General features: G+C 41.0%; 2 protein-coding genes across 5 annotated transcripts; both read left to right on the top strand.

Annotated features, from left to right (window-relative positions):
* Positions 1–15,317: 15,317 nt before the first annotated feature.
* On the top strand, positions 15,318–16,778 carry LOC127361862 (gastrotropin-like). Its single transcript, XM_051396911.1, is given in 6 exon segments — positions 15,318–15,354; positions 15,357–15,443; positions 15,446–15,523; positions 15,645–15,820; positions 15,968–16,057; positions 16,639–16,778. Coding segments are annotated over 6 exon segments (504 nt in total). The 5' UTR covers positions 15,318–15,332; the 3' UTR covers positions 16,690–16,778.
* A 47,752-nt stretch (positions 16,779–64,530) lies between these two features.
* Positions 64,531–134,131, top strand: zswim5 (zinc finger, SWIM-type containing 5). 4 transcript variants are annotated; one of them, XM_051396526.1, is made up of 16 exons: positions 64,531–65,217; positions 114,029–114,216; positions 115,230–115,398; positions 116,969–117,117; positions 118,107–118,257; positions 119,598–119,807; positions 119,894–120,070; positions 120,798–120,944; positions 121,101–121,238; positions 124,447–124,595; positions 125,590–125,692; positions 125,924–126,059; positions 126,795–126,952; positions 127,060–127,223; positions 127,825–127,906; positions 128,734–134,131. In XM_051396526.1, the coding sequence occupies exons 1-16, from the start codon at positions 64,692–64,694 to the stop codon at positions 129,594–129,596; spliced, it is 3,510 nt and encodes a 1,169-aa protein (XP_051252486.1). In that variant the 5' UTR covers positions 64,531–64,691; the 3' UTR covers positions 129,597–134,131. The 4 variants fall into 4 exon arrangements, with proteins under 4 accessions (XP_051252486.1, XP_051252505.1, XP_051252480.1 ...); XM_051396545.1 differs by having other exon boundaries at positions 64,533–65,217; positions 119,598–119,774; XM_051396520.1 differs by having other exon boundaries at positions 64,533–65,217; positions 124,444–124,595.
* The last annotated feature ends 10,048 nt before the right edge of the window (positions 134,132–144,179 follow it).

Genomic DNA, 144,179 nt, shown 5'->3' with positions numbered 1-144,179 from the left:
AAGCCCATTTAAAGAGTGATGTCCCTCAGCCTCACTGCAGGCACAGCTCCAGGTTGATTACTGCTGAGTGCCATACAGCTCAGGCATGACTGACTGTCTGGCACACAGTCGCGTTGATCAACTTACATTTCTGGGTTTCATCTTGAGTGGTTAGAGAGTTACGGTGCTTTTGAGACGACGCCAAGCTAGTTACAGGTGTCACCTAACCATTAACACTTTTCACTTATATTTGACATGATTGAATAACTTTTGATGCCGCGGTTGATACAGACATGGGCCAAATGAAAAGTAAAAAAGGAGCAACCACAGTGCTGTGAGCCTGCTTAAATCTGTGTTTCCTGAATCTTGTTTGTGAATGACTCTGTGTCGGTCTCCTTGGTAACAGTGTTAGACAGTGTTTGGGCTGTGGTCAGCTAAAGGCAGACTGTAATTAATAATCAGGTTAGAGGGAGAGGTTATTGAAGCACTCTTGAAGCTGCTGCTGCTAACTTCCTAGCTAGTGAGAGGGACAGAGATACACACTCACACACAAGTGTGCGCGCACACACACACACACACACACACACACACACACACACACACACACACACACACACACACACACATAATTGTCAATAGTGAGAGAGGTTTGGGAATAAGAGGATGATAAGTGTGCTTGAAGGTGAGCCACTGGGTTGTTTCATACAATGAGGGTTAACAAGAGGCTGCAGCAATCTCACTGTGATGGGAGCACACTCAATACAGACAGGCTAGTGTTAATCAGCCAACCAACCAGCTAGTAGCTCCCTGTCAAGTGTGTGTGTGTCTGTGTGTGTAATTAAGCATGATGTTCTAAGTAGTGGCCAATACAGACTCTTGGAGAAGAGAAGGTCTTTTTCCCCTCTCTCTCTTCAAACCTCAAGTATAAATCACATCTGTCAAAAAAAAAAACATCAGTTACTTTGTCATCACTCGTGTCTGTGCGTATGTGCGTGTCCATGTGTGTTGTGAGAAGCCCCATCTGTTGGTGACACCATCCTCATTTGTGGACAATGGGATGAACCCAATGCCACCTGTATCTGTGTTATCAAAGTTATAAGGGGGATGTGCCATTTATCTTGACAGGCAGATAGCTTGATTTATGGCCTTTATTGTTTGTTGCGGGTCAGACAATCTCAGGCATAAAGAGATTTGTTTCAGAGGGACTCGGGCCCACTGGGTATTATTTAATTTGATTCATATTTGCATGAACCTGATTCTAATTTGCCCTTTTAGTCCAAATTGATATCTGGTATAGCTGTCACTTTTTAACCATGCTAGCTGCGAGGCTGCAGGGATGGCATTGTCGGTAGGTCCGCCCACTTCTTTGGTCCAAACTGAAATATCTCAAAAACAATTGGATGGATTGCCATGAAATTTTGTACAGACATTTATGGTTCCCAAATGATATACCTTACTGGCTTTGGTGATTCCCTGCCTTTCCTTCTAGTGCTTCTCCTTTCTTTTTTTTTTTTTTTTACATTTTTGCTTTTTAGTGAAAAATCTCAACAACTATTGATTGGATTGAGAATGAGAGAATGAATTGTAATAACTTCAGATCCTTAATCATCACTTCGGTTTATGACTACCTGCAAAATTAACAACCTTCCCGTCAGCCTTAGTTATATTTTGTATTTAGTGCTAGCAGGCATCTTCGCAACCGCAAAATTGAGAGAACTAGTAAGCTATGGTGAGCGTTAAAGCCTTTGCAAACCAAGTCCGTATTTTTCATCCAAAACTGTTGCAAGTTTTAAAAATAAATACAGACTGACTCTGAAACTTTTGTCCGCCATTACATTTTTGGAAAAGGTTTGATTATTTGCACTCAGAAGTAGAGGATGAGGACAGCACACAGGGAGGGAGGGAGTGTGACAGTGTGGAGACTTTCCTAATAAGCATCACTGACCAAATGCTTCTTTTTGGGAAGGATAAAATCATTTATCATGGTCAGGCCACTTTACCACTCCAAAGATCCACAAAGGGAACATCTGGGACTAAATTGTGAGCAGCTTTCTGTCACATGGAAATTCACACTAATAAAAAAATCTCAGTGCCACTTGAGGGTGATGTAGTTACTGTATGTACCTTTAAAAAATAGATTTAATTGTTCCAGAATGATTCTTTTTGCATTCACGTCAGTCACCTCTAAGATGTTCATTGCAGAATTGATTTCTTTGTGTGTATTTCCAGTAAATGCTGCATGTCAAATAACAGATTCAAAATGAAAATTACTATCTTTGGCCCCACAAAACCCACACAAGATACTTGAAAGCCTTCAGCCAATTACTAAACCAATCACTGTGCCTAAACTGTGACGCATTTCTGTAATCACATCTATTCACATTCACAACTAAAAAGTACACGGTTTTCTTCTATTTCATTCTCAAAATTTTAAGCAGACCTTTAAGGCTACAGGAGGTGAGTGTCACATGATCCTGGCCAGGCAAAACGATATAGTTTATCTCTCCTCAAAATTCTCTACACTTAATTTAGATTGATCCATTCAATCACAAGTATCCAACTGTATCATGATCAGCTGCAAAGCAAACAAGACACGTCAACCTTTGAGATAACACTATTTTCATGTTCACTATAATGAGGTTTTGTTGTATTTGTTTGTATTCATATACAGGAATATTATATATAGAAAAATGTGTTTTATAGCTACATTTCCACCAGAAGCAGGTCTATCTGCAGTACAGTTAAGACTGGCCTCTTTCACACCTTAAGCATGCCATATATTTTTGCAGTGTGAGGTTCACATTTGTGGTTTAAAGTGAAATGTTTCAACACATTTTGGAATTGTTGCCCTTAGGATGAATTGTAATAACTTTGGTGATCCCATGACTTTTAATTTTAAAATGACTTTTTTAAAATTTTTTTTTAATAAAAAAAATTGGTTTTAAACTTTTTTGGGTCAAAAACCCCCAAATTGATACATTTTGGGCCAGACCCATATTTAATTAAATGTAGCCTCAGCATCTCAGGGATCCCGCGAGATATTATTCCAAACTGTTTAAGAAAACAGACAGTATTCAACATCCACGGGCAACTTTAGAAATTAAAATACTCCCCATTATTCTGGGACTCCCCAGGACCCTCAGGGACTCCATAGAGTCCACAGATCCCAGGTAGAAGACCATTAAACCATAACTAGATGAAAATGTTCATGGTTCTGTTTTATTGAGATAAGATATATTAAATATTGATTAAATAGCCAGTGTTTCATCATTAAAAATTAAGAACGATGAAAAAAAACTGTTTAAAATTGATCTTCTGATTAACTTGAAAAATAGCTGTCAAACTAACATCCACTCCATGATGTGACAAGATCATTGAGAGTGCCAATAATTCTGGTGCATCCTGAAATTTCATGGTATTTATGTTCAGCATCAATTTCAACAAATATTGTATTCTCTATATTACGGTAAAGATAATGTTTATGTTGTTTGGATCTGCTCCACACTGGTGTCCTGCCACCTGAGCTGGGTTCCAGACAAATGAATTGGCTAGTTTTGAGCTGTTTTGTTGTGTACAACTTGGGTTCGGGTTCATGGGTGGTTATTTTTAACTGTAATTTATTCAGAAATTGCTCTCGTTCTCTCTCAATGTCATTTTTTCTCCAAAGACAAATTCAATTGCAAAAACAATTTTGGAGAGTGAAAATTACAGAAAATAGTATTGACTGTACCCTTTCTTCAAGTTAATGAGGTGTACATCCAGTCTAATTGTATGAACATGGAGCTCCATTTATGTTAATTTTATACAGTACACATGCTGAATTAAAAATTGCATTTAAGGCAATTATAGGTTGACTTATTGTTTGTCATCTCTCTGTCCAGCCTTAGAAGAAGACAGGGTCATAATGCCTGGATAAACTTTAGTAACACTTTGATAATATTTAGCGATTCTATATTTTAGTATTTTGGCCATATGCAGAAGAAATTTAGATGTTTTGGCGTCAACAGAAAGAAACTCTGAAGGTTGCTATGATCTGGCAATTAATTCCTCACACCTGTAATTGATCATTCCTATCACATTGTTCATAAAGATAACAGTAAGTTCACCACATATCTCTGTGATATTACACTCAAGCTACATAATAGCCCAACATAACCTGCAGGAAAATCACTTACAGACTTTGCTCAGAGATCAGATTATTTCCACATTAAAGAAAGGGTTTATAAATCATTAGGATCAATTTTGATCCAAATAATGAATAAAGATGAACAATTATATCAGTAGTAGGGATCAAGCAGGACCACGGCAGGAAGCATAATCAACCATGATCTTGGATCCATGAGAACCTGTGAGATGAGAAAGCACAGAAACTCCAGGGAAGAAGTGAAGTTAGTGACATGCATTAATGGGACATGAATGTGTGCAGATAGAGAGAAAGAGGAAGAGAGAGCAGCTCAGTGCGTCAGGGGAAGTCCCCCGACAGTCTAGGCCTATAGCAGCATAACTAAGGGATGGTCCAGGACTCACATGAGGCTAAAACCCCTGGATCAACAGTGGGCTTTTTAAGAAGAGCTTTAATTACTGCTACTTTAAAGGACTGTGGTACATAGCCTGACAATAAAGACAGATTGATCATATCTGGGAAAGAAGACTTCTTTCAGCAGCCTAGTTTGGATGGGGTCTAAGAGACAGGTCGATGGCTTAGATAAAGAAATCATTGAAGTTAGTTGGTGAAGGTTGATTGGATAAAAGCAGATATATGCATGACAGTTGTTAAGATTCCTGTGTTTGAAGAGACATTGGTAACTGTTGAGGGCAGGAGGTAATTCATGTTGTCTCTAATAGTAAGAATTTTATTATTACAGAAGCTCATGAAGTTGTTGCTACTGGCTAATGGCTCAATAGAGCTGTGACTCTCTGTCAGCCTGGCTGCAGCTCTGAAAAGAAACCTGGGGTTGTTTTTATTTGCGTCGGTTAATGATTTTAAGTTTAAGTTTTAAGACTATCTTGCCAGATTAAACAGGATTCTTCCAGTTGGTTTGGTGGTTATAACATGATGCAGCATCTGGACTCCCCAGGAATGTACCCCAGGATCCTGTTTGTGGACTTCTGCGTTTAACACCATCATCCCTGCTCTGCTACAGGACAAGCTCTCCCAGCTCACTGTGCTTGACTCCACCTGCAGGTGGATCACAGACTTCCTTTCTGACAGGAAACAGCACATGAAGCTGGGGAAAAATGTCTCTGACTGCCAGACCATCAGCACCGGATCCCCTCAGGGCTGCGTTCTTTCTCCTCTGCTCTTCTCCCTGTATACTAACAGCTACACCTCCAGTCACCAGTCCGTCAGGCTCCTGAAGTTTGCGGATGACACCTCCTTCATTGGGCTCATCTCTGGTGGAGATGAGTCTGCCTACAGATGGGAGATTGACCATCTGGTGACCTGGTGCAGCCAGAACAACCTGGAGCTAAACGCTCTAAAAACAGTGGAGATGGTTGTGGACTTTAGGAAGAACCAAGCCCCACCCGCCCCCATCATCCTGTGTGACTCCCCAGTTGACTCTGTGGAGTCCTTCCACTTTCTGAGTACCATTATCACCCAGGACCTCAAGTGGGAGCTGGACATCAGCTCCCTCTCTAAGAAAGCCCAGCAGAGGATGTACTTCCTGCGGCAGCTGAAGAAGTTCAACCTGCCAAAGACAATGACAGTGCACTTCTACACCGCCATCATCGAGTCCATCCTCACCTCATCCATCACCATCTGGTACGCTGCGGCCACTGCCAAGGACAAGGGCAGACTGCAGCGTATCATTCGATCAGCTGAGAAGGTGATCGGCTGCAATCTACCATCCCTCCAGGACCTGCACGCCTCTAGGACCAGAAAGCGTGCAGGTAAGATTGTGGCTGACCCCTCCCACCCCGGTCACAATCTCTTTGAGATACTTCCCTCTGGCAGGAGGCTGCGGTCCATCAGGACTAAAACGTCTCGCAATAAAAACAGTTTCTTCCCGTCTGCAGCTGGCCTCCTTAACAAGGCCCGGATTACCCACTGTCATTGACTCTTATACCCACCCTGTATATAAAGTATGCATTACATTAATGCACCCACATTCTTCTGCACAGCTTTCTCTTTCTCTTCTTATCTTTATCTATTTATTTTTTGAAAGTACTTTATTTTTCTGTGTGATTTTTGTGTGATTTGAATAATTGTATATTTGTATATTTGTATTTGTATATGTGTACATTTTATGCACCAACTGCACCAGGTCACATTCCTTGTAGGCGTAAAAACCTACTTGGCATTAAACAAAATTCTGATTCTGATTCTGATACTATGTTTTAATATTTTCCTTTCTATAGGGCCAATAGAGTTGAGTGTTGTTTGCAGTGAGCCTGCAACACTAATAACAAGATGATCAATTTGGCAGGGACTAAGGTTATCATTGGACTCTGTTATACTGAGACATGACACTGAATTTAATACAGATGGAATCGCCTCCTTAAATTTAGCTACAGCACTGTCAGATAGACATCTGCTGTAGGAAGTTTTGCCTAATGGCTTGTAGTCCAGTAATAGGAATTCAAAGCTTATTAAATAATGGTCAGATAAAAAAGGATTATGTGGGAAGACTATTAAATGTTCAATATCAATGGCATATGATAGAACGAGGTAAAGGGTGGGATTAAAACAATGAGTGGGTTTATTTACACTCTGACAAAAGCCAATTGAGTCAAACAGAGAGAGTCAAAAGAGATAAATGGATGACTTAGGCTGTCATTATCGACATCCACATGAATATTAAAATCACGAATAATTACTTTATCTGTTTTAAGGAATAAACTTAAAAAAAATATTACATATGTATGTATGTATTACATACATAAAAAATTCAGATAGAGTAATAAAGAAATTCAGAGTATGGGCCAGGAGCGCGGTACCCTGTAACAAATAGGATTGGCTGCAGTGTTTTCCACGTCGGGTGTGAAAGACTAAGAACAAGGAGTTATAATTTAGTTTAGATTCAGGATTAATTAATTGGCTTGAGTTGAATATGGCTGCAGCTCCACCTCCTCGCTGGTTCCTCTGGGAATGTGAGTATTAATATGACTGGTGGGAGTGGATTGATTGAGGCTAACATATTCTTCATGGCACAGCCAGGACTAAGATAAAGTAAATCAATATCATTATCTGATATTAATTCATTCACTAGTACAGCTTTAGATGACAGAGATCTGATGTTTAAGAGTCCAAATTGAATTCTTTTATTTTGTGCTATTGCAGAGTTGATTTCAATTTTAATTTTAATTTAATTATTTTTTATGTTTATCTTCATTGTGTTTATCTTTTTATCTTTCTCTGCTTATCTTTTTCTCTTTCCTTTCTCTTTAAATCATTTAAGTGGACACATATGGAGCAGAATCTTTACATCTAAAAGAGAGAAAGCAGGAGACCAAAGGTTTAAGTGGACACTTGCAGTGATCTAATGGAAAAACTTGAAATAAAAAGAATAAATATGTTTGTGTATTAGTGTGTGTGTGTGTGTGTGTGTGTGTGTGTGTGTGTGTGTGTGTGTGTGTCTTAGCTGTCGAAAGTTTATTAATGGGTCGTGGATGAAGTCAGTGGCGGTGAAACGTTCATGTCCACTCAGCAAAAATTAAAACAGTGCTATCATACCCCAGAAGGAAGTGTAAGATATCTCTGATGGTGCCACAGCCAAAGTCAATGACACGCATTCTTGGGGACCGGACTCCAGCTGGAACAGGACATTTTGGAGTTCAATGTCCCGGTGGAAGACCCCCTTTGAGTGCATGTCGATGGCTACGTCCACCAGCTGCTTCAGGATGATCTGAAACAGAGAGAGACAGAGCTCAGCTCCTGGTCCAGAAGGGACACCGCAGTGGATTTTCCAACTGACCCTGGTAGACCTGCCGTTTTCAGCATGAAGACCCCCTCAAGAATGACAATGTACACCTTCCCATTGCAAGTCTAAAGGAAATAAATTCTGAAAATTAAGTGGTAAAGGACCTGCAATAAGTTCCAACAGCTTCAAGAAGGGGAAGCAGAGTAACAACCCATTCACTAATGCAAACTGATTATAAATTCATTCACTCACACACTTTTGTAAAAGTTTGACTGTCAAATTCTTATTTTTATTTTTGAGATTAGACAGACAGGTTAAAAAAAAAGACAAGACAGACCTTCTGCATTGGGTGACAAAAAACAACAACAACAACAACAACAAAAAACAAAAACAAAACAAGGGTTAGCATAAATTATATGACTAAAGGGGAGTCTATTTTGTAAGATTCCAGTGTGTCTGTGTGTGGGTATATTTAACTGTTGAGAAGCAAAATATATATAATATATAATACATATTAATAAACAGATTCATAACTAACAATATTCAAGGAAGATAAGTAGTTCAGTAATATCAAACCAGTTATTTAAAAGGAACGGTGTGTATTTAGTGGCATCGAGGCGATGAAGCAGCAGCTGTATTTGATGACCTGGGAATGAGAGCGGGCTGTGAAGTGTGAAGGAGAAAGTAGGATGGATGCGAAAAACACATAAAATGTGAGAGGCCCTATAAGGCTAGTGTTTGGTTTGTCCGTTCTGACCTACATTGTCTGTACATAATGGCTCATTATAAGGTAACGAAAACTCAGTTCTAATATTCAGGTGATTGTACACTAAAGAAAACATATGAATATTATATTCCATTTCTGCCTACTAAATGTTACTCACTGGAGCTTTAATATGCGTATACATTCAGCTCCTTAATCTGTGATGATCTTACAGTACTTCATTTTCTCTTGAAAATATAATATGTAGATCAGCTGATAATTAAAAAGCTTACTAAAAATATTACCTCTGTTCACTGGCTTGCTCCAAATTTATTATAAACCACTTTGTCCTCCGTTCAGCCCAGCGTATGCCTTCACCTCTTTACATTATTTAAAGCACAAAGGTATTTCTGAACAGCCCTTTCTTCTCCTCTTTCCTTTGACTTTTCATCTGGTCTGCTGATCTCTTCTCTTTACTATCCTTGGCTGTCATATCTCCTCACTCCTCTCACCCATATATTTTCTCTTCTCTGTCCCTCTATTCTTCCCACCTGGTTTTTCTTCTTCTTTCCCCTCAACTCTCCACTCTTTACCTGGCTTCACTCCTCCTTCTCTTCCCCTTTCTCCTTCCCGTCATCCTTTCCTCTTATCTCAGTCCACCCCTTCCTTTCTCCTCCTCCCCTCCTGCTGTCACCCCTCCTCTCACCAACTCGGTTCACCCTCTGATGATTGCAGAGCACATTTTATTTGACATGAAGACAAAGGGCTGAGTACACATGTGGTTTCTCTGCAAGTCCTGTGTAATATGAAATATTAATGCAGGCATAATTTGGCTCCCTGGATGAGGGGTGGAGGTGGAGGCGGAGGGGGCGGCGGGGGCTTTATAATCACCAGTGACTGCCGTTTCCTTCCCCAAAGGATGGTAAGGCTGTCAGGATGGATTGAGAATCAGTAAAGATAACAACAACAGAATGCTTACTGTTGGCGGTTACCGTGGCCTATTTCTGCCTCAGTGTTTAATGGTTATATTGGCTCATTGCCCAAGTTACTGAGGCAGCTCTCCCTGTCAGGCTTTTCAGAGTTAAAGGTGCTATGTGCAGCATTTTTCAGCCATCAACAGTCATGGTCAAATTGGTTGTGATAGACTGGTATAATTACTATAAACAATTGGATGCCTCTCTTGCACACCAGCGTTTTTTTATGTCTCCTATTTGCAATGAACCACTTTGCTGCAAAGAAGATGTTTCTAAATGTTCATCCTTCCCCTTCCCTTTACTCCATCTGTTCACTTTTTTGCTTTCCTTTCCTGCCATTTAGCTCTTTCTCCACTAATATTTAGCTCTTTAGCTGCTAAACGGAGCGTTTAGAGTCTGAAGAGCCAACTAGCTGCTAACTTTGTGTTGCTGTAGTTTGGTGCTGAGCAGGTAGTGTGCAGTAGGTTTTAAAGATAATCCTTTACTGATCCTCCAGAGTGGAAAGTTGGGTATTACAGTGGTCCGGAAGCTCGAAGCACTGTTGATAAGAGCGGTGAGAACAAACCCCAAAAAAACGTTGCTGCCCATAAAACCAAAACAATGAGCCAGAAGACGCTGAAATACTCTATAGGGTTGAGGGGAATTGCAGAATTGGGTGATAATTCTCTGTGGGTTTATCACTATGGGCATCAAGGGGTATCAAATATTAATTAAAAATGAGCGATTGGCACAGCTGTATATACATTTTACTGATATAAGTACTTTGCCATGCTTGTTTGAGCACCGAGGGATATCAAATTAGTTCGTTTTATTTAGTTAGCACAATTCCAACAGCTGGAATTAGCTACAGAGGTGTGCCACTGTGTATAATAAATTAACAGACAGTACCTTTAACCACCAATCTACTCTTTTTTTTTAATCAACGTTTTAACAAACTATACCTGTAGAGAGAAAAGCAGCAAAAAACAGCTCCTGCCACTAGTTGAACTAGGTCACTCTCCACTGTTTCGTCAGTCACATGTTGGAATGTGTTCCTGTTAATCCTCTTTATGTCTCGCAGTCCTGTTGGTGCCACCTGCAGTTGATTCAGTCCCACCTGTCCACCTGTATCCAGCACTTTTAGTAATTAATGTGTGTTCATCTCTCTATACAACAGAGCACAAAACTTTTGCATCAAAGCATGTGCATACACCCACACCCACACTTTTTTCTCATGAGAACCAGCTTTTTGCACCCCCACACACACACACACACATACACACGCTGAGTGACACCCACCATGCGCACAAGGTCACAATTTGTCTTTCACATGTTTAATTCTCTCTATATCTGTTTTTTTCTTTTCTTTCACACCTCTGACACACACACACACACGCACACAAACACTAACCCACATAGGCTACAGTTGCATCACTAGTGAATTACCATGCCGTTCCGCGTTATTAAACATGACACTCGGCCCAGATAATGGAGCCTTTCTTCATCTCAATTTGGAAGGCTAATCTTATTGCTTTGATTAGCAGCAACCTCATTTGCATATCAAGGCCTCGCCTCCTTTAATTCCTCCATCGCAAATCCCCTCTTTATAGCTGTAGATAAAAGGAATCTATCTATATGTATCTTTCTTTAGAATCTCTTCTTCCTCCCCCATTCCCTTCTCTTGTTCTTCGTTAACTCCTTGTTCATTTGTTCATATTCTTGTTCTTTTCTTTTCTTGTTTTTCCGTAGTCATCGTCAGTTCAGCTTAGTCGTCTTTATTTCTGTCTTTTTTCACATGTATGGGAAGACGCCTATCATAAAGTAAGAAGAGAGGCAAAAGTAAAGAATGACTTCATCGAGGTGTGATTGGACATTAGGTAATGGCCAGTAACCCTAGTTACTTATTGTCCCGTAGAATTCACACTCTGTGAACTTAGATCAGAAACAAAGGGAATGTTCCAGCAAAAGTTTTAAATACAGCCTACTATTAAAGTGTAACCACAAGGTTACAACTTCAACAATAAACTTCTACACCTGTACTTTGCACACTATTCACTGATGTGAATGGTTAGATTTGGTTTGACCTTGAGACAAATAAAAGAGAGAATTATTGCTAATTCTTTTAATCCAGGACATTCTGCAAAAAATCTAATTGTGGTAGAAGAAACAAGTGCCTGAAAACTGCATCAGCCCTAACATATAGCCTGTAACTAAATCTGAGCACACTTTCTACTTACCATACATTTCCCTGAAAAAGCCCTGGACTCTCACTATGCAATTGCAATTTATGCATGCAAGTTATTTGTCTGGTACAGCGTTTTGCTCGACACATGTGGCAGATACAGTATCATCTAAATGTGATAAGTTGTGGTGTAGTAGTAAAGGAAAAGATGGAATGTCCCCAGGTGGTGATCATCTTACTTTAAATAACAATAACTGCAAATTAAAAGTCAATTGCACTCTCAGAAATGCTTTAACCCCTTTATTGGGCGAGGTAACTTCCTTATGACAGTTTTTATTACACTTCTATGGCATGTTTTGGTGGGGGTTTTTTTTTATAAGTGATATACTAATATACACGTCACTGTTACGGCTTTCTTTCACAAATAATTCAAAGTGGGCTTGATCTTGATTTGCTTATGGCTTATTTATTACATATTTTCATAGTATATTGATGTGGCATATTTCTTTTGCAGCAGCTGTCTGCTCAGTCCTTCTATGGGAAGAGGAGGCCTGCTGTGCCACAGATTGTTGTTGTGCCAGCCCACCTAGACATCATTGACTTTGATTTGCAGCCTAAAACTGAAACTTTTTTGAAAAAAGAAAAAAAGAAAAAATGTCTTCTTAAATCCACCAATAACACTCCAGGGTTTGTTTACATTTTAAATTTCCAATTATTTCAATGAGTGCCCTATAAAGGGTTAAAGCTACCCCATATGATACACAGTGTAATATAATATATGACATGATGGTTTATTTCTGCATTGCAAGTTGTATAAATTGAGTAATATTAAAATATATAAAAAGGCACCTAAAAGTTGTTCCTATCCACCATTATACTTAGAGAAGAAATATTAAAATACATGACTAAATGCAGGGTTGATATTTGGACATCTGATAAAAGCTAACCAGCACTTTTCATGTGTTTGCAAGCTGGTTATTTTTCAGACATGTGATGGCTTATTTGCACCCACTAGTTACCTCAAAATAGAGCTGTATTCACACATGTACCATGAGCTGTATGTAAGTATACAAATGTCCAAATCAGTAAGACCGTACATTAAAAGGTCCAGTGAGTAACATCTAGGAGGATCTATTGGAAGAAATGGCATATAAGTATTCATACGTATGTTTTCATTAGTGTATAATCACCTGAAAATAAAGATCACTGTGTTTTTGTTACCTTAGAACAAGCCATTTTTATCTAACTTTTTTAATGACAGGTCCTCTTCTACGGTAGAAGACATGTCATCAAAAAAGTAATGTCGTTTAATGCCAAATAACAGATTGGATTTAACTGGACAGCTGGAATATCATTACCATTAATCACCCTAGAGCAAAAATTATATTTATAGTGTTTAAAAAAGATGAAGATGTGATCAGTATTCAGTTGCTTGCAATCTGCAACTTTACTGCTAGATGCTACTGATTCCTACACACCCTGCCAACTCCGTATTATACATTAAGTAATCACTTAACCCTAGTAATTACTGTCAGATAGCTTCATCTATAGTAACACATCATAATGTAGCCTAGTTGTTTATATTTTGTATGAAATAACCTGAATCTAAAAAGTAACTAGTAACTAAAGATGTCAAATAAATGTAGCTGAGCAAAAATATTCACCATAACATACAACTAAAATACCAGTGCCTCAAGAGTATTTACAGTACTTGAGTAAATATACTGCCTTCCTCAAGCTCAGCATGTACATGCTGATGTTTTTCTTTATGAAAGTTGATTTAAACTATTCATTTTCAACATGGTATAATAGAAAGGAAAACAACTGCAGAACAATACTGAAGAAACGTGCAAAACAAATTCACACAGGAGCTTGAATATTATGCGTAAAAAGCTGCATCATCAAGTTTATTCTGGAAGGTCAAACGCAAGAGTGTTAAAGGTCAACCTGAGACCAATGTCATGTCATACTGTAGAAGACAGTTCACCCAGCTGATGTAGATGCAGTGGGGAGATACCATGTTAAATCTGATGAGAAGTGGGTTTTTTAAACTGCATTTGTGCACTTTTGCACAAAGACCTCTGTGTGTATGTATGTGTGTGTGTGTGTAAGTGTGAGAGACTGTAAAAGGAGAGATAGTGGGTGTCTTTTATAGGATGTTGGCCAATATGATGTTTTATGTTTCTATAAAGAGCTCCAAGGCCATGTTGACTTTTCATGGTTTGGAAACGCTATCAGTGGTCTGTGAAAATAGCTGCATTGTGTGAGATCGAAGTTAAGTGCAGCATCAAAAGCTTTTACCTATTCACAGTTTGTCAGAATTGAAAGCCAGAGGTGCTTCAGTCATGTAGTCACCTTAATGGACAATTTTCAGCCACCAATGTGTACAAGCAACATTATACTGTAATTCTTTTAACAGTGTGGCTGTGTACTGTGTTGTTCTTAAAGGACGATTTAAGAAGTGCTTGATTTTGTCACTAGTTTGCTGCTTTTATTCAATTTGCTGCAAGACATCTACTCTCAGAGCTCTTTCAATTATCTGTAGGCAATAACATTACTGCATATATTTTGGGTTGCTTTCACCCAGTCCTATCCTTGAACACAACTTAATTTAGAAATATGGAGTGAGCACAGCCTACATTAAATCAGGAGGACCCAAACCTTTTATTGTCGATGGCCAAAACTGAAACGTATGTGGTGGGCCACAGGCCTAAAGCAAACACCTGATTGACTTCCTCGCTCAAACACATGCTCTAATGCTCAGGTTATAAAAAAATACTGAATAATTAAATATCCTACATATTTGAAGAGCAGTTTTACATCACAAAACTGTGTGAACTGCAATTTATATTACAATTGCTTTGAATTAATTTATTTTTTTGCTAGAAACATCTGGCAGGCCAAATAAAACTGTATGGACCCACTTTGGGCGGCCCTGCACTAAATTAGTCAACATTTTGACACACAACCCCTCTACTAGTCATGATCACAGCATTACATTACAATGCAGGAGTTATGTGTGTATGTGTTATATGTGTATAGGTGTGTAGTATGTGTATGTGCAAACTGTTGGAAGATGTGTGCGGCTGAGATGTTGATGTCTGTATTTTTATCTTTTGTGGAACTGCAGAGTCCAAAACTATTTTCCCTACGAGGACATTAAAGTATATTTCATTCTAGTCTATATAGTTATATTATATTTAAGTGGTGCAAACACCCAAACAAATGTGCAATTAATCAAATAATCAAAAGCCAACTTGGGGTTTATCTGTATTGGAATGTACTCAAGTCTCGTCATATTCTTTTTCAATGCCATCCCATGAGTAAACCTTGAATGAGTATATGATGATCTTTTTACAGATCAGACCATTCACAATGTAAGATAACAAACTACTTCAAATAGATGGGTTGTATTTTAAAACAAAGCTCTTTATTTGATTTTAGACTGCAGCAGTAAAAGTGGAGGGTGCAGCTATAAAGCCATTGAGTTCATTGACCTGGAGGTGAGCTAGCAGCTCGCCCTGATGAGCAGTCAGCATTTTACTCACTGCTTGGGAACTCCATAAACGCCCATTTATGCAGGTTATTGCCCTCTCCCTTGTAGCCTATTGTAGTCATCATCTTCAGCTATAATTGCTCTCTTGAGTCATCACATGCAGATGAGGGAGGTGGCGAGAGATATATAAACAGGAAACAGTCTCTGTCTCAGTACCTTGCTTTTCCCTCAGCTTGCCTCAGCATCTCTGCTCTCACACCTCCACCCACCACACCACCAAAATGGCCTTTGCTGGAAGATGGGAAACCGAGTCCCAGGAGGGATATGATCAGTTCTGCAAGCTGCTTGGTGAGACTGAATCTAAAACCCTTTGCAGCCGACAACAATTTCATTTTACCTCTGTCCTCTCTGATTTCCTGGACTAATTCTGGCTATTATAACCTCACACCCCCATCTTTTCCAACTCTAGGTATCCCTGATGACATCATTGAGAAGGGCCGTGACTACAAGCTGATCACAGAGGTCACCCAGGACGGAGATACCTTCTCCTGGACCCAAATCTACCCCACAAACGCCAAGGTCACCAACAAATTCACCATCAGCAAGGAGTGCGACATGGAGACCATCGGAGGAAAGAAGTTCAAGGTAGGAAGCAAAGAGCCCAGAGCTTGTCCTTTAACCTTATTTAGTTCCAGAAATAGAAATCCATCAAGGTGATTATAAACCAAGCAGAAACTGAAGGGAGGATGAATGTACCCCGGTCCCCTGCCTGATTATAACCTGTCCTTTCAGGCCACAGTGCAGATGGAGGGAGGCAAGCTGAGCGTGGCCTTCCCCAACTACCACCACACCTCTGAGATCTGCGGAGGCAAGCTCGTCGAGGTAAACACGATCAGTTAGGCTTTTAGTGCTTAGAACCTAACGTGATGACAGCAGTTATTATACTCAACACCCCGCAGGGATTATTAGAGTCATTAATGTTATATTTCTGCAGCCGGGGGTAGGCATTTGCTAACGACAAAAACTCAAACACAGAGTAGTGCAAATGAGTGCATCTAACAGGCAATCACATTTTATGTTTTAAACCTGAGTCAATGTGAGATAATTCTCTAAAATGTTACCTCTTCGTAGTTCAATGTGTTGATTTGGATTTGAAAAATATTTTATTGAGGATTTACATTTCAAGACTAAAAAAAGATTGAACAATGGCCTATGGTTATAATTGAGTTAATGCATTTTGTAAAGTGAAAATATGTATTCCAGTATGTTTAATGACGGTCATTTACTGTAGAGGTATCAGCCACAAGCTAAAATGCACATAATTACTACCAGTGGAATTGTTTTGGGAACTATTACAGTCATATCCATTTTTCTTACACTTCTGTGATAAGGAATCACTATAAGGCACTGGAATAACATAATCCTTGCTTTAATAATTTACTTCTTTTTCCGTCTCTTTCTAGACCTCTAAAGCCGGTTCTGTAGTGCTGGTGAGAACCAGCAAGAAGCTCTAAACACTGACTGACCTTAGACCTCTTAAACAGTTACAACGGAGATCAGAACTACGGCTACTTTAATAAATAAACTAAGAATTTGACACTAACATGAACCTGTGTTTCGTCTACATTTGCAGTGCATGTTTGTGTGTATTCTATTGTAGCACCATACTTTTAAATGTGTGATTTTGTAGACATGAAAAGTTAATTTTGAAATAGTCTACGCAAGAATCAGGGAAAGGCTTTTGATTAATGCCATGGCTTAAAAGGAGTCAGTGGATCCAGCTTTGCAGGCACTGGAAGCAGAAGGTGCCACATAAGACTTGTAATAAGACACATAAGACTAAAATGTTTTCCACTTTTAGAAAAATGCCTCACTCAAATGAGTTAACCTATGAGCCCTTTGAAGAGATCGTCAAACGTTCCCTTTTTTGGCCTGATTAGCACCATAATGTACGTTTGTTAATGTATGTGTCTCTAATCACAAATTAGAAATAGAAATGGAAATTTAGTTTGTAATATGCAAAGTCAGGAATGCATTCTGAAGATAAATGAGAAAGAAAAAAATATGAATCAAAAGGAGCAACACAACCTCTCTGCTCCTGCTCAATCTGCCGCAATAAATTGGAGTCAACACTGAATAGTGTCTTTTGATCTTATATAAATATTAAAGAGTAAATATTAGAGTAAATACACACGCCTTCTCAATTCAAGCTTCTCCCTTTCACTGAACTACAACTAATGTTAGCTTAACTGCCTTGTCATTGTAACACACACTTAGTCTTGCCACCGTTCCAACAATCGCCAACTATGGCCAGCCCGATGTTCCTCAATTGTGGTTTATTTTCCTTTTTTGCTTCTGTACTCGCAGTCTCTTCCGTCCTCTCTCCTAATGTCCGCTCTATTCCACTCCTTCTTGTCTCTCTCCACATCTACCCTATTTCTCTGTGGCTCCCAGCCAAGCAAATAATCAGTTAATTAACCAGCTCAGTCCCAGGATCATTGTAGCAGCTCTCAGAGGAGCACTGTAAAGGCTCTCATGTCTCTAAATTTACAGCTTCATTAAGTGGACTGGAGTAAGGTACAAATCTTTTGAATAAAATTGCCAGACTAGAGCCTTAGTGCATATGTATGTGTGTGTGTGTGTGTGTGTGTGTGTGTGTGTGTGTGTGTGTGTGTGTGTGTGTGTGTGTGTGTTGGCCTTGACTTGAGAGCTGGTGACTCAATAGCTCCCTAATGAAAACAAAATCTCGTTTTTTTGCCTCTGAGGTGGCGATTGTTTTGGTGTAATAATGAGACGTCCTCTCTTGCTGGCACCAATGCAATCAAGATCTTGCACTCCTAGAAAATTAGGGTTGGAAGGCAACAAGCAAGGTGTCATTTGAGCATGTTTGTGTAGTTCGGCGCTGGTGCAATCACTCTGCAATATCACTTCCTTTGTCCTCACAGACAAACAGGCCTAATTGGCTATTTCCAAGGCTACTGTTTCTGATTGGCCATTCTGCGTTTTTCTGATTGGTCTCCATCTAGGCAACCAGAAGTGGAGAGAAAATGGCTTGTTAACATCCTTATGTTGTGTTTCTCTTTCTGTTTTGGTGATCATGTACCTTCAAGCACACTTGGAGCCAATCTACAATATGAACCTGCAAGTAACTACTTGAAGTCGCAGTATGTTTCTATGGTCTATACCAGTTTTCCTCTGGATGTCCGCTTTCCTCCAAAGACATGCAGGTTAGGTTGACCAGAGACTCCAAATTTCTCACAGGTGTGACTAACAGTAAATGCTTGACTGCCTGTATGTTAGCCCTGTGATACAGGCAATCTGTCCAATGTGCAGGATAAATGGGTACAGATTAGATCCCAGCGTGGGACTGCTTTCTTAATCCTACACCTGTCTGCTCGGGCTGGATTTCTGTGCACCCACACAGTAGAGTTTGTCTTCTCCTGTCCTGCAAGTGAAAGACATTTTACTGTGTTAGTAACAACTGAGAAATTTCTCTAAATGTCAGACTTGCTTTGTTTTGTGAAAACCCACTTTAATCTTTTCAATTTCTCGTTGACTTTAGCTCAATCCTTGGGACCTGCAGTCTTCTAGTACATATAATGGATAGGTTGATGTTTTACTTGGTTAATTCCGAAAAAGCTGCACAAAGTATTTTTCTCTGGTGTGGTAGTCAAGGAAAAAGTTACAATGCAGCACTCCCACACAGAGAACAGAAAGAGACTTGAGTCTTGATTTTAAATATTTCTATTAAATACATCACTGGTCTTTACAGACAGTGAATGTGCAGAGAGTGCAAACATTTCATTCCATGTTGGACACAAAATTAAGCATGCGTGATCAGTCATCCTATGTATGGGTTACTTCACAGGTGCACCTAGTCAGTGATTTAAGGCTTGATTGAACTCACATGAAGCCAATTGCCAGCAGGCCAACACATCAGAATAATGTAGTTCCATAGCATTAGCACTTTCTCATTCAACTACTGATATATATGCATACAAATACTTGCTTGTTGACTGGAAATCGGTACACCCATGTCTACACCCAAAGGTATAGAACAATAGAGCCACAAAATCAGGGCATAATTCTTCATTAAGCCACTTGGGTGTAGAGTTTTAAAGTAAATGATGTACCTGCATTCACACAAAAGTAAAATATGATCCACATTTCCACCACAACAAAATATATCGGATGCCACATTTGGCACATGCAAGAAGGTAGATAACATTACAAAAGCTGCATGTTATCAATTATTTTTTTAATTTTTTACCCTTTTTTACCCTTTTTTTTTGCCACAATGCTAGTAAAAGTGTTGACTTTTTCAACATGGCTGGTGGGTGAATTCTTTAGTGTACCAGTGTGTCCCAAATATTCTTTGCTCTGGAAAAATCAGTAGATAAAATGTTTGTGTTTTTTCACGACAACCCATATTACACCCACATGGTGAATAAGTGGTGTTAAATACACAAGATGCTTTTCAGGTTTACATTTGGTAAATAGTTCATTTCTCTTTTTCTCATAAGCCTGTGCCTGATCCAAGATGTCTCGTGGATATCCTCTTGTCAGAAACTGATGAAAGAGTTCATGAGCTTCTATTTGGAAATCTTCATCCCTTATGCAGATGCCTCTAGCCCAAAGAAACTGACTACAGGGCAGGCCTTTTTAAGGGGGATAGAATGATAGCTAGTGTACTCTAAAAAGCTATTTCTGTATGTGAGTTTGGTGAAGAACGTGATGTAAATGTGTCTCCTGTTGTAGATTACCCATGTGTTCAGCATTTTCAATCAATCAAACATTTTTATTGTACATTGTAGAAGATTATTGTAGCACACATTGGTGTTCAAACCAACCCAACCCATTTTGCATGTACATATTCACTGAGTGTTGACCCATGGAGATGATGTGTGCTTCTTTTTTGTTGTTTTGTAAGGTCAACGCTGGAATCTGTGGGTGCAGTTAGAGAAGTAGTACTTGGAAACAGGATGGCTTCAATCTCCTGCTCAGTGAAGGAGAAAGTGTGTGCATGCTCTTCTGTCAGGCCCCATATCTCAGAAAATTGGGCATCTCAGTACAACCAGACAGGTGGTGTTGCAAGTTCAAAAATAAGACAAATCAGTCACAGGGGTTGAGCTACACCTTAAAAAACTGCCCTTTGTTTGTCTTCTCCTCTATTGCGGTAGTATGGGAAAACAGTCAATCAAGAACTAGATAATTAACTAGGTGCACCTGTGAAGTAACCCATATATAGGGTGACTCGTCATGCACACTTCATTTAGTCCAGCATGAAGGGGAATGTTTATATTCAGGCTGAGTCCTCTCAAAATCACACTAAATGAGGTGCTGGAAACAACATCGCTTTTGTCCTCAGGGATAGCCAGGATCAACATAAAATGAAACTTTCTTGCAGTTGCTTAAGAAAAACCAACGATACATACAGCTATTTAAAACCGCTACAAATAAAAAAATAGTAAAGCGAAGTAAAACTAGCATAGTGCAGTTGGCATTATATCTTATATCATATGATTTTTATGTAAAACGAATCCGCAAAATAACAGGCGGGACAGGTATGATATTTCCCTTGTCAAAGTAGCAGAAACAGTGAAGTACAAGTACTTGAGTAAATGTAATTAGTGACATTACATTATTGTTTATTCAAGAGCTCCACACATATTTAAACATAGTTTTAGAAGTCTGGATTATTTTTTATTTATATAATGCAGTGACTTCTGCTAATTTTACCAAACCTGCACATGCCAGTAGCCAGTACTCTAACATCCATTACATGACTTTCACCCAGCACTTGGTTTCTCATAGTGGTCTTCAGTCTCATTCACACTGGGGCTGTTCATCAAACTTATCCAAGAGCATTATGCAGTCCCACCAACAGTAGGGCTAAATTGGAATCAGTGTTACTTAACTCTTCCTTTAACTTATTCTCTTCAAAGCTGAACAGTTTCACCTTCACTTCATCTACTTCTTCTATGGTAAGATCAACAAATGAGAGAGAGAGAGAGAGAGAGAGAGAGAGAGAGAGACACACTCCAAGCCCGTCCAACAAGTTCTCAGTACCAAAATGACTAAATGGGTTATTTGTCATTGCAAAATGACCCATATGAGCATTTGCAAAAACGTCTTGTATGCAAATGTCTTTGTTCTGCAGACCATATGGTTAAGTTATGGTTTTGTTTAGGCAGCTAAAACCATTCAGTCAACGGAAAGCTTGAGGTCTTGGTTAGACTTGTACACACAGGTAACGTCACACCACTTCCTGCTTTGGCACTGAACATAAACATATGTCCTATTAATCTATTCAACAAAAGAGCAATGTTGTCTATTTTGGAGAGGACAGTCTCTCTGATGACATTAGGTGTTTCTGTCTTCACATGGAACTGGATTATGAGTGGCTAACTAACTAGATAGATAGACTTTATTAATCCCCGGAGGGAAATTGGGAACTAGCTAGTCATACTGAGCTCAGTTCTCAGCCAAATATTGTCACTATCTTCAGAAAGGTGCCACCACCATTCTGCTCCAAAAATCCAATCCAATCCAACTTTATTTGTCAAGCACTTTAAAAACAACCAAAGTTGACCAAAGTGCTGTACAGGAGAATAAATAGGACATCATAAATGTAAACAGTGATGGTGATGATGAAGACCACTGTGAGGAATATAGACAGTGATGGCGACAACACTGGAAAGTTCCCGTGGCAGACAACACGGACGAAGTCCGACGGCGATGAGCTCGATGTCCGGGCTGCAGACGCTCTTTCACACAGTCGTGCCCGGCGTTACACCACCTGTTGTTTATGAGCACGGACAGTCCCCCTCCTTTCTTCATGCCGGTCGCGGTGGTGTCCCTGTCGGCTCGAACCGTCTGGAAGCCGGGAATGGTGACGATGGAGTCCGGTATCTGCTCGATGATTGCAGGGATGTAGAGTTTAAAGCTCCTCTTCTTCATCCTCCGTTTAACCCCCGCTCTGCAGCCTCACCGTCTCCTCAGCTCCTCCGGTATGGATGCTAGGGGGCCTCAGGGCGATCATCTGGTCGCGGGTGCCTTACAACTTGTCATTTGTTAAAAAGTCATAAATGGATCATTTTTTAAGCTGTCAAAACAAAGAAAATACAAACAAAAAAAAAAAATAATAAAACAAATACTTAACAGTTATGACAAAAACTACGCAATGAAACAAATAATCAATGGATTCCTTGCATCAGCTTGTTTTGTCTCCACTTATGGCTCTCAGTTCTTTGTGCACTTTAAAGGTTATATGTACGAAATTCCTTGTCACTGGATGTCACACTAGAGTACCAGCATTAATAATAATAATAATAATAATAATAATAATCACTTTGGTCAAAACTAAACCTTACTTCACAGACGTAGATGAGAAAAAACAGCAATTTCACTCTCACTCTCTTCAGTTGCACACAGACGGATTTACATGCACTAAGGCTATGTTCATACTCCAAGCATTAGCACTCAATTCGGATCCATCCCATATCAAGTTCCAGTGTCAACACGTCACAGTCCTGAAGTGACCCGCATGACACTACACTACACTACACTACACTACACTCAATCTAGAGTGACATAAGTATGTGATAAGAGTGAGATTTGTACTGTTCACATTGTTATGAGCAAAAAATCGGATTTGGGTCACTTTGGCCTGCCATCAGATTGCGGCCAAACAGGCACACGTGGCCAGACCAGCTTTGTAAACAAAGCACAGACCAGCCGGGATAACAACACAGGCAAGAGTGTGTTACGTCAATCATTCTAAGCTCAAGACAGCATTACTATGTCTTTACATAGCAAATAGTTGTTTGCTGCTATATTAATGTTTTAAGTCTCATATATATGACCTTTTTAAAGCTGTGGTTGTTTGATTGGACAAAGCCATTAAGTACAGACATATATTTTTAATACTAAAGGCTTACTGCCCACACAACATTTAATATTTTACAAGTTATTGGCCATTGGGGTATAAAACTGAACAACTGAACAATTTTCCTACCATTTGCCATTCTGAAATTGCTTATTGCAGCTCAAAAGCCTTTGGTAACATTAGTTTGCTTAATAATAGAGGAAAGACATATTTTCATACTGCTTGGTCTTCCTTCACACTTGCTCTTGTGGCTGAAATTTACATAACACTTCCAAACTAGTAAACTGTGGCTGGATCCAGTACAGACAGAATATCGACATTTACTCTGTCTGCTGTGCTCAGAGATTCTGTTCATTTCACCAACTGCTTTGACAATGGTTTTCAGAACACATAACCACATTCTAAATTGGTTTCCTCAATATCTGAGTGCAACTAGTCAACTTGAATTGACTTTATAAAATAGACCCAGAAAGGCTTGTTTTTTTCCCTAATTTCTATAAAAAAACAACACCAAAAACTTGATTTTCTATTGCTATCATTGAATGACTCTATCTTCCCACAGCTCCAATTTCAATCACAGCAGCTCAAATCACAGTGCTTTGGTGATCGCACTAAATAAAGAGATACAGAGACAAAAAGGAAAGTGATTCAGTGGGGATGAGTGAGGAAATGAGACAAGAGACAATAATAAAAACTAGGAACAGCAAGTGAGGGAAAATACTCTGGGTAGGATAATGAAGGGGTAACATACCACAATGTGATTGGCACATTAGGCATTAATAACCTGGAATTACCTGTGATAACCATGGTAACACTGGCAATTTGCTTGAAGTCCTCCTGTCTTGTTGAAAGGTGGTTAGTCCAATTGGATGGAGAAGAAAACCAGGGAGTTGTGTGCATGCACAGCGCAATTCAGTATTAATTGCATGCATTTTCAGCCTAAAGCTATAATGTGTGACAAAAAACCCCTGCTGGTTTCTCACTATGCTTCTATTCTTTCATTGTGGCTGTTCTCTCACAATGAACTTTCCCACTTATATACAGTTTGAAAATTGGATCGTACATGAAAGTACAGCATGTCAGAGTTCATTTCTTCAAGATCTCTGTCTTAACCCACATCCACACAATTGACCCACGGGTATTTGACAGTTGGTGAGAATCGTAGATGTAATTAGTGTTTTTCCACCGATGGCCACAAGGTGAAATAATACGTTAATTTGTCACTGAAAAACAGACTTCAAAGGTAAGTTCATGCTTTATCAGAAGTAATTTGCAACTCTATTTTTTGGTTTTACAAGAGAAAGGACATCAAAATTTAAGACTAAATAGATTGGCCACCTCTGTTAATGAGGAAGGCACAGATGCTTGACTGAGCTGTTCTGTGGTTGGAAGGGCTAACTCTGTATCAAGCCATGTACAGTCTTCTCTGGCATGACCCCTCCCGGTTCTCAGAAAATCAAGGTTACCCTGGTACCCTGGAAAAGCCTTCAAGGTAAAGGCTCAAAAACAAGTTTACCGGACATTGTCCAACCACGTCAAAAGCCAGAAGTGTTTCTAGCTGTTCCCAAGGGCCGCACTTGAAGGTGGGGTGAAAAGCCTGCTGCACAGAGGGCAATCTGTGCTACCCATTTAAATAAGTGGATAATGGTGCACACGTCAGACACACGCATTTTTGTACACAGAAAATGCTCCAGAAATAGTTGTATATGAAAAATACACAAAGAGAGAAGTTCAAATGCTGCTTTCCTTCTCATATATTCTCACATACTTGTAAAACACCAGTGTTGGTTTCATAACACTGCAGGAAAGCAGACTTAAGTTGGCCATGTTGGTTCAAAGTTTTTCACAAGTTAATGATACTTTAAAATGTCTATTTTGGAAAGGCTCTTTTATTGCAATAAATCATTGTTTTAGCTGGTGCAAAGTTTACCCACATTGTTGTGAACATGGGATCATAGGGTCATAGACTGGTTTCAACAAATAACCCCAACCTGCCCATCCACCCGCCACACCACTTTTAACCCCAAGGTCTCCTCCACATTTCTGAGATGATCTGACCCTAAGCTGTTGGCAGTAAGGAGCCCAGGAGCAAAGAATTAAATGTGAGAATGAGTTAGTTTCTGTCTGTGGCCTTTGCCATCAGTGTATGAATGTGTGTGAATGGGTGAATGTGACATGTAACGTAAAGCCATTTGAGTGGTCAGAAGACTAGAAAGGGGCTATGTAAGTGCAGTCCATTTTGTGCAACCCTGAACATGATGAATTAAGATCTGGTGAAATTCCTTGTACTTTCTCACCCTATTTTTCGTCCATATGTTTTTCTAATTTTATTTTTAAAATCATTACATACAGCAGTATGATAAAGAACAGGGGCTGGCAGTAGAGGTTGGGGGTGTTTCTAGAAGAAAGGATCATACTGTGAAGATGACTGTAGTTTGCTGACACAACAGTGTTATTCAGTCCTTCATTTGCTTCTACATTATTCAACCTTACAATGAGCTCTATGCTCACTCCTACAATCAGTCTACATTCAGTCTGTCACACAACTTTATCAGAGGGGAGTTACAGGGAGTGGTCACAGTAAACTATGGGAACTTTGACATAGAGAATAGAATTTCTGCGTATTTCAGTATGCATGTGTGCACAATACAATTCTTTGAATGTTATACAATGCATTTGACCACATATGGAGTATTTTGAAACAGAGATACTCATTCACAGTTCGTCAGTTTTGTATATTCAGGTGATTATACACTAATGAAAACATACCTAATATATTATATTCCATTTCTGCCAATATATCCTCCTAACTGTTACACATTTTTAAGTAGAAAAAAAAAACTTAAAAAATACATACAATATTTTTTTTCGTTCCTTTCTGTAACAATTTATCTTTGGCCATATGTGTAGACACTGGCTTTCAATGCACATTTATGAGAAAACATCCAACAGTTTTATTTTGTAGATAACTTATGGAATTAACACAAGTTTCTGCTCTTGATTTTATGGGAAAACTTTCGGTTTTAATGGGGTCACTATGACAACTATGGAGCAAACTATGTATCTGTTTTATGCACAGCCATTGTTCTGTAAAGATTAAGATATTTACTCCAACTACTGATCTGCTTTCTTGTCAGTCAGCAAGCCGGCCAGTCATCTATACATCCATCTATCTACCCAGAGAGGCTGACTCCTTGTGCCCTGTAGCCCAGGACAGGACCTCTCTCTGGGGGACAGTATCTGGCTTTGTTTCCCTATCATACCTCGCATTCCCCAGACCTGCCCTGGTTCCCTTACATGCCTGCTCTGTGGGCAAGCATGCCAGCAAGCAGGCCAGACGGGGAACCAGCATCCATCCAGACAGCCGGTCAGCCATCCATCCATTCATTCATACATTTGAGCGGCTGACTTCTTGTACCCCTCTGGCCCAGAACAAGGCCTCTCTCTGGGGGACAGTAGTCGGCTTTGTTCCCCGCCTCATGCCTCACATTCCCTAGACCTGCCCTGGGTCCCCCCTCAAGGCACAGGGCACTGGGAGGAGCACAGGCCTCTGTACGCCCCCATTTCCCATTCTCTTTTCTGATATTATCGCTCTTTTAGACCCAGCCACCACCACATCTCTTGTTTTTTTGAAGGTTTTCTCTCTCCAGCCCTAAGCTTTTACTGATGCCCTTTCTTTTTTTTTACCAAGCCATAAAACTGACAGTTAACAACCTTGTCTCTCCTTTCTCAATCTCTTACATCTATTCTCCCTTTTTCACGCCCACACACTCTGTATCACTCTTCTCTTCCTGAAATCCTCTCTCTCCTAATTCAGTTTTGTTGGCATATATACCAAAATTATACATATGTATTAAACCTATAATTATAACTTCTGACCCTTTTTCAGCCTTTTCACTTTAACTAAAACAGTCTAACACCCAAGTTTTCAACCTGCGATCCGCCATTCAAACCATTCTGCAATGCAACCTCAGCACCATCCACCAGCTCACCTCCTTTTAGCTGCTCGCTCAACACAAAACACAAAAACCTGATCCAGTGCCAGTGGCTGTCTGTACCTACAGCCCACTTCTATTCAGTGAGGAGAAGGGTGGGGGCGTAGGCCATAATTAAAGATGGCGGCATTGCCGCCGCACAATAGCTCTGCACAGAGAAGGCTTTTATTGCATGTATTTTTCTCAACAGGAGAGTGGGCAGTCTACCCTCTGTGAGCATTTAATTGGTTTAACAGCTGGAGAGGACGAGGAGGAGGAGAGGTGAGGGGGGGAAGAATCCGACGGAGGAGAGGAAACAAAGACATGGGAGAAAAGTGCGAGTCACTGCGATTTTAAATTTGTGGTGTCTGATGTTGATAAATTTATCAGCGGCAGACTGACTTTAGATATTGTGCATCAGAGTGGAAATTAATAATTTGCAGCCCTGTCACCTCCCATCTGCACACTGTGTTCATTAGCATGCATCCAAATTCTGATTAGGAGTGTATTTCCGTTGCCTGAGCGAAAACGTGGGCTCGTTGGCAGGTAACATTTTCCCTGCAGCATCATGGATATTAATATTATTTAAAAAACACTGTGCCTTTTTTGTTTCAGGATTTAGATTTTCTTAAACATACAGTACCTTCCACCCACTATTAGTGTGTGTGTGTGTGTGTGTGTGTGTGTTTTTGAATGGCTCTGTGTTTTGTGTTTGCTTGGGTGAATGTGGATGCTGACAAGTGTCTTTGTCTGTCCTCTGCCAATAAATGGAAACTGGAGCAGAGCCTTGGGGCAAGGTGAGGCCACGACATTCCTCTGGAGGTTTCAACTAATGGAGATCTAGTGTTGGGTTGGAGGACCAGCCCTCAGGGACACGGTTGGGGATTAAAAATGTAATCCACTGCACACATTACCACGTATAGGATGGAAATTGCATCTGGGGTGCAAGAGGTCACAATTCTGTACTTTTACTACCATATTCTGATATGCCTTTATTTACTATGTCATTCAGTGGAGAAACTATGGGATCATATTGTTCAATTATTGCAGTTTGAAAGACTCAAAAGGAACCATTTCCAACAATGCAGTCATCTGTAAAACAAAATTTTGAGTAAGAACCATGTATTCACATTTCCTCCAAACAGATGGCATCCTGGGAAGAAACTGTTGCATCAATGTTTAAAGCCAAATAAAATGACACTGGTGTTAATAATGTGGCAGTCATAATGCTCAAAGTCTACATATACACATGTCTTTGCTAAACTCCAATCAGTGTGGGGTCTCATTCTCCATTAATCTCATTTACTGTCATTTGAGTGCCAAGTGCAGTTTTCAATCCCTGGTGTGACTGAGGAACAAACACTACACCTCTCACTATCACAACAGACACTTAAGCTACTTGAAAATGAATCAGAATGAGTCACAGCACATCTCATTCAGTGCAAGAGGAAAGTGACAAGCATACAATAAACAGTCAGCTCAAGTTGGCAGAACTGATTACGAGTGGAGTTGAAGGCGAATCATGCTATTGACATGAGCTTACAATTCCTCCCAAAATGTAAAGAAAATACACTGTTTATCACTAATTTAGAATGCACTCAGTGTTCAATACTCTTTAAAATGACTGAAGTGTTATAGTGTTAATACTGTTTTTTTCCACTTTGGAGCAGAACTTTACAATAAGCTGAATTTCACACACTAACAATTAACTTATTATAACCATATTTCTCCTGATGTATACCCAGCATCTCTCCTCTGCACGTCCAAACAATCTTAATCTCGTCTCTCTTGCTTGGTCTCCATATTGTCTAACCTGAGCAGTCATTTTAATGTACTCATTCCTAATTTTGTCCATCCTTGTCACTCCCAATGGAAATCTTTAACTCTGCCACCTGCAGCTCTGCCTCCTGTCTTTGCTTCGGTGCCACCTAACCATTAATATAGCAAACAGATACCTACTTAAGGTCTTTTCAGACGGGGAGTGATTGACGCACCTAGTAATTCATTTTCAGTGACAGGCAAGCAGGCAGGTAGGCCTCTTCGCTGCCCTTTTGGAGGCTGTATCTGCCAATACACCGCATGCCAGCTGTTGCAAGTGGTGTGCTCATGGCAGCCAAATGCATCTTAGACAATCTGCCTGGCACAAGTAAGGAGGTAGTTAAGTTATCTTTTATTGATCCCTGCAGGGAAGGTCATACTCTGCATTTGACCCATCCTTTGTACTAGGAGCAGTGGGGGGGCAACTCCAGATCTGAGCCAGTGCTTTGGTCAATTGATTGGAGAAATTAACCTGTATGTTCTCATTGTGGGGGAGCACCCGGAGGAAACCCACACAAACACAGGGCCCTGCCCCAGCCTGGATTCAAACCCAGGACCTTCTGTGAGGCGATAGTGCTAACCACTGAGCCACCTCTTTTAGTTATAGATGCCCTCATCTCTGGGCAGGTCCAGGCTAGTGGGGGTGCCTACAAAAGTCCAGCAATTAGGGAAATTTCATCTCCTCTGGAAGTCCTTTGCAACTGAGAGCCAGTCCTTTCTTGTGTGCACAGTCACAAGTCAGAGAGAAGAGCTTCCCAAATTGCCTGGGTGGCCTCTCCCATCATCCAGGCAATAGAGATTCTCACTCTGTAGCTTTAGGAGATGGTAGAAAAAGAGTATCCCGTTGCCAGAAACCTGTAACAAAGAAAGGACCAGTATGTAGGATTAAGTGGCATCAAGTGGTGAAGTCGCAGATATCAAATAAATAGGTTTTCTCATTTTCTGTATCCTACATTGATGCCAATGTGTCAAGTACATGCAGTACATTCTTTGGGTACAGACTTTGCATATATACAGGTTCCTATTATATATCTTGTCATTTGTACCTAAGCTCCTAAATACCTACTGTTGTCTTATAAGCAGATCATCATTAAAAAACAAAAGGGCTAATGCAATCTATAATACCCCCACATTCTCTTCAGTGTGATGACTCATCAGCAGTATAGCCATCATGATATGCCCACCTTACTACCAATGTTAGCTTCAGTGGAGTCCTAATGGGCACTGTAGGAGGTTATATAGATGGAGGGATAGATGGTAAACACGTGTGATGTGTTGAGGGGGGACTTCCCACAGCTACACTCCAGAGACAGAAAAGCTTATTTCACACTTGATTTCATTCTAATACCTAGAACAACAGCACAGGAAAGCACACTTACACACACTTGCACACACAAACAAACATTTCCTTAATATATGCTATATGTGGGCAAATACACACACACACACACGCACAAGCACATGAACCTATAAACACCATACTTTTCCACGTATGAACATGGATCTATGCAAACATTTGTCTGTCACCCACACACTTAATAATGTCAAGGGATTAGGAAGAATGATAGAATAAAGAAAGCAATAAAACATGGTTGAAAACCAGGAGCATGATCTTGTTCTAGCAAGTCTTAAGTTAATCTCTAAAAGTATTGTTTGTCTGGGCTGGCAACAAATCAATACAGCACAGATCATAACCTGTAAATGCATTATTTTGAAGGGATAGTTTGGGTATTTTGAAGTGGGGTTGTATGAGGTCTTTATTCTGAACTACAAAAAAAACAGTAGATGCCGGCCAGCACATCCCCTATTTGGAGTAGCAGACAAAAGTCCCGGCACAGAAGCAGAGCAATGCACTGCTGTGGACTGGGGCATCAACAAAACGGATTTTACCCGCACAAAAAAGGCCGACCGACAAAATCTGTTACGTACATTATATTAATAATTTTTTCCACGCTTTACCTTGCTGGCAGACAGCCTTTTTCTCTGGCACTAGACTTCCTACGCATTAATACCTTCTACAGTTGTACTGTAGGTAATACACTGACTGTAAGGGTGAATCATGCAAAGCTACTCTGGTTGAGTCTCCCACTAAAGGCTAAAACACACCAGTGCCACAGCACCGCAGTGTGTCATATGATGTGCATCAACCGCCGCCCCTAGCACAGACAGCAAGCACCTAGTCATGGTGAGTAAATCTCCCATAACTGGTCAGCAGGCTTGTGGTAACAGCAGAAAATAAGTGTTATGTTACACATCTTATTTTATAAGGCACTTAGAATTCAAATACAACATTAACTTTAAGTTTCACTCTGGACATAGACATATATTTTTTTGACCCATCCATACACCCCTTATGTATATTTTCTTGCCCTTTACACTGCTCCAGACGTCATTATTACCACTAGAGGTCACCACCTGACGGTGTAAGTACAGGTGTAATAAGGTGCTTGCAGAATCGACCTATACAGTACATTTGATTTCCTGGGAATTCATGTATAAATGTTCAGTTCTTTTACATGTGGAAAAATTATCACATGTACAAATCCAGGTGTACGCCAGGTCCTGCACAGCTTTCCGTTACACATCACAATCAACTTGAAATTGACTGCACGTGAATGTGCCACTTACCCTACCTTGCCTAACTATGCAAATGACTAAAAATACGCCCCTGCTGTCATCTTCTGTCCAAATAACAATGGCCAAAGCTTCTGCAAAACAAGCAAAAAAGAAAAACTGCTGACGACTAAGGTGGAGGCCATCGAAAATATCATTTGGTGGTGTGTAAAGAGTTGCAGAGAGTAATGAGTGGTCAACGCAGCCAGTTCAGAGGACAGTACAATGGCAGAATAAAGGAAAAACGTTTGATATCAAGGTAGAAGTCAAAATATGAGTGAGTGCACATCAGCACGGGCGTGGGCTCAGGAAAGCTAGAACTGACACCACATGAAGGAAGGGTCGCTGCAATTAGAAGCCCTCATCTTTGACATCCTGCCCACATGTGAGGGCGTCTCAGACATGTATGCTACTCCTAGCTGTATAACTGCTGCACTCAGGTTCTTGTATCAACAGCTCCTGTGGCAGAGGCACATCACATTTGTGAGTCAGTGCATTTGTCCACCTGCCACTGCGTTTTCTACCTGGGGAGATGGATTTGTGCACCTCGCCTCCTGTGCATTATGGATGTCTGTGCGCCTCAGCAGCTATATAGTCTCAGACGTGTCCCGTAAACAGAGAAAATTGACGTTTTCCCTGACAATCTTGATGTTGTGCAGTGAGTAAGGCATTTCATCTGTGGGAAATAAGCCCAGGGGCACACCATGCCGGGATCCCGTATCTATTTCCTTTGGATTTTTTCATTCATTTGACACCCTCATATTTAAAAAAATATCTATATAATATATTTAAATTGCATTTTCTTACTGTTTGGGTTTGGGTTTCTTTCTGATTAAACATTATCCACAGAAAATGATCAAACTGCCACGATGTATTAATAAATATAATCATGGTTTTTCATAGACAAATCACAGTAACTGGAGTGGAAACTTTATTTAGAAACACAGTGTGCGTGAAAACCAGCACTGTTTATACATGGGGCCCCGGGTGAGGACAGGCTGAATTATGTTTTGGTCTCATCAGCACTGGACGTGATGACTTGCTAGTTTTAGGCAGTTGGTACAGATGACTGTCACTAATACTTGTAAAGTTTGATATTTCAGACTTGGATCTGGTCGGTATGTGAGTTTGAGCTGGTCAAACATTAACTTTGAATGCTAACTAGCAAAAGGCATCTTGTGTTTGCCACCTACTAATGAAATTCCACAAATTCAGGTGAACATCAACTGTGTCCATCTTGAGGGGCAACAATAACCTGACTGAGAGGCAGCTCTGAAGGCATCGCCTGCTTTTCAGTAGCCTTGCTAGCTTGGCTACTATGTGTAGTGTACTTTTGTTGTACAACAAAATGAAAATGTATTTTCATGATACACATATACACCCAGGAAATAATTCTGTAGTTCATCTTTTGAATTTGCATTGGGGGGAATGTAAACAGCAGCATGATAGTGATTGTGTTTGACTGCATTTGAGCACCTAGCATCATCAATGTAAGCACTGTCTCCTCTATTCCTGGCTCCATAAGCTCATAACATGGTCCACCCCTTAAGGATCCAGGATGTTGATGGAGCAGGTCTCTGGGCAAAACAATGTTTTAATTTCCCGTTGTTTGGCCAGCCTGAGACCCTTTTCTTCCAGTCCAGACATTAGCCAGGAGCAGCCTCAAGTCCAAGCTGGGCCAGCATGGCTCCTAATTTAACTAATTTATCCCAGCTCTGTTTCCTCTCCCACTGTGGTGGGCTGGTCCCGCTGATCTGGGTGGATCGTCTCAAGGTCCACTGCTCTTTAATCTAAACCCCAGGCTTCCTTTTCCACTGACTGCAGGCTATTTCTGCCGTATGTAATACGTGTTTCAGCAAAGAAGCCGGAAACAGAAGTTTGAAGGGGAGCCGGCTACAGCATCTGAATGCACAGCGGGTTGCCAAAAACTACTGATCCAGTCGTTTTTGTCTTAGCCCTTTAAAATCAAAAACCAATCAGACATCATTCAATGATGTTTCAGCAATAAAGCAGAAACAAATACAGATTTAAACAAAAATGTAGCAAGTTTGAAGGAGCTCTCTGCATCTACGTGCAGCCATAATAACAGTATGCTCAATAAAGATTTTGTTTAATTGTTCAATGTTTGGGGTTTGCAAACTTGTTCAAGTCTATTCATATCCAATGTAATTTTTAGCATCCTAAAAAGAGCTGTCTGGTACGTGTGGGGGTGAGACGGTGGTCATAATAAAGCAGTCACATGAATTCTGGTTATTCAGGTCATGGTTGGAACGCAGTTTAAGTATTCTCTATGCTAATACTGAGTGTGCGATGAAGATGAAGTTTTCTGTAACTATGCTCTTACTTTGTGACTTACCTTGTCCAAATGATAATAAAGTCCTGAATATGTCCTGCTGTGTGGGTGATTAACAGCAGGACAGAAGAGTCAACAATGACAGGGGGATATGGGATATTTGTGTTGATATGAACAATTACCAGAGTGTGTTCATATAAACACAGATAACAAATATTTTTTACTGGGTCAGTGGACACTGAAAGGAGGCAAATTAACATCTGATATGACTCTCCATCTATAGCCTTTAAAGGTGCAAACCCCCTATTAACTATCTTGTTGTAGTGCATTCACACACACTGCTCAAAGGTTGTGACAGGTCAGATTGTCAGACCTTAAGATAACCTATAGACATGACATCATTATCACCATGAGACAAAAATTCACACACACACACACAATAACACACACCCCTGCTCCTATCCGTAGCAGTGTGTGCATATACAATACGTAGGCTACTATGTGTACAAATACGATGGTGTGATCATAAGTCAATACTTGAATGTCCATGCATGTGCCCGCATCTGTACGTGTGTGTGTTTAGTGAACCAATCCTATAATTGCTCATTGAGCGATTGGCGCTCACACCTTGCACTTTTCATTTTATCTGTCATTAGTGAGAGCGCAGATCATTATGAGAGTGTTAAACACACACACTATGAACTATGAAGTAACAACAAACAGCTCTTTGAGCACAAACACACAGAAAATTCAATTCAATTAAATTTAATTTGTATAGCACCAATTCATAACAGAAGTTATCTCAGGACACTTTTCAAAATAGAGCAGGTCTAGACTGTACTCCTTATAACATTATTTACAGATACCCAACAGTTCCACCATGAGCAAGCACTTGGCGACGACGGCAGACACACTTTTTAAATATGAAATGTCTGTCATCATGGCAGGACCAATAAGTGAGCTGGAAACAGGTAACTGAGATTAACCATTACTGTGGTAATGGAAGATCACACACTCCACATGGGGCTGTATAACAAACTATGTATACTGTATATGAAATATACATCTATATACATCTATATAGATATAGATATATATATTATTTAATAAATAAATAAATATTCAAAAATTCTGACTACTTCTGCATGTATCTACAGGTGTTAACAGAATATCTTCAGAGAGTCTTGTTTAACTTTTTCAGGAACCCAGAAGCCCTGACGTAAAAGAAATGTCAAAGACTGATCGGTGGAAAAACCAGATCACCAAAGACAGACATCACCCACTCCACTGACCCCAACATTCAAGAGGATGAGAGTTGACCTCACTGACCCCATTGACCACAGTCAGTCAGTGGAGGGCAACAGAGGGGAAGGTGTGACACCAACGCCACCGACCCCAGTGAACTATTGGTGGAAGATCCTTCTGCAGAAATAAGGAAGAGAAAGGCCAGGGATGATGGCGAGGAGCCTTCAAAGAAGATGAGGTTCAGTGAGAGCGACACCAGCAGCCACACTGACTTCTCTGAACTGAAGAAGACCAGTTCTGCTGACGATGGAGGGAACGTCAGCCAGAACTTTAGCACGTCTCACCTGATGAGGAGAAAATCTTCGAAAATGATGATTTACAATGCTTTTCATATCATGTTAAGGTTAGAAATAAGATCAGGATTAGGTTAAACATAAATAAGAGGAGGTTTACAAGTAGAAATGTAATCAAAAGTCTAAAATGTCTCTTTGTGTCTTTTGCTGATTTATGAAGAAAAGTTCTTCCAGCTTGAGGCGATCGGCTCAGGCGGATTTGGCTCTGTTTATGAGGACATTCGTCTCTCGGACTTTCTCCCACTAAGTCTTACAAACACATGCTCACACATACTATTACACTCACTGATTCTCAGGAAGCAGGAGAGAGTCACCATAATTGTAACATTTTGCTTTTACCTGCAAATATTGTAACACGGCTATAAATCAAACAAATACTTTTCATGGCAAATTTAAAAATATTTCAGTCAAGCTGTTTTTATGTTGAATTCATACTAAGAATGAGATCAGATAATGTATACAACAGAATGATATTAAAAAAACTTGTTGGCCAGTACACTGTTTACACCTACATAGTTGGTTAATTTGAATGGTGGAAAAATATCATACCACCCTATCTGATGTAGAATTTAATTTCATGAGATCTGACTGAACACAGATAATCCTATTGGCCAATATGGTGGACACTTTTTGGTAATGTAAGATGTTGCAAATGAGCCGTGGGTCATGCCTATGATTTGATTTTACAGACCTTACACACCAGAACTAGCACCCAGCTTAAGTTCTGTTTCAGACAGAGGACGAACTGAGGCTCTGCATAATAATAATAATAATAATAATAATAATAATAATAATAATAATAATACATTTTATTTGTAAAGCACTTTTCATAAAAGAATCTCAAAGTGCTACAGAAACCAAGTGATAAAATACATTAAGAAAAAACAAAAAAATCTAAGGACAACTTAAGAACACCTGCCTGAACAAGAAAGTTTTAAGCCCTTTTTTAAAAGTGTCCACAGACTGGGGTTTTTCGCAGATGTTCAGGGAGGGAGTTCCAGATGTGAGGGGCAGCGGAGCAGAAGGCTCGGTCTCCCATGGTGCGGAGTCTTGAGCGGGGCTGATGGAGGAGGTTTGTGCTTTGGGACCGGAGGTTACGGGTGGATGAGTGAGGGGTAAGGAGGTCTTTGAGGTATTGTGGGGCGTTGCTGTAGATGCAAAGGTGGGTGATGAGGGCGATCTTGTATTGGATTCTTGAGGTTATGGGGAGCCAGTGGAGGTTCTGAAGAATGGGGGTGATGTGGTCGTATTTGCGGGTTTTCATCAGAGTTCGGGCAGCACAGTTCTGAATGAATTGAAGTTTCTGAAGGTGTTTATTGGGTATACCGATGAGCAGGCTGTTACAGTAATCAAGCCTGGAGGAGATTAAGGCGTGGACGGGTTTTTCTGCGTCAGAGAAAGTGAGGAAGGGGTGGAGTTTTGAAATGTTCTTGATATGGAAAAAGCAGGTTTTGTACAGATGTTTGATGTGGTTTGCAAAGGTTGAGAGGGGGATGTCTTGGCCGGAAAAGGAGATGGAGGTTATGGGTGATGACTGGACCTGATGAGGGGTGCCAATTTGTATGGCTTCAGTTTTAGAGCTGTTCAGCTGGAGGAAGTTGTGACTCATCCACGCCCTAATCTCCTCCAGGCAGTTGGAGAGGGCTAGAGATGATGGTGAAGAGGGAGCAGATGATGATGAGGGAGCAGGTGATGATGAAGGGACCGGGGTAGAGGATAGGTTGGGGTTGGTTCGTAGGTATAGCTGAGTGTCATCAGCATAACACTGAAAAGAGATAACGTGTCGGCTGATGACACGACCAAGTGGCAGCATGTATAAGATAAAGAGCAGGGGTCCTAGGATAGATCCTTGGGGGACACCACAAGTGACAGGGGCTGTTTGGGATCTGGCAGATCCCAGGCTGACGTACTCTGTCCTGTCAGCGAGGTAGGAGGTGAACCAGTCCAGTGTGGAGTGATGGAGATCAATGTCGGTGTGGAGGCGGCTTAGGAGGATATGGTGATTGACAGTGTCAAAAGCCGCTGAAAGGTCGAGGAGGATGAGCAGGGAGGGGGATCCAGAATCTGCAGAGATGAGAAGGTCATTGGTTAACCTCAACAGTGCTGTCTCTGTACTATGGGCAGTGCGAAAACCAGATTTGAATATTTCAAACAGTGAATGACGTTGAAGATGTTCCTGTAGCTGTGCAGCAACAGCTTTTTCAAGCACCTTGGACAGGAATGGAAGATGGGAGATGGGCCGGTAGTTGGAGAGGCATTCTGGGTCGACGTTGGGTTTCTTCAGGAGAGGTTTGATAACAGCAGTTTTGAGTGGGGGTGGGACATGGCCAGACTTTAATGAGTGGTTTATTATTTGTGTGATGAGAGGGCTTATGGCAGACAGGTTCGATTTGATGAGTGCTGTAGGGAGGGGGTCCAGGGGCGAGGTGGAAGGCTTCATCTGTTTGATGAGACCCTCGACTTCGATCTGTGTGACTGTAGTGAAAGTGCTGAAAAGAGCAGGTTGTGGGCAGGCAGATGGCAGAGATGGAGCTGGGGAGCCAGAGAGCTGAGACCGGATGGAATTTATCTTATCTTTGAAAAATGCAAGAAACCTGTTGCAGTGTTCTGCTGTGGGTTCTGTATGGGTTTGGTTTTTGGGATTGAGGAGATGGTTTATGGTGGAAAAAAGCTGTTTGGAATTTCCTGGACTGTTATTGATTCTTTAAGGGCCGCTGCGTAGGCCTTCTGGTGATGTTTGTAGGCCAGCTTGTGTACCACCAGGCCGGATGATTTTACACGCCTCTCAATGGCACGGCCAGCAGCCTTCATCTTGCGCAGTTCATCCGTGAACCAGGGGGCGGTGCGGGAGAAAGACACAGTTCTTGTTTTGAGGGGGGCATGTGTATCCAGGAGGCAGTGAAGAGAAAAGTTGTAGTGTTCGACCGATATGTTGACTGATGGGTGGTTAACTGAGGCCAGCAGTTGGAGGTCAGAGTACAAGATGGCAGGGTTGAGGTTTTTTATATTGTGGAAGTGTATCACGTTTAGGCTTGGGGAGGGGGGATGGGCAGGAGATGTCCATGGAGATGATGCTGTGATCAGACACGCCCAGGTCATATACCAACAGATTTTTAATGGAAGGAGAGTCAGAGATAACCAGGTCTAAAGTGTGCCCCCTGGTGTGGGTAGGTGCATCAACATGCTGTGTGAGGTTTAGCCATAAAGGACCTATATAAGAAAATCTACTGAAAATGAGCAAAAAAGGTCCCATTTAAAGCACCCCTGCCCTGACAACCAAATAATTTGTCTTTCTGTCTTGCAGGTGGCCATCAAACACATCCCCAGTGACAATGTGCAATATGAAAGAGTGGTGAGTAATTGGATCTGATATAAATCACAAATGTTTAAATTAAAACTAAACCTGAATGTTAAATATTTCTTCCATGCTCATATTTTAACCCTGTCTCATAAAAATGAATGAATTTATAATCAGTTTGCATTAGTGAATGGGTTGTTACTCTGCTTCCCCTTCTTGAAGCTGTTGGAACTTATTGCAGGTCCTTTACCACTTAATTTTCAGAATTTATTTCCTTTAGACTTGCAATGGGAAGGTGTACATTGTCATTCTTGAGGGGGTCTTCATGCTGAAAATGGCAGGTCTACCAGGGTCAGTTGGACAATCCACTGCGGCGTCCCTTCTGGACCAGGAGCTGAGCTCCAACTCTGTCTCTCTCTGTTTCAGATCATCCTGAAGCAGCTGGTGGACGCAGCCATCGACATGCACTCAAAGGGGGTCTTCCAGCGGGACATTGAACTCCAAAATGTCCTGTTCCAGCTGGAGTCCTGTTCCCCAAGAGTGTGTCATCGACTTTGGCTGTGGCACCTTCTCTTCTGGGGTATGATAGCACTGTTTTAATCTTTGCTGAGTGGACATGAATGTTTCACCACCACTGACTTCATCCACGACCCATTAATAAACTGTCAACAGCTAAGACACACACACACACACACACACACACACACACACACACACACACACACACACACACACACAACTAATACACAAACATATCTATTCTTTTGATTTCAGGTTTTTCCATTGGATCACTGCAAGTGCCCACTTAAACCTTTGGTCTCCTGCTTTCTCTCTTTTAGATGTAAAGATTCTGCTCCATATGTGTCTGGCCAGAGACCCTATGGAGCAAGCCACTCTGGAGGAGCTACAGGAGAACCCAGCCCTCAACGGTTAGTTAGTAAGCATGGACGAGATTCAAGTCATGTTGCTGTTGATTGTGATTTACTGCTTTACAAACAGGGTCATACCTGCATAATTATATTGTTAGAATAGTTACCCACCAAAAAACCCCATAAAGCCTGCATCTGTCCCCCGACCACTTAAATGATTTAAAGAGAAAGGAAAGAGAAAAGAAAGATAAGCAGATAAGACAGAAAGATGAACATGATTAAAATTAAAATTGAAATCAACTCTGCAATAGCACAAAAGAAAATAATTAAACTTGGACTCTTAAACATCAGATCTCTGTCATCTAAAGCTGTACTAGTGAATGAATTAACATCAGATTATGATATTGATTTACTTTATTTTAAGAATATGTTAGCCTCAATCAATCCACTCCCACCAGTCATATTAATACTCACATTCCCAGAGGAACCAGCGAGGAGGTGGAGCTGCAGCCATATTCAACTCAAGCCAATTAATTAATCCTGAATCTAAACTAAATTATAACTCCTTGTTCTTAGTCTTTCACACCCGACATGGAAAACACTGCAGCCAATCCTATTTGTTACAGGGTACCGCGCTCCTGGCCCATACTCTGAATTTCTCTATTACTCTATCTGAATTTTTTTATCAAGTTTATTCCTTAAAACAGAATTTTTTTATTTTTGGGAAGCCTAAGTCATCCATTTGTCTCTTTTGACTCTCTCTATTTGACTCAATTGGCTTTTGTCAGAGTGTAAATAAACCCACTCATTGTTTTAATCCCACATTTTACCTCGTTTTATCATATGCCATTGATATTGAACATTTAATAGTCTTTCCACATAATCTTTTTTTATCTGACCATTATTTAATAAGCTTTGAATTCCTATTACTGGACTACAAGCCATTAGGCAAAACTTCCTACAGCAGATGTCTATCTGTAGTGCTGTAGCTAAATTTAAGGAGGCAATTCCATCTGTATTAAATTCAGTGTCATGTCTCAGTATAACAGAGTCCAATGATAACCTTAGTCCCTCCCAAATTGATCATCTTGTTATTAGTGCTGCAGGCTCACTGCGAACAAAACTCTATTGGCCCTATAAAAAGAAAAATATTAAAACATAGCATCATGTTATAACCACCAAACTAACTGGAAGAATCCTGAATCTTAAAACATATAGAAAGGCCCTCTATAATGCCAGAGCAGCCTACTATTCATCATTAACAGACGCAAATAAAAACAACCTCAGGTTTCTTTTCAGAGCTGCAGCCAGGCTGACAGAGAGTCACAGCTCTATTGAGCCATTAGCCAGTAGCAACAACTTCATGAGCTTCTGTAATAATAAAATTCTTACTATTAGAGACTAAATGAATCACCTTTTGCCCTCAACAGGTACCAATGTCTCTTCAAACACAGGAATCTTAACAACTGTAATGTAACTGTATTATATATCTGCTTTTGTCCAATCAACCATCACCAACTCACTTCTTGAGATTGTCTCTTAGACCCCATCCAAACTAGGCACCACAGTCGTTTAAAGTAGCAGTAATTAAAACTCTTCTTAAAAAGCCCACTGTTGATCCAGGGGTTTTAGCCTCATGTGAGTCCTGGACCATCCCTTAGTTATGCTGCTATAGGCCTAGACTGTCGGGGGACTTCCCCTGACGCACTGAGCTGCTCTCTCTTCCTCTTTCTCTCTATCTGCACACATTCATGTCCCATTAATGCATGTCACTAACTTCACTTCTTCCCTGGAGTTTCTGTGCTTTCTCATCTCACAGGTTCTCATGGATCCAAGATCATGGTTGATTATGCTTCCTGCCATGGTCCTGCTAGATCCCTACTTCTGATATAATAATAATGGGGTGTGCTCAAGGTTTCTGGCTGTTGCCTAGGAGTTTTTTCAAGCCATTGTCGCCAAGTGCTTGCTCATGGTGGGAACTGTTGGGTCTCTGTAGGTCAACGTTTCCTGAGATTACTTCTGTTATGATTTGGCCCTATACAATTAAAATTAAATTGAATTAGTAGTGAATTGAATTGTTTTAACTTAATAAAAACATCACCTGCAATTCAGAATATTTGCTTATTTTAACCCATGCACTCTCACCTGTTTTAAATCCTGAGCCAAGCGTATAAGGGTGACAGCCACTACTCCTTCAGAGCATTGAAAACATTGAGTAACACAAGCACAAGCATTATGTGCCTTTTTACAGTAGCATACCGTAGTATCAGTGGTGGAAGAAGTACTTCCATCAATACCACAGAGTAGAAACATTGTTGCAAGTAAAAGTCCTGGAGCCTTATTTATACAGCAGACTTACTATTAATCTTGATCTAGTGATCAAAATTGATCCTAATGATTTATAAACCCTTTCTTTAATGTGGAAATAATCTGATCTCTGAGCAAAGTCTGTAAATGATTTTCCTGCAGGTTATGTTGGGCTATTATGTAGCTTGTGTGTAATATCACAGAGATATGTGGTGAACTTACTGTTATCTTTATGAACAATGTGATAGGAATGATCAGTTACAGGTGTGAGGAATTAATTGCCAGATCATAGCAACCTTCAGAGTTTCTTTCTGTTAATGCCAAAACATCTAAATTTCTTCTGCATATGATCAAAATACTAAAATATAGACTTGCTAAATATTATCAAAGTGATGATTAATCCAGGCATTATGACCCTGTCTTCCTCAACAAAAGGACAGAGAGATGATAAACAATAAGTCTACCTGTAATTGCCTTAAATGCCATTTACAATTCAGCATGTGTACTGTATAAAATCAACATAAATGGAGCTCCATGTTCATACAATTAGACTGGATGTACACCTCATTAACTTGAAGAAAGGGTACAGTCAATACTATTTTCTGTAATTTTCATTTTTCAAAATTGTTTTTGAAAAAAATGACATTGAGAGAGAGAGAGAGAGACATTTCTGAACAAATTACATTTAAAAATAACTATCCATGAATCCGACCTGAACCCCAAGTTGTACACAACATTTGTCTGGAGCCCAGCTCAGGTGGCAGAACACCAGTTTGGAACAGATCCATATAATCCAAATGCTATCTTTATTGTAATATAGAGGATACACTATTTGTTGAAATTGATGCTGAACATAAATGCCAGTAAATTGCAGGATGCACCAGAATTACTGGCCCTCTCAATGATCTTGACACATCATGGAGTGGATGTTAGTTTGTCAGCTATCTACTATAGCTGTGTAATGTTTTTATATTTAGTCATCGTTTTTAATTTTTAATAATGAAACACTGCTAGCCAAAAATTGTCGGGATCGCCAAAACATTACAATTCATCTTCTGGAAACCATACATTTCTGTCTCAAATTTAGTGCCAATCCATCCAGTAGTTGTTGAGATATTTCAGTCTGAGCCAAGTGTTGGAGCAACAGACATTGCCATCCCCGAGCCATGCTAATACTGTTGCAAAAACAGTATGATAGTATAAGGTTAGAGCAGCAAGTGACAGTGTTATAAAATGTTGAAATTGAGTGTTCCAGTTATTCCCAGCTAAAATGTTTTCGGAAACTCCAATGAACACAGTAACATAATGCATTAATGCTGTGCTGCACAACATTCATTTTCGTGTGTGGTGACACTGCTGTAGGTCACACACACACAAAACCTCACACTTGGGTTTGTTTAGGGTCACAGAGATACCTCCTCCGATCGAGTGCTAGCCATCTGGTGCCACATTCACCACGCCATGGACTCATATGGAGTGTGCGTTCGTGCATATGTGTGTGTATGAGTTTGTTTAGTAGGGGGGGCCATAGAGCATGTGGTCCCACCCAGGGTATCTTCATTGCGTGCAGTGGTCTGGAACCTATGGATCACCCCCTTCCCCCAGCCCCCACCAGACACACACTGTCATAGACACACACTCATGGGACGACATCTCAAGATCCCTTTTTGGAGTGTGTGATGCTTAGCTGTGTTAAGAGGATGGTGAGGGGAGTGGGGGGTTGGATGGATGGGAGGACGATGGGTGGAGATGATAGAGTGCAGTGGTGAGATGGAGCAGGGAGAGGAGGGTGACTGAGGGTAAAATGATGGCTCAGGGCAATGAAGATGGAAGTGGTGGCCAAGGTGAAAAAGAGAGTGCAGCGAGGCGATGATTCAGAATTCAAAGCTGGATTTTCTCCTCTGCATCCGATATGCTCGATAACCTCTGAAACGTGAGCTGTGTTCTACCAGCTAAAATCATTTTATGCTCCCTGCTGCTTCTGATGACTTAGTCATTGAAAAAGTACTAAAAGTGGGCATACTGAAAGCAAAGGGATTGTTTGTTTATTGCTAAAATGATCTAATATGGCGAGTGTTTTTCCTCTTTTTATGTTTAGTTTACTATTCATAGTGGTCTATGTGGATTATGGTCAGGCTCATAAGGGACAGATAGTACAAAGATGTAAAGGGCATTTTTGGCTTTTGAGCGTTTTTTCAAATCCATTAACAGACCTATGATAATCTGCTATCAGGGTACCAAGGGGCCCATTGTGTTGGTACATGTGAAAATAAAAATGAAAAAAAATGAATCTAGAAACAATCATTTTTACTGACAGTTGTGGGTATAAACAGCAATCTAGCATAACAGGACCACCTACCTCAGGGATATTTGTAAATAATGTGTAATGTGACTCGTAGTCGTGAACTGAGAGAATTATAACCGGACTCTAAAGGTCTCCTCAGAGCTTTTTAGCATCTTTCAGTACATTGTTTTGGTTTTCCAGCTGCAGTGGGTAGCTGTTTTTAAAAAAAAAGCTGTACACCACATGCACCAATTAGCAGACAGACACAGTTAGTGAGTAGCTGCTGGAAGTAGTGGAGCGTTCAACAGCTAAAGATATTTCCTTCAGGAGTTGGTGGAGATCAAAACAGAACCAATAAGTGAATATTGGACTTAATCAGTCACACCACCAGAAACATGACTCACAATAAATGTTAAAATGGTTCGGTATCTACTGGATGTTTAAATAAGCAAGTGCTTGCAAACAAATTTGTCATAATAATCATTTATTTCATTTATCATTTAATTAATTTATCATATGTCAGCTGTTTTGACAGGTAATGTAATAAATTGCTTTAGTGGAAGACAATTTTTAAATACGTTTGGAGAACTGCTGTATATGAGTGTAACTAGTTTTAATGGAATTTGTACAATTAACTTAATATACCCATGTTATCTTATAAATAATAATGAATACTTGAGTTAATTGTACTCAGATCAAATATTTAATATGCTTAAATAGTTTGAGTTAATAAACTTAAATGTTTTAAGGCAATCGGCTTCCTCAAAAAGTTTAATTAGAATTAACTCATCAGGTTTTACAGTGTACTTTATAAGGTAATAATACGTTGCATGTGCAGCTTGTTCCACTGCCCCCAGGTGACCAAAAAGGTCACTTAAAGCAGCTGTAAACTAAAGTAAAAAATCTAAATGCTAGACATCACCTTATATGAGCACTGTGCCACACATGCTCACACAAACACACACTAAATCCCCTTTTACACTGGACAAAAAACCCAGTAACACCCAGTAAAATCTGGCTTTTGTGTTCAGTGGGAAAGGGTACAATCACGTTTCACTCCAGGGTTAAATGACTCTGCAGCAGTCACGGGTATTTATTGGCTCCACCTCCAGTCGGCAGTGATGGAAACATGACACCAGGATGTGCTACTTTTCTGGCACGATATTTATGTGCGCTGTGATGTTAAACGCACTAATTTTGGTGTAAAAAGGGTATTAGCAAACAAATATCTTCACCTGAGGGAACATTACATATAGAAAAAATCACTGTCACAGATTGGGCCCTTTGAGATCAAACATTCAGGGTCCATTCAGTCTAGCCACAAAGCCCTGTCTCTGTTTCAGCCCTCACACTGTGTTCACGCAAAATGTGCAGGCAGTGTCTGGCCCCTCATGAAGCTGTAGCTGAGTATGTGTTGCATTGACCATGTCATTTACATACTCTGTTCCGACTGGATGGTTGTTTCATGACCTAGCCGCCATATACAACAAAGTTGTTTATTTCCTATTGCAAAGTGTGTGAGTACAGAGCGTGATAGTGAACAACTCACCTGTTCTATTTCTGTGGGCATCAAAAAGAGCGTGATTGGCTCTTGCCTTGTTGACGCTCACATTGCATCAGAGGACATTTGCATAAAGTTGACCTTTTGTTAAACCGCTGAGCGCCTTTTAATTCTCTGTAGCTCAGCAGGTGGCACTGGGCACAATGAATAGCGGCCTAGAATAGAGTCTGTATAGAGTCTGTATGTGTGAACAGCCCGTCATGGATCATTATTGAAAAGGCTCAGTTTGCATTTGACCTGCAGAAAGAGAAAAAGTCCAACTATTGGTGTGAATGTTGTTGAAAGGCTACAAAATTGTATGAAAACAAAGGGTGTCCAAATGGTTATATATTGAAAGAATGTACCGTAAAACTTCACTCAGCAGGGTCCCAACGTGGTGTGGCTACATGTTTTTGGCAAATAAAAGCAGGTCTCAATTAGAGGCCTGGTCTGGATTTTATAGAATTACTTTGGAGGTATAAAAAACTCTTAAAGTGAGTTATAAGCTGTTTAGATCTCCTAGACAAATGTTTAAACTTTAAAACAGTCAATATGGACATGCTGCACATCGTTAGATCAGTAACGCAAATAAAATGTTCATTTTGTTTATTTATATATATATATATATATATATATATATATATATATATATATATATTTATTATTATTATTATTATTATTATTATTATTATTATAATATTTATTTATTTATTTATTTATTTATTTTATTTTTTTAATTTCTTGTGCTGCTTTAAAAATGTACGGAGCCCTACGGAGCCCCTAAAGGGACATGGGGGGAAAATTTTTTTTTAATGTTTCTAGTTCACACTAGATACGATCTTGTGCGCACTAGATACTATCTAGTACTATCTAGTGCGCACTAGAAACGTTTCATTTTATTATTTTTTTCATGTCCCTTTAGGGGCTCCGTAGCTGCAGGCATTATGGAACAATACCTTAAAGAAGGACTTATGGTTACACACAAGTTGTGGATGGAGGTGTCTAGAATTTAAATGAATAAACCCCAGGGCATTCTGTCAACTATCAAATGTTGAAATGTATATTTTGAAGAACATGGAGGGGGGCTGTATTAAAGCAAGAGTGGAGAGAGTAGAGGGTTGTACAAACCAGTGAGCCTGTTCTCTTAATTAATGTTGTATGATGAGTATGATCATTAATTTACAGCAGGGCTCCACGATGATGAAACGCCACCCCAGGTGAACCTGAGACAACTCCCACTTGTAAACACACAAACACTGAGGCATTCGCACACACACACACACACACACACACACACACACACACACACACACACACACACACACACACACACACACACAGGACGTCCTCTCATGCAAGCAGAGGCAACTACCCATGTATCAGTGCAATACACACACAAGCACACAATTTCACTGCTTGTCAGATTTCATTTGCCAGATGACCAAACAGAGAAAATAAATTTCACAGCTCTGATTGGTTGATTACTCTTTGTTTATATGTCTGCATTTGTCCATCTTTAGAAACTCCACATCATCTTGAGGCAGAGTGGTTTACAGGCTGACCCGCAATAAGATGTCACAATGCTACTTCTGCCAGTTTCATCGTTATGTGATTGAGAGGGCACTCAACCGATTTTTACACATGAAGCTTACTTGTCTCGAGGAGTACTACTTAGCCTGTAAAAGCAGTTATACAGTGTGCAGCTCCAGAGGCAGCTTTCTGAAGTCTGACAAAATAACCCTGATGATGTCATGAGGGTTAACTTTAACTGGCTTGGGTTTGAGACTACAAATTTATAACAGAAAGCCTGCATTAAAAACTGGCTATGCAGAGTTTGAAAGATGTGGACATATACCAGACGCCCAACTGTAAAGACACCACTGAACTGGATTAAAAATGCACAATCCTGTGGAACTTGAGACAGTCTGGATATCTTGGCATCTGTACCACAGATTTGACCCTTTTTCTCTACTGTTCCAAGTTTTATCTGTCCAAACTTCATGAAAATACATTACATTTTTTGGATTTCTTGCTAAAAGAGTTACAGGCTAATTATCATGAATGAACAGAAAAAGGTGGCATTGTTTTTAATTGTGCATATTCTTTCATTTCACTTAATGATACAGAGAAACAATGGAAAGGTTTGCAGTGGAAATGGGTTTGCTAGAGATTTATCTTGCACTATTGGAAAAAAGATTACTAAGCCTCTCCTCAACCTTCTATATGTTGTCTTTACCACCGAAAATCATCAACATCAGAAACATAAGAAAAACCTGTACAAGTTCAAGCTGACCAATCACAGTTCAAGTCACCATGTGGTATTTCCGTAGCTGCTCTAGTTCTAAGCAGTTTCATGTTTTGTGAACAAATTTTCATTTGCAAATGGTGGAGAAATGACAGATAGAAATAATTACAAGGTTTTCCACACACATAAATCCGTGACTGTGAATCATCATTGGGGAGCAGTATGGATTGGGTATTATGTCCTTACTAATAGTCCCTTCAAGGCCTTTTTTTTTGGGTTGTTGTGGCCTAATTTCACAGCAGCTTTAAAAAAAAAAAAAAAAATGAAGGCATGTTGCAATTTTATTAGACTTTTTATTTGCAATAAAATTGCAGAAAAATGTGGAAATTGCACATAGTTGTGATTCTTTTGTGTTTTGTTTTTGTATAAGTTAGTAAAAATCGAAGGCAACTTGTTCCAGTGAGAATAAAAATGCTAGTAGTTTGGTGAGTAATTTGTGGTAATTGGACAGAATTGCAAAATTCCAAGGGACTCACAGGGATTGGTTGAATTTGCGTTAATTGTTGCCATAACAACTGGAGGGACTGCTTACTTATCAATTTAGACAATACCCCGCCCCAAAAGTCTTGAACAGAGGGACTAGAGACTACATTTTTGTGATAGGGTGACCTTCACAGCTATGAAGGTTCCTCAGCACCTTGACACAGGAGCTAAACTTTGGTCAAACACACACACACACACACACACACACACACACACACACACACACACACACACACACACACACACACACACACACACACACACACACAAACACACAAACATACACAACAAAGACATTAAAAGGATGAGAGCTTCCCTTCTTGACGTTATCTGATCTGCAATGCTAATCTGCTGTATTTGTCTCCTGTCAAAGAACTGTTTATTGCTGATTCTCTCAATACACTTAATCCTGTTTGAACATGCAAATGAGGGAGCAAGGAACAACACACACACACACACACACACATATATATAAATAATCTCAAACACACACACAAACAGTAGGATGCATTCAAGCAAGCACCATGTTGGCTAATGTGAGCACCGTAGCACACACTCATACAAACACACACACACACCAGGCGAACAATGTCTTCAACTCACACAAACCATTTGGCCAATATGGTGGCTGATGAGACCATAAGGCTGCTGGGTGTGAAATCATGTCCACACACACACACACACACACACACACACACACACACACACACACACACACACACACACACACACACTTCAAATCACCCACTATCACCATTAGAGACATCACACACACACTCCAATCAGGGCCCAATGAGCCCATACAGAGAGAGAAATGGGTAGAAAAGAAAGAGTCAGGGGGTTGGGAGAAAGAAAGACAGGATAGAGGACAGACTGTTTGATTTCTGTAGCTTTGAAGTAATGTCTGCAATTTCAAATATAACTCTCTCTCATTTGATGGGAGTCTATTTTGTTGGAGTGAAAGAAGCCATGTGGAGGGCTGAAATCAGAGGTAAAAAACATGCTTGGTGTGATATTGTTTGTTCTTAGTATGTTTCAGCTTTTCCTTTTTGTCCTCACAATATTACCTTCAATCAGTTAATTGCATGACACTTGCTTTAGTGTTTCCATGACTGGAGTAATTACAGGTCATTTCCTTTTATCTCAGCTTTTCATTTTGGCCAGTTCTATCCACAATGTCATGCATTTGGTCACTGCTGAAAAGAATGGAATTGCAGTTACAAGCAGACAAAATGGGTTTTCATCTGGAGGTTGTCTGGACAGGGCGATGAGCTCAGAGTTCACAGTAAAACTGCTGTTCCTTCCATTGGGCCTCTGATTAGGATTAGGATGCCTTCCAGATGCCACTGAACATGTCCAACTGGGAGAAGACATGGGAGCCTTACAAGATGTTTTGATCAACATGACATGGAAATTAAATCATAATATAATAGAATGAAATTGTAATTTATTCAATTTGAAAACACGTAGCCCACAATCAGGAAATTGTTTTACAAATTCTTAAATTAAAGATTCTTATTAAAGCTTGAGCATGTGCAGTATATTTAAATTGTGCACTGTGGAATCATGCAATATGAACATAATTGATGGGGAAACCTGGCTGAACCATGGCCAGACGCATTTTCACTGCCATTTTTTGTGATGAAATAGACCACTCCGAATCTAACCACTCTGTTTCATGGTATGTATTGTCAACACATTCTCACTCCTAATTTGTCAAATACTGCTGCCTGATGATGCCGTAGGTGCCTATCTCACAAAATTTCTGGACTTTCAGGGCTCAAGTTGTGGTCAAAGTCCAGTTAGATTTTCAAAATAAAGCTTGTGTGGTTAACATTGGAAAATGGTCGCAGTTTGGTTAGGTTTAGGCACAACAGCTACTTCATTCGGATTAGGAAAACATTGTACGTTATGTTATGTAAGTCACCTTACTTTTATGGCAGGCACGTCCAGAACAGACGCTAGAGGGATACCTACAGCATCATACTTTGAAGTGTAGGGCCACTTACCAAGCAACAGTATTTGACAACTTGGGAGACCGGGTTGGTATTGTTTACTGACTTATGTTATTTTACTTTATCTTTTTCCATATGCATAAACCCATTCTGTGCTTCTTCTTTTTTTGTATGGCGTATATTTTATATTAAGTATATATTGGTACATGACAGAATAAAACCAAACCAAATGTGTCCCCACTTGGCAAATTTCCAGCACACATGTTGGGCTCTACAAGGAGTAAATGAGGCCTAAGAACGGGCTAAAACTGGATTCACAGTGTGGTGTCCATATGGGTCCAACAACATGGGTCCCACATGGCATGTAGATGTGGGGCTATACGGGCCCCTTATTGATTTCTTATGGGCAAAGAAAAATTCAGCCAAAGGGTCCATTTGATTAAATTGGGCTAATCCCCAATAGCTTATTGGAAACTAATCAAGTTTTATAAATGGGGCCAATTATCAAGCAAATCATTGAATAAAACTCAAGGAAAGCGTACTGAAATAGGCTTAAAATTAAGCAATGCCCTGAGGGAAATCAAAGTCACAATTTAACTAAAGACTAAAAACTAAAGGTCCAGCAAAAATCTGCTGGGCACACTTTACTGCCCCAGGCACAACATGTACACAAGAGCATTTGGTCTATCTCCTTTAACCACTCCCATCTGTCCTTTCTTCCCGCCTTCATACTCTCTTTTACTCCTTTTTACCTTAACTTCTTCCATTCCCTTCTTCTCCCCTCCCTCCCCTGTCCCACAGTTTGCTTTTGAGCTCCTTGTCCTACTGGATGTCCCACTGGGGGCTGAGAGCCTCCACAAAGCCCTGACACCCAGAGTGAAGGAGAAAGGGGCTGCGAAAAGAGAAAAGGGGAGAGAGAAAGGCAGGGGGAAAATAGAGGGTGAGAGGTCGCAGAGGAGAAGAGAAGAAGAAGAAGAAGAAGAGAGCAAGCGGAGAAGAGAGCTGTAAAGAGAGCAGAGAATAGAGAACATAGAAAGAGCGAGGGTAAGACTTAAGGAGAAGAAAGATGTTGAGAAAAGGAGGCATACAGAAGGGGGAGAGGGAGAGATAGTGCTGAAAGAGATAGAACAAGAGGAGGAGAAAAGAGGCAGGAGAGAGGATAATGGAAAGAAGACAAAGATGCAAGGAGGAACAGAGAGAGAGATAGAGGCCGTGAGGGAAGGAGGGATTGGATTTGACACAAACAAGAGCATCCAGCAGAGTAGAAAGGTGGAGATGAGAAAAGGGGAAGAGACAGACTTGATGAAAAGAAATCAAGCTTTGAATAAAGAGGGAGGGAACGAGTTGGTTGCCAGGAGCCTGCGTGTGAGTGTGTATTGTAGGGGACAGAGGGTCATAAGTAGCTGCTAAAAGGCTTGTGCCACCTCTGCTAAGAAGGAGCCCTCAACAAAACATCTCATCAGCTGAATGTGCGTGTGTGTGCAAATTGGAGAGGAAGTGTCTCCAGGCGCAAACGGCGCACTCGTGAGTTCGCCATAGGTTAGGTGATTGCACACTTCCCCTCCCCCTTGACACAGCCACACACATTGTCCACACATGCACGCTGTCTGGCCAGTCCTCAGCCTGTTGACACCTCAGTCTTAATCATCACCTCCGTGTCAGGCTGACAAAATGTTCTGCTCTGATCTGAGGCTGTCACACACTCGCTGCGTTTACATGCACTTAAGAAATCCGATTATTCTCAGCTTTCGGCAGTAACCTAATTTCTGAAATGTTGTGTAAATGAGAAACCTGGTTTCTTTAACAAGGTTAAGGGATTAAGAAAAACCTGATTAACGGAAGTTGATTTCTGCTGGAAAAAAATGTATATGCCTCTATTTAAAATGAGGATTTTTCTTTTACACATCTGCACATCTGACTGTCAATGTATAGAGCCTGGCAGGTATTAAAAATAATATTCCAGATAATTTATCTGCTCAAATAAATCACTTAAAATGTGTACCGTAACACTGTATTTAATTTGTGTGCGGTTAGGAAGGAGCTGTAGTGGCCAGCTAGCAGGTATGTAGCAGCCTGGATGTAGTAAAGGGAATTATATACAAAGTGGGAGGTGGGGCTCTGTTCATTCTTATAGAGGCTGCTCAGTGGTGCATGAAGACAAAAAAGTTAAATTTCCCGGAATAAAATTATCCAGATCTTTCACATACTCCCCTCAGAGCAAGCGTACTAGAAAGTGTCGCCAAGCCGCAAACTTCCAGTTTAGCCCCTCACTAACTTAAAAGGGTATATAAAGATTTTATTGTGTTACTTTTCTAGACTTTCCAAATATTATCAGATGGATCAAATTAGTGAAATTTGTGATTTTGCGGGGGTTGTGACACTATAAAACCTTTGTCCACTGTTTTAAGTAAGTTTTATGTAAGCTTATGGGAATAAGAATTTTGGGACCAGTGTGCAGTACATGGTTTGGCCACTATATCTAACTGGCTTCAAAGTCCAGAGCTCTTCCTGGTGGCTAGAGTAGCAGCTTTACCCACAACTCACTGGATTCAAATTCATTCCCTCAGATTTATTGCTGAAACAGTTAGTAGATTAAAAAATTAGTCAATGAACAGAAACGCAATAACTGATTAATTTAATTTCAAATCTGCAATATTTACACATCCAGCAGACACATAGCGACATTAGTGCTTATGTGGAGTCGTGGTTCAGGTTACCAAATCAAATATTTACTTTCATTAAGTTAGGTTTTGGTCTTCACCAACTCCTCAGGGAAATATCTGGCTCTTTAGTTGCTAAATGCTCCACTGTGTTTACCAGCTAGTTGCTAACTGTGTCTGCCTGCTGTAGTGTACAGAGAGGTTCTTAGAGGTTTTTCGCTGTAAAACAGCGGCCTGCAGAGTCAGGTGATCATTCTCTGATGCTTCATCACTACAAGCAATTCCTTTCACATTACACACTCATTTTATCCATTGTTAATATGAGAGTATGGGTTATTGACACTTTAAGAAGTTAATCAAATACAAATGCCAAACATTACATCACAGTTCTCTGATATGAGCATTTTGCAGCTTCAGTTCAGACAAAATAAGAAACTGGAAGAGCTCTGGGAACCTAAAATAAGCCAGAGTTTTGTTTGGCGTTTGGACTGAGGTATGCTATTATCTCTTACGTATCCTTTAAACATATTCCACAACAATCTTTTCTGCGCTGGGACAAGATATACATCAGGGAATGAGGCAGTAGTGCAGGATAACAGGAGTAAACATTTGTCATCGCACTGCCCTTGTGTTCAAAATAATGAAATCCCTGATTGTTTAACTAATCTGGTTTCTTTAATGCATGTACACTTAGTCATTGTCTTGTCAGCATGTTGACAGTCCCCAGGTCAGTTTAGCTCTGATTAGAAGTGTCAGAAAGTATGAGCTAGGGAAAGGATTTTCATACAATGCGGAATTTTGAATTTGTTACTTTCATTAACTGGGTTCATAGCTAGCACGCCTGTAAGAAAGGTCAACTGTTGTGTTAAAATTCTGAAGGTAATTCTTCTGCTGGTTTGATCACTTCAAATTCAGGCACCCACTAGACACTGTTTTCAGGTCATTAAACACCCTCAAAACAAGAGCTGGCTACATAATGACCCGGCTGTCAAGCTAATTCTATAAAACCTGTCTGGGGCATTTGAATTTGCTGTGCCGTCATGTTGCTGGTGGCTTTGATGATTACAATTATTTTGTCACACTTATACTGTCACTATTAACATGTATATAAACTGCTTTGTACTTAAGTCTTTACCCTGGATAATGGAAACATTGAGGCTTCAAGTCATGCAATTTTTTTGGCCTTGCTATCAGCTCCTAAAGATGTCGACTTTATTTTTTAATCTTTGCTTCATATTCTTAGTTTCTTAAGTTTTCAAATAGAATACTTACTAACCCTAACGTGTGATTCACAGAAGTAAAACATCTACCACCAGTGCACATTTACAACCTTTGTATAATACTGTTTTTCATACAGTCAAACCAACTGAAGCCCTGAACAGCACATATTTTACAAAAGACATAATATGAGGAGGAAAAACTGTATCATGCTGATATTTGTTGAAGCAATATGAGGATAATAGTTTTTGAAGCCTTTGTCCAGTTCAAGGAAATGGACAAAGGCTGTGTTGGCTTCAACAGGGATGTGTTGAAAGAAATCAATGCCAATAACACAGAGGGATGTAAGAAATCAAGTTGACATGAAAAGAAACCTTGATGGGAATTGTTGACAAAATGGATGTCAGGAAAACCTATCGCTGTTTTCACTAAAGAACAGCCCACTACAGATAACACAATGTCCTTCATACATGTCCACATTCACTTAGTGACAGCAAATCTCCATCAAAGGGCAAATAAATGTTCCCCTGGAGAATCTGAGGGACAGGTCCTTTTTTAAATGAATATTACTGTATCACAATATGTCACACTGGTCGATCAGGCTGCCTGCTGGTATTATGGATGGCATCCATGACAACAGCATTAAAACATTCTGCAAAATCAAAATGAGTTAGAATAAAACCTACCCCATCCCTGTACCTATGACTGACAACATCCAGCTACAACAACATCTGTTGTCATTCACTGACTTTGCCAATCAATTGTAAATTGTTTGCAAACCTTTATTTAGTGTAGTTCTCCAAAAGACACACTGTTTGCCTTTGTGCATTTTCTGATGCACCTATTTCTAAGTCGTGTTAAAACTTTGATTCACATCTCTTGTCTTCAAAAGTTCCACAAGCTCCACTGGAAACTTTGGACTATTTCTATTTGTCATTCTGAACATCAATAGAATGGTAACTAGGTGGCATCAAAACCCTCCATGATTAAAGTAGATATGTAGAATGGATATTCGTCTGAATGCCAGTGATGGGGCAGCAATCACTTAAAGAAATAGTTTGACATTTTGGGGAATGCACTCATTAGCTTCCTTGCCCAGAATTGTGTCCATTAAATACGAAGTGACAGCCCGTTAGCTTAGTATCAAAGGTCCAGTGTGTAACATTTAGGAGGACCTATTGGCAGAAATGGAATATAATAGGTATGTTTATATTTTGTTACCTTAAAATGAGGTCCTCTTCCACAGAGTCCACCATGTTCAACCACCATGTTTCTACAGTAACCCAGTAACGGACCAACCAAACACTGGCTCTAGATAGGGCCTTTTGTGTTTTCCTGCCACCATTTTTCCTACACGCTTGGAATAGGAAGGTGATGTGAAGATGTTGCAATCAGCAACCACATCGCTAGATGCCACTCAATCCTAAACACTTGTCCTTTAAGACTAGAAACCGGAGGAAAGAATTTTCATGGCCTTGTCCAAAAGTAACAAAATATGCATACCAGCACATCTAGAGCTCACTAATTAACATGTAATGTCAATAATTAACGCACTAGATGCAGAACTATTGCTCCACCATTAAGTTGCCAAGCAAGAAATAGTCCTGCAGGAAAGTGAATTACAGATATGTTTACGAACAAGGAACATGGTGTTAAAAAACTACGTACTAGCAGGGCTGCTTTCAATACATTATAATATGACAACTACCCAACCAGAGTTATTTGTTTCAAATAAACTACTAAATGACATCCACACTTAACCATGCTGCTGGAAGGAGATGCAGCTGCATTGAAACAATATTGAAAATAAGAGCTGTATACTCTTTCCTGTCTGGTGGAAGTCTCCAGTCACTCAGAGCTAGTAAGTCCAGTCAGCGCTCAAAGCAAACACTAAAGTTCACACAAATTATTTATATCACATATATTTTTGTAGAATGAATCATTAAAGCAAAATTAACTCTTGAAACTGAAAACACTTGGCTGTTTTTTTAAGGGGCTTGTGGCATAAAGTGTGTGGTTAAATAACTAAAAGATATGTTACTGGCCTGAGCTGACATTAGATTCCTGGCCTGAATTATTATCCCAGTTGGGCCCTGGACAGTAACATAAATGCACTGATTGATTGAAATCCAATGTTCATTTAAGAAAATTCTAATATTGTATTTTAGAGATATAACACCAACCTTCCATTATCATCTGTTTGACAGCAGTTTGAGTTCAAACTAAAGCACTACTCTGAGATTTTAGTTTGACATCAGCTTTGACACAAGGCCAATGCCAAGTCTCACTGGGAGTCCCACAGGGCTCCAGAGGCCACCCAGGGCTATTATTGTACACTTGAATCTAGATTTTCTGCATTACAACAAGGGGTCCTAACATACAGTGTGCAGAATGTGCTTCATATAAGAGGAGAGTAATAATAAATAATTGTTGCCAATCTCTGATAATAGTTTTGAGGCAGGCCTACAACCAGCCCTGAGCAAAGTGGTCTATCATTCACTGAGCTTTTATTTAAAACCAGGTCAGTAGTTTGGGAGACCCTGCATGTGACCAAATACAGTAACATCCAGGCACAGATCTATTCTCCCTCCTGCCTCTTAATTTTCAGCTTTTATATCAGTGTACAATGATGCAGTGGAGCTCAAAAGGACAAAGCTGCAGTAGAAAATAAATTGAAATGATTACAGCCATCAATGCTGAGAAAGAAAGAATAGAGGGACTGAGATAGAGAGAGAAAGGTGGATATTTTTGCTTTATTGTCTGCCAGTGATGAACCGCTCAAGTGGGGCATTTATGGTAAGAAAAAGCATGTTCTATAGCTGTCAGCACCTTGCTTAGCAAGATTCTGAGAGACAAAAAATTTGTGTGCATGTGGTTGTGTGTCAAGGCCAGTGAACACACACACATTGTTTGTCTATTGAATGTCTTCACACTGTGGTGAAGCTGTGCTACACAGAGATCTATTTCTATTTCTATTTCTCTCTCTCCTCTCTTCAGGACATGACTCTTGTCCCCGGAGGAGTGTGTGTGTGTCTGTATATCTGCAGGTTTCTGTGTGTGTATGTACCACTGGACTCGTAGTAAGCGTTGGCCTAAGAGCACCAGATGCCTGCTGGAATTGCACATGAAAACAAAGAGCATACAGACATATTATTTGCAAACATATATATGAAAACATATGTGTGTGGGTGGGTGGGCGGATTACTGTATGTGTGAGAATGGTGCCTGACATGGTGGATATTTCCATTTTTCAGACATCTGTATTTGTTCAAACATGACAAAAATCTGTAATTACAAGAAATTCAAATTCAAAAATTCAGTCTCAGGCAACAGTTTTGCTTTCAACTGCATTGCTCCATTATATTTTTATATTTAAACATACACTGTGCATGTCTTTGTTTCACACTATTCTTAGAAATAACACTTCGCTACTGTGATCTTATGCATGGAAACACCCCTCTGTTTATTTAAATCACCATTTGCAAAACTTGAAAAAGGTACGTGAGGTATGATGGGCTAGTTTGTGCTATTGAGTGATTTAAAAAAATACGATCATGGTGTAAATGTTACTGGAATAGTCCTGTTTCACAGCAGACATGTTGACTTGTCATTCTGTCTTAGGCAAGGCACTGGTGTTACTTAACAATGTCTCCGCTTTATTCAAGTATCTCAGTAAGCCATAACCACGTGACAGAGAGCCAGCATGAACAATTCCAGGACCCTGAAACTGAAGCAGATTAATTGAATTCAGCTGTTTATTTTATTATTTACATCTGTGATTTTCCTACTTGGACACGTCAAAATGTCTGCAGTGAAAAAGGCTCTGGCTGTGTCTGTAATGTGTCTTCACTATGTAGTGCACTATATTTATTGTCCACCATATTATTTGAGTGTTTAAGTGTTGAGTGTGTATAAATTGATTTTATAGTGGCTGCAAAAACTCAGATATTGGGATGGAAAAAGTGGGGTCCATGGCATGGACGCAGTGCAATATTTAGCATTTTATATATGATAAAATAAATAAATGTTGAAGATGCCAAACCATGATGCACCAAGATAAATTCCTTGTACGTGTAAAAACTTACTTGGCAAAAAACCCGATTCTGATTCTGATCCTGATGATCAGTATGTGCACAACATCTCACTTTACTGTTCACTATAGAGTAAAATACTGAGTGTCTGTTGGGAGTAATGATAAGGGGGTGATTGTGGACCTCAATACTTCTTGTAACAAAATGAGTTTACGACACTGAATACTAAAAGTTGGAAACAAATGTATGATAAAATTAATAAACTATTTTATTTATTTTGTAAACAAACTCCTCATGCACTGCCAACAACAGTCAGGTGCTGGTAGGTTGCAGGACCATGTAGTTAAAAAATATGAATTAACCACCGCACACTGGAATGACTTAAACGTGATTTATTTAAGAGCGAACTACATGTTTCACTTGCAGCTTCCATATGAATTCGCTGAGCGAATTCTGATTTTGGAACATTTTATTTCATATATTTTTATTTTGAAAAATGTTTTAGAAAACATATTTATATTTCTTAAGGTAAGGGTCATACGAGAAAATCACCATCTCCTGTGATGGAAAATGGACCAGTTTTTATGCTTCATAATTCTCCACCATGCAGATTTAGACATTAACGATGTACTATTAAAAGATGTTGCTGATACCAGCTGAATTGCTATTACTTTTTTTCAGTTTCTGCTGCCTAGAGTGAAACAAGGCAACTGTCCCAAAAGCCCCAGGTTCACTGTGTGGCTATTAGTTTGTGGTAATTTGATTAACTGATTAATATAAGATGAAATGGGAAGGGCCTTAAGGACGGCCCACAGCTTAGTTTTCCCCCTGAGGTTAATCCGTCATTTATGTCCACGTACTGTCAGTGTTCATTTTGATGTCTTAGTCTTTTGACGGAACTTATTTTATTCTTTGTTTGATTTTATTAGTTTTAGTCAACAAAAAAAGTCACTTTTGTCACATACATAAACTATCAACAGGTCCGCCCTGTGATTGCTTGATGCAACTGAAAAAAATCATCCCTTTTTTGCTGCATAATATTCACATTCTGTGTGAAAGTGCTCATGACAAAAGCAACATTTTGAAGTTATATTGATGTGCAAATTACTCGCCTGAAAAAAAAACCGCCCCCAGTGTGTGAAGGCCTTAACACACACAGTGTACAATTTGTGTCCACTGAGCTGACTCACTGCAGCACTTGGGAGTTCACTGCCTTGCTCAAGGGCAGGATGATAGCAGTGGTTAGAAAAAAGTGTAGTGAAAGAATCACATTTTCATCTTCCTCACCTAGAATCTTCACTCTGCTTCTCTCCACTTTTCTCTTTGGAGGCAGGAGAGAGAAATGGTGAGGAGGGAAGATAACGAGAAAGCAGGATATGGGGAGGAAAACGAAGAGCTAGAAAGAGAGAAGAGGGAGTGACCGCGAGAGCCAGAAAGAGTGATTGCCTATTGACTTGATGAGAGAGAGGATGCATCATTATATAATTGTAAATCCCAGAAAGATAGGGTGTAATAGGGCTGTCTCTCCTCCCACTGCTGCTTTGGTAATTTATCCCTCTCTCTTTCCATCCTTTTCTATCTCTCTCCTTCACCCTGTCACCCATCAATCTTTTTCCAATTACCTGCTCTGTCTATCCACAAATCCATCATAATCATTTCCATGGTAACGGGTTGCATCCTCCATTGGCTTTGGCCTATTGTTCAATATAATTGCACGCCAAAAAGCAGTCTTTAGAAGAGGGAAGGGGATACACAGAGAGACACAGATCTGGATATTGTCTCTGTGCTCAGCGACTAATGTCTCTCTCGTGTCTCCAAAGAGTTCACTTCAGAGAAGATAGTCTGTTTAATTTCAACCATGGCGTCCATTCATCAGACATTTTATTAGCCATTATGTGTGGATTGGCTTTATTCCAGGCTGATGAAACACCTTCTTGTCTGTGCAATTGTCAATTATTGTGAAGATGAGATGGTGGAACTGTCCATACAGGGTCAGTGAAGAACTAAAATGATATGTATATGTTAGCAACCAATTGGATACAACGCTCTTTAAAAAATCTATTAAGGTGGTTTGATGTTATTTGGCTAATCTTAATTGTAAGTTAATGGACACAAATTAAAGAATGCCTTGGGTCTCTCTTTTTTTCCTCCACATAATTACCAAAGATCCTGCTTTCCCTCAAACCCCAGCCAGCCTTTAAGGTAATACAATTGGTCTTCTAACATTAGCACCAACTATCCATGTGTTTCCTGTAGGTTTACGCTTGATCATGTAACGTTGGAAAATATCCACTTGATTTGACTAATTCAAACTGTCGAAGCCTCATATTAACTTTAGATAAACTTTGGCATACAAAAGAAGAAGAACTGTGATTGTTCAGCTTGTTCCTCTTCCTTTGTCTCCTGCAAGTAGAGATTGTTAATAGCAGGGGTAAGGACACAAATCACATGACTTGGATTCAACTTAGTAGTAACATGGCTTGACTTGGACTTGAGCCTTTTGACTTGAAAATACTTGATACTTTCCCTGAAGTCCAAAGATTAAGATATATGTTATTAAAAAGTATGCCAAAATCCATTCATTTCATTTCATTTCATTTCCTAAAACCACTAACGTTAAAGCTATTCATTCCCAGCAAGTCGACACTTAATTCCCCAAATCCACGTTGTTTGAACCAATATGAGAGCATCAAATCAAGCTGCAGGAGAGAAACCAGAAACAATTTGTTTGTTCTGTTTAAATGGCATTACACTTGGTGAAGAGCAAGACTTGTTTAGGACTCGAAACTCAAGGTTAAGGACTCGACTTGGGACTTGTCTGTCTTGACTCGACTTGGTCCTACCACTGGTTGATAGTGTGGACAACATCAAGCTGAAGTTGAAGAACGCTTCAGTAATGTTTTTCTCAGTAACATCAGACAGAAAATTCAATCTAGCAAAGTAATTTCTACCGCTCATTGAAATCACTGGTGTCTGTCTTTCTCACAAAGTTGATAAAAAAAATTTAAACTTAATTACTTTGGCTATTAAAGATTACATGAAACTTGTTTGTAGTAAGTTAGACATATCAGACCTTGCCACTGACGTTGTATATCACAAAGTGAATGAATGTAATCATGCTGCTGTGTGAATGGAGAGCCAAAACAGAGAGAAAAAGATGTGATTTCATGAACAACTGCATTTTTGTGGCCTTAGGAATTGTTCCACCATCATATTGTGTTTGAGCAGCACACTCTGCAGTCTATTGTTTACAATAATCTGCAGCCCAGTATAGTGCAGAGTCTTTTCAAAAGAAGTGTATTGTTTAGCCTGCCTCTAGAATCTTTGCTTTCTTTAATAACTTATGATAGACATTTGTTTTTAGTTCAGCAAACACAAACTAATTTACAGCAGGGTTTATAACAAAGAGGTCTCTATATACACACACACCAACATGGACACACTCAAACACACTCAACAACACACAAGTCTGCTGTTGTCCACTCCACCACAGGTTGTCAGCCTGTCACTATTCTTTATATGTATCCCCTGTGGACTGCTACATTCACATTAGGACACTAACATATATACACTGACACACACACACACACACACACACACACACACACACATTTAATTTACACAACCCTACACAGGCAGACACACAAACACAAAAGATTCGTTTTTGAGCCACCCAAAGGACTATGGCCCTGCTACTGAGGTTCAGACATTTAAAAAGTATCAGTCAAAACAGAAGTAAATTGATAAAAAAAAAAAAAAAAAGATAATAAAATCAGGTCATTATTGAGTATATATATATACAACCCTTTGCCATATTTTTACAATACCAGAACAACATGACTGTGTGCACATCACAGTGACATTCTATTCCTTACAATCCCTACAAGTTCCCTTTCTTTGTGGATTTGCTGCATTACTTTGAAAGTAACAAGTACAGCCTCAAACAAATGAGCAGTAGATTCCATTTTCTTTCAACCTTTAGCCTAAGTATTAAGTTGGCTCCAAGCCTTCTGTGTCCTGCTGTGGGAAACAGCCACACTGCGTGCTGCACCCATCCCACCCAATGAATGCGTATTCGCTGGCCTCAGGTAATTGATATGTATAGGACACATGATGGTGTGAATTCAATTAGCAAAACAGTAACTTTGTTATTCATGAGGAGAAGTTGGGGTCGTTATCTCCTTCAGTGTGAAATGCACACATGTCAAGGCCTTTAATGAGAACTTTATGCATGTGTATGTTATATTACACTTTACTTACTGTTTTTGATTATCTATTTATTATTAGGTTAACCTGTGTTTGGTTTGTTTTTGTAGTTCTAGTTGTTTACATTCTGACAGATTTTTACTTTTTCATCAATGGCTTCCACCCTCCATATAAACCATAAAGCATATTTAAAGTATAAGAGAGCAGATCTGGATGCTGATCGGAGATTAGAGTGTTTTGTTATTGTCTTGGTTAGTGATGTGTTACATCCTCCACCACTCATCAATCTACTGCCCCCTCCCCTTCCCTCACTACCGCTCTCTCTCTCTCTTTCTCTCATTCTCTCTGTTGCTCTCTCTGCCTGCTCAGCTGCATCAAGTCACACAGACATGTAGCATAAGAGACAGGAAATTAGGAGATGTGGCTTCGAAAATAAAAGACTCAAAACATTTTTAAAAATTAATTTTGCGATGAACAAAAACATGCACATTTTAGACACTGTATATGTATGTATATGAGAGATGCATATTTGGATATAATATTAAGTAATGCAATATTCTTAATGGCCACAAAAATACTTTGTGAAGGAAGGGGCAGGGGAACTGTATTTTCTGTGGGATGTAGGAAGATGAAGCCGGAGGGAGATGAGCGGGTCCACACTATGATGCTGAAATAGATGCACCAGTGGAGAGCTTACAGGCCTTGGGAGAATAACTGGTATCCTTCAAAGACCAAAGTAGCTACAGAAGCTGAAAAGGATCAAGGCACACCTGAGTCAGACCTTGATGTTGATTTTTCACACTGCATGTCATCTCCAAAACATGACCTTCCAATTCTTTAGCATCCAGAACACTTCTTCCACATCTCTGCTACAGAGAGATAAATAAACACCTGGTGAAAAGGAAACCCAGTTGACTTAAAGTTAAAAATGAATGATAGAAAATCGGGTGTAACAACTCCAAATATTAGGTGAGATTTCTACACATTGCTTCCTCCAGGGAGTAATTCCAAAAGAATCAGGTAAGGGATTCATGTTTGTCAGCTCTTAGGAGGTGGTAAGTTAAACTATTTTAGAATAGGTCTGGAAAGGGACAGGTATATCACTAAATTATCATTTATTCTTGTTTTATTGACCTTTCGACATTTATGTTGTGTTCATTCAAGAATTTGTGGCTTGAAGGAATTTCCGGCATCATCACCTTCAGTTAGGTATATTTATCGGAAATGTCTCATTTAATAAAGTAGCCTTACCTTATACTTTTACAGTAAGGGCAGAGGTAAAGGAGCCTATTCCGATGAGGATCCCATACTGCACAAAACACAGGCTAGTCATAGCCAACAATGTAAAACATTCTAGGTGCTTATAATAGATTATTTAGTAACACTATTCACTAGCTTTATCTTGGAATAATAATTTGATCCATGAAAAACATAGATGATTGTCATTGTAAACGAGAATTGGCTCTCAGTTGACTAATCTGATTAAATAAAGGTAAAATAAAAAAAATAAAATAAAAAAATAAAATAATAATAATAATAATATTTATCATGCATATATAAGACAAAGGTGATGCAAACAGGGTGACAGAGTAAATGGAGTCAATAAAGGACTTGGAAATATCACAAATCAGATATTTAGAAATGCAATAAAAGTGACAGATTTATTTGATTGGTCAGAGTCATACTGAAATAAGAAATTGATAATACTTGAAAGTATAGCAAAGTTAATATTTGAAGTAACACAAATTTGTAATGCATCAGTCATAGGTACATTATGTTGCATTGTGTAAAAAGCTTATGAATTTGGGCTATGATATCTCCTCCAAGGTGTTATATCAGTTCTGACTGGTAACCTCAATGCAAGTATGCTGTAAAACCAGATTATTATTATTTTGCTGTTGTTGTTAATTCAAGCACATTCGTAAATGGCAGCTTTTATTTTGAAAGTTGTGATCGGAAGTCTTGTCTGAGATCCTGTCTGTTTTGACACTGGCTGGTGTGTGTGTGTGTGTGTGTGTGTGTGTGTGTGTGTGTGTGTGTGTGTGTGTGTGTGTGTGAGAGAGAGAGAGAGAGAGAGAGAGAGAGAGAGCGAGAGTGTGAGTGTGTGTGTACTCGGCTTCCTACTGCTGCTCGGTGTCCGCACACCGTCCGTCTCGTCAGTGTTGATCGGCTCGCCATGGCGGAAGGACGCAGAGAACAGCCCCATCCTCTCCTCTCCTTACCACCGGCCAGCAAGCGACCCTGCCTGCGCCCTGCTCCCCGAGGTCCAGGTCCGGGGCCCGGCCACGGCAGCGGCTTGCCCAGCTCCCGGTATCGTTCTCCGGAGTCCCTTCTGGACTGCGCCGCGAAGGCAGTAGCGGAGAAGTGGGCCTTCGAGAGGGTAGAGGAGCGTTTCGAGCGGATCCCGGAGCCCGTCCAGCGCCGCATCGTCTACTGGTCTTTTCCCCGCAACGAAAAGGAGATATGCATGTACTCTTCGTTTCAGTGCCGGGTCGCCGGCGAGGAGGGTCCGTCGGCGGCTACCGGTGGGGCTGGGGGTGCGGGGTCCGGAGCTACAACCGCCGGCGGTGGCGGAGGATCTACCGCCGGTACGACGGCTACCGTGGGGGCAGCCGGAGCAGTGGGAACGGGAGACGGACTGCCATTTCGCCGGGGTATCAGGCTGCTTGAGACCGGCTGTGTGGAAAACGTTTTACAAGTCGGTAAGTGGAATATTTCCCTATAACAGAGGCGAAGCTTTTTTTTGAGCACAAACATTGTGGACCGTTTCCAAGTCTGTGCCGCCGCTGCTGGAGCTTTACTGGGGATGATTGATGGAAGTTTTCCCTGCTATCGTGGAAAGTATGGAAAGCGTTACTTTACCACGCATTTACGACCTCACACGGGTCTGTGTGTGTTTTCACTTTAGTGGGCTTACAGGAAAACATTTGTCATCAAATTTCGAGCTTTTATCGACCTCTGAGTGAAAAGGGAAGCGAAGATAAGGTCGCTCGGTCGCTTGCTAGCTTTAGCCGACCAGCTGCTGTTAAAAAATTAAAGGGCTTCCTATTGTGGCTTCACTCTGTAGCTCTACCGCTGAAGACTGCGTCTTTGCCCAGTTTTCAAGCCTTGCCTCAGTGTGTTTAACGGGTCTCCAAACAACACAAGCCGTGTTTTAGCACTTTCTATTCCCACTTTTCTTCCTCTCCGGGGCTGCTCGTCGACGGTCGGGGCTGGCTGGAGCCGTAACCCCGGCAGAGAGGCAGGGGGAGGCGCGGAGGAGGAGGGCTGACAGACGCGGATACAAAAGGACCCAGCGTTATAGCGTCGGGGCTTTATTTTTGTTTGTGCAAAATTCCCCGTTGCAAAAGTCGTTTTTTCCAGCCCGCCATCGGTTGGGGGTGGCTTAGGCAAGGAACAAAGGCGGTTATTGGGTCTCTTATTATGATTAATCCAACGTTAATCCGAAAAAAATCCCCCCACAGTTTTCTGTTTATTTGCTGCTGCTGCTCGGACCGGACAAAGAGCGCAGTCGCCACCAACGTGGAAAATATACACGCTGGGAGTGTTTGTGTTGTTGTTTTTTTAGTATTAAAGTTAACCCCTAAGTAGCTGTTTATAACGTCAAACTGCCTTTTATTAGTGCGTTTGCCCGCAGCCTCTCAGTCGCTCGCAACACAAAAGGCTTCCAGTTGAAATGATCGATAAGCGTCTCGCATTTCCAGCGCTGCAGAGAGGCTGTTTCCAAACAAAGGGCCATTCCGCAAAGCTCCATCTCCACTCAGCGTCCTCATTAGCTTCATACCCCCGGCTCTACACAGCCACAGAATGAGCTCAGACATCAGGGAAATTGACGAGATGAAACCGATGGATAGTCCCAAAAAGAACCTGCCTTTTATGGTTTCCGGCAGGATTTTTTCTAAGGCCATATGGTGTGAGAGCCACTGGAGCTTGTCTGGGGGTTTCATGTTGCTCCAAGGTACCTGGGGGGGGGGCTGCAAACTGTGGCTGGCTGCCGCGTTTCCCTGTGACTGACTGCTGTATCTAATTGCATCTTTATAAATGCTCATCGATTCCAGCCCATAACTAAATGAAATTTGAGACTTATGAATATGAAAGTGATATTTACTCTCAGTGTGATTTGTTGCCGTCTGGCTTGAGAAGTTTTGCAAGTTTGAATGTGTCTGAGGCGGTTGATGCATTAGAACATTTTCACACAATCAGTAAAGTTATTGAAGTCTGGTTCGTTCTGGCTTTAGTTTTGCGATTGCCTCGAGGCCATGCATATATGCAAGGATCGTTTGTAAGCCATAATTTGAGTGAAAGGTGCTTGAGCAAGTTAGAAGTGATGACCTACTTTTAACACTTCCTGTCATTACAAACACACCAGCTCCCACATAGGTGAAGCCATGAGTGTCAGTAGTACTAGGGGTGGTGTGTGCCTCTGTCAGGTTTGTAGCAACTAAACTTCAGAAATTTAAAACGCTCAAACCAAAGCGTGCACCCGTCAGCAAACACTTCCAGTCCTACCTGCCTCACCGGCCAATCTTTCCTGTCCCCCCCCCGCCCCTCAAGGTCAGTAAGGCAGGCACATGGTTTTGTCTTTCTGTCAACAAAACACAAGACGGGCTAAATAGCTGTGTGACATCAAGATAAGATTAGGCTTGTTCTTCACTTTGTACACCATGGGAACCAGTCACTGTGGAAGGTTTACTGACTGACTTAACAGGAGAACAATTGCTTACTTCTTTTTTTTTCGTCACAGGATTTAGATAGGTTGGGCAACCCAGCACGCTCATGCACAATGCGCTAATTAAGGATCTTGTTACACACCTGTAAATGACAGTCTTAAGATTGCTCTCACCTGACATGGCACTTAAAATAGTGGCAGTACTTGTTTTTAAGAGGGCGAGATGGACGTGCCTCATGTACTTTGTAATAGGACCTTGCTGGGGGGAGATTAGGAGTGAGACAAGACTGCGTGCTGACACATGCATGTTGAGGGTGCATGGTTTGAAATGTGGCATCTCAGTGAAAGCAGCTTTTTAACTTTTCAACCACGTGATATACACATTAATCGTTTAGACAGGGCTGCAAGATACATTTCTACACCAAAAGCAAATGCCTTTCTGCTGTATTTACCTTCATTTAGTTTGCTTGTAGTCAAGACAGTCATCACCTGTCTGCGTCAGTCTGAAGTTGAGGTGGGTGATATGACTTTAGGGGAGCTGCTCTTTTCCTCCGGCACCCTAAACGTTGAGACATCCAGACATTTTGGGCAAATCAGCCACTCTCACGGTAATTCCCCTCACATTCGATTCAGTGAAAAAATCAAAATGACACAATCATGTTGCAGCAAACAACCGGGAACACTGAAAACACTGAAGCAATGATCTCACAAGCTAAGCTGTCATGAGATATAATATTTAGCTGTTATTCCTCACAGCTATCACAAGCTCAGCAGGAGCTCCTGCTCCTATAAAGTCATGCTCGTCTTTAGACTTGTTTTTGTCATGGTTTCTCAGAATCGGCGTGCCTAGAGCCAGATCTGAAATTGCTTGTGTTTTTTTTCTTCAGGTAATTACTAATGGGATCTGGTGGTAGGGAAGGGGGTGGGGACTTGACAAATGTAATGTCTGGGTCACAGAAAGTTTAAAACCAGACCAGAAGAGGAAGACAACTGTTGCCAAAATATAAAACAAAAGTTTAAGAAACACAAAATCTCGGTTTTAACATCACATCAAATCTTTTTTACAGGAAAAATTAGTGTACGCTGGACATGCTGTCTCACTTCGTGTTTCCTGTCTGGCTGCTGAACTTTATTGCCCTAAAAGTTTGCATATGTAACAGCACCTCCAGCAAGCTGGGCAGTAATGAAATGGTTCTGGAAAAGGAGAGTCATGCCAGTATAAATTGATTATGTGCACCATTGAAGACATCTGTGTATGCATCAGCAATTGTAGAATGAGTTGAGTGGTATGTCCCTTCGATGCCCCCCTCCACCCCCGTACATTACGAGTAAAGGCTTTGTCTGTCGGCCTCTTTTAACGGTAAGACTGACGGATTGAAGAGACGTGAGCTCATCAACAACTCATTGGCCCATGTGTTCGTAATAATCTACTCCTCGCTCCAAGTCATAATTAGAATAATCAAAGCTAAGCGTGCTTGTATTTGTGAACCAACCCCCCCTCTCCCCGTACACGCCACATACACACACATGTGCACCCAGAAGCCCCCTTGCCAGAGCCTTATAAAGTCCTCAGAGAGCGGGAGGAAGGGATATAAGAGGAGGGAGGGGAAGGGGGGGGTTCTTAAGCTTTGAGTCAAGCTTTGGGATTATTGGGTCATGCTTTGTTACCCAGCTGTAGAAAAACCCCTTGTTCACAGAAAGGGGGTGTGTGTGTGTGTGGGGGGGGGGTCTGTGTGTATATGTGTGTGCACGTCCCCGTCTCCGCAGCGTTACATAAAGCTGTAATGGGTCCCTGATGCCTTTTGAAGCACCGGTGACTCTGACAAAGCGAGGCAGCGAAGTTGAACAGGATTAAACTGTATGGGACAGTCAGTCAGTGGGCTGAAAACACTGTGGGGCTCCTTAACTCCAAACACTTGAGGTCCTCAAATGTCTAAAAGCTCCTAAAACTGGCCTTTTAATTAGGTGTCGAGCACCAGAACTTCTTTGGTACAGACTCAAGTGTGAGTATCAAACTGTCATGTACCAAAAGTTGGTCAGGTGTCCGGTCAGTTTCATACTTCTAGAAAGCCCAACCAAATAATTGATAAATGATTTAATGTCTACTAGGGCTGCAGCTAATGGTAATTTCATCTGTGGATCATGTTTTTGATTCATTAAAAATAGTTCAGATTCTAAGTTCCCAGAGCCCAAAGTGACATCTCTAGTTGGTTTGTCCAACCAACAGTTTATGAAAAAAAGTGAAGTGAATGTTTAGCAGTATATAAATTACATGATCAATCAAGTAAGTAGTTGGCCATTAATCTTTTGTGTAATTAATAATGTGAGTACTACATCCACTTTCTGCCATGTATCGCACATTTTGAAGAATGAATAAGTGATTGTTAATTGCAGGAAAAAAAACACATTTTTCAGACGTGATGTTTTTAATTTCCAATCTCTTACTAAAGTATTTAGTGTGCAGGGCCTATGGTGTCTGTTCACGTATGATTTTCAGTCTTCAGTTTGCTGACTGTGTGTGTGTAGAGGGAGGTGTGGGTGGTTGGTCTTGCCAGAATTTCCTCAGATGTAATTTCCTGGCAGAATGGCCGGCGGGGTTCCTTGTTGTGGAAAAGCTTGCGAGCCTCTGGTGTAAATCCGCTCTTTGGTTGCTCAAGAGCGTTGTGATAAAAGACAGAAGGAGGCGGTGAGCTCATCCTCGCTTGCCTCATCTCACATCTTTCTTCCCGACCCGACTCTCAGGACCGAGTCCACTGAGCTCACTTTTCATCTTTCTTTCCACATCTCTATCTCTGTCCTGTCTTTACCTTTTGCTTTTTCCCTCCCTGTTTTCTTTTCTGATTTCTTTATCTGCTTTTCACTCGGCGAAGCTGTATGTAACTCTGCTTTCTATCTTTCATGCTCTTTTATGTTCTTCTCACACTCTCCCTTCTCTGTTTCTGTAACTTACATCAGTAAAAGATGACTCGCACTTTAATCATATTCTGTCTCTCGGCTCCAGCTGAGTAAAGAGCTGTTGGTCATCCTAGGCAAGATGTTAAAGTTTAGTCTTTGCTTTCCCTTCACCACTCTCTCGTGTCCTCCACTGGTCATTCGTGGGGCTGCTGCTGGTTGAGGAAGTGTTAGTGGTTTTGGCAACTTGACTGGAGGAATCTGGAAAAGAGTCAGTCATAACTCTGAGTGAGAAAGAGGTCAGTTGACAACAACACTCTGGGCGTGTGCTTCTGCTGCGTTTCTATACTGCTGGGATGTTGGCTCATGTTCTTCTGGGTAGCCATGAGTAACTTCAGAGATCAGACCCCTGTAGGACTTACTTATATTAGCTGGTGGTGTATACGGGAGGAAGGAAAACACATAATGGGTTTCAATGATTGCTCTTCATGGTTCAGTCTGTAGGCTGAAAACTTAATGTCTTTGCACACTTTTGACAATGTCATATCGTGTACTGTTTACAGTGATGGAAATAACGGCATTATAAATAACGGCGTTACTTTTCAGTAACGAGTAATCTAATTGATTACTCTTCCCATCTTAATAATGCCGTTACCGTTACTGCCAAAAAATGCGGCGTGTTACTGTAATTGAAGCTGTTTTTTTCATCAGACCAACTAGATCTCTGAACCGAGAGGCAAATACTTTTTTTTACTGTTCTTCCTTGGTTAGTGGGCAGTGCAAGAGACAAGCGCATACATGCTGACAATTGGCTGAGGTTGAGTAAAATTTCATGGTAAGCCAATCAGAGGTAGAGATGGGCGGGTGTTCGAAAGCACGCATAGTCGGACACACAACGAACAACACAAGCGAGTCAGTCAGCGAAAGACAGGTATGGCGAGTTGTGTTGCATCTTATTACATTTGCACTAAAAAGAGTGTAGATATTGTTTGAATACATTTTTGGTACATTGCTTAAAGAGCATAATTTAATTTAGATTTATTTGTTGGCTGGCTGCAGCCTCTTGAAGTGAGATTGTCAATTGCCAGAGAAAGAGATTTATTTTTATGGCGATGTATTTTTTATTTTGTATGTATTACCTGTTTATATTTGGATTCCTTAGTTTTGCTATACATTGTACTTTTCAGTTAGATTGAAAGCACCTCATATTGGTACACTGTTCTACTTTTTCGAGGAAGAAAATACTTGAAGTACAGTATATCTACCAATTGTCTGAATTGTCTCTTTTTGTTTTATTTGCACTACAAAGAGTGTATATATTTGTTATTTATTTTTGGTATAGTGCTTAACAAGCATAATTTAATTTTGCCCAGTTGTGGCCTGTTGAGGGCCAATAAATATCAAAAGTTCCAAAACATCTATTGTGTTATTTGTATCGATCCACTATATAAACATAATATCTACATACATGGCATTTGATTGGAGGCTAGTCTCACTTTACACTTCACAGCAACATTAAAATAGTTTAGATTTGTGTACATTGTTTCTGTTAATAATGTATTGTATTAAGTGTCCATTTCATTATAATATTCAGATTTATCATAAATAATTGAACATGCACATGAATTTTAAGTTCCGTTAAAGAGGGGTGGAGGTGGGGTCACATTTGAGCATTTAAAAATGTACTTGAAAGTAACGCAATAGTTACTTTCTGAAGTAACTAGTTACTTTTATAATTCCTAACTAACTAAAGTAACTAATTGAGTTACTTTTTGGAAGAAGTAACTAGTAACTGTAACCAATAACTTTTTAAAAGTAACTTCCCCAACATTGACTGTTTGTACATTTTTAAATGCTGTGGTGTTGATGTTATTTATCAGGCATTTTTTTATTCAAATAAAACTTTTTCACAGCAGCCATTTTGACATACAATAGTAGTAGTGAATGTTGGCTCACTGGAAAGACTCACCAAACGCTACAGTAAATGGAATGGAACCGTCATTAGTGTCATTGTTAACACCTGCATTTACCCAACCTTGCTAAAATGGCCGCTGTGATTTTAAAGCCGCTTTCATCTGCATTTTTTATATTACCTATGGTAGATACCAACAGTTTTGATAACTGATTTGACTTTAAGTCATTTGTCAAGCATAAAGTAACATTAATGCAGCTTTAAATGTTTGTTTTTCTGCTCTCCTCCTCCCTCAAGTCTCATCCTTTTTACATGAATTTTCTAATGTTACTTTTGTTTGTTTTTTTGTTTTGTATGTTTTAGGTGTTGTACATAATCTATCACCTTGTTAATGTATACCAGTGTAATGTAATTCTTGTGTTTTGCTAGTTTTCACAAGATTTTCACAGTACGATAATTGTCTCAGAAAATATCACGGTACACTGTATTACACTATTATTATTATTATTATTCCTATCTATTACGATGCCCCTTACTAAAAACAAAAGCTTTAGTATAATTTCACAAAATAATATTTCTTTTATTTTTTGATAAGCACTAATATGCTAGAAATCAATACCTTATTATAACCATACGTTTTTATACCACTTTATTGGTATACTGCTGAAACCCTTAAAGTGCTTTATAAAAATTGTATTATTATTCAAGTGCTCATCATCACTTTCATATAGAAAAACGGTAAATTTTTAACTTATAAGTGCTTTAACCTTCGCTGTAGTTATAATTGTAGTCGGATGCTTAATCATTAATTTACAAAAGCCACCCCTTTTTTTTTTTTACAAGAACAAATGCTCTTAAGCATTTGTTCTCTATCTATTTATCCCTGTATATTCACTGCAGGACCCATTCTGAGTCACAACTTTAGCCACTTAGCACACACACACACACACACACACACACACTCACATAGTCTGACTTCAACCCTTCCCAGCACACAACACAGACAGACAATATTTAATCAGCGTAATTAATTCCATGCCCGCCACACTCGAAAAGAGAAAATCGGTAAAACAAATCGTCCCCGCACTCTTATTATCTCTCGGAGAGGCTCGTGAAAGATGAGGCCATTAGGAAGATGCTCTGTTGTTGTATTCATCAAAGGGGAGAGGCACCTGTACGCACGCGTGTGTGAGAGCGCATGAGGGCTCATTATATAAAATCATTAATCAGAGGTTGTTGTTTGAGGGCTCCATCCGCCAGACAGCCAGGCGACCATCTGTACGTCACGTTTGAGACACAAAAAGCATGATGGAAGAGGAACAGGAAAGTGCCAATCCACATATTTTGCCTTTGTCTCAGTCTTGTTGCTAAGTTAGTTGCCATCGCTCTCCGAGACTGCAGTGGGTGCTACAAATGTACATCAAACACACAGGAAGACCGCTCTTGAAGTCAATGAAAGCACCAAAAGCCCTTTGTCAAAACTTTGAGATCGCCATTGGACAGCACTTGTGTTGTGGTTTACTTGTCCCTGCTTCCTTGCTCTTCTTGACTTTACCAACGCGCTAGCTTCATGATTGCGGTGGGCTTTTGAAAAAGGGATAAGAGGAAGTGATTGACTTGGGGGTTCAACAGACCAATGAGCCAATCATCAACCAAGAGTGGCATGCAGGCAGCGCGACCACAGGCCATTATGTTTCAAAAGGCATGTGCCAGCTGCAATTGCCTAAATGTGGAGGTTTGTGGGTATGTTCGCAATAATGTGAAGACATGCAGCAAGCCTAATAGCCTCTGTTAGCTTCAAATGAAGTGCTTGGGGGTTGTCGGAACCCTTTCCGTCCACGCGGTTATGATATCGAATTCGGCTGGAGTGAGTGAGCTTGTGTCGCACACTTTTTAGGTAACCTTTAAATGTAATATTCACACTGACTTCATGTAGCGATTGGTCCGGTGTGTGGAGGTGAGAAAGACAGCAGGTTTTGAACCTCTCTCAAGCAGTTCATTTTTCATATACCTCCACTACTCTCTGTGTGTGTGTGTGTGTGTGTGTGTGTGTGTGTGTGTGTGTGTGTGTGTGTGTGTGTGTGTGTGTGTGTGTGTGTGTGTGTGTGTGTGTGTGTGTGTGTGTGTGTGTGTGTGTGTGTGTGTGTGTACTGCAGAGTGCCACACCACAAATACCTTGGGAAAAAAGTCAAAGTGTGCACTTTTATTCCCATTTGGTCAATTATTGCATTACTTGTCCCTCTTGTCCCTCTGACGGCAGGCTTCGCCCCACGTTTGTGTGTGGCTACTCTGAACAGCTATGAACACTTTTGCCTTTAGACATGGCTGGATAACACATAAGACATAAAACATAACTAGTTTGTACCTGACCCTTGTTTTTGGGAGCCTCTCCTGTGATCTTATGTAAACTTTTGAATTACATAGCGTTACTCCAACTGGGTGTAGATATTATCAGCAACGTCAAGACAATTTTATTTAGATTTTATCAGATATCACAAATCACATTTGGCCTCAGGGGGCTTTACAATGTGTACAGCGTACTGTTACTGAACCAATACAAAGTGCCAAATTAACATTAAATGAATGAAAAACTAACCTGGATTAGTAGTTTAAAGCCAAACTATCACAATACCCGCTTCTTTGAAATGAATCATACATCCTTTTTTGCTATATCCTTCAGTATTTCCAGCATCGTTCCACCCTTTTTCCTGTGTGTATTTCCCTTTTGTGCTCTTTGTGTAAACCTGGCCTCAGGTGTTTCAGACACATTTTTGCTGTGATTTCCACTCCGGACTTGTTTGCAGTAGCAAGCAAAAATGGCATTCTTTGCCGTTGGTACTGTTTGCTCAACAACAGCTCCCTTCTTACAGTTGTGTAACAGTACACACACACATGTGTACATGGAGGTTGCGTGTATCTCCACATGTGATGAGATAAAAACACACAGCAAACACGTTTTTACTTCTCCTGTCCTGTTTTCATAGCCCCCCCCCCCATCCTGTGTGTTGGTCTGTGTGTTTTCTTCCACCTTTAGTGCTTTTACCTTGGGTGGTGGGTGTGCTATTATCAGCCTAGATCAATGGTGGCCTTGTCCCTTTAGCTTTTGAAGCTGACAGTCTGCTGTATTCCGTTATTGCACTGTTCCACACCTGTCTTTTATTGGCTTTCTGTTTGTGTCCAAGTGTGTGTTTACCATGGTTGTTGTACACATTTGGCCCCTGTCCATGTCTCAGAGAGAGGCTGGACTTGAAAGAGAAGGCAGACTGGACTATTATGTCCTCGTTTGGTTGTAATTGCCTAACAAATGTTGGGGAGAAAGGAGAGAAATGGACAGACCTGGAGGGGAAGGGGGAGGGGTATTTGAAATGCAAAATAGACCCAAATCAAACTCTGTCTTATGATCAGGTTGTTAACCTCATATGCACCAGAATTCTGCAATGGGGGGGAATACTCTATTTTGTATACTACTTTTTCATGTAATATAATCTCATTACTCATCCACAGGAGATTAAGTGAGACATTTCCATAGAAATAAAAGCAGTGCCTGTGGCATGGAACACGACAGGAGGGGAAATCCAGGATGATCTAAGTGAGGGAGGAAAGCAGTGACAGGTAGCATTGTTTAAACAAAACCTAAATGTGAATCTCTCGGGGGTAGACCTATTTGTACAGGTTGTGTTTCTTGTGTTGTTTTTAGTATTTGGACCTTTCACTAGTCACACGAAAGACGAAGATGTTGTTTAAGAAAGTTCAGGCCTCAACAGTTTTGCCAGTAGAGTAATTTTACCCCAGATTATAAATTAAAACCTGTCTTCATTTTATTGACCCCAAACCTGTTTTCCTTCCTCCTTCTTTTAACTCAGTGAGGGGAAAAAAGCAACATTACTTGGTTCATCTCTGTGCTACTATTGATTACTTGATGGTTGGATAGGACTCATTCAAGCAGAACCCTTATTCAAGGCGTGTGTGTCTAGAAGCTTGTCTTCTCTTTTTCATTAGCGGCAGGCAATTTCACAGGAGCCCTGAAAGCTTAAAGGGATAGTTCAAGGTTTTTGACACACGGTGGTATGACCGAGGAACATACCTTCAGCTTTTTAGAAAGAAATGACCAGCAGCCTATGGCTCCAACCAACACACACACTTCAAACCACAACTCATGTAACCATCCAATCAGTCATATCAGATGGACACATCCTAATATTACATCAGTGATAGCCTATATATTACTATCATATAATATGTGGGGGTTTTTAAACATTACTTTCTATTGAAATACTTTTTGCCATGTTGCGAAAAAGAAGATGGATATCACTTTCACTTCTGTCTGTTAAATATGCCAGCAGCCGGTTAGCTTAGTTTAGCCTAGTATAAAGACTGGAAACATAGCTCTGGACAAAGTCCACCTACCAGCAACTCTACATTTTACAAACAAGATATAACTTGTTAATAAGTGACATTTGAAGGGGCTGGTTGGTGGGTTTTTTTTTAACACTGGACAGAGTCAGGCTAGTTTCTTCCACTCTTTATGCTAAGCTAACCAGCAGCAGCTTCATATTAGCCTACATACACAAGTGTGGTATCAGTCTTCTCATCTAACTTTCGGCAAGAAAGCGAATACATTTTAAGTTTTATTTATTGCTGCCATTCTTTCTTTGTATGCTAAAAGAGCAGTCAAAGATGAAGACTAAACCATAACATTGAAAAGATCAGGGGTACTCCGAGCCACTTAGATCTGATTTGACCTTTTACACTGTATGATCATCTGCTGTGTTTGATCTGTGTGGCAGAGCACTCAGAGCTGAGTGGAACCAGTTTTGGCATACTGCACTGTGAATACTGTGGTCTTGAACACATTACAGACATACGCAGCGTGAATACAAAGCACAATATTATTATGTATGGCAACAAATGGAAAGGAACCACTTTAAAGAATCATAAAGTAATGTGATTATCTTTTTTGTGTTCCACATCTGTAGCATTTTGAACATAGCACTCTTGCCCCTTTGTGTTAGCCAGTCCTGATTGTTTCTTGATCTCTATGCTGATGCCTTCCATCTTTCTTTTGAATACAGTGAATGTGGTGCTTTATTGTGTTGCCCATCTCCACTTGCATTGGGCAGTCGTAGATCACAGATATCAGGCACTGATAATCATCACTCTTCTTTTGAATACACGCTCACAGCTGTGTATTGCAGCGAGTGCCCGTATCCTATGTGCTTTTCCAATCTCAGCAGCACTCAAACCCCCTCTCAACCACAGCGCTATTACTGCCAACAAGACAGACGAGGGACCATAGGAGTCCATTGTGCGTGAGACATCCATTATATTTGGATTAGAAACTATTTCCATACATTTGGCTGGCTTTGATCTGAGGAAATGGGAGTCAACAACCATGATGCATGTCTTTTTTTCCCCTTCTTGCATGTGTGCAGCTTGTTATTGTCGTGGCTCACAGATGTGCTCGTCTCTCCATAGCTCTGTAATGTTATTTTCAGATGAAAACATCTTCTGCCTGTATTGAACAGTTAATATGTGATTCATCAGCAGTGACCTTTTCAAGTGATTTGATCTTTCGTGATTGCTAAGGTTTGTCTCCCCTTGGTCATCTTGTGCTTTTCGGCACTCTTTCTCTCCCCAAATGTGTGGATAAGGTTTTAAAAGAAGCACTTAGAGCTAAAACTACGAATAATTATATCACTTAGAGACCAAGTCCCCTATTATGGTGATTCAGACTGTCAGTGTGCATTAGCAAATGGGCCAGGGCCTCCTGTGTGGCTGAATTATTCTGAGTCGTTCGCTGTGTGAATCGTAAATGTGACCAACACACCACTCTTTAACCCCCCAAAGGTCCTAAAAACTCTTACCCACTCCCATTTTCCTTTGTGCCAGTAGTCAGTCCCACTTCATCTGTGTGTCTCTACAGCTATGTTTACATACAGCTGCAAATGTTCAACAAACCCTTGAGGTGGTTCTGTTTTTTTATTATTATTATTATCATTTTCCCCAAATTTAAAAGAATTGATTAGTACTGCATTCTGCTTATCTTGATTGTATTCATAAAAATAACAAACGGTCCTCACGGTATCAAAATGCACTCATATCAAATTAAAATATAAAATATATAACAATATAACATATAAATTAAATAAATGTTTATACATGCACCTCAAGCAATCTTAGCATTCATTTCTTTTCATATAGCATTATATTCACTCATGCTTCTGGCGCTGTTGTAGTCTCTATAAATTCCTTTAGCTAAACATTTCTGAAAATGAGTCGGATGGAGCGAGAAACAGATTCTGCAGGTTTTAAACAGTAAGTAAGTATGGGACTCCAACAGGCATCATCCCCTTTATTCCATTTCTGGGAAGCTGTTTTTGTATCTGTTCAGCTGTGCCCTCACTGCGACTCCCCTATCGGATCTGTAAGAGGTCACGCCGCTCTATTGATGGCCTCTTCCTCTCTGAGCCAGGCAACTAACTGGTAGGACACATACATAAATTGGGTCAGGCTGGAAGATGCCTCCTCAGCACTTGTTAATTGAAGGCTGTGTTTATATGAATCACCCCAGTTTACCCTTTTCCTCTCTTCCCTCTCTCCCTCTTTTTTTCTAATCTTTTCGGAACATTACTTGCTGTATTTTGACCAATTTCCCTCCTCCTTTCTCTCTCTGTCCACCTCCCTCTCCTCTTTATCTCCCTGCCTGCTAATAACAGCACTCTGTGTGGGTTTCTTTAGTGGAAGGGCCTGCTATGGCCCATTAGGCCGCAGCCTCACCGGCAAATGAATGGCGAGACTTACTGCAGAGAGAGGAGGAGGAAGAGGAGGAGGACAGGAGGCGAGGATGAAAAAGGGACGGGGCAGGGATGGGTGGAAAAAGACATGAAGGCGGGGGAGAGGGAAGGAGACAGAAGAGAGGGAAAAGAGGGTGTGAAGGAAGGAAGGAGAGGAGGGAGAGGAGGGAGGAAGAACAGAGCTGAAAGGCAAATGTAGAAGTACATAACCAACCTGTCACCTCTGGCTCTCACTACCCCCTTAACACACACACTCACACACACACACACACTGCAGTCACAAAAAAGCCAAAGGGGAGGGAGGGACCTCATTAGGCACTCAGCAGTCCATCACACACACACACACACACACACACACACACACACACACACACACAGAGAGAGAAAGAGACTACTGAGCACTATGGTGGGGGATGGGGATGCCCTGAGAAAAGAAGGGAGCAGAGGGAGGAATGAAATTGAATTGATAGGAGCAGTCAAGTGCACCAACACCCCCCCCACCACCACCACCACCACCACCACCACCACACACACACACACACACACACACACACACACACAAAACTGCCCCCCCCCTCTCAGGTTTACAGGACAGAGCAAGACCCCTAGAGACAAAACTCCACCAATGGACTCTGGTGTGACAGACACACACACACACACACACACACACACACACACACACACACACACCCTCTCTATGCAACATGATTAATGTGGTCAACAGCCGTGTGGATCAGTCTGGTCGAGACCCCTCACCCTTTTACACACATGCAACCCCCCCCCTCTTTAAGTGTCTCCATGCCCCATTCACACCCCAACCAGCCTCCTCTTCCCTCCTCGCACCCAAACAAAGATGGAGGAGACAGACACAGTGGATGTTTTTATTTGTCCAACTTTCCTTTAGGCTGGCATAAGCTTGGCATCCATTAAATTCTAAAGGTCTATTATTTATGGCATTAGAAACACTGTGGGCACGGCAGGTGTTCATTGCTCATTTTATATATTTAAATAAACAAAGTTGTGATGATCACTTAAGGAGGAACGCATTTGTTTATCAGTTATTGTGAAATAAATTGCTGTGGAAATAAACTGGTCATGGACATAATGAACTAGGGTTATTTTTAAAATAGGTTGACGGTAGAATTTATCGTCATTTTCTCCACATGCAATACTCAGTATACAGGGGGAACAAGATTGTGCTCCTACAGTGCTGTAGTGTACACAATAAGAACAGATACAATAGTAAAACACAAAACCAATACAAGACAGTATAAGTGCAGTAATACCTGTCCACCACAAACATGGCTGCAACTAGTTGTTCTTCCCATTACTCATTCATCTGCAGGTTCTTTTGTTTTTTGTTTGATAGATAAATTGATCATCTGGGTTTCAAACTATTGTAAAAAAAAAAGTGAGATATCAGCAAATATAAACATTTGTTGCATTCCTTGTCCTCTGTTATTTCTGCTTTAAGTGTACCTAACTGTTGGTTGTTGCTGATTCATTTTCTGTGGATATACTTGGGTCATCGGTTAGGAGTTGAACCCATGGCCGCTGCAGCATGGGCCTTGGTGCATGGGGATTATACTGTATAATCCTGAGCATGTCCATTGGCAAGCAAATAAGCCAACTGGGGGCAGTACTCGTATTATGTGGCCATGGTTGATTGCTGATTGGGAAAAATATCATTTAATTACAGAAGTTTCCAGAGTAGTGGAAATATTACAGCATGGCCTTTGCAAATGGCTTTGAATGATGACTTGACTGGCGTCTGCCTTTGATTAAATCCTCTATCTGGATCTTAGTTATTGTGTAATACAGGAAAGGAAGAGTCAGCTTTCCTCCACAGCTCGGGATTGTCCCGGGCCTGAATAGTTTATAAAGTTGCATTTATTATTCTGGAGAACAATGGGAACATGTCTAGTACTTTTTTTTTTATTGTACATCCACTGGAACTTGACCTAATTCAACGTGGTGTTGTGGAGAATAATATAAGCTATGTAAAGATGTAGTTTTGTTGACAGTCATGTTATCCAGCTGCAGATCAGAGTGGCTGCTTAAGAAAAGTTTTACTCTTGAGGTGTTTAATAGAAAAGTATGGGAGTATAAAAATGTAACTGACCTATATGTTCGTGTATCATTGCTGAGGGGACGAAATTGCCGTCATAGAACTTCCTGTAATTGACGGTGCTCCTTGCCAAACATCAGTTCCTGGACTCTACCATGCACTGAGCAGACCGGGACACACATTAGCAGGCAGACAAAATCAGAGCTGTGTACAGCTGTAAATAAATTTCCACAGATACATAATGAACAAATGGATCCTGGGTAAAAACCCTCTTGCTAATGCAGCTGTTTGAAACATTACCTTTGCAAGATGGCCTCAAGACGTTTGAACCCAAACCACTTAAACTGTCAGTTCAGATGAGGCCAGTAAACTGTCCATCACTGAAAGCACATAATAGGTTACTAAATGTCCACTTTAAGGCTGTGAATTATTTCCTGTTCCTGTGCTGTGTGCTCCAGCGTGCGTGTGTGTCCAAGTGTGGGCATATATCAGTGAATACAGCGTTTCTAGTAGTTGTCATGCTGTAATAGGATTAGGTGCCTTCTCTACTGCCTTACACCACAGGACCATTGGGGGGGTGTGTGTGTGTGTGTGTGTGTCCGTGTGTGTCCGTCCATTGGTAATGGAAACTTCATTGAAGTGACAATTTTATTGCAGAACTTTTTTTCCAAATTGTGTTTACTGGAGGTAAATGTGAGTATATTTTATGGTGTGAGCTTGTTTTTGGTTTTACTTTTTGTCTTGACCTTGATGGAGAAGCAGTTGCATGCAGAAAAAGATCCAACATCCCCAGATTCTCCTCCCCATTGCCTTCCCCCTCTTTAACTCTCTGATCCTCCCTCTAATACACTCAACACACACACATGCATGCGTGATCTGTATATTCCCTTCTTTTTTGATTTTAAAGTCTAATTTTCACCTAGTTAAATTTTGCCTCAAAAAAGAGAGCATGTGGCATGCTAAGCACTTTTTCTGCCATGGCAGCAGAAAGGAAATCTTTGTGTCTATATATACTGTGTGTGTGTGTGTGTGTGTGTGTGTGTGTGTGTGTGAAATCAGCGTTCAAAGTGTTGTGAGTTATCAGTAGGATGAAACACCACTGCTGTAACAATGGGATTAAAGCTACGCTTATGAAAGAAGCAATTAAATGGTATCTTATCTCATCTGCTTCTAACACCAAAAAGCACTTTCATATTTTTTAAGTTTTTCCTCTTCCTCTTCTCTGGAGGCATCTGCAGGTTCCCAGCAGACACCACCGATTGGTGGTTGGCCGAAGCGTCCTTTCATCTGATTGGTTAGTCGAATTTGTTAGACGTGGATGTGCTACATGACTTTTTACTAATTTTTATTTCTCAAGTTTTTGCTGTTCTTTAGTCTTTGCTGTCCAAATCATAAGACTGACGTGGGCCTGATTTTTTGTGCTCTCATTTAGAAAAAAACAGCACTAAACCAAGTACTTGGAGTTCAGTATTTAAGTTTGCACCTAGAAACGCTACAACTAATGATGATTTTAATGACTGGTTAATCTCCCACTTATTTTCTCCATTAATTGTTTTGCCTGCAAAAATGTCACAAAATAAGGATTATCATTTTCCTGACCCCAGAATGATATAAACCACAGATTAGCAGCATATCCTCACATTTGAGATGCTGGAACCAGCCTTTCTGCTTGAAAAATGACTGAAAGATTAATATATATAATTATTGCAGCTGTAGGATCAAACACAAATGACCCACAAGAAATGTATTTTGAGTAATTGTGCAGAACTGTGGCTGGAACATTAGAAAGTTATTTTTGTAGAATTGTTTTATCGTGCCCAATTATTACGATTGAAAGAGGATTCTGTTGCAAACAGGACTCCAATTCAACAGCTCCAATTTCATCTTCTGAAAACCAATAGAAAAAGACACTTAGGTCCTGGCCACACTGTTATATTGACAGGGGAATGCTGGGAAATTAATGTATAATACAAAAGATAAAGAAACAAAGCCTAAAAAATAAACAGCAATTATTTTGTCTCAGTGCTACTTGTTTCATTGCTTGATTAAAATAAATAAGATGTTACAAAATAGTTTTGCTCAGCTGTTTGGTGCACCTGCACGCACGCACGCACGCACACACACACACACACACACACACACACACACACACATACAAAAAAAAAAAAAAAATATATATATATATATATATATATATATATATATATATATATATATATATATATATATATTAATTACAAGACATGTTCCAATGGTGAGGTAACAAATGAGCTGATTTCAGTGCTGTTTAAAGCTGCATTATGCATTTGTCATCGACACCAATAAACAGCCAGTACTCCTCGCCCTACCCGCTCTTACCTCTCCTCCCCTCTGTCGTTTCCACTATTGCAATGAAAAAAGTGGCTAACAGGCATATTCACGGCTATTACCTTTAATCATTTTTCATCTCTTCATTCAGAGTGGTCGAGTGGAGAAGAACACGGATGAGAGAAAAGTAAAGAGATGTAGCGGTGGGGGGGAAATGGCTGTGTGATTGAAGAGGGTTTGTCAGGATAATTCTCTCTGATTGGAGTCTCTGTCTCCTCTCTGTGTCGTGGCGAGCGTCAGAGCTGCTACTTACCCTTGACTTGGCCTCTTTGTCCTCTGTGTTATCCCTCTCTCCTTCCCTCCTTTCCTGCTTCTGTCCATCAAGGCCCAAGGAATGTACAGTAGCTTCCACAGAAATGAGTCCGACGATGTGACTGGCTCCTTATGATTTCGGTTTGTGTTTAAAATTAGAGTTGGGAATAAGTTCAGGTGAATTATTGTTAATCAGTGAACTTCCTCATAGATGTATTAAATTGTATACTGCAGAGAATTTTCCATCAAGCTGATGCTGAATGTGATGACTGAGTTAAGTCGAGGCACAGGAGCTGCGTGCATTCAGCAGCTGATTGCAGTCTGTTTTCAGCACAGGCCTTTTTGCAGTTGGAGCGTCTCCCAGGGCCGCGCAGATTGTGTTTCACTGACCTGACCTGTCTACGCTGCAGCTGATGGGCTTCTGCTGAAAGAAGTTATTAAATCGAATATGAGTCCAGTTGTTTTTGCTTTTTGAATCTTTCGAGAAGCGAGGCTGTTTTGAATGCAGCAGTATTTGAGGGTTTTTTGGCTTCCATATGTGGCAGCCTTTATGTGATTATTCATTCATTCATCACTTAATGGCTGTTACCATTGTTATCATGTTTTTTTTTTTTTTAATGGCAAACAGAACAGCTGGCACTGATGTTGTGATTTATATTGCAAGTAAATGTTTGCACCTGCTTTGCGAAAAAGGAAGAACCAAACTACAGATGGGTGTCAAAGCAAAGGAAAAGCCAACATCTGTGTCTTGAAGGGCTGCAATGTTTCCGGCCAACCTGTGCTTGTAAGTTCAATATTCACTCCTTTAGGCTCTATTTTGGCTTCCAGTCTCTCCTGTGGGAAATATCTGGCTCTTCAGCTGCTAAATGCTCCACTAATTTCACTAGCTGTTTGCTAACTTTACAGTGGGTTTATCACAACAATATATACATATAAAACTATTCTCCACTGCTGCTGCAAGTGAGGTTTATTAAAGCACTGGGGCTGAACCAAGACAGTAAAAGCTGTGGGCCAGAAAATCAAATCCAAAAAAAAGTGCTCTCCATTCAGCTGCAGAGTTGGTTGAGATTCTCTATATCTATCACCACCAGCAACCCCTCACGTCATCAGTCATTTGATTGTTGTTAATATATCACAAAAAAACTAACTGCAATGTGAAATAAGTAACAGAAACCATTTTGAATAGATGTACAGCTCCTTTTATCATTCATAAACAGGGTGTGTTACTATGTGCAGTGGCTGTTCTGGGTGCAGTGAGCAGGCGTTCCCTTGGTTTTAGGGTCATGAGACAGAAAACAGCAGAGGCCCCACAGTAACAGATGCCTGTTCACATTCATGACTATTAGCTGCGTCCCCTGTGGCTGCCTTGCTGTCCAGATATCAGCTCATACACGCAGCACACAGCATGCGCCCACAAATACACACTGCTCTGTGGATTTAATACAGGCTCAATACTGTTCCCATAAACACACACACTAAACTAACTGTATTTAACTACACACACTGCATACACTTACTGACCCTGGCCTACATCCCTGGGGATAGGGGGGTATTTAACCACTGCTTTTGTTGCAGGGGTCTATTGCCGAGGCAGGCACACCTTTTAACTTACAAAGACCATTTCAGTTGGAAGCCAGTGGTTACTGAGGCCTGGGGGCACTGTGTGTGTTTCTCATGGTGGGAAAACCAAAAGACTATGATCAGACCCTCCTCAATTGTCCAGTTCCTGCTCTTTCTCTCCTCCTCTGCCTTTCTATTCAAGCTAAACTAATTCCAGTCAAAATGCCCTTTAGCTTTGCCTGTTGCACTGTCCAGCTCGTGTCCTTCAAAGCTTTTTTTTTACGTTTTTCTGTTGCCTGAAGAATTCTGTGAATCAACAAACCAAAATGAAAGCAACACACTCTGGCGTTTTGAAACGGAGTTGCTATGCATGCCAGTTGGGAGAACCTTTGGTAGTTTGACTCGATGTATTGAGTCTCAGAGGTGAAACCGGGCACTAGGTTTAGTGTGTTGCCAGGTGAGTGATTCAGCCGGCTCAATAGACAGCAGCGCAACCGTAGATGACTGGTGAGGAGAAGGCTGAAGAATGCTTTTGATATCAAATACCACGAAGCTAAGGAAGAGTCATTTTTCCAAAAGCCAAGAAAGGCCACAAAGGGCTTGCCAGGACCAGCTCTAAATGCTGCTGGCACTCTGTGAAAACCTGTTACTTTATTGTTATGGGAAGCTTCATTTCCCATGGCAACTAGATACAGAGATGGATCCTTTTGAAATTCGGAGGTGCAGCCCTCCTGGCCATCCAGGCTAAAGACCAAAGGGTGACATCATATTGTCTCAGGAGCTGAGGTTGGAACCCCATCTTAAAACAGTGCTTTAGTCTTTTATTTAGTGCCACACTAAAAAAAGGCATAAATTCAGTACATTTACATGCACTTAAATAAGTTTACTGTAATCAGATTAAGGCAACACTCTTGACTGTGGGAATTGTTATGTAAAGGCCTTGGTTGGATTAGATTCATAAGCTCATGATCTGCATTAACACAACCCGATTAACACACCTCAATTTTTGCCCACTAATTACCAATCACTAATTGATCTTTTATAAGTGAAATTTAATGTCAACAATTGTGAAAAGCAATAAATCTTACTTGACCATTGGTTGGATAAAACCACCAAATTACATTTACATTACAATGACATCAGCTGGTGCTTTTGGAAATCGTGGTGGGCATTTTTTGGGGGGCATTTTCTAGACTAAACAAATAATTAATCAATTGAAAAAAATATTAACACATTAATCATAAATGAAAATAATTGTTAATTGCAGCCCTAATGTTTTACATATTGTCTGACATAATCTATTGTTTAGAATAAATCTGAAAGGTGTCGCTAATAGTGATAACATCCACCGAAAATCATCCACCATCAATGTAGCTCAACTTTAGAGAGATTTTAGTTTCTTTCAGCTCATTGTTTCGGTTCATGGCTCACAACTTTATTGTTTGGTTCAGTCTCACCACTCTAATGAACCTCGTTCCCAGCAGCAGCCAGTTGTTTCCAGCGAAGGTTCTAATAAGTTACAGCTGTACACTCCCTTCCCAACACCAAACAGCAGACAGTGGAACATTTAGCAGCTCAAGAGCCAGATGTTTCCTTCAGGAGTTGGTGGAGTACAAAACCGTGCTAAAAGGAGAGTACATATTGGCCTTGGTCTGCATTTTGGAGTATATCAGATCCTAAAGCCAAATAAAATGAAGTGGTGTTTACGTCCACAAACAGCATCATAGCTAGCGACTGTGGGGAAAATACACACTTTTGGGGGCAACCTGTGAAATGGATGGTGAACTACTATGAACTTAATCTGGCTATTCAGAGTAACCTAGGTGTAGCTTGTATGCAAACAGAGAAAATGTGCCTCTATGTAAAAGTCACCCAGACTTTTAATCACTATGTAATAGACAAGAATATTCTTTTTCTTCCTTCTGGCCTCTTTCTGTCTTTGTAGTCATGTCTCTCTCTGTGCTCCCTGCAGTATTGTGTCATGGCTGTCTGCTAACTTAAGGGGGAGTTCCCCCATTCGTCTGTCTCTTCTCCCTCAGGTCCTCGCACTGAAAGGACCTCTTCTTTTGTCATAAATTGTGTGTGTGTGTGTGTGTGTGTGTGTGTGTGTGTGTGTGTGTGTGTGTGTGTGTGTGTGTGTGTGTGTGTGTGTGTGTGTGTGTGTGTGTGTGTGTGTGTGTGTGTGTGTGTGTGTGTGTGTGTGTGTGTGTGTGTGTGTACAAGGACAGGCTGCTGTGACATTTCTATTGAGTTCAAACCAGAGACACGGAGTGTTTATGACACTAGAAAGCAACTATAAGATCCCAGTGTCTGAATCTGTCACTCTTTCACACACTCCATGAACCTGCCTCACCCCCGAGCTTGAAAACTTAGAGCTTCTCTTTGTGGCCCAACTTGCTGGTCCGTCATTGTGTGGTATTTCATTCCTCGCTAATGATCACTGCATTGACTTCCTATCATAGAAGCACAGTCAATGGGCTTTTTTTTCTATAAAAAAATAACAGGAGACATTTGAGCTGCAAACAGGACATGGTTTGCACGCATACACACACACACACACACACACACACACACACACACACACACACACACACACACACACACACACACACACACACACACACACTCAAACAGCCCTGAGTATGTATTCTCAGCACTCATCAGACTTTAGTTCCCTGTAGGTTTAAAGTAAAACAAGGCTGGTTTTTGTGTCAAAGGGAAGGTATTTGCATTCATACAGGGGCAGGTTTGGAGGTGTGTGTGTGTGTGTGTGTGTGTGTGTGTGTGTGTGTGTGTGTGTGTGTGTGTGTGTGTGTGTGTGTGTGTGTGTGTGTGTGTGTGTGTGTGTGTGTGTGTGTGTGTGTGTGTGTGTGTGTGTGTGGTGTGTGTGTGTGCGCTCTTTGGGTTGATTGATTTGATTCCACCCCATCATCAAATCTTTCTTTTTAATAGTGCTAGTCAAGGGCTTATTCTCACCACCTTCATTTTTATATTTACTCTCTTCTGATTCTTCTTAGTTAACACCAAGTTATGCTGGTGTAAAAGTGTCAATGTATTTTAACGTGTCTCCACTAATCTTTATATGAATATTGTAGATTCTGTGTAAAAAGAACAAAGTTTCAGATAAGACCTTGAGATGCCAACAAAAGAGGCATTTGTTGCTACAAAGTACTGGTGAGAAAATGAAATGTGCACCAGGAATACCAAGTTGAAGGATTATCAGGCACAAAGACACCACTCAGGTACAGAATTGACAATAGAAATCATGGCAGCAGTAGTTGTACACTTACAATGCTACAAGCCATGTGCTACAAGGTATTCTACCTATATGCTTGCATATTTTATTGGCCGACACAGTGCAATGCATAATGACATTGCACTGTAGCATGTCAAGAGTTCAGTTGGCATCAACCTTTTTTCTGACTTAGACTGTGGCAGCAATTAGGTTGTCTCATTGAATCTGTGGAGTCACACATTGCTAATGTTGGTCTGAGCACGACTTAAGCAGAGTTAAAGATGGGTTGCATTAGGCCTGTCAGTCAGTCTGATTAAATTTCATATGAGCTGAGTGGCACGGCCAGTTCCTAGAACCTGCAGGTTTATTTTCAGTATGATGATAAAAAGCATGATGAACTGCATGAAATCCATAAAAAGAAGTCTTTGCTCTAAAAGACTAGTTCTCGGTGGACTTAAGCCTTTCTACATTCTCTTCATAATTTCCACTGAGAGTCTAAAAGGATGAAACTTTAATGGGTCTGATCACAGATTTACCCCACGCATCAATGTACATTACATTACATTTAGCATTAGGTAAAGGCTCTTATCCAGGGAGACTTATAATATAAGTTTTTTTCTAGTTTGTCACTGTCAAATAAAGTGTTGCGTTCTTTCAGTTTTAGACAGCCCAGCATTTACATGGTCTCATTTCCTCTTGAAATGAGACGAGAAAACAATCTATGTATGGAGAATCATCCAGTGTTTTCTGCTAATTTAAGTGCGCAGGCAGTGCCTGTGAGCTCACTGGCCTCCATGCAGGGCTGTCGCCGAGCACTCTGCACTGTCTTTCCAAGCTCTATTCATTAATTCATTTCTTATTGGGACGGAGATAACAGGATTAGTGCTCCAAGCATCCAGGAGTCAGCAGGGAGGGAGGGGGACCCTTTAACCCTCTTCCCTCCTTCAGACAATGGCTGTGTGTGCGCGTGTGTGTGATTGTGTGACTTTGTGATTGTGTGGGTGTGTGTTTGTGTCCTTGCCAGATGGGACCAGTGCTTCTTCCAACTAAAATCAGCAACATACACATGCATAGAAACACACACACAACACATTCTCCAGCTCTCATCCTCCTTCTGGTTTGTGTCCAATCCTCCACTTTTCTCTATTGTCTACTGGCTTCCAAATATCGCAAACACTCTCCTTAATATTGATTATTGTTGATACTATGATGATATTTTGTGGATAGAAAATAATTCAGATGCAGAAAATGATTAATCCCTTGTGGATATCATAATGTATAAGACAGTCATAGTTCATTCAATTCTGCTAGAAGAGTTGAGTCACTTAATTGTATGGCCAGGATCTAGACCCTATCTTAGCAGCTTATATCTGGGCTTATATCTTTATCAATATTATAGCTATGTATAATTAAGCTTGAGCTTCCAGTAGAAAGTTCCTGTAACAAATTTAAGTAATAGACCTCATAAAAACAACTTTTAATATCCACATTTGAATACACCGTACTTACTGAAAATAAAGTTGCAAAGTGGCTGACAGTTGGATGGAAACGCTCCTGGTTGAATGATTCCATCTTTCATCTTGCCAGGCTTCCTGCTATGCGCTTGTGTCAAAACCATAGTGGTTTGGATCAGTCTGCATCCTTTTAAGGAACTACCACCACTACTGGCAGTGTGACGCAATTCGTTCAAAAACAACAATGACGGCTCCTACAGAGGTTAGAGTGATGCTAGCATCAGTTTTACCACAGCTGGCTTACTGGTTTGGTTAAAGTTATCCCATGATAGTGATAGACAGAGGGTTCATCCAATTACCGGCCAAGCATTTTCTGAAAGTGCCTGAAGCAGTATCTAAGGACGACTTACCCGATGGTTCTGTGTGACAAATATCTGGTTCTTTGATAATAAAAATGTTAAATATACAGGTCTGTCATAAAACGTGAGGAAAGAAGTTAATTATGACTTCCAATGTACATTGTGACAAATCACAAAAAATCCAATCACCAGTGGTTATTTTCTAAGGAAAGCGTAAATTATAACTTTATTACTCATGTGCTTTGCAAGTACAGATTGACTGACTGACTGAATTTCCTAGGTTTTAAAATGTCATTAGCCCATGACCGTTCATACGTTCATACATTCATACATTAATGGATAGAGTTTTATTTCAGTGCCTACAGACAGTAAACAATATATACTTTATGGTTGGGTGTCTTGTACAAGGACACTGCCACTGACACTGGCAGTTGACCCACTAACCCTGCGATTAGTGGACGGCCCGCTCTACCTGCTGAGCCGCATCTCCATTTTTTTAAGAACCCCATCCTCTTCCTGCTATGTGCTGAGTGAAAATGGAAATGATACCAGTGTCTCAGTAGTATTAAGATCTACGAGCTGTGTAAGAGCACGTCGTCGCATTAAAGCACAGATCTGTCTCCCTTTTTTGATCTTCAGTTTGCTCTCCATCGCTCCTCTTTTACAGCAGCGCCTCTTCCCCTTCTTACTTGTCCTCCCTCTCCCTCCCACCCTCTCTGTGTTGAGACAGAGTCTATTGCCACCTCTCACTGTTACTGTGGAGAAACCGGCAGCATGCGTCCCAGGAATGCTAGCACACACACATTCCTACGCACGCACACACACACAGGCTCTCACACTCACAACCTCCCGGTCATTGCGGGTCATTGTATTTGGCACGTGGCCACTATCTCTCCTACGTTGCACATATATACACACACACACACACACACAAAACACACACTCGCCCCTTGCCTGACTCCTGCCTTGGCAGACAGCTCCTGCTGAGTAAGGAGGCCCTCGCTCACTCTCTCTCATTCTTTCTCACTTGCTCTCTTTTTGTAGCTCTAGCTTCTTTTCAGACCAGCCTTCTCTCCTTCTATGTTCCCTTTATGTCCACACACAGTAGTCCCATGTCATCTCTTCCCACACATTTAACATGTCCTCAACCTGCAGAGGATAAGTAAACCAAAGGCACTCCCATTTTCAGCTGTTTTCCTGACGCCAGCCCCCGTCCTATCAAATCCTTCAAAGGATTTTACTGTCGGCCGCGTTGCAGCATCGCAAAGCTGCACCGCATGCTTTTGAATTGACACGTTGTAACTGGATGTGAAGATTTAACTTTGGCCATTAGTCATGTCGTTATTCTCCTGCTGGCAGTAATGTCTCAACAGCTAAGAATTAGAGGTGGGGCATTCAGACAGCTACATTTAGCCTTAAGATATAGACAGTGTTTCACAATGGCAGGTAGTGTATGGCTAGGCTTGCCCAATCCCCCTTACAGTGACTCATTAATTATGTATGTAGGCGGCAAACAAGAGTATGGCTTTATAGGAACCAGGGTGAAAGCTGAATATATAGAGAGACTGCTTCAGCATAGATTTAGCAAGAGTTTGGTTACTGTGTCACTGCTTTGACTGTTGTTCAAACTCATACACACCAAGCATGCTGGCTGTTGATTAAGGGATATGTACATTGAATGACGTCTGAGTCACTGGGACAAAGTGTTAAGCTCTTTGCTTAACAAAAGCGTACAATGACTACTGTTCTGTAAGCCATATAGATAATAACAGTATTTAGGGCCCTGTGAAAAATGGGGCAGGCGGTGTGTTCTTCACACTCTTCACACTGTCCTGTCTGAGATGATTGCACTCATACTCCCAGAGAGGTTGGTCCTGGTATGAGAAATATGGTCCCTCCGGCTCATTCTTTAGTACACATTTTGGAATGATGGAAGAGGAATATTTTGGTGTCTAATAAAAGCTTTGACTTATTTGGTTTGTGCTCCGTGCTTTTGGGTGACTTTCTGCTGAGATTATGCGAACAAAGCCAACTTGCAGCTTCTTTCAACAATGTAGATGCTGCTCTAAATTGCCTAAATAAAGTTGCTTTGAACATTAGCTCGAACCAACCTCCTCCTTTCCCTTAGGAATCCTTGGATGGTTTAACATGTAAAAGTCTGATGATTGAGGTCAGCTTTACTACCTCTGGTCAAATTTCTTTTCCATTCCTTTCTTATGTGAAATGTTTTATGCTTACACCATCCACATAGTTTTTCTGGTTGCAACTTCCGTGGTAGCTGACACTCTGCACAGCACAATGTGCTTCCACCTGTAATGAAATGTGCTATTATAAATAAAGTTTTGGATGCTTGCTTTTCCAATAACCACATCAGTATATCTTCAAAACTAATGTTGATGTACTGAAACTTGGCTCTGGTTTCCTGTACTGGATGATCACAAATACAGCAGCTGAGCCTGTTAATCAAACAGTGACTGGACATGCAGCCGAACCCGGTTGTTTAATGCTGATAGTGACTTTGGTCTTATTTCTTACATCACTTACATACCATTTCCTTACCAGAAGAGAATATGGGAATGCAAGGCCAAAGGGGATTTGGACTAAGATCAGTGGCCCCAGCCTGCTTTTTGCACTGGTCTATTTGCTCTTGCACGCAAAGCCATAAACATCTGCAGTTGCACAATTGCAGCTGGTCCCATCGTTGAGTCTGCAGTCGCACTGATTGTCCACGGCCCCTTGCTGATGATTGGTTTCTGATCTGTGTGGCCAACAGTTTTAATCAGCAGCTGATCACACGGAACAATATTCTTTTGTTCAGGAACAATGTCTTTGATAAGGCTTTATCTGCTTCTCAGTGGGTGGCAGTTTGGAGTTCCACTGCAGGAAATATGTAAAACAAACGTCAAGATGTACAGCATGCTGGTAAAGTTGTGGCGGCTGTGTCTCAGTGATCCACATCTGAAAATGCCGTGCTCATTTCATGATTTTTGTAGCTTGCATTTAAAAATAAAGACAATGTTATGGACCCAGGTTTGCATATTTAAACAGTGCAACTGATGAATATTATATAAAAAGGAACATTGGGTATACCTGGGTTCCTATAAACCATCCGAGTGGCTTTCCGTTGTGCTTGCTGTGGATTTTTCCACAGTGATACGTGGCTGGAGTCTGGAATATATAGGAAATGATAATAGCAAGTGAGATTGACATGTGTCTATATAGAATCACTGTCATTAGTAAGTCCATTTTCATAAGGAACCACGTGAGAGAATAACGTGTATCAGATAATGGATTGCAATAATAGAAAGTGTTTGCATTATTAAGTAGTGTTTATACTTCATTAAGATAGAACCTGTCAGGCCTTCACTCACAAGTTCAAATCAGGTTTCTGAGCCCATAAGCACTCACCACCCGGCACTACACTTGAGGTAAAAGCCTGTCCCAAATATTCGTCCAACTCCCTCCACAACCGCCAGCTGAGTCCGGTTCAAGTTTCTCTGTGTTTCTTTTCCCACTCTTGTTTCCAAGATGAAAAGAGGATCCTGTTGTGTTTCTGTGGTGTAGCCCAGCACTGCCTCTTTTCACTGGGATCTGATGAACGGAACTTGTTTTAAGTGTCGAGCCTCTCTGTAGCTACACTTTTCTTTATACCTGAGAAGAGAGAGTGTGAATGTGAGTGTGAGTGTGAGTGTGAGTGTGTGTGTGAGTGTGAGTGTGTGTGTGTGTGTGTCTTTACGTCGGCATGTGTATGTGTGCGTTTCATTGTCATGCCAAGGACAAGCAGGCTTGTCCCGTGCCAAGTGGTGCCAAGCCAGCTGGCTGTCGCTCATGCTTTTGTTTTGTGCTATGCTCTGTATTCAGCCCACGACACACATTGTTGTGAAGAGCCTTGCGCACACTCTCCCTCCCTTGTCCCCTTTGTGAGTGTGTGTTTGTGTGCGTGTGTGTTTTATGGCAATGACCTTGATGTGGGGAGAAAACTAGAAATGTGAGTGGGCCAATAGAGAGCAATACAGAGAATTAGAAATGAAATGCTGCTACATGTATGTACCTACTTATTATTCACTGATGTTTGACTATGGATGTACAGTAACCCTTGTTTTTGTCTGTTGTTACACCAAAGAAGTGAAAGGGTGCCTACATAACTACTGTTACATCTCATATGGGACTCTCCACTGAGTGCTCAATGATCAATTAACACATTTATACTTCAGTGGCAAACTGAAGTACACTATTTCTTCTCTAAATAACTTGATGCTACTGAATGCATCTGTAAAGGTGTCAGTACGCTTCAGTGTCTGTTGGATTGTGAGTGTCAACAGTGTCTGTAACCCCATTCCAATGTCAGAACATTGAGCGTTGCATCAAACAATTGGAAAAAGCAATGTTTGGGACAGATGTGTGGTAGTTAGAACGTATGCAGGATAGCTCCATTGTTTGGATCCCTTGCAACTACTTCTGGAACTTTTTATGAATACAATTGAGTGCAACCCCATAAATACATTCAAGAAGAGACTGTCCAAAAGTGTTTCATTCAATTTGTGCAATCTTGCCTCCCACCCCTTTCTATGACCAATGTTTTGACCAGCTACCTTCGAGTTAGGCTTTTTGGAAGTAGCATGAACATTTTCACCTTCTTATGTGTTTGGAAGACTAACATTAACTGTACAAACAAGTTATTTTGAAATACATTGAACCCTGAAAGGGAAAAGTATGTGGTTCAGGAAACTTACTGTAAACTACTGTTGCTGTTGAGTTAACAACTAACTCAGGAACAGGAATATGCTAGTGCCTGTCAGTCACACTAGCTCTCTGTGCTTTTATTTTGTCTATACTGAGTTGTTTGCTTCCCACTGGCATTGTATTCTATGCGTTGTACATTATTTTATTCAAAAAAAGAGTTATTGAAGAGAGGGAGGGAGATGCTCTGAGCTAGCTAGCTTGCTAACTGGGAGCAAAGCTCGGCCGCTAACATGATAAGTTCCCAATTTATTCAGAAGGGTTATTTGTACTATTGATTCCTGTCTCTCTCAATTCCTCTTTGTGGCACAGTTTATGATGACGCACAGCTAATAAGCAACAATAGCCTCCTCCGTTTTGGACTCCTTCAAAGGGCAAGACGACTGGCAATTGTTTGCATGTCAAATTTCACCAGAGTTGAACTTGACACAAAAAATTGGTTCAGATTTATTGTTTCCCCCCCAATTTATTCACTGATTCCATTGTAATGAATTCATTTCCCTTCCAGGCTCTTTAAACTATCAGTCTTGAATGAGTATTTTGCAGATAAGTTGGGTAGCAATTTTCCGTTGCATATAACAGAGGTACTTTATTTATTAAGACACTGGTCTTTTGTTATTTTCAGTGTTTGATAGGCAGGTGAATCTCTACTGTTACATAATGGTCATATTTTCTTTCATTCAACTGTATGCAAATACTTTGGCAGCACTGTTTCAGAATTCATGCCAATGAAACGGACCGACTTGACAGACTTGAAGTGCAATGACAGAAAGAGAATGTCTCAAAGGAAGTTGATTGGCTGGTTGTCCCCCTGTGCTGACCCATGAGAGGATATGTTTTAAGTGTCTATTCATGAATATTCATATTCCCCCCCACCTCCTGCTGCCTTATGTGTCCAAAGCTGTTTTTAAATCTACATAATTTGGGTTGAAGTGCCTTTCAAATGGCCTTCCCTGTTCTGACACTTTCCGGAAACAAGGGAGAGACACACTTATTAATCAGGCTCTCATTGTGTGTGTGTGTGTGTGTGTGTGTGTGTGTGTGTGTGTGTGTGTGTGTGTGTGTGTGTGTGTGTGTGTGTGTGTGTGTGTGTGTGTGTGTGTGTGTGTGTGTGTGTGTGTGTGTGTGTGTGTGTGTGTGTGTGTGTGTGTGTGTGTGTGTGTGTGTGTGTGTGATGGAGACAGACAAATCGAGATAGGTGGCTACAGAGGCAAATCCACAGTAGAGAGGAGATGGAATAGGAGAGAATTAGAGAGGAAGAGAAAGTCATACACAGGTTGTGTGAGAGTGAAACAGACAAAATGAGGCTGCAGCTTAAAAAGCAAAAACCAGTTGGCATGGTGAGACATTGGTCAACCGCAACTGCAAACTGCCACGGTGGTTTGGAAAAACAAGATGTTCGACTATTTAATTTACATCCATGCAATTAAAAGCATACTCGGTCATGTCTTGCTGTTGTCAGAGAGACAGTTTGTGGCCTTTATCTTCCCTCGAAGAGGCGACATGGAGAACAGGATACTGTAATGTGCTGTAGGATTTATCTTCTATTACACGTCCTTTTTGCCAGTCAACCTTGCTAGAGTTTAGCATCATTCTCCAGTTGAAAACTATTGACACTGCCATTAACATTGCCACGTACTCAGCGCTGGCACAATGTGAATGTGCCATCTGGCATTAAGTGAGTCTCCACTATGCACATCGGGATAGGCTCTCTCTTTACTTGCCAAAATAAAAAATCTTGAGCATATGATGTTTCCTTTTGTCATTTCATTCTTCTGGTACCCTCTCTCCTTGACCGTCTAATTTGTGCTATGGTTAATCAGGTCTTGGAGCTTAACCGTGCCAAAGTTGCGTTCACACCTGGTTTCAATGCTTTTCTGCCACCCAATCAATAGAAATGTGTTAAAGGTCCAGTGTGTGACATTTAAGAGGATATATTGGCAGAAATGGAATATAATATTCATAGGTATGTTTTCCACAGTGTATAATCAGCTGAATACAAGAAAAGTTTTTGTTACCTTAGAATGAGCTGTATTAGTCTCCAGGTCCTCTTCCACGGAGGCCACCATGTTGAACCCCACTGTTAATACAGTAGCTCAGAATGGACAGAGTTTTGCAGCCACCATAGTTTATCCTACACAATAGGAGGGCTGAGCTGGATTCAAATGGCTGCAATCTGCAATTCACTGCTAGATACTACTGAATTCTACACACTGGTCCTTTAATGCCAGAAACAAAACAAAGGTCATCCAACATCTCATCAGAAAGCCTCCACAGATCTGAATACAGCCCTCATCAGACTCCATTCACTGACAGTAGTCACTACTAAATGAGGTACTTAAATGAGGTGCCCTGAAGTCCGATAGAAATCATGTCCAATCGAATCAAACTTTATTATTACATTGCCTTTTATGTAATCAAGCATGTATTAAGAACTTGGAGACCCATGGGGCAACACACAACCTTCATATCAGGATCAAAAAGCACGTCAGTGCTATTAGCTTGGGGCTTCACATTTGGTTTCACTTCATGTTGGGGCATAGCTTCTCTTTCTGGGATTTTCCTCCAGTAATTAGAGTTAGATATGTGTAATCCCTCTGTGCACTCTGTCACAGGGTGATACCAAAATGTATAACTCAATTTCATCAACATAGCTATCAAAATTAATCATATGTTCAACATGTATAGGGTAGGCAAAACAAACTATTATGTATGGCGTTCTGTCAGTGTTTTTAGCTCTTTCAAATGGCCAAGCTCAAAGCACACTTTGTCTCACACTTTTTTTAAAGCACTAAAATTAAAGTTTTCTTATGATTCGTGGTCACTCTCAGGTAATTTACTGTACCCCTTTAACTACTTTAACCAGGGCTCTCCTGTTATTGTAGCAAAAATAAAATGTTTTTAATTTCTGCAAAGCACAGGTAGAATTAAATTAAGGCATAGTTGTTCAACGCCTAGTTCTTCAGCGATTTTGCTGAAAGAAATCACTGAAGCGTAAAAGAATGCAGGTCTAGTTTTCTTCTCTTTAAGTGAGGTTTCACAATAGCAGTTTTCACTGCCAGGGGCAAAATACCAGGAAGTAGGGAATGACCAACAAATACCTGTGCTTCATCCTCTTGACAACTGAACACACTTGAAAAGGTGGTTGGTTTGGGTCAAATGAGCAGGTGAAGGATTTGAGTTGTATTATGTCTTTACTGTCAACAACTGCAAAGATGTTCATACTAGTTTGAAGCAAAGAGAAACTTGTTTAGGTGTTTTTTCCTTAGATGCTTGGTTCTATAATATCATAGTATAAACCTGCATTAAAGGACCAGTCTGTGACAAGGTTCTATTGTCAGAAATGGAATGTAATATTCAGAGGTATGTTTTTTTTTAGTGTGTAACCTGAAAATAAGAATTGTAAGTGGGAGTGGGTCGTCTTCCATGGAGGCCGCCATGTTACAGTAGCCCAGAAAGGACAAGCCGGACACTGGCTGTAGAGAGGGAACAGGAGGGTGAGTACAGAGCAATGCAGTAAGCATCTACACTGCTGCATGCCACTAAATCCTACACACTGGTCCTTTCATTGGTCCTAAGCAACAAGCTGAAGACATTAAAACGCTCCGTAAAACTGAGTGGAGATGCAGAGTTGGGTGATAATTCTGATTTCCATCACAGCAGACCACTTTCACATTATACATAGTTGTTTAAAAAAAACCAAAAAACTATTGCTTTGTGCAGCTTTAATGATCCTATGTTAAAGATGTATAATTCAAGACAAAAGGTTATTTTGTAATCGGATAATCATTTGGTTGAGTTTTAGGTTTGAATGAAAAAGCCAGCACACCAGCAGCACACATGCTCACACATACAGTTCACTCACACACACACACACACACACACACACACACACACACACACACACACACACACACACACACACACACACACCTATACAACTGTAGGCCCAGGGTTGTTGTTACTAGCCCTTCATTGTCCATACAGAGAGGATTGGAAGGCTTGCATCACTGTTGGTTCAATCTCAAGCCGTCCCTGCACTGTGTGAATCCAGGCTATTGTGAAGGGATGTGTGTGTGTGTGTGTGTGTGTGTGTGAGTTTGTGTGTGTGTGTGTGTGCCGTACTGAGCCGGGCCAACGAGTGCAGCCCGATTCCTCCTGTCTGTCCTACATTACCAACTCAGTGATAAATGGCTGAGATCCTCGCATGAAGAAAAATACATCCAGAAAAAAAGGTTTATTTTTAAGTGTATTAAAGACGGACACAGAGAGGGAGAAGGGAAAAAAGAGCAATTGAATGACTGAATAGAGTGAGTGAGAGAATGGTCTGCCAAGCATTGTGTGTCCCCTAGTGCACGTCGTAAAGGTCTCTCTCCCTCTCTCTCACCCCACAGCCGTGTGTGTGTGTGTGTGTGTGTGTGTGTGTGAGAGAGACTGAATGAATGTCTAGCGATTGGAAACCTTTTCTTTTGTAATCTCAAGTCTCTGCCAGAGAGCATTGTGGAGCATTGTTAACCAGCCTCCTCTCCCTTTGTTCTGCCTGTGTGTGTGTGCGCACGCATTATGCATGTCCTTGTGTGACAGTTGACATTATCAGATGATTGCTCCCACGACTTGTCTGTGTGTGTGCGTGTGCGCGCACGCATGCCTTGTGTGTGGTTATGTACATGACAGCTGACATTATTGGATCGCCACTATTGTCTATGTGTGTGTGTGTGTGTGTGTGTGTGTGTGTGTGTGTGTGTGTGTGTGTGTGTGTGTGTGTGTGTGTGTGTGTGTGTGTGTGTGTGTGTGTCCATGTGCAGCTGCTTGTCTGTGTGACAGCTGACATTATTGGATGATAGCTTGTGTGTGTATGTGTGTGCGCGCTTGATTATTTTCCATTCAAACGTTGCCTGTGGTTTGACAACAAGCTGCTCTAATGTGTTTCAATTAGAATTGCAGTGTTGCCCATAACCTTACCTTGAGTGTCAGTCATTCACTGCTGACTGAGCTGAACAAACTCTTGTCTATGTCTTCTCATACTGCAGGTCAATGGGTATTTAGTTTTTCTGTTGAAATGTGTTTAAAATGATGCAGCAGTTTGGATTTTGCACAGTGGATACATCATACAGCTTCAATAAAGAGCTGGAACAAAATGATAAACAATATATATGTATGATACTGGAAGATGATTTTAAAAATCCTAAAGCTACCTTTAAAAAGGAAACTGAATGTTAGGGAGTAAATAGTTCTTTGAAAGTTGCAGGAGTTTGGAACAGCACCAAGCTAAATGTTTGCAGATTAGTTGGTATTTATCTGTCCAGTTGATTCTCTCAGTGGATGTTTCTGGAGTTTAGACGGAGAACGGCGCTGCACTTTTAAAAACGGGGATGGTGTGAGCATGTTCCTACAGGTAACAGAAAATAAAGTGAGAAAATAAAATTCCCTCCAGGATGTCCAGTGTGAGTAATAAGTCTGAGTTTGAAGGCTTATCAGAAACTGAAACACTTTACAGGAACTCTTGGCAGATATCACGGAAAGCAATTGTTTTAACCCCCATCATGACAATTGCAGGATAAACAGTACAATACGCCATTCACATTACAAAGCAATCTATCAGAAATGTGGGGTTGAACGTGTTTGACTTGCCAACCCAGTGTGTTGCCGGATGATGTCTCATTGAGTCGAGCTCGTGCAACCCTGAAATGCTGGTTTGAACACAGTAAATCGTGCTTGCGGTGCAGTCTGGCTGCAGTGACAGATGCTCTCATTTGAAATAAATAAATGAACCTCCACTGGAGAATGAAGCTCACTTTGTAAAGCTTGATCCCAGCTTTAGATGGCTTTAGATTCAATGAAGTAGACAGCCTGCATCCAACGCTGTAGTGACTTTGTGAACGGAGCTTGCGTCAGTCACAGCCTGTTTGAGATTGAGAAGTTTTCCCCCTTCTACTCAGTTATATTGCATTTTCCTAATATGGTGAGTTCAGTTTATGGTACTAAATCTCCACTTTTGTCTTTTCATCTCCTAATAAATAGGTTTATCATGTGTGGTTTGCCCATGCAAGGAAGCCGTACCCCCTCCATCCATCCTCCCCCTCTAGTAGCCGCTCTCCTCAGTCTCCCATGGCTTCCTCCACAAGGCCTCCTGGCTGCTGCCTGCCTGCCAGCCGCCTCTCACCCATTGTGGGCTAACAATGGCAGGCGAGGCCCCTGCCTCGAGGCCTACAGCCTGGGTCTTAGAGGGGGTGTCGTGCGTGGGCGGTGCTTGGGGAGTAGGGAGGGGTGTGCTTGCCCGTGAAAGGCTGACTCCATGGGGGCAACTTGTAGGGGGGGGGCAAGAAAAAGCAGGTCACGCCCAGATTAAAATTCAATGTATGCCCCACGTACGACTGTCTGCCTACGTCAGCAAGCTGGCCCTGGTACACTCTGTGTGTGTGTGTGTGTGTGTGTGTGTGTGTGTGTGTGTGTGTGTGTGTGTGTGTGTGTGTGTGTGTGTGTGTGTGTGTGTGTGTGTGTGTGTGTGTGTGTGTGTGTGTGTGTGTGTGTGTGTGTGGAGGCAAGCAAGGGGTGCTGGGAGTAGGGATTCTCAGGACTTTTTAGGGTGCCTTGCTGGCTCGCCAGTTAACATGGTGTGAGAGAGGAAGGGGAGGGAGCCAAAGCTAGAAATTAGAGAGACAGAAATAAAGACACAATGGGGGGGGAAATGTGTGTGTGGATAGAGAAAAGGAGGAGGTAGTAATCAGAGTGTCTGGCCCTCTTCATTGCTTTGCTTCAGCTGGTTCGAGCTCAACACACCTTCAGGGTGTGTGTAGTTTTTTTTTTTTTGGGGGGGGTCTCCTTAATGGGGCAGCAGTAGCGTCATAATGCATGCAAGACAAAGCTGATTTGGTGATGCATGCTTCCTTTGTGTTGGTGTTGCATTAGGGGGTTGGGGGGGGTCTCTGTAATATACACACACACACACACACACACACACACACACACACACACACACACACACACACAATCCAATCCCCCTCTGTTTTGGGCCCCATCCCCATATGGTGGCTTGGCTTGATGAGAGCTTGATGAAGTCAACCAGAAGTCCCCCACCCCTCTGTGTGTGTGTGTGTGTGTGTGTGTGTGTGTGTGTGTGTGTGTATTTTTCTGTGCAAATCTGTGATTGCTTTACAGCTAATGGATAAATGAGAGTTTCACCCTCGCAGGGCTATTGTGCGTATGTGTGTGAGAGAGCGAAGGGGCATGTGTGGATCGTCAGCTTGTATATTGGCTTGCAAGCTGTTTTCATTATATTTCATTATTCATGTTTCATGCATGATTGTGCAAGGCGAGCAGTGATCAGCTCTGTAGGGGTGGAGGCTAATCAGGGGGTGGAAAGGTTTCTAAACTCAGACATGCAGACGGTCCAACAAAACCACAAATGTCACGACCTTTCCAGTAGACGGAAATATTTCCCAGAAAGAATTGAAGAAAATATCTTGTGGAAGCGGAACCAAAACATCACATAAAAGCTACAGTCAGTATTTATTTTCAGATTTGCAGGAACTTACAGTGCCAGCGGGGATTGAACTGAGTCCATGTCTGAAATTTCGGCTTCTTTTGTTTAATGTGAACCCCAGCGAGACTAGCTGTTACTATGGTAAAGGGGCAGCCCGATTAACCAGTAAACCAACAGCATTTATATTCATCTCCCCAGGTGTGCTGAGAATCCAAACAGTAATTCACCTTCAACAAATCTTAACATCTAAAATTAACTGAGGTCATTGTCTGTAAATCAGTTGCAAGTCAGAAAGTATTTTTGCAGCTTTCTTTGTCTGAAATAAAGCTGAAGCACACACCAACTTAAGCCATGAAATGTTGTTGACATACTGTACCACTTTCAGTCACTGCAAAACATCAGAAAATTGCTTAATTATGCATACTGCATATTTTTGTTAATTCTGTGTGCTTGTGCAGCATGCCTGCCTTCAGAGGCTGTCATCTGCTTGACAAGCCTAGGTCAATATTCACTTACTCTAAAATGTCCCTGAAGTTACTTTTGTTCAGTCTTCAGACATTGATTTGGCTGCTTTCATCAGATAGTTGCTTTTAGCTGTACAGTAAACAAAATCACTGATTAATAAAGCTGGATTTGTATTTCAAATGTTCGGCTTTGTGCTCGATTGTGTTTGTGCGCAAACTACAAATGCTCGGCTTTGTGCCTCCTTCCTCTGTGCGAGTACACAAACGGCGTCAGAGCGAGCTTTTTCTCTCCTTTATGTTTTTGTTGCTACCTCGCCATTCCTTGTGTTGTGTCCGCCAACTCAGAATGGAGCCATTTTGTCTCCTTCAGTTCCTGAAATGAAATATAAGCCTCTTAAATGCATACTTATCTTGCCCTGCAGACTGCGCTTGAAGAACAAACACACACGCACACGCCTGTATGCACACACACACACACACTAACTAAGGAGGCATTGTGATGCCAGCCCTTGTTGTTCCTAAGACGGCGGCTGCATGCATGTGGCAGATGGTTGTTCCTTTGCTTTGCATACCGCCATATTAAACAAAAACCATGGCTAAGGCCATGGCTGGTTTAGGAAAAGGGCAAAGTGCAAGAGAGAAGAAGAACGAAGAGACAAAAGAGCAGCAGAGGGAATGACGGAGACAACAGGCTAGGCATACGTAAACACAAGCAGGAAATCCATGTGTGTAAATGTGCATATGTGTGTGGATAACGACATTAACATTGCATACACTGCTTACACAGATGCATATGGACAGACAACACATACACATTCTCTTAAATGAACACACAAAGATACAGATACAGAATACACACACATATTCCGGATGAATGGTTTGCTGCAGGGAAGGATCTATGCATGTTGCAGATATCATGTGTTGTGTGTTTCCATGTGTATGTGTGGTTACACTAACTGAAAGAAATGCTGTTGCGTGTGTAAATGTGAGTGAATGTCTTTGGTGAGATGATGTATTGGTAATTAGAGGTTAAATCCAGTGCAGTGACCTTTTACAGCTGTCTGCTCCTTTCATATGCTTACATGTTGGTGTGTGTGTTGTTAGTGTGTGTTCATATCATATTATGGTTAGTGGTAGTGGGATACACTGACATTTTTTTAAACGATTTTCAGTTTGTCTTTTTTGCACTACTCCCAGATATGCTCATATCTCCAACATCAGCCCTGAAATTATTCTCCATGTTTTACAAAAATATGTCATTTTAAAACATATGCAGTGGTAAGGGAGAAATGACATACAGACATACAGTATAAGTCCTGCAGTGTTTAGCTTAATTCTATGCCTTTGCTATGGTAACATCAAACGTATGCTAACTGCTATGGCAACCAGTTCCCATGAAATGTCTCTGTCAGCAATAGACATGGACAGACAGGAATGCGACCATAGAAAAAGAAATCCCAAATTATCCCCATGTAAACATTTTTGTCCTTTGCATAGATTTGATCATTTATGTTTAACCATGAACATTCACTTGGCCTAAACCACTTCAGCTAATCAGAGTTCCTCTGATGTGATTCCATATTGTCTGCACGGAAAAGACAAAGACACACAAAATGTTACCAGGCACTCTTATTAGCTTGACGGCTACAGTTAAGTCTGTTCACAAGGCTGTGATGTAATTTCAGCCCGGTTAGCATTCTGTGACTGTAAACAAAGTCGCAAGGTTGTACAGTTGGCATAATAGATCAGACATATCAATAACATCATTTGAATTAAAACGAAGCCTAAAAACTAACTGCCTGTTGCCTGCTAATTCAAACGGGCTGTATGTGATGATGTGAGCATTCTCACATTCTTTCTTCTTTCAAGGTCAAAAAGTGTACGGAAACTGTTGGTGTTTTTGCTTATTAGCCAAATTGAGAGAAGTCACATTAGCTTGATGGATACAGTCTTTTTTCTTTCGACAGAATAACTGGATATGTGAGCATATTGTGCGAATTTGAACGCTCATCTGACAAGTAAACAGGAAGCACACATTATAGACGGTGTGTACTTTTAAAAGGCCAAAAAGCTAACTGGTTGTTTCCTGCTAATGAAAGGTAGCGCTGTGAGCAAATATCTCACACGCTGGTTAAAGTGTTTGTCAGTGACGCTTCCTACAATGGAACTGAGAATACCAGGCGGCCATATTAGCTTGTTGGCTACAAGGCCGTTAGCTTATTGTGACCCATCATTTGTCTAACAGGTAAACAGGTGAGACAGAATTACACAATGTAAATGTTTGCCAGAAGCTAACTGGTTGTCTCATGCTAACAAAAGCTAGTCTGTAACACTGTACACTCCGTCATATGTGTTTATTAGTGCACATAATAAACTGTAGCTTTTTAGCTGATTATCAACAACATGCAATACAATTAAGATGTTCCTGTTGATGCTAACCAGTGACGCTAACGTTAAATTGTTTCCTACTGAATTAGGCTTTCAGAAGCAAAATGTTAGATGTGTGCACTTTTATAGCTTCGAGTAGGTGTCTGCTTACAAAAGCAATAGAACACTGAAATATGTTGTACCTTACACTTCTCGTACAGATACAAAAAGGAAGGCTGTGTCTTGCCTCTCACTGATGATTTTTGCCGCCTTCAGGCATATTTGCATTCCGGTTTGCGCTGCGCATTTTATTTACATATTTAGATTTGAGTGGGTGATAGGACACTTGACTGCATTCGTTTTCTGTGGGAATTAACACAAGCGCTATTGTTTCATATGAGGTGTTACCCAACATATACCGTAGGATATTTGCAGAGCAACTTCTTCCCTCAGGCTGTGAGACTCCTTATTCATCCTCAGCACTCCACCACCACCATTCACACATCTACCATATGTCATTTTTGTGTGTAACTTTTTGTTGTTGTTGTGAGTAGCATAAAAGGGAAGTTATGCCTTTCTCAACTTAACGAAATCAAGTCGCTGGTTGCTGCTTTGGCATATTTGCCCCTGACACCTGCACCTGTGCCTTGTATCTTCAAAATGAGTGACTATCTATTTTCTTCTTGGCTGGTCATGTTCATACTTGAATTCACCATTACATTGCTTGATTCAAGGATCGTGCATAATATTTAGATTGCTTGACCACATAAAAAAACAAAAAAAAAGAAACAAAAGAAACGAAAGTCAGCTAAGGTCAAGTTTTCTCGCAGACAATGAATATAGGCTTTATCACCTGCAGGGGATTGACATGAGTCTTTCCAAGTGCTTGATAAATTGCTTCTGCTTGTCTCATTGTAAGTGTGGCCAGACAAGGCCGCAGCACAATAATACCTCTACACTGCAAACAACGGGCTGGAGCAAAAAACACAGCCTTCTTATCTCTAATTTAGCCTTGGGTGAACAGGGTTTACACACAGGGGAGAAAGGACAGCTTCTGTGTATGACACACACACACACACACACACACACACACACACATCAAGGCCCTTTAACTCTGCTTCACTTCAACCCAGCTTCAGCTTTGTATTCCATATAATGTATTTCTCAGAGTTTTTTTGTGAGTGCATTTCTGCTCCCTGCGCTCTCAGGTTTTTGATCACGTATTCTCTGAAAAGCAGCATTTATGGCTTTTCTCCTCACCCAATAACCTTAATTCTAGTGTTGCACATGCTCACAATGGTATGAATCGACCAAGTGACTCTCCATTAACAGCAGAATGTATGCAATGTATGTCTTGAATTGGACCACTTTGGCTTTCAGGTTTGTATAGCTTGCTCTCAGATTAGATGGATGAAGTTCTTGATTGAATTTCAGACGCCGTCAAGCTAAGGATGCCATCCCTGCCTCCCTCCCTCCCTCGCCACTGTTCAAGCAAGATGCGAGTGTGTATGTGTCAAAAAAAGGACTTACACACTGTTAAATGTTCTTCCTCATTCTGATGATTTTGATCGGCCTTTGCCCATCTCTTTATCTCTCCAATGAATATTTTCCTAAACACAATCTTCCTTTTAGAATAATCAGGGTTACGTCAAGTGCTACCTTCCCCTCTCTGTATTTCTTCTCTCCACTTCCTCTATTTTTTCTTTTTGTTGGCCTTTTCTCAATCAGGTTGGGAACTCGGGGCCAACACGTCAGCCTTTTGCTGATTTCCACCCGTGTCAGCTCTGTCAGATCGGCAGTTTTTCCCTTTGCTCGTTGTTTTTCCAGTGACACATCAGCTGAAAGGGACTTGATTAAACCTTTCTCTTCCATCTTTTTCTCTTTCTTTCCCTTTCTCCCCCCTCTTCCCTGTCTTCCCGGTTCTCTCCACCCCCGTCGCAACAGAATGGAGCAAATCAGGGAATCAATTCAATGTAATCATGACAAATGAGTCCCGGCGGTTAGCAAGGATTTTTTGTGCGTGTGTGTGTTTGGGACAGGACTGCTGGGAAATCACAAATGAATCAATCAGCTGTTATCGCATCAGCAAACACTGCAGGAGGATGGATGGATGAATGAATGATGGATGGATGGATGGATGGATGGATGGATAGGCGGAGGGGAGGAGAGGAGAAGATTCAGTGTACTCAGTGTGTGTGTGTGTGTGTGTGTGTGTGTGTGTGTGTGTGTGTGTGTGTGTGTGTGTGTGTGTGTGTGTGTGTGTGTGTGTGTGTGTGTGTGTGTGTGTGTGTGTGTGCATATGCACGTCTGTTGTGCAGAGATAGATGGCTGATTGAATACAGGGCCATGTGGGTGTCTCTCTGTGTGTGTGAATGAAAGCGGGCAGGGGGGTGCTGGGTAAACCTTGGAGCTGTCAGAACAGATGGGAGATGGGACGGGCTGCAGGCTGAGAGGGATGTGTTGGCGGCTGGAGGAGGACGAATCCTGCACTAGGCTACTTTTTTGAAAGGGGCAGTGAGATTAAAGCAGAATTTTTTTTTTGCTACCGGATGCATTTTTGCTGAAGATGCAGTTTCTTGATCAAAGTAAATAGTAACGTGACATCGATGTAGACAGAGCGAGCATACAGTGTGAGAGAACCATTCAGAGTCAGTTTGTGGGTGGCTGACGAGGAGCCAGTGTATTTGACAAGGAAAGTGTATGTTTAGTTGTTTGGTGGTGTTCAGTTCAATTAGTAGGTGATAGCCTAAATAACAGCCAAAGTCCTATGCATTTTGCTGTATGACAAAAGAATCTGTGCTTTGTAGATATCTTTGTATTTCACAGTAGAAATGTGTTCTCTAGTGGGCAGACTCTGTAATGGTGACTTCAAACATAGGTTAAGTTGAACATTAATTACTTAAAACATATCTGTGGCATGCTGGCACTGCAAATTGTCTGAGAAAAGCTCAAATTGTCCAATAGTATCCCCCAAGTTGATGTATCATTGTGTCCCACCAAACTCAGAAAGAAACTACAAAAAAGGGAAACTCACCCACTGCTGTTCAAGTAACAAACTGTGTTTTTTTCTTTCTTTTTTTTTTAAATTCTCGTTGACACACTCTGAGACTTTTAAAAAACTCCATTGCAGCCTCACTTTTTTTGACTAACAATACTGCATGAAGTCTGTCTGGGATTGTAGGTTCAAGGTTGTGTCGACACGCTCCCACTGTACTGTTTGTGTTGTACAGGTCAAGAAGGTGAGTGTTTGTAGCTGGAGCTGTAAGCAGCAAATTAACTTCAATCATCAAAACACCAAATGAGGGAACATCTTATGAAACACTTTATGTTGGTTTTCCTTTAATTTGCCACTCATCTATATTGCTTTACCAAATGGAGGATGTGGTAATCCCGTGTTGGCAGCTAAATGAAGGAGTGGCTTTTGGCAAAGTGTGTGTAGTGTAGGCGCAGCTCTGTGGGGCAGGTACATGAATGAATGGAATCAAGGATTGTCTCTTCCTCAACTTTAAAATCCACTCTAAGCAGAGGGGTTTGTCTGTCTGCAAGGCCTGTGGTGAGGCTTTGGTTGAATAAGGCTGGTGTGTGTGTGTGTGTGTGTGTGTGTGTGTGTGTGTGTGTGTGTGTGTGTGTGTGTGTGTGTGTGTGTGTGTGTGTGTGTGTGTGTGTGTGTGTGTGTGTGTGTGTGTGTGTGTACTCTTTGGCTCACTGCCTGGTTCCGTCTCCCCAGCTGATTAGGGGTTAATGGCCTATGAGCGTGGGGAGCGATCTGCCTCCTCATTGGCTGACTGGGTTCTATGTGGGCGGAGTTTCCATCGACTGACAGATGGTCTACAACAGGGAGAGAGGGAGGGAGGCAGGGCAATGTGTATGTGTATATATACATTGGAGTAAGGAGGGGGCTCTAATTACAATAGAAAGATGTACAATAGTGGTCTCTCCAGTCCTATTTTCTCCTCTTTTTATTCTTCTTCTCACTTTTAGTTTTTTTCTCACACACAGTTACCACTGGGTAGAAGGACTTCACCTGCTTACACATCCATAAATAGACATACATTGTCAAGTCCTACCCACATGCATTATTAAATAAAAATAATCCAGATAAAAAAATAATCCATACGTATAATGAAATGAATTCTCCGACAAACGAGGTGGGGAATCCACTATGGTTCATGTTTTTGCCTCTTTCACCAAACAGAACGAGGATTATAGCTGTGGTTTGAATGCACCCAGCTCTATGTGTGGCTCTAAATGATGTGCCGCACATACAATGAAAGTGTTGTTAATAACCACAAATGACACACACGCACACTCTATTCCGCATAAAAGATGTCAGTGGCAGAAGGTGTGTGTGTGTGTGGCGGAGGGGGGGGTTCAGGGCAAGCATGCATACCTGCATCAGAACAGACAAAAAAGACATGATACACACACAGGGCCATGTGATTTTCCCCAAGGATTAGGCCAGATCATTGTACTTGGCAGCACTCCCAGTTTACACACATCGCCCTCCTAATTCACCTTTGTTAGAAATTCATCGGTTTTGCCGAACCAGTCCAATAGCCTGGTATAGAACAGAATGAAGAGTATGTATGTCTGTGCATGTTTGTGTATGAGTGTGTGACAAAAAGAGAGATTAGTGATATCTACTGTGAATATCACAGACTAGTTTGTGTTGTTTTGTCGCTGTGGCATTAAGAACAAAAGCAGAAAAGCTCTGAAAAGGTCTTTTTGTTCACTGTGTTTACGTGTGTGTGCGTGTGCGCGCGCACGCTTGCAGACTGTCTGATGCAGCGTCTTTTTATCAAGTGTCGCATCCCCATCTGCTGAAGACACACTGTCTCTCTCAGCCTCACACACACACACACACACACACACACACACACACACACACACACACACACACACACACACACACACACGAGCACTCTGTATGTGATAGCGGCAGAAAGAAGGGGTACAGTTTAACACCAAACCTTGAGTATTGAATCACCACACTTACACCACCTATATACAGTTTGATGAAAGGGAGAAAGAATATCCTCAACCATGGAGTACCCCAAGGTTTTGTCATGGGTCCCCTTCTATTGGTACTGAATGTTGTTATGTCTATTGTTGTGTAACACTCTCTGGCAGTCTATGTAAAATCAAAAGCAGCATCATTCATAGGTGAAGGTTGCAAAATAGTTAATACATTCTGATATTTATTCAAAGGGTTAGTTTTTCATTTTAGGAAAATGCACATATTTGCTTACTTGCCTACAGGGGAAACAGTTAACTGTCCAAAGGTAACAAAACTGTTTACCTATACATCAGCAGCTTTAATCACAAACATTTGTTCTTGTTTATTTAATCTGTACAAAAACCAAATAAGTATTGATCTGTCCGTTAGAAATGGCCATATTGTGTGAGAAAAGACTTGACTGAGGTAGGAATGCCAAGAACTGCTAACTTGCCTATAATTAAACCCACCTACTTTGTGGTTTTAATGTGTGAAACTGGAAAAGATAGAGGGGAGGGGTAAGAGACAGACGGACTGTGAACTGCTTCTAGGCCATTTTTAGACTTGATTGAAAGTGAAAAGAGCAGCGGTGTCACCATCACATTCATCCCTGTGGCCTGTGCAACAATAGGCTTTAGCCTAACAGACACAGACTGAGAGAGAAGGGGGGCTAGGCCAAGATAGAAAGAGAGAACAACACTCCCAGCTGTGGGAAAGTCTTAATACCTAATATTTTCTGCCATCAAAACTTCTACGCTCATCTGAAATGCTAAAATGGATTTCTGGAGCCAAGTGTAGAGATGACTGATGACTGAGTAGACATTATTTAGACAGCTTGGAGGAAAGATAGCTCTAAAATGTTCCCCCGATGCTTTTAAGAAATGCACTCCCTCGATTTTTGCCTGATCTTTTGCTCACCGCTGTGATGATTTCAGCACCGGAAGATCAAATTTGGACTCTCTTGCACTAAGCTGCGGTTAGTGCAAATTGGCTCTACAGGTATATCCATTATAGAGACAGAGGGAAGGAATAGAAAGCCTTTTTTCTGACATTTATGATATTACCATGAGCTGCGAGATACAAAGATTGGTTTGACAGGCGGACTCAGTGGGAGGGAGAGATTTCAACAATTCGGTGGACTCTTTATGTCTATCTTTGGCAGACGCATCAGCCTCTCTCTCTCTCTCCCTCTGCAGTCTGTTCTCTCAGTGTCTCTCATCTGTCCTGTCATAGTCAGATGGCCTGTTTGGCTCAGTGGACAGTTTGTGTTGGTCAGTCAACCCCTTTTGGAAGACGATTGGTCTGTTAGTTGCCAGTAGTGTCTGTGAGGTGGTTGCTCGGCATGATGATGTGTAGGTATGCCAGCAGGTTGGTGTGTTTTTTGGCATGACGCCATCTAGGTGAGTATGTCAATCAGCATATCATTTGGTTTACACATGTGGCATTGATGGTTCGTTCAGTTGGTACATTGGTGTGTTAGTCTGCTGGTGGGTTATTCAGATGGTTTGGCCACGTGTAGACTGAAAATATCAGTCTATTTAAAAAACTGGAGGGGGAGGCTGCTTTGGCACAGATGTTACTACAGGTACCAGTGAAAAAAATTAAATACGATCCAGTAAGTCCATGACACCTAGACATTGTTGACAGTTTGTACTGGCAAGATTGTACATCCCTAGAGAGTTACCAGAGGCTTAATGCGCTAAACACAAGTCTGTTTGGACAAAAGCATCTGCTGGAACAGTAGTGAAATGTTATTACAGAGCTCTTGATCATTTTGGGTACACCGTAGAATTGGCACAATGGTACACCGTTCATACTACAATGTGTTCTACCTGGAATGTGCGTTCGGCGTATCGTTGACATTACATTGTTTTGTGGCAAAAGTTGAGCCAAGTTCGACTTCAACTTTTACCCTAAGACCCTATGTTGTGGTGCAGCAACGCCGTGCATCAGTCATTTTTAACACTCCGTGTAGGCCTCTACTCTCCTGTAGCTCTTAATCTTTCTTTGTCATAGTGAAAGCAGTTTGCAGTTGATTGGGTCTCAGCGTGTGTGTGTGTGCGCTCACAACATTTGGTTTGGAAAAGCCTTATGTGGGATTTTGCCAGGGAGATGGCTTAACACGCGCTTATTAGGCAGCTCTACCATGCTGGCCCATACCCCAGAATTTAAGTGTGTGTGTGTGTGTGTGTGTGTGTGTGTGTGTGTGTGTGTGTGTGTGTGTGTGTGTGTGTGTGTGTGTGTGTGTGTGTGTGTGTGTGTGTGTGTGTGTGTGTGTGTGTGTGTGTGTGTGTGTGTGTGTGTGTGTGTGTGTGTTAGTTTGTCAGAGCTTTAGAGCCCATGCCCAAAATAGCCATATCATTGCTTTCCAGTTAGCTTGCTCGCCCTCCCTTTATGTTTCTCTCTCTCCTGTCTTTCTAGCTGTGAAAGCAGCAGTGGGGTTGCTATGGTTTGGTGAGATACAGTAATCCAATGTGTACAGACACACACACACACACACACACACACACACACACACACACCTCACCTCATAAATAATTGACCTGTCACAGTGAGACGACAGGACAGACCAGATACACTCTCCCCTCCCCTATTCTCTGTTCTCCTCTCACATTTCCCCTCCTATCTCGTCCCCTTTATCCTCCGTTTCCTAACTTGCCATTCTTTTACTCAGCTTTTTGTTCCACTTTTACCTTTCCTTCTTTCCAGTTCTTTTCTCATCACATTATTCCTTTTAGTACCTGAGCTATACAGGATCCCGGCAGTAGATTGCATTGAATAAAACAGCTTTATTCGTTCTTAGTGTTTTAATTTTAATTTCTTTGTATACTCATTTACTTTTTTAAAGTAAAGGTCGGTAAATGTTGATCATAATCAATTCTGGAAAAGACCAGAGCGTAAATAATAGCATGAAACACACTACTGGCACTAGGCTAAAAGGAAAGGGCCAGGTTATCAAATTTGCCAAATTCTGTTGAGTTTAACACTAATATGATTATTGCTAAAATTGTTTTCATTGACCTTGAGGAAGTTATTAGACATCCAATATTTGATGTCCACCACACAGTTCTTTAAGGACACCAGACTGCCGCTGGTTTCCTGACTTTAGAGACAAAGTTATCATCATCATCAGTATAGCAATGTGCGGCCCTAGGATAGAACCATGAGGCACTCCACAGTTGAGTAATTTTTAAAAATGTTTCTCCTATTCATCAAACTTGTATCTAGAGCCAAAGCTTGATGACGCCTGGTGTTAGATATACTGCCTTTTAAAGTAGTTCTAGCTTTTCTGGGGATATATATATTTGAACAGCATGTTTTCTTTCTTTATCAGTTGAATTCTCAAATGTAAGTGCCATAAAAGTGAGGACAATTGTTGGTTCAGCTTACTATCTTACTATCCTTCAGGCTGAATGTGTGTGGGCAGGAAACGGATCACACCTTAGCAACCCCCTTTTCACTGCACATGCACAAATGCATAGAGACATAAGGAGAGAGAGGTAGAGAGAGTATCAGATGGCATTGTGCCCTGTTGGAGACATCTCATTAAGACGTGTGTGTTTTGTACTGAAGGTTCACTCTGTAGGTTTGTAGAGGCTCAGATTACCACAGATGCTCCTTTTCTCCTCTTATGCATCTCTTCTCCTTGGCAGTTCCCACACAAGATCCACATTGTCACCATTATTGCCCATGAAAAGTCTTAAACCAGGAAAATGATATACAATACATGTGTGAATCATGCTAGCTGAATCTCTATTTTAGCTTTTGCTAATGTAGTTTGAAAAACAATGGAAACCACTGATGTTTCCATTAACATTTTGTGGGTTTTTATATGTTTCTTTTTTTCCATGAGTGAATGATGAAGCTCACTCCTTCTCTTTTCTTCCTTGTGTCTTTTCAGGGTTTCACCTCAGTGGCACAGTAACTGAACCTGCCACATCATCAGAGCCAGAGGTCACCCACAAGGTGGCCATCAGCTTCGACCGATGTAAGATCACCTCCGTCACCTGTGGCTGTGGGAACAGAGACATTTTCTATTGCGCCCACGTGGTGGCGCTCTCTCTTTACCGGATTCGCAAGCCTGAACAGGTAAAACCACAACATACAAATATCTGTGTATGATGTCTTACACATACTGCTAGAATCAGCACCTTAATCTTTCCAGTAATATCGTGTTGCTAATGTGTGTTGAGGATAAACATCCATAAATCTTTGAAGTCATATAAAAAAGGCAACCCTTTAGTACTTCAGGTCTTGCCATTTAATAATCACATGTAGATTTTCTCTTAAGTAAACAAAGTAACTCAGTTTATTATTGGCTGTACATCCATGATTATAGAGCAGGTGGATAGTCACCTAAATAATAAACAATAAAAATAAGAAATTTAAAGTATAACACAGAATAAAATAATAAAACAATGTGGAGCATACAAGAATAAAATCAAAACTGGATAAAAACTAAAAAAGCTTTCTAATAGAAGTGATTTAAAAGTCGCTACAGAGTTGGCTAGTAGTGTTCAGATTAAATATTATATACTATGTTATATTATATACAATATTAACCCACAGATAACGCCATGGCAACATTACATTTCCTTTTATATCCCCAAATAATGGGAGCTGTAGATATACTACCAGTACATTTTTTGACATTACTAAGACTCAGAAGGTCCTTCAGCATGGTTTTTATCTCTGGAACCCCCACATTCTCCTGTATTGATTTGTGTGCAGATATTTCTGGTTCATTGAAAACATTTGGACATGCAGGCAAAAAATCGTAATAATTTTTAAACTGTGTATACCTTATTTTTCTTTTTTTCCTTCATAAAATGTGAGGTAGAATGTGTTTACTTGCACTAATCGCTCAAGTGACAAATAATAATTAGTAGTAGTAGTAGTAGTAGTAGTGACTGCCATAAGCCTGGGAATGAAGGGAATGAAAACCCAGCGTAAACAGCCTACAACAGCCTACATTTGATAAAGATAAAGGTTTCTAAAGCAGGAAGTCCATTATAGAATTCTTACTAACTTATGACAATGAAAGGATTAAGTTAATACGCAAAACACCAACATCTCTGTGTGTTTTTGTGTGTGTTATACAGGTAAAGTTGCGGTTGCCCATCTCAGAGACGTTGTTCCAGATGAACAGAGATCAGCTGCAGAAGCTGGTCCAGTATCTGATCACAGCCCACCACACTGAGGTGCTGCCCACCGCTCAGAAACTGGCCGATGAGATCCTCTCCTCCAACTCTGAGATCAACCAGGTCCATGGTGAGAGGACAGCCTTTGTGGCAAACTTTTATGTTCATGTTAGATTGATTTCAAGTAGAAATGCAAGTGATTGTGTGATTTTTCAGGGCAACTTTCATCCACCAAATCAGTCTAGAACCCATTTCGTCTTTTTAATGTCATACATGCATGGCAACAGAAAAGCTGTTGTTGAAGAGTCGGCTCTGTTGAGGTGCTGTCCATCCCTCTGCAGTGATATCTTCACAGCAACAGGCCAGACTTAAAAGCTTCCAGACTTAAAACATGCTGCATGCTAGCCTACAGGCTGTCATACGTCAGAGCCCTGATTACTCCAGCGAAGCAGCAAGACAGACTTCAAATGGCTCGTTTGATTTTTTTAGCTCCCACTCTCCAGCGACTACCTCTTTCCAGTGGCAGGAGTTTGTTTGAGAAAGCAGAAAAAAGTGAGAGTTGAATGGTGAAATGGACCGCAGGAGAAGGTAGACAGAGAGATGTGTGGAAAGGAAGAAGGAAAGGGACACTGAGAGGAACAGACAGGAGAAATAGCACTTGGGGAAACGGGGGAGAGAGAGGAGACAGGAAGGAGAAGAAAGATGAAAGCACCTGAGAAAGTATGAGATGAAAAAGAAGGGGAGAACCACAACAGACCTGCATCGGAGGAACGACAAACTAGACACATCCTTTCACCAAACAAAACTCTTTATCCGTTTCTCTATTTCATCCTCCTCGCTAAATGTTGACATTCTCCAGCTCCCCTGTCCAGGAAGCCCCGCGCCGTGTTTCCTGTCTGTGTTTGACAAGGGGGATCATGGGGGTTGAAGTTCAGTCGATCCAGGAGCGAGGCTTTCTTTGATGGAGGAATGTTGCTGTTTGCTGTTGCGTACTCCCAGCCAGTTGGAAACACATCTCTGGGCTTTCCTCAGCTTGCTTCCTGCTAGATCAAAGCAGCTTCCCCCCTTCTGAGCATATCTACATTTCCCCGTAGTATTACTCAGACACACACACCCAGCGCTGAACAGAAGAAAAATAAAGTTGGCCTCATATTCCCTTAGTGCATGATTAGCCTAAATCGTGAAGCTTTTCTTAAGTGTCATATAGGTGTACTATAAGTTAAATGTAAAACAAATAGGTATGAGAGCAGTGAGTATCAGTGAAACAAGTCAGCAGAGATTTAGATTCATTCAGAGTTACTGTTTAATTTAGGTTAGAATTTTTTATCTCCATGAGCTCTGAGGATATCTGGAGTGACATGTTTGGATCGAGCTAAGGAAACTGTGTTTTTGCAAGTGAGGCTGTCTAAAAGTAAACTCCATTTCCCATGGTCACCATCTGTTTATTTTTTTTGTTGGAGTGCGAATTGGGAACAGGAAGGAACGGAGTGACTGAGTGAATATACAGACTGTACTCTGTTTACAGCAGCTTTGATGTGGAGAGAGGGATGTTAATGTTAGATTGAAATTGTGCCTCCAGGTTCCATTTTGGTCAGTTTTTCATGTGTTTTTTTTTTTTTTGCCTGCATATGTTTCTATCACTGTAGCTTTGTGTGTGCTTGTCATTTAATGTGTGTGTGTGTGTGTGTGTGTACTCCCAGGTGCTCCGGACCCGACTGCAGGCGCCAGCATTGACGATGACAACTGCTGGCATCTGGACGAGGATCAAGTCAGGGAGCAGGTCAAACAGTTTCTGTCACAGGGAGGATACTACGGCTCTGGGAAGCAACTCAACTCCATGTTCGCTAAGGTATCCATCTCTACTTCCTGTTTCTGCTCCATTATATGGCTGGGATTTATCTATCAATTTTTATTATCATTATCAACACCAAGACACCGATAAGTAAGATAATGGTTTATTTGTCGTCCCTCAGCAGCGGCCTTTCTGAACAAGGCCGCTAAGCAATTAGAAACTACACTAAAATATGTTACGTTGTCGCTATGATGAGCCTAGCACTCCACTAAATAAAGACAATTTTTAATTCAGTAGGAACATTGGTTTGAGGAGATTGTTAGACAGACTTAGTGAGAAATTTCTGGTGCTCCACTCTAAAGCAAATGAATGCTATCAGATTTGGACATAGACATATTTTAAAGGGGCACTCCAGTGCAAAGTCGATGCTCCTGACTTTTCGTCTCCGGTACGGGTCTAGCGCCAAAAAAATCCTATCTTTCCCATAATGCAACTCAGTTGTGTATTACATCAGACTTTTATAAGCCTGATAGATTAAACAAAAAAACGCTGTAAATTAAGTACATTTAAAAAAGGGTAAAAAAAAAAAGTCAATAGTCCAATCCAAGATGGAGGCACTTTTCCATGTGCTCTTTATCTGAGAGAAACAAGCACACTTAAAACAGACCTTTATTCTGATATGTCTTAGCTCTCGATTTCAGTACCAAACGGTTTCTTTTATTTTGTTTTAAATGGCACTCAGAAGATTTTATAACCTCTTAAGTGTAACTTAACTCTTTGGCTTTCTTGCTGACAGCTGAGAAGATCAATATGCCTCTTATATCTGTTTGTTCAGTATGAAGCTGGAGCCAGGAGCCGGTTAGCTTAGTTTAACAAGACTGGAAACCAGTGGAAACAGCAGTGTGTTTATGTATTTGTAAAGTGTTTTTTCCTCTCCTGAAATACATTCTGATGAGCAAGGACACACATCAATACCAGATGGAAGAAAGTCAAAGTGTTATGGATTACATACAGTGACTAAGCCTGTGCACGCTGGGTCTTTCCAGGTGAGGGAGATGCTACGAATGCGAGACTCCAACGGCGCCCGAATGCTGACGCTCATAACGGAACAGTTTATGGCAGACCCCCGGCTGTCGCTATGGAGACAGCAGGGCACGGGGATGACGGACAAGTGTCGGCAGCTCTGGGATGAGCTAGGTAAGACCAATCAGACAAAAACAAAAACATGTTATCAAAATGACTTTGTTTAGGATTGTTTTTAAGCTGACAGGTCAGCTAGTTGGTCCATCAGTCACTGTAGGGAAAACAGAAGCGTCCAGTCTGTCAGTAACTCTGACAAATCAGCAGTCATCTTGTCGAGTAAATGTTCATCCAGTCAGTAAGCTATTAGGTCATCCACTCGGTAGCTTCTCCTCCTGCCCAGGCCTCTCTTTTCTGCCCCCCTCTCGCTCCTTACACAGAGTGAATGATAAAGGCTGCCGATCAATACGGCTGCTCAGCTTCTCTGCAATCAATCTCTGCATTTAGGAGGTCAATGAGAACACTTCCTGGGTGAGCGAGGGAGATCATGACACAGACATTGACAGAAATAACAGCCAGACAGTCGGGGTTTGCTGCCTGATCATTTTTCTCAGAGATGCAGACACCTGACAGGTGACCCAGCTCGAGGTCTGTGCATGTAGAACAGGTGAGAAGCTGCCTGTAGGTATTACTAAAATAATTTTGATTCATACAATATAACAACTCTGGCTTTTAAAAAGGCTTTTGGGACTTTGTGAAAGCTCATGCACAATATTTCATTTATGGAGTTCAGGAGTCAGGACTACAGAAGCATGATTTTGTGAAACATTCAGAGGTATTCCCTCGACATTATGGCATGGTTGTGGTAGTTACCAGTGCAGTTTTAGAAACAAAAAGCAGCATATTCTTCATATTTTCAGGCATAAAAACATGACTAAATGCATATCTTTAACAGGATTTGTCTTGTTTTTCTGCTCTATTGTTTGTAGCTAGTGTTTCAGATTCAGCCTTGGTGTGCTTTCTTGAGTAATAGATACATTTTTCAGGCTATGAAATATCAGAAAATAGTGTAAATGCCTATTGAAAGTTCCCAGAGCCCAAGGCGCATCTTGGATTAGCTTGTTTTGTTCAATCAACAATACCAAACCCAAATGTATTTAATTTACTATTATACCAATCTGTATATGTATGAATTCATGTTTTTTTTATTAATTCTACATGTCGGGATTCAGTCTTAAACTGTTAGTCCCTGCAAGAATGTTTTCAAAGCATGTAAGAGATGTTCCCAAGAATAAACTTTTATTCCCTAAGTTTTAAGCATTGAGTTTTCCCTCGTTGGGATTGGCAATAGTTATAGTAGATAGTAGATAAGAAAAGAATAGTCTTTTATAGCATTAGAGAATTCAACCACCTCTCATCATAGCTGACACAGTACAGGTCAAATGGTCTTAAACAGCATTCCACAACCTCTGCTTCCTTTGCATCCTGACCTCTAACCACCAATCTTTTTTCCCCAGGTGCATTGTGGGTGTGCGTGGTGCTAAACCCCCACTGTAAAAGCGAGGAGAAGAGCAGCTGGCTGAGGCAGCTGAAGAAATGGGGCGACATGGATGTCTGCCCGCTGGAGGACGGCAACTACGGCAGTGAGCTTCCAAACATCACCAACGCTCTGCCGCAGAGCAACCTGGCACAGGGTCAGCACCGGCGCGCGCACACACCAATACTGTGTAATCAAAACTGGAACACACACCGGATTTAATCTGAACTTGATAATTGTGGATATCACTGACCGTGTGAGTGTTGTTTTTCTCAGACTCTCTGTCCAGGCCGAGGAGGACGGTGTTCAGTCGGGCAGTTGAGGCCTGTGACCTCCACTGGCAGGACAGCCACCTCCAGAGGATCATCAGCAGCGACCACTACATGTCCCCATCCTACCAGAGAGAGGGGGAGAGCCTGCTGTTCAACCCACAGGGCCTACCGCTTTGGCTAGGTACACACGCAGATACGCACAGTCACAGTGGGATTATTGTACTCCCCAGAAAGTCAACTAGTTAACTGCTAGTTACACCTCACTGAAACTGAAACAGTAATTCATTACTCAAATCCAGAAAAGGGCATACTTTTTTTTATTTTGTCAAATAAAACTTTCATAAAGCTACAAACATGTATGGAACAAAACACACACACACACACACACACACACACACACACACACACACACAATTTCTGTATTACAACAGTATAGAAAAACTTCATTTTCGGGAGGAATGACAGTGTTACTGTGGCACTTCTATATACACACAATCTCTAATTCCACTGAAAGCCAAGCCCACACACACACACACACACACACACACACACAAGAGTAATTCTGCTGATATTGAGGCCAGTATCTGCAGTAAGCAGCTTCCAGCTAAGATCTGTCAGATTCTGCAACTTAAGCCAGCTATCAGACACACACTGGCGTTCTGCTGAGACTGCACAGTGTGTGTGTGTGTGTGTGTGTGTGTGTGTGTGTGTGTGTGTGTGTGTGTGTGTGTGTGTGTGTGTGTGTGTGTGTGTGTGTGTGTGTGTGTGTGTGTGTGTGTGTGTGTGTGTGTGTGTGTGTGTGTGTGTGTGTGTGTGTGTGTGTGAGAGAGAGATCTGTGATTGTGTAAAATGTTTTTGTGTGTGTGAAGCTGTCCTGACTCCACCTTCTCTCACTGTCGACCACACAGACCACGTCCCGACAGCATGCGCTCGCGTCGACGCCCTGCGTTCCCACGGTTACTCCAGGGAAGCCCTGCGATTGGCCGTCGCCATCATCAACACGCTCCGCCTCCAACAGCAGAGACAAATGGACATCTACAAACACCAAAAGAAAGGTAAAACACACCACCCACACACACACACACACACACACACACACACACACACACACACACACATAAATATATGTATATATAGAGAGTGTGCTGTTAAGTGTTCTGAACCAATCATTTTAATGGTTGTCTTTCTTTCCCACTGTCTTCCTCTCTCAGAGCTTCTCCAGAGGGGTGTGACTTCCACCACCAACCTGGAAGGCTGGGTGGGTCATCCCTTAGACCCGATTGGCTGTCTGTTCACCACACTCACTGAAACCTGCCGTGTGGACGACGACAACACCATGGACACCGGAGGTATGGAAACAAAGATATTGCTCTGTTTCTCCTTTTTCTCTATGGAAATTGTAATAAGAAATCATAACTCTGTGCCAAAAACAAGAACAGTAAGTCTTGCTTTAATGCTTTAAGGAATCACTTTATTAACAGGCCAAAAGGCAGACATGCTTGATTATTTCCCCTCATGAATTTAAATACAGTTCCCATGACTACTTTTATTTTGATCCATCATTTAGCAGTTAAGTGTCTTTTGCTTGCAGACTTTCTGCAGAGTGAATGGTGTGAAATCATTTCTAGTGCACCAACAAACTGTCTAGTTTTATAATGTGCTTCTGGTCTTAATAGAAGATTATGAGATGGCTTGTCATGAGTTGAAGCTTGGGCATAGAAAGGACTCAGTGTCTGGAGTCTCCCATTGGTCACCTTTGTTCTGTACAAGGACTGGGACACAAAAATGTACAGTGGTAGCTTTCATTTATTTTTTGTATTTTTTTTTTTACTTTTAAATGGTAGGCATTTTGACCCCTGCTCTTTACCATGGTCACATCATAAGTGAAGCTGAGAATAAGCTTCAGAGCTTCATTATGAGCCGCCACTAGCAAAGAGTGCTGGTCAGAGCGGTAGCAACCAAATAATATTCATCTCTTATAGAAACAGGAAATAGGACGTATTAGAGGTAGCAAGACACAAAACTATTTATTATAATAAAATGTACTTTATTGGTAATACATAGTGTTGAAACCATTAATCATGTAATATAATAAATGCAATTCTGATAATCAATTATTTGTTTAAGTCATGTTTCAGTCAACAAGACTAAGAACGCTTAGTCATGCTCGCAGCTCTGTGAGGCTGTCTTTAGGCACAGCAGTGCTTTGAGATAAATGCTAATGTCAGCATGCTAACATGCTCACAGTGACAATGCTAACATGCTTATGTTCAGCAAGTTTAATGTTTGCCATCTCAGTCTAGCGTGTATACATGCTAACATTAGCAAATTAGCACTAAATACCAAGAACAGCTGAGGCTGATGAGGATGTCATTAGTTTAGCAGGTATTTGGTCGTAAACCAAAACTACCAACCATTTGCTGGTTCTGGCTTCTGAGATAGGAGGATTTGCTCCTTTCCTCCTGTTTATATAGTTTGGGTTTTGGACTGTTGCTCAGTCAAAACAACCCATTTGAATCACCTTAGAGATTTTCAGACAATTAAATACAAACTGATTAATTGATTTATCAAATGAGTAGGTGGTAATGGAAAACATTGTTGGTCGCGGCCACAATAATGCATATATTAACATCCAAATCATTCTCCATCTGCACTGCCATTGATGTTCTAGCTAACCTACTGTCCCCTAAACCTACAAAGTAAGCTAAAGCATGTACTTCATCAAAATAGATCCTCATCCATGAACCTCCTCCCTGTCTTTTCACACTTGCCAAAGAGGATATAATTCCTGGCACACTTGACCAGCTGATGCAGTGTAATCCTGAGCAGAGGTGATCGCACACACCAGCAGTGACTCATCAGACAACAGACTTTATGTTCTTATATCAGGACCGGGCACGATTGTGCTGCAGACAGAGCCATAAACTAGCAGTGCATGAACGGATCGGGCTGGAACACCCTGCTCATTTAGACCACACTCCTTTTGTGTGTGTGTGTGTGTGCGTGTGTGTGTGTGTGTGTGTGTGTGTGCGCCTGTGTGTGCGCGTGCGTGTGTGCGTGTGTGTGGTATGTATAGAATCCATCACCATTTGCATTTCTCGGCCTGCCCAGGGCCTTTTTTCCTCTTGTGGTCATTGCAACAGAGCAGAATAGGGGTTGGGTTTTCCTATTGTCACCAGGCTACAGGGAACTATTGTCCGTTCAAACAATGCTGACCACTGGCACACTCATTGGTGTATGTTGTGTGTGTGTGTGTGTGTGTGTGTGTGTGCCTGTGTCTGTGTGCGCCTGTGTCTGTGTGCGCCTGTGTCTGTGTGCGCCTGTGTCTGTGTGTATTGGCAATGGAGTGAATGATCGTCTTATGTTGTTTTGGGAATTTGAGGAGAGTGGTATGACTGTTTTGCATGTGTGTCTATGGCCTGGTCACCATGCTTTATTTTCCTCTGGAAGACAGCTGGGAACATCTGTTAGAAGAGGGGCGGACCCAGACTATGTGTCAACCAAACAAAATGCAGTTTTCTCTCTGGCCTTTTCAAATCAACCAATCAGTCAACAGCCCATGGATAAAAAAAAAAAAAAAAAATTAGCACTGGGGTTAAGTCTGTAAAATCAGTTTCCACTTTTCCCTAGATTTCCACACACACACACACACACACACACACACACACACAAACACACACACACACACACATCCGTGGAATAAACAGGATTGAGGGGATCTATTGCTCAGAGGGGATTTAAGTAGAATGATGGGGTGGGGGAGCAAGAGAGAACAAATGGGCACCAATCAACAGCTGAGACTCTCACGGCATCTGTTCTCAATTATAGCTGCCGAGCATTTGGTGTAGGGTTAGCGGCCATCTTAGATTAGTGAGCACAGTCTAGTAGGAATGCCATCTTTATAAAATGTTACACACAGTTTTAACTTTTTTTTTTCAAGTCTGTCTTAATACAATACACACATGCTAATATTCAATGTAACCATGTCTGGCCCTGAATCCATCCCTCCCTAACTCAACTACAGAGACTAAGAGAAGGGAAAAACACATCCCTTATTGGCAAAATGCAAAGAAGGTAATATGAGGCTTCAGCCGAATCAAATGGTCTTTTTACTACGGACTGTTATCTTGCGTAGCTGTGATGGCAGGAGTACATCCTGGTGCATGTACTTTGACTCCCGATTTGACTTGAACATAAGCCTCATATTGGCTTCAAGTTGTGCCATTTTGCCTCTCTTTTTGTCGTGGTTTCCTGCAACAAAGCGTTAGGCCCAGTGATCTCAATGCACATATGGGCATGTGGGTGTTGCGTTAAGATAGACTTGCAAAAAACCGAACCTCTTTTGTATGAATGTGGTTGGTAAATCCCCTGCCACTTTACAGCCTTGAACACATCGTAACTTGACTCTTTGTTTTGCAGTCTCTTTGTCTCTGCTGTGTTTGCTCTCTTCCTATACAACCAGTTGAGGTGACATTAATGAATTAAGTGATTGAAGCCGATTAACCCGCCACACAGAGCACAAAACACTAAATGGCTTTCTTTCTTTCTCTTCAGAAGGTGACCCCAGGCCTCCGGTCTACCACCATGTACCAGTATGGGGCAGTCCTGATGGAGGGGAGTCCTACCTGACTTTGGCCTTAGAGGTGGCTCTGATGGGTATGGGCCAGCAGAGGATAATGCCAGAGGGCCTATATGCTCAGGATAAGGTACGGTAGTCATGAAATACACACTGTCACGTTACAACATAATCTCATAAATTCTCAGATGATAAACTGATTTAAGAGAATACAGTAATGCTAGCCTGCTTGCAGTGGGTAAGTAGACTGCATTTATGGTTGGTTGCATATTAAAACAGGCGGTGTGAATTTGTCTAGTGTAGACAATGTCGCCATGATAGAAAATCACTATAATTAAACGTCTGTGTGAAGTAATTGCCATGCAAAAAGAGAGAAAAGGTCACAGCATTTTGTTTCCTGAAAAACAAGCAGAAAGTCGCCGTACTTAGGTTCACTTTGAAGTAGAATAAATCCAAGGAACATTTCTTTGTCTGAATGGTAATCTGCTTTAGTGCTTAACATGGCTGCCACAGAGCTCTCTTAATATCATGGGAATAAGCAAAATATTAATGTTTCATGCAAGGCAAGTTTATTTGTGTAGCACCTTTTAACAAAAAGGCAATTGAGCGTGCTTTAAATAAGACATAAAGGCATCAAGAAAAGATATGACAGGAACACAGAGCGATGTAAAAAGACACACATGTCTAGGATTTGAAAATAATTTAATGTTTTAAGTCAGAATTGTATTTAAAACCAAAGAAAATCAAATTTCCTAAAGGGACCTCTCAATCATGAAGAATCGGTCACTGTCCTGTGTACTGTAATGGTAGATAAACACCAATGCAAGGGTGTGAGGTATTAAAGCACCCTGCTGGTCCTTTAATACCTCAAGCTCAAAATCCCTCTTTAAAAGGGTATTTAAACTTCAAAGTGCTCAGTTATTTTTTCTTGTTAAACTTCTCAACCTAGTGCATGTATATTCTTGAATTGTAACATGATCTCATTGACAGTAGTGATATGAACATAGTCTAATTGCATTGGAACTCTCATTTTGGCACATTTTCTTCTCATCTTCATTGATACTCAACAGAACATTTACTGTACAATCACAGTGAATAAGATGTGCATTCTGAATATGTTCTAGGTGTGTCGTAATGAGGAGCAGATAGTTGTAAAACTTCAAGAACTGGAGCTGGATGATCTCCTGGTTCAGACTCTTCGGAAACAGGCCATACAGCTACTAGAAGGTACAACAACGGCATCTTCTCAGGATACTCTCTCATTTTTCTTCAAGTTCTCAGTTTGAGTTTCATGAGCCAGATATTTTTAATCACACTTTTTTTAGTACTGATCATAAAATCCTAGTTTGACCTGTAGTGTTACATCCAGGCTGTGTAGACAAGACCACAACCTGGTATATGATGGTGTTTTGGCCTTCACATTGTGTATAAACGTATTTTGTCTCCCTTTTGGTCCAGCTGGTCCGTTCAGTGGTCTAGGTGAGGTCATCCACAGGGAGAGTGTTCCCATGCACACCTTCGCCAAGTACCTCTTCTCTGCCTTGCTGCCACATGACGCAGACCTGGCGTATAAGTTGGCTCTCCGCGCCATGAGGTCAGTTCCCCAATTCAGTCAGTATTTATCAGCTAGAGATTAAAAGAGCTGCATATTTAAACATGAATGCACACTGTGTCATAGCCTCACTGTAAAGTGGAAATATATGAGACCATGGTCTAAATGACTGGCAGCCTCTGTTTGAAGACATGGTTAGTTACTGTTGATTCATCATAAAACAGTTTCAGCAAAAACTTAACATAATAACCTTCATGAATGTTGGATCTATTGAAACAGTCTCAATTTAATACTGATGCCTCTTTATGACCTACATGAACAAACAAAACCATCAGTGACATGACTGGCTATTTCTATATGGTTATTCTTTTTGACTGAAATCCCCCTTGAAATCAATTGAAAATCAATTAAACAAGATGGTTGAAATACTACTGCCTTTGTCTAAAGGGCCGCTAAAATGAACACAAAAGCTTTAATAAACTGTTAAACTGGGTGTGCAGTGGTAGTGGAAGCTGCCAATCATCTATGCTGATGGTCTCATTTGTTTCAGGTATTTACACTAATGTGTCTAAAGTTGTAGTAAAAGTAATGTGATCTAATGCCCCACACACTACCTGTAAGTGAGACTGAATTCGCTGTATTATCTATAAACCAGCTGACTTTTAGAGTATATGTTTCAATGATGAACTTCATTCTAGATTGAATTCGAACTGACCTTTGACCTTTGATGAAAACCATGTGTTGTACAACTAATGTTGAGCCAATTGTTTCTGTCAGGCTGCCGGTGCTGGAGTCCTCAGCAGGCTCCGGGGACGTGGGCCACCCTCATCACGGCATCTCCATAGTTCCAAGTAGATACCCGCGCTGGTTCACACTGGGACACCTGGAGTCCCAGCAGTGTGAGCTGGCCTCCACCATGCTCACTGCTGCTAAAGGTACTGTTAACAACATCTGCATACCGACAGCTGCATTCACAGTGTGCCTTCAGATGGTTCTCTTCACAGTTCATGCTTGATAATGCTTCTTTTTTTTTTGCCTGCAGGTGACATGTTGAGGTTGCGGACGGTGCTGGAGGCAATCCAGAAAAACATCCACTCCTCTTCCTTAATCTTTAAACTGGCCCAGGACGCCTTTAAGATAGCCACACCCGCGGACAACCCGCCTGATATAACCCTGCTCAACGTGGCACTGGAGCTAGGACTGCAGGTACTGAGTGTGTGAGAGAGAGCGGTTTGATGTATGAGGGCGAGTCAGGCATTTCCATAAAGCATTTCACCACCAAAAATCAGAGCACTGGTCACCAGTCAAAACATGCAACAGTTTCCTTGAACTTGTAATTTCTGCAGGCCTCCACGGCCTTACTACAAATTAGCAGAGAAAACATCACACAGTGTCTTACCGTTGCTGATGGGAAGAAACCACATAATTAAACCTCTTGGGTTCCACAGTAAACACTGAAAAAACTCCTCAGATGATCTAGACTACAGCTTCGCTGCGGGTTCTCCCGTCTCTCTCTCCTGGTATTTAGAGTATCGGCTGAATTCCTGTCAGCAAAAACTGCTAAATAAGTGCTCAAAATGGAAGGGTCTCAATTAGTCATCTGTGTAATTATGAACACATTTTGGATACATCTGTCACCACTGGAGACGTGCGGTGTTATAACTGTTCAATTATGAAAAGCATTTCATGTTCACATAAAATATTTTTGCCAACATTCCATCAAAAACTGACTGAATGTAATAACTGTTCTCATTCCCATTGTACCAAGAGGCAGGATTAACTAACTTGTTTCCCATGTGTTTTGCAGGTGATGAGGATGACTCTGTCCACACTGAACTGGAGAAGGAGAGAGATGGTTCGCTGGCTGGTAACCTGTGCCACTGAAGTCGGTATGTGACGCCTTTTCACCCACGCCAGTAAAACACGATTCATGGTCTAATTATGCCCTTCGTAGTGTCTTCAGATCTTCTCTTTGGTCTGCTGTGATGCATTTTAATTCAGCTTGAAGGCTGACTTTGACTTTGAGATAAAGATGGGTTACAAATTAAATGGAAAACCAAGAAAGGCGTCATTGGGCCACCACAAGCCTCAGAGCAGCTTCAGTGCTCGTTGTCATAGATTATTCAAGCCCCTGAACTCTGCTGGAGGGATAAACTCATTTTCCCACAGAATATTGCCTCATTTGATGTTTTGATGATGGTAGTGGAGAGCCCTAACTGTCCTGAATGGAAGCATCTCGCTCCCCTCTTTTATTCAGGTTTTTCTTTTAATTTAGATCATTTACTGTGTATAATTGGCTGATGCACTGCCACCAATAGGGCTTCAGTGGTTAAAGCCTACTTGTCACATTGCTTAAATAGGTGACGCCTGGTGGCACAGTTGTGATTAACTGCAGTCTGTGGCTGTTCAAATCAAAACCAAAATGACATTAAAGTCGAGATGGGTGTGACAGTAGACCTGGAATTGGACCTGGTTGAAAAGCAACCTAGCAGCAGCATCGTGAACTTTTGGATGGTCCAGAGATGATGTGTATGAGGGGCTACCGCAGTGTAACTCGTTTTCAATTTTCTTTCTTATCAGATTCGTTCTTGTAACTGTGGATTAAATTCAAATCATCAAAGACCTCTTAAAAACGTAGAATCGTACCAGTATCATGTGATCCACATTCTGACCACAGTAAATGTTGAATCTCGTCTTTGTCCCTCCTCCTCCTCAGGTCTGCGGGCATTAGTGAGCATCTTACAGAGCTGGTACACTCTCTTCACACCGACTGAGGCCACAAGCATCGTGGCGGCCACCGTCATGTCCCACAACACCATCCTGCGCCTCAGCCTCGACTACCCCCAGCGCGAGGAACTTGCCAGCTGCGCCAGGACCCTGGCCCTGCAGTGCGCCATGAAGGACCCTCAGAACTGCGCTCTGTCAGCTCTGACGCTCTGCGAGAAGGACCACATCGCCTTCGAGACGGCCTACCAGATCGTGATTGACGCAGCGTCCACGGGTATGACTTACTCCCAGCTGTTTACCATCGCGAGGTACATGGAACACAGAGGATACCCGCTGCGGTCCTTCAAGTTGGCCTCCCTCGCCATGACCCACCTTAACCTGGCTTACAACCAGGACACACACCCAGCTATTAATGACGTGCTCTGGGCGTGCGCGCTCAGCCACTCTCTGGGTAAAAATGAGCTCGCAGCCATTATCCCCCTGGTGGTGAAGAGCGTGCATTGTGCCACGGTGCTGTCCGACATCCTGCGGCGGTGCACCATGACGGCGCCGGGTCTCGCCGGCATTCCCGGGAGAAGGAACTCTGGGAAGCTGATGTCAACGGACAAGGCGCCGCTGCGGCAGCTCCTGGACGCCACGATCTCGGCGTACATTAACACCACGCACTCTCGACTGACACACATCAGTCCGCGGCACTACGGAGAGTTCATAGAATTCCTGAGCAAAGCGCGGGAGACTTTCCTGCTGGCACAGGACGGCCACATTCAGTTCGCCCAGTTCATAGACAACCTGAAACAGATCTACAAGGGCAAGAAGAAACTGATGATGTTGGTCAGGGAGCGCTTCGGCTGACCTTAACCCCCCCCTTCACAGGGACCCTCTTCTTGGGAAGTAGTTAAACTTATTTGTTTCTATTTAAGGTTTTTTTGGATTTCTTGTATTTTTACTTCTTATGTTGAGCCATTTGTTGACTAAGTCTTAAGTTTTTGTCCTGTTTTGTTGTTTTGTTTCTTGAATGTGAACCAGGAAGTGTTCGCAGTGCATTGCTCTACTTCATTGAGACTGCAAAAGGGGGAAACGGCTTGAAATGTCAAAGAAACAACAGCAAAAACAAAGCATTTTTCTCCTCCAACTAATGTTAACTCTAGTATGAAAAAGTCAAAAGATTGTGATGGGGGAAAAAAGAGAAAAGAAACTTTTGTTTTTTGGTGGCACATGACGATTCAAAAACCAAAAGCTTTTGTTGGATGGGGTACTTACTTTGAGCCAGAAGACACTTTCAGCTGGGGTTAAGAAGAAGAAGAAGAAGTGGTTTTCAAAGTAGAAGGAACGTGTCATTCCAAAAGGAATTGTAACCCACTGAGGTCAAAAACACACATAGTGTTACTGTCATACCTCGACTGTATTATTCATCAGCTTTAATCTCTCTATCAGAAATTGCCTCTTGTTTCATTCAGGGCATCTTAGAGTAGTGAGGGCAGAATACAGAACTACACGTGTGGTCTCTCTGTAGAATAAGTCAGTACCAACGGGTTTATAAACTTGACTAAAGCCACTCTAGACTATCTCCTACCCTATACACCTGCTGGTCAGTGCTTTTCCTTAAGATCTATCTTTAGAGGAAGAACCATGTTGCTTCACAGAGTGCATGTTTTCCACTCCACAAGCCTGAGAGTGACGTCGTTCAGGCTGTTCTAGCTGAGGTAGAGTAGTTGAGGCTCCACGTGCACATATATACAGTATATCTCGTATGTCCTGCTATAAGCTTTTTACCAGTGACAATACACAACTGTGCTGAATGGAGGGGTCACAGTATTCCCAGAAATACCACTGCACTGCTGTACAGCTATTTGTGGCCAAAACCATTTAAACCTATAAGACTCCAGTGCTCACCCTGTCACTCACTAGATCCACATTTAGTCAATAAGCAATATAAGTCAACTCTGCGCTTCATTTTTATCACCTGGCGGCATTAATTTCACCTTCTTGTATTCTGTTAGGAAGCTTTGGAACCTACTGGGACCTTTTTTGATGTCAGTGACTGTTAGTTGTTAACTCTGCCTGTAGCTAAAGTCCCTTTTCCATCTCAAGAACGCAGAAACTTTTCGTTTGTTTCTTTGTTTCCCCAAACCTTTTCACATACCCAGAACATCACAACATTTTAGGAGCAGAAATCTGGTTTCTAACCCTGACCCCTACTTATTACTTAGTACTTATTACCAATTGCTGTGAGGTATTTTATAACAGCCAGAATGACCTAAAATGACATTAGCAGCAAGAGGTAATAACTGCTTAACAACTGAACAATCTTGGACTGATAGTAAGGTAGAAGCCCTACCTTGAATATCTTTTCAGATCAAGAGATTTAGCTATTTGAGTTCATTGCGTTCCTACCACTGATTATGTGTAATGTGTCATCATCCAACTCTGCTGTTCCTCAGCTCTATGAAGCTTTTTTAGGATCTTTTAGCAATTTTTTATGATTTCCCACTCCTTATCCTCATTTCCAACCACAGCAGGTAGCGGTTGTCGGCTGCTGTGCACTGGCTGCCTAGCAACAGACAGCAGACAAAGTTAGCATCTAGCTGGACATAGTGGAGCATTTAGCTGCTACCGTGCTGCTAGTGACCATGGACTTGGATTTGTTAGGAGGCCAAAAACCCCAAATGAATGCTAATGCTCCGTCTCTGCTAGACGTGTACGCTAGCAACTGTTTGCTAACATGTTAGCTGTAGCGACTTTGTGTGATAAAGTCCGAGTTCCTAGCTCGTTCCACTATCCAAAGTTTCCAAAAAAATGATCAATGAATGGTGTAAGTAGTTAAGTAGTATTTGGACAAAAAGGCTAATGTTTAAAATGGTAAAAACTATAGTAATTGCTATAATCTAGTCCCCAGCATGGCTCAAAGACAAATGACCATGTTTCTAAATGGAAATCCCTCCACTTCCTTGGTCTTGTGAAGGAAAAGGGTCTATAGTTACTGGAGCGACTCGCCTGTGAATGCTACTGGTTGTGATCGTTGTGGCCTTGTCTTCCTCAAAGGGTTGAGACACAGTGCAAACACAAAAAATACTGTATGTTTTATGACTTGATGACTTCATCCTACATATTTGAGACCACATGCCTTGGCACAGGAAGTAGTTTTTTTTCTTCTCTCCCCCTTGTCTTACCCAGTGGCAAAGTGTTGTTAATGGCAGTATACAGTACAGCAAGAGCTTGAATCTTTACTGGTTGGACTAAACGTCATCGTACAAGCACTTCACACAAATACCTCTTCAGTACGTTCCTGCCTGCTTCAGCATTTATTTATTGATTGTTTGGAAACTTCGTATGACTGAGTAGGAATCGCAGACACACAAACAGAACGCAGCGAATGAGTCCGCCCGTCGATGGCAGGACAGTTAAAGACAAAAAGGGTTTTTGAATGGAGGAACATTTTCTTGTCTGCTTTTACATTCCATGAGAGCTACCTTCACCCAGTACCCGGGTAGTCAGTCACAACTCTGGGCCTTTTTTGATCCGAAGAAACGCAGATAGAAGAATGACGACAAAAAAAAAGGAAAACTGAGCAAAAGAAAGAAGAGAGGCTAAACTCAGTTCTCAGGGACATCACTTAAAGAAACAAAACAAAAAGTAGTAGCATTAAGCATTTAAGATATTGTAAATATTAAAGTGTCAATTCAGAAAATTGTAAAGTTATAATTATTTATGATAAGTATGTTATGTGTTTGGTTTTTTCCCCTTATTTTTATGTTTTTATTTTGGCGGGGGTGTACTTGAACTGTTTTGGACGGGGAATTTGACAGCGTTTTTTGTAAGAGCAAAGACTTCAAGGCATTTCTCAGGTGCTCCTGTGTACATTTCTTTCTGTTTGTTTTTGCTATAATAACTATTATTATTTGTATTTTTTTTTAAATTTTTTGATTTGCAAAGAAAAAAAAGAATCTGTGTTCCAAAAGGAAGCATGTCATTCAGAGTCGAGGAGAATGAGGAAGGCATTCATTTGTAAACAGATACGTACTAAACCTGACTATGCAGAACCACTTCGATGGTCTTGTCACCTCTTAAAGACCCCCCCCTCCCCTCTGAAAACTTAAGTGTGGAAGAGACACAGTGGCCTGAACCACTATTAAAGAGGGGGAGGGGGGGCAAAGGCAAGGCCCAGCATGCTTGTGTTTGGACAATGCGCAGTAGCCAGCCTGCATCCGCTGCAACATTTAGAGGAGATTAAAAAAAAATGAAAATGGTGGGAAATGCCTTTCTGACCGATCAATGTACAAAGTTTATTTTTTCTTTACTTCTTTGTTGGTTTTATTTAATCAGGACTCAAGCCTTTAGTGTCTTCTCAGAGGTGTCGAGTCGGGTGGCGGCACTGCAGTGAGACAGAACAATACACAAATGTCAGAGAGTCTGAAACAGCAACTGTATGAACAAAAGAGACGGCCTGTGGATGACCTTGTGTTCATTCCTCGTTGGAACTTGTTTTGGGCTTTTTTTTTTTTTATTGCTTTCTCAACTCCCTCCAGCCTACAACGCTGGCTGAGTTCACCTCTTCTGTCTCATTACCATAGTTTCTTTTTCTAATCTTCAGTTGCTCATCACCTCACTCCCCCTCACACAAGGAGGATTTTGGTTTCAAGCAATGCAGCGATGTGTCAGTGACCAGCTTTCAGTGCAGCCGCTTCCTCTGCTGTCTTACCTTAAAGCGCTCGAGACACCAGTGCACTGCAGCGGCTTTGTGTCTGCACAAAGTCAACTCCCGACAAAAACTGTATTTTCATCTGCTGTTGCTGCAGGTTTCTACAGAACGAGGATAAAAAGAGGTTTAACTACTATTTCTTGGCTGCTACGTTAACATGATGGGTGAAAGAGAGGTGTTGTTTTACCACTTGCTTAAAATGGAAGCTGCCTTTATGTGATGCATTAACTGACAGCGTTACAACAAAGACGTCCCTCCCTCTAGCTTGTTTTTCAGTCCGTGTTAACTGTATCAGCCAGTTTCTTGAGGTTTTCTTATTTTCCCCCTTTCTTTCTTTCAATAGGAGAGTACTATTTGCTGGTAGAGATCTAGTTCACCTACTGTTTCCCAGTTTGTTTTGTTTTGGATTCTCTCTAACTCTAAGGGAAAATTGAAAGTGTTTGTTGCCTCTTTGTGCTACTGATTATGAAAAGGTATTTCCAGTATTTGTTGCCACAGAAGTATGATAGCTTATCATCAACACTTGTTTTTTTGTTTTTTTTAATTTGTAATTTTTTGTGCAACTTCTTGAGCTACTGTCTATAAAGCGAGAATTTATTACTATTTATGTAACGCTACTACCATTTTATATTGATTTGTGTTGGAATCTCAGTGCTTTTCTATGAATAAAGTGTGAAACACGTTACAAGGACTTTTTTTATTTGTGTTGAATCAGAACCAAATCAGTATTTAACTATAATTTTGTGGTACTTTACTGGAGTATTTAAATGTTATCTGTTGTGTGTACTTTTAGGAAAATATTTTTGCTTTTTACTTTTTACTCCTCTATATTGAACTACTTTCACTTTTTTATAATAGAAAAATCAGTTTGAATTCCAACCCAACACACACAGCCTGAAAACAATGATACATGAATCGACGTGATTCTATTCACTTTGGTGGCTCGTCTCCCTCATTTGAGTGACAGGTTAATGTTAGATGCATTTTACAGTTCACTCGCCTTCATCTACAATTTTTCCATCCTTGGTGTGAAATCCAAAATGCTTCATCACATTACTTCTTTTGTTGTTATGATTTTGCAGCACAGCTTGCTAGCCTTATTTACTGGATCTGACAGACATTTTACAAATGCCCCCTGCTACAGTAGAAAGCACAGCCTGTTGTCTGTGAATTTTTAATTTTCATCATTTTCAAACCACCTTTAAAGATATACTTGTACAAAAATGGTAAATGCAGTGACCGCCATCATTTCTTTAGTTTTATTTGAATGGGGTCAAAACTCTAGTAATTCTAATTCTTTTCTAATGAAATGCATTTTGCCAGTACTTTACAAAGGTTTCACATTCAGTCACTCAATCCCACCCTAAGCTGGGGGCATCTAATGTCATGGCCACACTAGTGTGGATACATTTTACATTTCAAAAGTCTTTTTTTCTCTCTGTTTCTGCCTTCCATCTATACAAAAAGCCACATTTTACAATTCCAAAAACTGACCTTCTTCTGCAGCATGAATGGGGAAAGGGAGTGTTTCTTTTCAAATATTTTAACATGTGATTATGTGCTAATGTGTAGCCATTACCGTACACTGTTTGGAAGCACTTTAAAGGCTGTTTCAGTACAGGCAGAGGTGTTGAAGTCAGGGATCTTCTTCACCATTCAGGACTCATGACACCGAGCCATTGCCATCACAACCACCGTGAGACTCTGGGTAAAAGCTGAGCAACCAATCACAAACCTTGAGATCTTTAACAATTTAGTAAATATGGGCTAAATACAAAGCTTTATTACACAGAATTTGGCTTAAAAAGAAATGATGTGCATTATTACTGTAATCATAATGGAAGCTCTTTACACGAGGAATTGGGAAAAAGAGATCAGTTAATCCCAAATTGTGTTTTTCTCTTTGAGGCAGCTAAGAACGTAAGATAAGCAGATCTACTAAATCCGGTTGTTGTTGTTGCTGATGTTGTTGTGATGGGTTCCAGTAAAAATCATAACATCATGTGACCGCGGGGGAGTGGCAGGGAGGGGGGTTTATGATTTCAGGGGATCCCTCCTCATCACTGGGTTATAATACGGAGACCATGTCACTGTTTTGACCAATATCTTACACTGAATTAATTTCTGCTGGTATTATTTCTCTTGTTTTGACCTTTTTATTTGAATACAAGTTTCCCTTACAATTTAAATGTTTAATTTGAACAGTTTTAATCGGAATTTATTATTTAAAAATGAAAATGTAACGATGGAGATGGCACTTGATTGGATATTTATGTTTAAAAAAGAAAACCTAGTAACTTATGTTGTATTGATCTATCTGTAGACACTATGAGACTAAATCCCTTTATATTTTTATATTTAAATTCCATTCATTTGCTAAATAATAACAATATAATGCATCTATTTGTAAGGAATTTTAAGGGAAAGATTAATTCATAAATTTGGTAGAAATTAATATTTTAACTGAAAGTCATTTTTAAAGGGTATAACCCACTTAAAATAGCCTAAATAACAATCATCATTTCATTCATACCTTAAAAGGGCTGTAGCTTTGAAACTTAGGTAAATTATTTCAAAATAATTGTAAATAAAAGGGTGAGTCATATAGCCCTTAAAATGTACTTAAACTGTATATTTACAGCTCCTGAGATTAAGGTGTATCCAAGGTGTTAAATGAATCAATACAATTCTTCAGTGATATGGCATGAAAACAAACCCAGATGATATCTGGCTATCATACCAAACACATTGATATAGATGAACATATTGGTGTGTTTTTAATGATAAATTAAGGCTTTATTAAGTATATTTTATGTTCCAAAAGTAAGAAATAGACGGTGTTGGCTTCAATAACTGTGCAATAATATCATCCACGTAAAACCTAATTTAGAAGCTGTCATTTGATATTATTAAAATGGCTCAGTCATTTCCAGGTGGCCACTGTAGTTTTTAGCAAATGTTACTCAAAACAGGAGTAAATAGGGCATCTGTTGGGAACTATTTCCAGCTGCGGATTAATACACATTGGGTGCTCTACTGAGTATTTACAGCAGCAAGACAGTGTATATGTTACATTTGTTCAATGTTATACTACAGGCAGGATGTTTTCCCAACATCTGGTCATAAGAGTGGGGACAAATCAGATCCTAATAACTACCGTGGCATCTGTGTCAGCAGCTGTCTAGGTAAACTATTTTGTAGTATTCTTAATACAAGAATACTAGACTTCCTTGAGGATCAGTCAATCTTAAGTAAAAGTCAGATTGGCTTCCTCCCAAAACACCGCACCACCGACCATGTATATACCCTTCACACTTTAATCAACAAACATGTACAACAAACTAAGAATGGAAAAATATAACTTTGATGAAGGGCTCTATTACAGACTTTTAAAATGTGGTATAGGTGGCAAAATGTCTGATCTGGTTAAATCAATGTATTTGGAAAACATGTGTGCTGTTAAAATTGGAGACAAACTAACTGATTTCTTCCCCCAGAGAAGAGGCGTTCGGCAGGGTTGCAATCTAAGTCCGACTTTATTTAATGTGTATATAAATGAACTGGCTGTTGAGTTAGATAAATGTGCTGCTCCGGGCCTCTCCCTCCTAGATAGAGAGGTGAAGTCTCTGTTTTATGCTGATAACCTTGTTCTACTGTCTCCTACTGAACAAGGACTACAGCTACAGCTGGATGTAGTAGAAAAGTAAAGTATAAAAGCACTGTCAGAACTGGGCCCTGGCAGTAAACATGAAGAAAACCAATGTCATGATCTTTCAAAAAACGCCCCAGGTGTCATGAGAACAAACACCAATTTACCATCAATAATCATGTCATTGAACACAGCATGAGTTATACCTACCTTGGTATAACCATAACAGCATCAGGGAGTTTCAACATGGCAGTGAATGCACTAAAAGAAAAAGCTCGAAGAGCTCTATATACAATTAAGAGAAGATTTTATAATTTCCATATTCCAATAAAAATCTGGCTTAAAATATTTGATAGTGTCACCCAGCCCATTGCGCTGTACGGTAGTGAAGTATGGGGTCCACTCAGCTTTACCCGTTGGGACAAACATCCAACAGAATCTCTAAATGCAGAATTCTGCAGATACATTTTACACGTACACAGAAACACACCAACAAATGCATGTAGAGCAGAATCAGGCAGATACCCACTGATAATTAACATTCAGAAGAGAACGCTCAACTTTTTTAACCACCTGAAATCCAGCCCCAGAGACACCCTCCACGCCAAAGCCCTCCAAAACCAAGAGCTGAGCCCAGAAAAGAGTCCCCTATGTCAGTTGGTACTGAGGCTAACTGCCCCCTCTCAGACACACTCTGACCAGCCTCACAACAACACTGCTCTACCAACAGTAATCAGACTAAAGCAAGGGAAGAAACAACTAAAAGCCAAAGTAGATTGGAATGTTATCTTGCCCTTAAAATAGATTATGAATTAGCAGAATATCTCTCTACTGTCAGAGATAGAAAGCAGAGACAGGTCCTAACCAAGTACAGGCTCAGTGGCCACAAATTGGCAATCGAAACAGGAAGACACAAAAAATCATGGCAACCAAAAGAAAACAGAAAATGTGGTCAGTGTTCGACAGATGAGGTTGAGACAGAGATGCACTTTCTCCTACAATGTACAAAATTAAATAATACTAGAAAAATGTATTTGAACAAGTTCAGCTCTTTCATACCAGATTTCCAAGAGCTGAACGACCTCTCCAAATTAAAAATACTCCTCGGAGAAGGAGAGCAGGCACACCTTGCTGCCCAGTATGAATTAACATGCCACAACCTGAGGGGCAGTGAGTGATCGAGGCACACGCACACACACACACACACACTGTATATAACTAATATAATATTCATAATGTATATATTTTTGATTTGTTGTATGGTATCTGAATGCTTTGCTTTGGCAATATTGTTTTTTAAAAAACTTTCATGCCAATAAAGCCCATTTTGAATTGAATCGAATTGAATTGAATTGTATATGGAATCATTGCAACTACAGTGTGTGTGTTCATGGTTTGGAAAGACCATGTCACCCACTACAAGCGTGTGTGATGTGTTTTTAATCGTTTTGGGCAACAATAGAGCCCTATGGCACAGAGGAAGAAGAAATATACTTTGACACACACATAATACTTGTTACTGATATTCATTCATTTATTATTTATTGTTGGTTAAGGTTTGCTGATCAATTACCACAACAGCTAAATGTTGTATCCTTTATTGATTTGCCTGCTCAACACTTCAGTTTCAAATGGAAAGAAGGAAAGAAATACTGAATTCAAGCCTCCAAATAATTAAGACTGAGCAGAAGCAAGTGGACCGCAGTTATTAATAAATACAAGAATACACAAAGCTCTAAGCAGCTGAATTAATGTTGATGATGGGAAAAAGCCATTCTTCCTCAAATAAAAGCGGGCTTTCATTCATCTCTGTCCTTTGTGATGCTGTAGCACCATAAACAGACTCACTCACACACACACACACACACACACACACACACACACACACACACAAAAAGCTTTTGTTGTCCCCCTCCTATTGCGTAAATAGCAGAGACAAATGAACAAAAATCACCGCTGATTGTCGACAGGTAAGACTGAAGAGGCTGCGACTGTGTGTCAGTGGGCCATCTGTGAACAAAGTGACAAGCTCTGTGTGTGTGTGTGTGTGTGTGTGTGTGTGTGTGAGAGAGAGAGAGAGAGAGAGAGAGAGAGAGAGAGGGGAGGGTTGTAACAATGAATCTATGCTCTTTAGAAATGGAGATCAATTTCCACATGGTCGCCTTTAAAGGCTTTGGCAGGAGAATAATATATGTGCGTATTGTGTGTTTGTGTGCATGTTTGTTTGTCTGTGTACGTGTGCGTGTACGTGCATGAGTCATTTCATTGGGTGCACTTGGGTGTATTTGTGCCTGTGTGTGTTTCTGGGCTTTTATGTGCTTATTTTGTGCGCAGAGACTGAACAGGTGGATGTGGGTTGTGGGTTTCCGCGTGTGTGTGTGTGTGTGTGTGTGTGTCTTGCGTCTTTGAAGGAAGTCCAGGCTCCATCTCTCAGCAAATCAGCAGGCCTGAAAATCCAATCTGCCTGGAGAGACAGCAGGCTGTACATCATCTGCCATGGGTGGACACTATCAGCGCTTTATCAGTGACCGCCCCCCCAAACACACCCCCACACACACACACACACAGAAACACACACAGACACACACTATATCTTTCAATGACCACATGCATGAATGAACACACACATCCACACACAGCCTGCTGTGACAGAGACTGATAGGCATTATTACCATAGTGGTTGTGGAGGGAGGCGGAGGGAGAAACTGAAACTCTGAAGACCTTGAGCTGCTTCACTCTAATGCAGATGCTGACAGCTGTGACTGTCCCTCTTTGCTGATGACAACTTCCTATCCCACCATGTTCAGCCCACTGATTTGGACCCCGATTGTGACCCACATGCCTGCGAAGGGTGAACTGAAATACACGTCTCTGCACCATTCATCTGCTTCAACTTGGAATGTTTCCAAAATTTGGCTTTGTGTAAAATCCTTCATACAGTCATTGGAAGTTGCTTTTAAGGGATTTGTTAATGTGAAGACATAAAGTTCCCGGCCTCAATATTAAGTCATTCATTTGTTCATTTATTTGCATGCTCACTGTTAGCCTATCTGCCCCCTAGTTAGCTGTTATGGTAATGTCTAAACATGTACTGTAAAGGAGCTTCCACATCTGGATGTCCTCGTTTAAAGTCCAGTGTGTAGGATTTTGAGCCAGTTTTTGGTTTGTCCTTTCTGGGCTACTGTAGAAACATGGCGGGCTCCACAGAAGTTGACCTGCAGTGGTAATGGCTCATATAACAAAAACACAACGATTCATTTTCAGGTGATTATACACTAATGAAAACGCACCTATGGATATTATATTTCATTTCTGACAATAGATCAGATGTTACATTGAAGTGACTTACTTGCTCTGCTCAGGGGCCGCTTTTGAAAAATGACAGGAGCCCAGTTAATAAACAAACATTCAAACATATCCTAATAACTGTTTTTCTTGTCGACTATTAGTTTCATCTATGTTCTTCTCAGAATAAATATGTTTTGTTCAGAGTAAACTTTGGTTGGTATTAACATTTTTACTCGTCTTTGTAAATAGGTTGTTTGTACCTGACTTGGTTAGCATGTAGTATTTAGAGAACAACCTATACTGATTAGTTTTATTTTATGGAATTGGTTGTTTATAAGTGATGTAACTTTTCCTGTATTGTGATTGGCTGTGGGGAGGGGGCCGCGTGCAGCTGGAGGGAGCGGTGGCATTGAGGAGAAGTCTGAAAGAAAGACGGAAGAAGACGATGAGAAGTGTAGCTGTAAAGTTCTGAAGATGTAAATTTGGCATTGCTTTAGAAGACTGTTAAAGAGACATGTATGGTTTTGTGTGAAAACAAATTGGTTTAAGGAGGTATGCAAAGCCATTAGATTGTTATTTGGTTGGTTTGTTCATAGTGTTCACATCCTTACAGCAAGGCCTTCTGCTGCTTGCTTCTGCTTGCTAGACTTGAAAACACTTTGGGATGTGTTGACACGCATATAGTGTGTGTGTGAGAGAGAGAGAGAGAGAGAGAGAGAGAGAGAGAGAGAAAGAGAGAGAGGTTGGGGGATGCAGTGAAAACTGAAGAGAAAAAGATTGAGTATATAACAATCAATTGTCCATCTATCTGTCTGGATAATTAATATAAATCTGCTCATTTACCATCAGCCAATCAATCTAGATTTACACACACACATGCACACTTAGCACTTCTTGATGGCCTGATTGTCGGCTCATATGGCTCTGCAGAAATCTCTAATGAATGACAATGAAGCAGTGAAGGAGGGATAGAAGAAACGTATTCTGATAACAGACAAATGAGTGAAAGATTGATGGAAAAATATCAGCCTCCATGTGCTTCATTCATCACTAATGCCTGCTGGTTGGATGGGACACCAGCTGGGATACAGACTGTACTGTCGTGTGTGTGTGTGTGAGAGAGAGAGAGAGAGAGAGAGAGAGAGAGAGAGAGAGAGAGAGAGAGAGAGAGGGTTGCTTATAGTTCCAGAGATTAGGACATCAAAGCACTCCTGAGATATTACAGAGCTAGCACATATACAGCTGAACATGTAGCCTACAGTTCTCACTGACACACTTATTAATAAGCCTAATACAAAACAAAATGTTCCACTGGTTATACAGTAGTGCATACTGGTGTACAAGATGTTCAAATGTGTGACTAACTCGAGGACAACCTCCCCTCAATTTGCCCCTCATGTACAGTGTAGTGACAGTCACACTGATCTGCAGAGAGAGACGCTCTCTGGTACGGTGTTTGTTTACCAGCGCACCAGCTAAAGTGAGAGTGAACAGCACTACACACATCAGCTGGTACAGATGTCATTCATTACCACGTTGGCTTTATGGTATACGTCATTAACAACGAGGGTCCTCCACACGCCGCTCACCTGCTGTTGTTGCTGAGGTGTGTGTGTGTGTGTGTGTGTGTGTGTGTGTGTGAGAGAGAAACCATATGAGGTGTGTGCGTGGCTTGAGTGGAAAGAGTAACGTTACTGAAGAAAAAAAGCCAGGTTTGGTAAAGTGGTTGGAGAGTTAAGTAGTGATATAAGTAAATGAGAAAAGATATACACCTAATAAAGGCTAATGTTGCTTAGTCTATCAAATATTTTCAACACATTAATTACCCAATTCAGTTGGATAAATAATTTTTTTAAATTACAATTTCCATGGATCCATTCAGTAAATGTGTGCCTATGCTCTCTGGAGGCGGTGATGGATACATTAACACACAGTGTGAAAATACGACATTACATTTAAAGGTCCTGCATACAATATTTTACTTAAAGGGAAACTTTTGTAGATTTTCAACCAACTTTGTATCATTACAGTGTGGGTAGTATATGTAAATGAACAATATTCAACTTCAGCTTCCCTCCATGTTGCCTTCACCCAGAGCTACTGCTCATTTAATGGCAAAAGTCCACCAGAAAGCAGGCATAATATACAATCTGTAGGTCCAACAACAGCCCTAGTACTGGCATTTGAGCGGGGAGAGCTGCGTGCAGGCCACATAAAGACAAGTTAGTGTTCATTTGCATATGCTACCCACGTTGTAGAAATACAACAGTATTTATAAAAAATAAAAGTTGAAAATCAGCTAAATTTCCCCTTTAAAAGAGTACTCTACCAATTAAAAGTACAGACTCATGATGGGCAGCTTAATACAGTTCAAATCCATGCAGCAGAACCAGAGCTATCGTCTGTTTTTATTCCACACATTCTTCTTCCTTGTCAAAACCTGGCACCTAAATTACCCACAATGCAACTCAGCCACTGACAGTTTGTCCAGGAGATTGTGGTGTGTTATGCTAGTAGTGGCTAATATAGTCTTGAACTGCTCTCAAGCTGAGGTGAACAGGGGTGCCACACATCAGAACAGTGTCTCCCAACCTGACTGGCTCACAGAGGTCATGGTGTGTGATATCCATGTGTCATATGATTGGTTTTAAGAGTGAACACCCTCAGCCAGGGGATTGAGTTGAAGGCAACAGGAAGAGAGAGAGAAAATGTAAATACAGTAAGCATGAAGATAGTCTTCCTGATTGAACTTCGGCTTAGCTTCATTACAATAAAACATTCTGAGAAGTCACTCTTTGTTGAAGTTGATACCGGTTCACATGTACAGCCTGTGATGAGGGGTTACAACTGGCATGGCTTGACTAAGAAGGATGGTCTTGTCCTATTGACTTCAATACAAGAAGCCTAACATGTCTTGGAGCCTGCTTCCACCAGCCATAATAGAAGCAGCAGTTCACTGTTCAGCTGTGGTGGTTATCACTCAGATTTATCTCCACAGTTTGCTGATCCCCAGTGGCAGCAGAAAATAACTGAGCTGTGAATGTTTCTAAGTTTGAAGGTCCTAGTCAAGTCCTTGCAAATGATGTACGTCTTGTCGGAATATTGAAAAGTAATCAAAGCTATCGAAGTTGGGTAAGGCAGGGAGGAAGGGGGTGACTACTACTCACTGGAAAATGCTCCAAGATGAGGCAGGTACAAAACAATGTTTTCCTAAATCAGCAATTTTTTTTAATTCAATCTAAATTTAACAAATGTGCTGTCACTTATTCCTCTCCATCATTAAATTATTGTTGGTAACTGAGTAACCGCCTCTCTCTTTTAGAAACTTGCTTTATCATTACTATTAGTTGAGGATGTTCTAGAGGCCACATTGTGCTGTACTGTTGGTGCTGTTTATTTATATAGACCGTCATTACAAAGCACGTCTCGAAGGACCTCCGACTGGATGATAAAGCGATAAAACCTTCAGGCAGGACACCGTCTCACTCCTGTCCCAGTTAAAGCCCCAGTCACTGTTGCGTCTCTGTCCCATTTTCTGGGCCAGGCCGCAGCCTCGAATCCCTCCCCGCACTCGGCTGTGGAGTCTGATGCATAAACCATCAAAACAAACAGAAAGTGTGTAAGAGGTGGGCTTTGAAATATGCATTATTATTTATTTAGGCACTTTAATCCGATGGGACTTATAAGTGCATCAGTAGAATAAGCAAGAGCACAGGTCAGTGCTTTTTGTTATTTCTGTTCTCACATGTGAGGCCGGTACTAAGGAGTCAGTGGATAGAAATGTAGTCTTCATTTCACT

The sequence above is a fragment of the Dicentrarchus labrax genome, unplaced genomic scaffold (genome assembly GCF_905237075.1).
Source record: "Dicentrarchus labrax unplaced genomic scaffold, dlabrax2021, whole genome shotgun sequence".
NCBI lineage: Eukaryota > Metazoa > Chordata > Actinopteri > Moronidae > Dicentrarchus > Dicentrarchus labrax.
Note: the sequence above shows the minus strand (reverse complement) of the source record. Positions and strands in the feature narration are given on the sequence as shown.

Excerpts from the sequence above, each read along its gene's own strand:
- zswim5 (XM_051396520.1), top strand. The coding sequence starts at position 64,692 with ATGGCGGAAGGACGCAGAGAACAGCCCCATCCTCTCCTCTCCTTACCA. Across the intron at positions 117,118-118,106 it reads TCAACTCCATGTTCGCTAAG|GTGAGGGAGATGCTACGAAT; the intron begins GTATCCATCTCT and ends GGGTCTTTCCAG. Across the intron at positions 127,224-127,824 it reads CACTGGAGCTAGGACTGCAG|GTGATGAGGATGACTCTGTC; the intron begins GTACTGAGTGTG and ends TGTGTTTTGCAG.